Raw genomic sequence first — 144,179 nt, forward strand, 5'->3', positions numbered from 1 at the left:
TTGTACAGCAGCTGGGTGTAGATCAGGTACTTACTGGGAACAGCTGGGTGCTCAGGACTTGGGCTTTAGGAGTAGAAAAGAGTTAACTCAGGAGACCTCAGTTGTTCAAACTCATCACATTCCAGAGAAAGGCCTGTCTTCAGGGCTGGCCCTTGGCTAACTGCTAGGAGATAACCTCTGACAACTTGGAATATTCTGCCTCATCAGAGTGTTTGGGGGTCCTGAGGCCTCGGGCCATGCGTACTTGTTTGACTAAATAAGTTTACTCTAAAAGTTCCTTCATATGTGGAGCTACCGAAGCTCTCACTCGTGGCTGGTGGGAATGCAAAATAGCCATTTTGAAGACAGTTTGGCAATTTCTTAGAAAGCCTAATATCTTCTTGCCATGCAATCCAGCAACTGCACTCCTTGGTATTTACCCAAAGGAGTGGAACACATTTCCACAGAAAAACTCGCATGTGGATGTTTATAACTGCTTTGTTCATTATTTGCAGAACTTCGAAGTAACCAAGATGTCCCTCAGCAGGAGAATGGATAAATACATTGTGGTATGTCCAGACAATGGAGTATTATTCAGTGCTGAAAAGAAATGAACATACCATGGAAAGGTATGGAGGAAAGGTAAATGCATATTAGCAGGTGAAAGAAACCAATCTGGAAAGGATAAATCCAAATGATTCCAACTATATGACATTCTGAGAAAGGCAGAACTATGGATACAGTATAAAGATCAATGGTTTCCAGAGGTTAGGGGGACAGACGGATGAGTAGGCTGGACACAGAAAATATTTAAGGCAGTGAAACTACTCTGTATGATACTATAATGGTGAATACTTGCTATTATGAATTTTTCAAAACTCATAGAATGTACAACGCCAAGAACACACCCTAGTGTCAACTATGGGCTCCTGGTGATATCGGTACATCAATGTAGATGCATCCATTGTCCCAAAGGTACCACTCTACTAGGGGACACTGTGCATGTGTGGGGCAGGAGGTATATGGGAACTATTTGTACCTTCTAATCAACATTGCTATGATTCCAAAATAGCTCAAAAAAAAAAAAAAACCCTCTTTAAAAAAAAATAAAATGTGATTTGTGACAAGTACCCATTTTTCATCTGGGTAGGTAGGTAGATTCTGAGGAGCCCTGCCCTCTCCCCAAAGTATATTTTTATTTATTTATTTACTTATAGATTTTATTTATTTATTTGACAGAGAGAGAGAGACAGTGAGAGAGAGAACAGAAGCAGGGGGAGTGGGAGAGGGAGAAGCAGGCTTCCTGCTGAGCAGGGGGCCCGATGCTGGGACTCAATCCCAGGACCCAGGGATCATGACCTGAGCCAAAGGCAGACGCTTAATGACTGAGCCACCCAGGCGCTCTCCCTCTCAAAGTATATTTTTAAAAGGTAATCACATGCTCAGATTTCAAACATCATCTTTTCACTTAAATTTCAATATATTGAATTTTCAGCCTCTGCTATTTGCTTAATGCCTGCAGGGTCCACAGTCAGGCTGCCTTTGCTTCATATACCAACTTCTTCCTCTATAAGCACGGGCTAGAGTGGCAGGTGGTTTTCACCTGAAGCCGGAGCCGGAGGCACATCTCATCCCAGCGCTGGAAGAAAGACAAAACCAAACCAAGCAAAGCAGTTCAGGAGCCTGTCCTTAGAAAGTGGCAATGTGCCTGTAGGCCCCGAGGTGTTCACGGCCTTGTGTCACATGCTTGGCGCATCCCTCTCTCTTTACCTTACAATTTGTGGGATGAACTTAATTAGCAATAAGTATCCCCAACTAGAGCACATACCAAGTGTGGTTCCAGGTGTGGCTAAGGTCATGGTTTTGGTCCTGACCCAGTTTGGATGCTCCTCTTCTATTGAGCTGCATCAATGACTTTTTGCTGTTCCCCACTGTTCAGGTCCTCTCTCACCTAAGTGTAAGGATCACCTCTCCACACCGGAGCTGTGATGTCTGTTCCAGAGAAGGAACAACTTTTGCACTGGCGTTTGCTCCATCAGTTGTATTTCTCCCCGAGAGCGTGATCATTAAAATGCCAGCCGTGGCTTCCTTCACTATTCCCTCATGCTCTGTCTATACCCACTCTGCTCCAGGGCATTGCTGTGTGACGGACTTGGCCTTTCAGCCTCCATTTCTGGGAGGAGAGAGTAGGTAGAATTGGATTGAGACAGGCTCCTTCACTGCACAGAACATGTGGAGTTTATGCTGCCTTGTGACATCTCAGGGCATCTTATTTAACCATTTCATACTCATTTTAAGGGCAGGTCACAGTTATACCAACCATGGAGTATCTGTGCATTTTCCTAGGTCAAGTTTATAAAAATAAAAGCCCCCTCTTTTTTTTTTTTTGCAGTATAAAATAATAATATGATTTTCCTTTTGATCTATTAATACATTGCCCACTATTGAACTATCCTTGCATTTTTTAAATTAACTTTGCTGGGTCATTCTTTATCATTGAAAAATATTTAAAGTAAATGGGTTTATCTTTTACTCGGGAGTTTTGTGTCAGTTCTTTCAAGGGCGATTGGTCTGAAGTTTGTGCTCTCCTTGTTAAACGGATGCTAACTTCATATAAGGAAGAGAAACAGTTTCTTTCTTTATCCAAGTTCTGGACCAGTTTATATAACATAGAAACAATTTGTTCCTGGAAAGTTTGAAATAATTCATCTGTAAAACCATCTGGGTCCTGCACATTTTTAAGTAGTAATTCTGTGACAACTTTATTTTTTTCCATGAAAATTGATTTATTTAGATTTACTACCTCTTCAAGGGCCAATTTTGGAAATTTATATTTTCTTAGACTACTGTTCATTTCTTCTAGGTTTTATTATTATAGAGCTGTGCAAAGTATTTTCTTGGTGTTCTTTTAATAACTCCTTTGTTCTCTTTTTCATTTCTAACTTTGTGTATAGGGCACTTCTGACAGCATAATTAGTTCTTATATGATTGTTAGAAGTTGAGTCATTCTTAGACAAATTCTTTTTGTCCTATAGATATAACATTACAAATCAGAGTTCTGGTCCTACTCATACTATAAAAATACCAATGTTAATCATAGAAATAAATGCCAGGAAAATACAAAATATAGTTGTTAACTAGCAGCAAATATTTATAAATTTAAAAAACAAATATTTAGAATAAAATACAGATTGAAAACATACCTTTTGGAGGATTTTTTTTCCCCCTATGAAATTACACTAGATTTCTTTCTGGAGCCCAGGGCAGGGCTTGAACTCATGACCCTGAGATCAAGACCTTAGCTGAGATCAAGATTCGGATGCTTAATACTAGGTAGACTTCCTTAAAAAGAATTCAGAAGGTTTTGATTGGGATAGTTTCTTTTCTGTTTCTTGAAGCCAGTAGAGATGGTCTTTGTTGATCAGGTTAAAATCTTCTGTCTTAAAAATTCCATTGTGCCAAGTTTTTGAAGGGTAAATTCTGGGAGGGGTGTTATTTTCATGATAAATCTGTATGACTGATTATGGAGCACAAGGGGCAGAGATGAATAAGGAGAAAGGAGCAGAGAATAGATCAAAATATGACATATATGCTGTTGCCATCTATAGAATTTTGGGCTGGATCTTTCAGACCACGAGAAGCCACTGAAGAGTCTTAACCATTCGTGCAATATGATCATATTGCATTTTATAAATACAACTCTGGTAGCAATGGGTTAGAAGGGAGGAAGCATGAAGGCAAAGAAACCAGTTATGAAGGCAAGGAGATGAGTTAGGAGGCAGAAGGGACAGATTAAAATAATATTCACAAGGTAAAATGGCAAGTGTTAGAGACCAATTAAATGTAAGGGTAAGGTAAGAGGAGACATTTAGATTGACTTCTTGATCACCCATGGTCTGAATGATTGAGGAAATGATGGTATCATTAGTTTAAGGTAGTTTGGAAAAGGAACAGTTGTTGGTGGGAAGATAACAAATTGTTTGACGCACACTGAGTGTTTAATGGGTGTTCTGTGAAACATTCGAGAAAAGCTATATATTTGGGACCCAGCTGCATATACTAAAGTTCAGCAGAGAGATTTGAGCTGGATCATGAATTTTGATATGATTAGAACATGCTAACCAAAGCAATGAGACGAGTTTACATAGAGAGAGGATTTGGTGGAGAAATGTAGAGAGCCCAGGAACAAATCCCAGGAAACATCAAAGTTTAACCAATTATATTTATTTATTTATATTAAAGATTTTATTTATTTATTTGACACAGAGAGAGAGAGAGAGAGATCACAAGTAGGCAGAGAGGCAGGCAGAGAGGGGGAAGTAGGTTCCCTGCTGAGCAGAGAGCCTGATGTGGGGCTCCATCCCAGGACCTGAGATCATGACCTGAGCCAAAGACAGAAGCTTAACCCACTAAGCCACCCAGGTGCCCCCAAAACCAATTATATTTAAATAAACATTTTCGTTATTCCCTTCCCAAATCAAGTTCTCTCTTCTGATGAACTTCTTTTCAAGTACTCAGGCTCAGACCTTGGGATCAGAGTCTTTGCTCTCTTTTTGTGTGCAAGCAATTTTCGGGTACTATAGAGTCTCTTTCTACCAAGTGTCTTATCTCTGCCCCTTACTCTCCATTCTCCCTGTTCCTGCTATAGACTCCTAGCATCAACTACCTGGCAAGGGTCCTACAGACAGAGAAGCATCTCTTATCTCAGATAATTGAAGCCAATAGCTTATCAGGTCTGTTTCAGCAGGGAATTATAAAAATAATGATACACATACACCTTGTGAACTTATGAATGTATATTCATGCACTCATCTTTTAATGTAGCCAGAGCATTTTGCTGAATTGAACCATTTATTGGTTTTCTGCATTCTTCTTCCTTTTTAAAAAAATTTAAAATAGGTTTTACTTATTTATGAGAGAGAGAGAGAGCAGAAGCAGGGAGACAGGCAGAGGGAGAAGCTGACTCCCCACTGAGCAGGGAACCCGACACAAGGCTTGATCCAGGATCCTGGGACCGTGACCTGAGCTGAAGGCAGATGCTTAACTAACTGAGTTACCCAGGAGCCCCTACATTGTCCTTCTAAAAACTATATCCACAGTGTGTAATAATAATGAATAATTAATAATAGTCTTTCTATTAGCAGATACTCTTTTATGTGCTTTATTAATTTTAACTCTATTAATCCTCATACAAACTATGAGGTAGGTACTATGACTAACTCTATTTTATAGATAAGGAAATGGAGGCATGCAAAGGTTAATTAAATTACCCAAAGTCACATAGATAGCAATGGTAGAATTGGAACTGGTTTCGTTAAATTTTGCTCTACGGGTTCTTAACCACGGTGCTACACTGTGTTGTCTACTCTGAAAGTACAAGACTCACTATAGAATCTTTCCAGATTTTCATTTTTCCCCCAATCTTTTACCTTTGCTCCACCCACCCTTAATCCTACAACAATTATTATACCTTTTTTAGTCTTTCCCAAAGCAGGTAGTTCAGTTTTCATGGAAACATCAACTCTCTTTCCTTTTACACTTATCATTACTTTTGTCTTAAAATATTTCCTTAAATTATGTAATTGCAACTAAAGCTCATAAACACATTTGGAAACAAACATCCTGACTCTTGGTAAGCAAGCAACTCATCTGGAAGGAGTAGGAATACAAGAGAGGGTTGGGATGTGTCTTACTGGCTCAGCATCCAGGATGTCCTGCAAATCAGTCCATGGATTTTGGAGACAACATTAGAGCTAGGATGAATGAGGCATTTCTGTTAAGAAGAGGTCAGTTAAGAGAATTTCTGTTTTATTTTGATGTGGTCCTGACAGTTTAATTTTGCTTCCATTTGCCTTGCCAAAGGACACATATCTAGAAAAATGTTTCTGTGGCTGATGTCAAATAAATTATTGCTTATGTTTTCTTCGAGGAATTTTATGGTTTCAGGTCTCACATTTAGGTCTTTATCCATCTTGAGGTATTTTTTGTATATGGTGTAAGAGAGTGGTCCAGTTTCATTCTTTTGCATGTAGCTGTCCAGTTTTTCCAAAGAAGACATACAGATGGCAAACAGACACATGACAAGTTGTTCAACATCACTCATCATCAGGAAAGTGCAAATCAAAACCACAATGAGGTATCACTTCACACCTATCAGAATGGCTAAAATCAAAAACACAAGAAATAACATGTGTTGGTAAGGATGGGGAGAAAAAAGAACATTTATGAACTGGTGGTGGGAAGACAAGCCAGTGCAGCCACCATGGAAAACAGGGTTGACATTCCTCAGAAAATAAAAAATAGAATTACCATATGTTCCCATAATTCCATTACTGGGTATTTACTCAAAGGAAACAAAAACACAAATTTGAAAAGATATATGTACCCCTATGTTTATTGCAGCATTATTTAGCCAAGATATGGAAGCAAACCAAGTGTCCATCCACAGATAACTGGATAAAGAAGATGTAGTATATATACAAAAATGGAATATTACTCAGCTACAAAAAGAATGAAATCTTACACTTGCAACAATATGGATGGCTCTAGAGAGTATAATAAGTGAAATAAGACAGTCAGAGGAAGACAAATACCATATGGTTTCATATATAGAATTTAAGAAATAAAACTCATATGTGGAATTTAAGAAATAAAACAAATGGATAAAGAAAAAAGAGATCTAAAAACAGACTCTTAAATATAGAGGACAAGCTGGTGGTTGCCAGAAGGGAGGCGGGTGGGGGAATGGGTAAAATAGGTGTAGAGGGTTAAGAGTACACTTATCATGATGAGCACTGAGTAATGTATAGAATTCTTGGATCACTGTATTATACACCAGAAACTATTATAACACTGTAAGTTAATTATACTTGAATAAAAAAAAGAGAGAGAGAGAACTTCTGTTTTCTCTCAGTTTCTAATGTCTTGCCAACCTGCCCAGGGCTTTAAGAATGTGTCACTTTCCTAAATGATTATGTCACTCATGATGCAGCCAAAGAAACCATTTCTGTGCAGCCATTTCTCCACTGCCACAGAACAAAGTCCCAAGTCCAGCATAAAACCTAAATTCTCAGAGTGGCATTTAAAGTTCTCAAGAATTTATCCCAAGCCACCTCTTCAAATACATTTATCTTTCCCGTGCTCCAGGATTATTCATTTATATTGAGTTCGAATTGTGAAAACCCATAATAAACTTTATTAATAATTCTCCTAAGCAGAATCCAGACTTCTTGTTAATCCTCTGCCTCTCCCTTCATTTAAGAAACCACGATAGTTGCAAAAGATATAGGAGAGGGCAAGAGGCAACAGTATTTGTCCTATGAACTCTCTAGGGCCCTGTGACAGGTTGTATTTTCCAAATATGGCTATGGTGGTATTTCTGGTTTGACACGCTCTTCAGAACCTTGCTTTTCCTCCTCCCAAGAGGCGATGTCTCTGTTTTCTCGCCTTGAATTTGGGCAGGAGCTTGACAATCCTTCCACAGGTAAAATAGGACAGAAGAGATGCTATATGACTTGCAAAGCAAGGGCACAGAAGGGACATGTGGCCACATGTGGCTCTGTCTCTTAGGATGCTTGTCATTGAACTCTGCCACCATATTGTGATGAAGTCAAACAAGGTTTTTTTGTGGGGAGATCACAATCAGAAGCGCAATTGAAGAGGAACTCTCCAGCCAACAGCCAGTGTTAACTGCATAGTATGGGAGAGAATGAGCCCTCTGATGATCCAGGCCTCCGCCTTCAAGCCTTCCAGCTGAGGCCTGACAGTATACAGCAGAGGCAAGCTGACATCACTATGTTGTCAAAAACCTGACCCACGGAATCTGTGAACACAATAGCTATTTTTCTCCATGAGGTTTTAGAGTAATTTGTTCTATGTCATAGTAAGTGGAATAGACCCTTTGGGCAAATATGTAAATAAATAGTATGTTTAGGGGTTCTCTTCCCAGAATTCTGAGTTAGAAATGGTTGAAGAAACCAACCCATCCATTTCAGGATTATTTGCTCAATGCCTTCCCAAACTCCCAGTCCCCATTACCACGGGATTTCAACTGGAGTATGAAGTGATTCTTGGTGCCCAGACCTGTGTCTCAGCTGACAGACTCTCAGCCAGTGACCTCTTAGGCTTTGCCGGCCATCTTGTCTGTGCACCGGGCCTGTCACATGGCTGCCAACATTGTATTATCAGATGGTTCTTTTTTCCTTTTGGGTACTCCCTAGGCCCCCATAAATGTTTATAATGTTAGTTAATGCCATCCTCAGTTGTCTTTGGTAATTCAAAGTAGTGAAATTATTGTGTATGTTTTCCCTGGGAAATCACTTTCTGCTTTAGAATTTCTTCACATATCAATTTGTATTCAAAAACAATTTTTCACAGCATTGATGAAAAGGAGGTAAGATTCTCACAAAGTACTCTGGGTAGAAAAGAAGTAGGAGATACTTTGATACTCTTTGCAACTCTCTCTCATCACCAATCCCAAAACACTTCCTGCCTCCTTCCCCCACCCCCCACAAGCTTTTTTTCATGTCTTTGCCTTTGCCTGGAAATCCCTCGAATTGTTATCTTTTTAGCTCAGTTAAACATGCCAACTCCTTTAAGCAGCCATGCATAGTGACAATTTTGTCCAACTTTATGTTCACACAGAATTTTGTTTAAAATGCTTTTGAGCTGTCCTCTTGTAGTTAAAATATTTGTATACAGGGGTTTGTACACCTACATGGTGAGGTTCTTATTAGTTTTTATTTCCTACACACGTTTAGCAAAGTGCCTTTCACCTAACAGATTCTCAATATGAGATTATTGAGTTAAGTTCTAAATGAAAAGGAATGGCAAAATATTAGAATAAAGCTATATTATAATAGTGAAAAGCTTCAGAAACTTAAAACTGATTAGAGCCTCAACTTGAGTCTATGGTGTGCGCAAGTGTGTACATTTATACATTACACATTATATATATAATATAAATATATGTTATATTATATATATGTACATGTGATGTACATTGGTATTTCATTTCCTTTAGCATTTCTATAAATTATTGTTGTCACAATTTGGGTTTACTTTTTTTTTTTAAGATTTTATTTATTTATTTGACAGAGAGACAGAGAGAGGGAACACAGGCAGGGGGAGTGGGAGAGGGAGAAGCAGGCTTCCCACTGAGCACGGAGCCCGATGCTGGCCTTGATCCCAGGAACCTGGGATCATGACCCCAGCCGAAGGCAGCTGCTTAACGACTGAGCCACCCAGGCACCCTTGGGTTTACTTTTGTACATAAACTCAGATAAGACTCTGAGAGACTTACCTGAAAGAACTAAGAGATTTTAGTGATGGCAAACTATCATATATACCTAGTATTTTATCTGTATAGTTAATGGAAGTGTACCCTAATTATCCAGTTCTGATTAAGAATTAATAAACCCTACAGTGACTGATGTGAAAATTTGAACATGAGAAGTGATAGAAAATATGAGGAGAAGAAACAAGGAAGAAATTTCAGTGTTTAACATAGCTTTTACTTTAAGTTAAAAATGTGTTTGCACATTTCCATTTTAAAATATTTCCTCGATGGATTGAATAGCTTGAACTTTGGAAGTGAGATAAACTACATAAAATAATTGTTTAGATGACAAGTACCATGAATGAATTATTTCTTACTAATAATACGATATACTTCTTCCATTCAAAGATATTAATATTAATCCTTTCATTATGCAAGACTTTTTCCAGCTACAGCATTCCATTTAACATACCCATCTATTTCCATATGAACAGGGATCTGTGCTAATTTTACACTAATTCTTAAGATGAATAATTGAGATATTGGATGCAATGCCTCAAAACTCTGAATCTTGTTTGGTGTTTGAAGTAACAAGTCCTGAGCCATGAGTTAATCAAGAAAACTATACATAGGTCTTCATTAACATACTAAGAATCAGCCTACCAATAAAGAAATCACTGAACATGCACTTTTAATGGTGTAAAATTCAATCACACTTAACTTAGCCTGAAAATATCAGTATCTTAATAATTCCTTGTATTTATATAGACTAGACCCTTTCCTGTGGAGAAAGCAAAGTTCTTTTGCATATCTTCTTTGATTAACCATATTTAAGAGGAGATGCCATTATCCACACTTGACAAAATATCAAAAAGGTGAAGTAACTCAGCCAAGGTCACACTACCAGAGAGAAATCTAAATCAGCTCTAGACGTCTTGGCTGCAATTAGCGCTCTCCTGAAGCTAGAAATAAACAGGGCAAAATATATTTCTATACTTGGACACTTCCAAGATATGATAAGGTCTCGGTTGGTCTCACCAACCTCTGCCTCCCTCCCAGTGCTGTATGTGATGAATAAGGAAGTGGAAAAAGAGATGAAGGAGGCACCTGATAGGAGTTTTTGATTCTGGAAGAGGAATTAACTGGAAACCAGACATTTTTCTATGTGTGCAACTATTGTGAGCTGTGGCTTAGTCATAAACATTTTATAGCATGGTTCAAAGTTTGCTGTAACATGATCCTTCAGGCACAAAGCACCCATAGCAACATGGACTCCTTTGGAAATGCTAAAGGAAAAAACCTGCCATGGAGGTGGTTCTGGGGAGCCCCAGGTACTGGTTAATAATGGAATGGGTAGGAGAAGAAGTCTGAAAGGGAGGCGACATTGACAAAGTTGTTTTAGGCTCTTGACATGACCCTAATTCTTCCTTGGATCTAATTTTGAGGTTTGGTTGGTAATTGTATCTAGGTAGAGAGTGCCAGATAACAAAGAAAGAAAATAGAAAAGGAAAAAAAAAATAGAGAAGGGAAGCATGGACTAGAAGTTAGGGTTGATACTAATTCTGGATCAGAAGATAAAAGCACATCTGCCCTCATTCCTGTGTCATGTCCTATGACACTGGAAGTGAAACCCATTTGCTATCTGGGACTAGATGTTCTTTAGAAATCCTTGTAGTTATATCATTGCCTTTTTCTGCTTAAGTAAAGAGCTTTAAAAAAGTATAGAACGATAAAATTTATTTTCCACATGCTGTATTGTTAATTGCTCTCCCTGAATGCATAGAAGTGTGGATTTTTTTTCCTAAGAGAAAAAGGGAAGTTTCTTAAGGGAAGTTAAGTCCTAGAAAGTCATCTCAACAGCAACAGGTAAAAGGGCAAGATGTCCTCTATTTAGATATGTCAACAGCAAAGCTCACAGAGAACGTGAACTGACTGATTCAACACGTTTCCAGGAGAGGAAGGTATATTAGAGTCCTGAAGAAAACAAGGCTGAGAAAACTTTGCCCATAAATCAGCAATTACTGGTAGTTAGTCAATATCACAGGTTTGATAAAGTGCCAGAGCCCACTAATGGTATGAGAACATTAAGTCTTTGGTCACAAAGTCACAGCAAGACCTTGCTCAGATTTACTTTGGAGCTGTCTGGGCTTGGAGCTGTTGCTGTGAATAACAAATCTGATGTTTTTCTTATGCCCTAATTTCCCTGCTGCACTTGAGCTGGGTGAAAACAAAGCCAGAATGGAGCGGAACAGCAGCTGGAGACGTGACACCACTGGTGGAGAACTTTGACGTACAGAAAGTGAAATTGGTCAAGCTCATGCAGCGTTGGCATATGCCAGAATTTTATCCCCCAAACTGTTCTAATATTGACTGCTGGCTTTCTCAATTACCTTGCAAGATGGGTTTGCCACAGTTTTCTGAGACTTAAGAGATGCCCACTTATGCCAACACTTCATAGATTTTTCTCTTGTACCTGCCCTATCAGTAAAACAGAAAGGGAATATGCATTATTTATCCTTATTCTCAAGGAAATCTAAAACCATCTAAAGGAGTCAACATAAACGTTCAACAAGATTCTATCCATTTACTTTATTCGAGTCACCATTGAAGTTGAGGTGTTGCTTTGTAACATTATTACCTGCTCATGGTAAGCCCTCACAGTTGAGATACAGTACTCCGCAGGGAAATGGCCTAGAGTTTTCTACCGGAAGTGGATCGCAGGGTTCAGCAGCATCTGGATCATCTCGGAGCTTGTGATTAGTTCAGAACTTGGGCTCCACCCATAATGAGAATTACATTTTAACATGATTCCCAGAAGATTCATATGCACATTAAACGTTTTTTTTTAATTGGATAAATTGGACATGTAACATTGTGTGAGTTTAAGGTGTACAATGTGTTGCTTTGGCTCATTTATATATTGTAATGTGATGGCCAGTGTAGCAATATTTATCCCATGATATAATTATGGTGTAACATTATTATCTATATTCATGATACTGTGCGTTAGATCTCTTTGGTTTCTTTACTACCTGTTACAAGTTTGTACCCTTGAACACCAGCATTTGAATCCTCCCCACTCCATTCCCTGGTAACCAATATTTGATTTTTTTTTCCCCTACAGGTTTAACTTTTTAAAAATTCCATATATAAGTGAGATTATACAGTACTTGTCTTTCCCTGTTTGACTCATCTCACTAAGCATAATGTGCTTGAGGCCCTTTCATGTTGTCACAAATGAAAAAATATCTTCCTTTCTCATGGCTGAGAAATATTCCATTGCACATTAAAGTTTTAGAAGTATTGGCCTATAGAACTTCTACCATTTTTACCTAAATTGTATTTGTCAGGTATTCCATATAAAAGAATGCCTGCTTGGATTCCGTCTGTAGTTGGAGGCACAGAGAAAATTGGAATAGAAAAAAATACCAAGCACAATTTGTGTGTGTACTCCAACTCTCAATCTAAATGAACGTCAGTTATTAGTGGAAGAATAATATACTAATATTGCCCATAGAAATATTAAGGTGGTTTCTTCCAACTTCAAAATTGACCTTCAAAGAAAGTAGATCATAGACTCATCTGAATCTCAAACACTCGTGTTTGTTCTCTAAAGAGGTACTTCTGAATGATTGCATTAAACTTTTTTCCAGCTGCACTAAAGGTTATGGAAAAATATTCACTATTAGGGAAATAGGACATACAAATACGAAATTAGCTCAAGACATTTCATCCTATAAGCTAGTCCAACAATATATGAATAGCAATCTACTTAGTAAATAGTAAATAAAATGCCCAGTTCCATAAAAGATTGATCCCAACTGACCATCGTTAAATCTTGTCTGGCCCATCTCCAAGTTGTTTGTGCTGTCTTGGCAGCCAGAGGCGTTCCCAGGGGACAGGAGGCCAGGAGGCGGGCGGAAGGAGGAACGCTGCCAGCAGGCCATCCTGGCTTCTCACCCTCCTCTCTTAGTGACTTGCTCTATGAGTCATTTGATTTGGAAGAAAAGACCCCTACTTGAAAGCAATCAAATCTCTTGCCATTAAAGGCTGAAATGATAAGCAAGGAAAAAAGTAGCTAGAGGAGAGTGTATAATAGAGAGCTTTATCTTCAGTAACATTCTGAGAACGTATTGAAGAAAAGTCAGTTTCTTCTCAAAATTTTGGGAACTTTCTACCTATTTATAACCTGGGGGCAGGGAGACAAGTCATGAGTAAATTTATTTTCTATGTTTCTTTTTTAAATGACTTTGAAATAGGGGAATTTTTCCCAATAAGGCACTGAGAAATAGAACCAAGAAACCCCAAACAGTTGGAGTATCTCGAAGTATATATATATTTAAGATTCTATTTATTTATTTGAGAGAGAGAGAGAGAGAGAGAGAGATCGAGCATGAGCAGGGGTGGGGGGCTGGCAGAGGGAAAGGAGACTCCCCACTGAGAAGGGAGCCCATTTAACCAACTGAGCCTCAGGTGCTCCTCAAAGAATGATATTTAAAGCTGTACTTTTAGGGAGCTTTCTGCCAGATTACCTTTGCTCTTTCACATAACACCCATGAGAGATGCAGGAATGCTGGATGAAAGAAATGCATCAGCAAAGGGTACTGGGTTTGGGGATGCTTTACAATAAAGTTTCAGCAACTGTAAAGATTTCATTTTAAATTATACTTAATTTATCATTAAGTATTGAGTCATTTGTATTTTTTGTATACATTTGATTACTCATCTTAACTAGATGAGGAACATATTTTGGCTCAATAACAAAAATAGGATGAGTTTGTTTGTATTCCAAAGGATTTGGGCTACCTGGAAAATGGCATTTTCATTTTTTGTTTTAAATACACAGATTATATTACAGTGGGGAAGGGACGTTCACAGTTGTGTGAGGGCACAAATAAACAGGTGAATGATGAGTGTTTATCTGGATGATCCAGTCCCCTCGAATCTTCCGCTAAAGACTGAATTACATGGAACATTAATATGTATTTGTTTTACCTGTATTGACAGAAAATCTTTGCTTTTTTTCTATTGATTGCTATGTCACTCTATGAATAGGCCACAGGGTTCTGTCTAACACACATACACAAGAACTCTTTCAAAAGCATCTTCACTTAAAAAAAAGAAAAAGTAAGAAGAAAAGAGATTGTAGCCTCAATTGGCTTTACTTGAGACCCTGCCCATGAGTGTCATTTTCATGGCTGTGTTTTCCATCTTCCTAGGAGCATAGGCAGGAAGTTACTTTATGAAGAGGTCTGTTTTGTCCTTTGTATCTAGGTGGTCTTCCAGGTGTGTGTGTGTGTGTGTGTGTGTTTTAAGATTTATCTATATATTTATTTGAGAGAGAAAGAGAGAGGGAGAGAGAGAGTGAGTATAGCAGGAGGGGGAGGGCCAGAGAGAGAGAGAGAGAGAGAGAGAAGCAGACTCCCCGCCAAGCAGACATCCAACTCAGGTCTGGATCCCAGGACCCTTGGTTAATGACCTGAGTCAAAGACGTTTAGCAGACTGAGCCACCAGGCCCCAACCACAAGCAATGTTTTATTTATTTTATTTATTTTTAAATATTTTATTTATTTATTTGACAGACAGAGATCACAAGTTGGCAGAGAGGCAGGCAGAGAGAGAGGGGGAAGTAGGCTCTCCACTGAGCCGAGAGTCCGATGTGGGGCTTGATCCCAGGACCCTGAGATCATGACCTGTGCGGAAGGCAGAGGCTTAACCCACTGAGCCACCTAGGCGCCCCCACAGGCAATGTTTTATTAATGCTTAGTTACGATCCAAACTACAGGAAAAGGAACAAGTAAATGATCCACGCTATAGGAAGAGGAATAATACAAGACAAAATAGCACAGACAGTGTGAGTTAGAAAAGTTTTTATTTTTTAAATATATATATATTTTTAAAGATTTTATTTATTTATTTGAGAGAGAGAGAGCATGAGAGGAGAGAGGTCAGTGGGAGAAGCAGACTCCCTGCCGAGCAGGGAGCCCGATACCGGACTCGATCCCGGTACTCCAGGATCATGACCTGAGCCGAAGGCAGTTGCCCAATCAACTGAGCCACCCAGGTGCCCCTTTTAAATATATTTTAAAAGAACTTTTAAAAGTATTCAAGATATCCTTTCTAGGCCTGTGTAAATTCAGTCTAAAATTTTATCAGATTATTTTAAACCATCTAGCTGATTTGTAGTTAGTGTTCAGTTATCAAACATAATAGAAGTTCATTGAAACTGCAAGTTGAGAGACCTAATTCAAGTCCTGGTTTGCCAGCAACTTGCCCTAAGTCTTTGGAAAAATTACCGAGTCTTTCCAGGCTTTTCTCTCCTCTGGTGACAATTGAAAGGAATAGACTGAATCAATGTGAAAGTTCTATTCTGACATTTTGTGCTGGAAAGATTCTATTTCTTATCTTTCACAGGTTTTAATAAATATTAATAATATTCACACATTTGCATACAACTTTATAGCTCACAAAGTGCTTTCACATATATGATCTCTTTTAAATCCCTCCAGTGCCTATGAGTTAGGCACATTTCACAGAAGCAAGAACAAGCTCAGAGAAGTTGTGACTTATCCAAGATCACAGAGTTCCTTACATAGCAGAGCTGGATAGACAGGTCTTCCTACTCCCAAGTTCGATTTTCTTCTACTGTATTCAGGGTACTTCAAGGTTATGGTAATAGGACTAGCTAAGTTTCTGTTAAATCAGAAAGTAATGTGGTATTTTTAAACAAAAGAACCCTCTGGATGTAAAGCCAGAGAACCAGGTGTCATTGAGAGTCTGACAGTATGATTTGGAGAAGTCAACCTCTCCGAGCCTTAGTTTCTCCATCAGTAATACAGGCGCTGGATTGCATGACTTTGGGGTGGACTTTTGGCTTAGAAATGTTATTTTTGTTTCATAGGGCTGTGACTCTTTCTAGGTGAATATCGTGGTAGATTAATATTAAAATAAAATGTGTTATAGACCCTAAGAGGTTCAAAAAAGTGAAACAAGAGATCACTCCTATTGGCTATTATTCATGCTCTTCGGCCACTGACATATTAAAAACCTTGGACTAATATTATTGATGGTAAGCCACTTTTCAACAAACTAGTTAACTTAAGATTTCACAATAAGGTAAATTATTTTGGCTGAGTTATGCAGAAAAGGTACAGAGTTGCATTTTCTGAGAGATCTTGACTTGACAGAAGACTTTGCTTGGGAACCAATGATAGGAAACCTAAGGGAGTCATGGTGAAGACATTTTTGGTCCTCTCTGCCGTGTGAGGAGCATACGCTGTCTTCGCCTCCAATATAGTGTCTTATTGTCATGCATATGCCTGAAAGTTTATAATTGGTACACATTTCATTTTAAGATAAAGACAAATCACTTGAAAACAGTGGAGGGTATAATGGTGAGTGTTTTAAGAGTTAGAGACAAAGAAGAGTTTTGAACCTGCTCCTTCTTTGTCCGCCTCCCCATCTGAGTAGAACATTGTAACTTTTGAAGCGAACATAGAATGGATCATAACCAGCTTGCTGAGCTGGTTCTTTATGCACAATTAAGCTTTGTTGGGACTTTCTTTATTTGTAATAGCGCTGTTACAGCGTGGGATGCTATTCAGCTCCAAACAACATTCCATTTAATAACTAGGCATTAGTTCACCCATTAAATCAGCACCATCACTGACTGATAAGTATCGCCCTTTTTCCTTGGCCCCACTTGGCTCTTCTGCTCAGTAAATGAAGCATGGCAGTGTTATGACACTTGAGATGAGAAGGTTGGAGGGAGGGTAGATTGAGCAATGATGACCAAAATTCCGTCTGGTCACAGAAATGGAACTTTGCCCTAGTCTTTCCGTTTCCTTAAATATAAACTTACATACTGTCCAAGAAGCACTTTAAGTGCCTTAAAAAAAAAAAAAAAACTAAACCAAAACACTAAACAAAATAAATAATAGCACCAAATACTATATCTCAACTACTATATATCTATTCACCAAGGAGATGAAATAGATGGGGGGGGGGCATTCAAAAGATATGCAACAAAACATATGAATAAGAATGTTCATAACAGCATTGTTTATAATAATCAAAACAAACAATAGCTCAGTGTCCATCAGGAATAGGATAAATAAGTTACAGTGTATTTATACATTAGCAACTCAAGAAACTACCACTACACTCAACAGCATGAACAGCTCTCACAGACCTAATGTTGAGAGAAGGAAGCCAGACCGTAATGTATGAATCCAACTACATAAAAGCAAGAACCACTCTGGTATTAGAAGTCAGAGAAATGGTTACCTTTGGGGAGGAGTGAAAGATAGAGTTTTAAGAAAACAAGTGGGGGGCTTCTGAGTGCTAGTAATTATCTGTTTTTTTTTTTTTTTTATCTGAGTGGTGAATACATGGGTGTGTTCACTTTTCATCAAACTCTACAATCATATTTTGTGTGCTTTTCTGAATATATTTTATACCTTAAGGAAAAATATTTCAAAACTATTTATTTCAAAAATTAGAAATGAGAAATTTTTTTTAGTTAGACTGGGTCTCAGTGCCCTAAAGGCATCAACTCATAAAGACAGGCAATCATAAGAGCAGGTTTTATTTACTCATTAATAAATTAATTTATTTGTAATTCACTTTTGATTTAAGAATAGACTTGGGATTTGCAGAAAAGTCACAGTGGTGGTACAGAAGGTTCTATATACCACTCATCCATTTGCCCCTTATTTGTTAACATCATATATTGCAATAGGCACCAACATTAGTATATTACTGCTAACTAAATTCCATCCCATTTCACTAGTTTTCCCACTAACATCGACTTCACATTTGAAGATCCCATTCAAAATACCATGTTACATTTAGTGGTCTTAACACCCAAGTTCCCATCATGTCTGTGACAATTTCTCAGTTTCTCTTTGTTTATTTGTTTTGTTGTATTTTTTCCATTAACTAGACGGTTTGTTCAGGTATTTTGTAGGTTTTTCCGGGTTTTCTAAATTTGCCTCAAGGTCAGACTGGGTTTATGGGTTTTGAGAAAGAAAATTATGGAGATGAAGTGTCTTTCTCATCACACCATATTCAGCGTGCATGCTATCAACTTGATTTATCACTGATGGTGTTAACTTTCATCTGGCCAATGTAGTGTTTACCAGGTTTCTCCACAATAAAGCTACTTTTCCTCCCTTCCACATTCTCTGGAAGCAACTCACTAAGGTGCCCACACTCAAGGGAAATTGAGGATTAAGCTTCAAGTCCTTTTTAAAATGTCCAGCTTTGGAGATGCCTGGGTGGCTCAGCCGGTGAAGCATCTGCTCGGGTTCGGGTCATGATCCCAGGATCCTGGGATTGAGCCCCGGATCAGGCTCCCTGCTCAGTGGGGAGCCTGCTTCTCCCTCTCCCTCTGACCCTTACCCCTCCACTTGCGCGCACTTTCTCTCTCTCTCTCTCTCTCTCTCTCGGTCTCTCAAATTATTAATCTTAAAAAGAATCTTAAAAAAAAAAACCAACAAAACGGAACTGCTTTAAAATGTCCAGTTTTGCACGCAATTTATGCCCCACATTACATTCTTTTTAAAAGTATCTAGTTTTGCATACAATTTTTATTGCACATCATGTATCAGTTCATATAGATAGTTCATAAATATTTTTATTATTTTGCCTCTTTAGGGACAACTAGATAGCAAGTAACGCGTTAACGTCTCTTCATTATTCAGTGTTTTTTTCCCCATCTCATTAGAAATCTTGTAACGAGATCAGTATAATGCAAACTTTAAAAAGTTGATATTGTATCTGCTGGAAATAAAAGTAACTGAGTAAGGGAGACGTGAGAGCATCTCTTTCATGGGAGATTATGGTCAAGGTTTCTACACGTGAGGGAAATGGGGTTTGCAGGACGGCTCTGTATCTGGGGCAGAAGACGTTTGCAAACTCGGTGAATTACGCCTCTAAAGCACCTATAATTTATTTTCCACTTTTGCTCTGAGGACCTTATCACCCATAATCCCTACGCATTACCTGACCCACCAACTCTGGACAGCAAAAGCCCTAGCAGGACTACACTACAGATGGCAGGCTGGTGCGAGGAACGGATTACTCCCGCAGGGCAGGGATTTCAACCACTGCCCGCAGGGTAGTAACTGGGCAATTTGTAGGGCACGACTGGGGATGGGAAATCAGTAGGAAGCTTCTCCCCTCCGCCTAGGAGAGGGCGGCCCGGACGCAGCGCAGGACACCAGCGGGAGCGGCGCTCCGCCTCCCCTCTGGCCCCGCCCCTCCTCTGGCTCGGCCCCGCCCCTCCTCGCGGTCTTTGCGTGTTCCTTCCGGGTCGCGCTGGGCCGGCCTCGCCGCCGGCGCGCCGCAGCGCGGGACTCTGGGAGCCGCCCCCGCGCCGGCGTCTCCCGGTGCCGCCTGGGTCGGTGGTGAACCCCACGGCGTGCACCTCTCCCGGACCCTGCAGGGTACGGCCCTTCCTTTACTTTTTCCTCCTGCGGGTCTCCGTCTTCCTCCTTCAGCGCTGGGGCGGGGCCGGGCCAGGGCGGAGCGCCGTGCTTGGGGGAGCCTGGGCGCGGGGCAGAGGTTCCCCACCGGTCGCCCCTCCCCCCGAAGCCCGCGCCGCGCTTTCGGAGCTTGTTGGGCACCTGCGAGCGGCTTACGTGCCTTGGGTGCTGCTTCTCTGCCCCACTCTGCACGGCGTGAAGCGTTGTCCCGGCGTCCACCCTGCCCAGGGTTGTTTACATCGCGCTGTCAGCCGGTCGTGCTGACCCTGCAGTCCCGCGTCGGCCACCTGCCCGCGGGTGTACTTGTTGCTCCTGTGCGTGTTGGCTTGGTTTCCTCTGGCATGTTGGTGTTTTAACTAACCAGGCCCATGTCTTCAGGACTGCAACAGGATACCGGCAGCAACCTTGCTTCTATGTTTAAGGGTGTCCTTAGAGTGTAGGGTTGATGGTGACCATCCCCCTGGCCTCCTTGTCAACATGCTTACAGTGGGAGTGGTTTTGGAATGTCTTGATGGTTCCCAAATGCTTATTGCCACATAGCCTCGGTATGCAGTCACTAATTGAAATATACGAATAAATAGGAAGTCAAGGTGATATAAACCTGTGGTCAGGTAGTGGCGTTGACCAGATACCGTGTTTGGCGTTTTGACCTGTTCCAATTCGTTTGAAGCCACAAGCTGCCTTTACTGCTTCCTGGCGTGCAGTCCTTGGTTTCAGGCACATTTTATCCTTAAAAAGCTCTCTTAATTCCTCTGTAGTTCTGTACTGTATATTATACCTGTTGGTTAAGTAAAGGGAGATTTTCTTAATACATCAACTATCCAACAGTTCTTTATTCCATACTCAGTTACTGGGGGAAGGAGCACACTTGCCTTCGTAGTGGCAACGTGCATCACTCTGTGGTAGGCACTCTCTAATTGCTCATTGAATTGGATCCTTCTTTTCATATCAATTTTGAGTATCAACTTTTTAGACTGTCTCAAATTTTGGCTTTTCTGAATCCTGCAATATCCTGCGCTTCTCTTCTGTTACTGACTTGAAGATCGGAGTGGTCATCTCTATGTAAAATGGTTAATTTCTTCTTTATAATGCTGTGATCAAGTAATGCACTTGTAGTACTGTGTACGTGGCATTTTAAAATATTGTTAACTACTGCCTCATCATCATGATTTTCCTGGGATCAACATTCTGTCTTAACTTTGTGTAGCTAACTTTGATGTCCTCTCAGACTTTTTGCCACATGAACTGTAATATATATCCACCTGTTTTCTTTTAGCGCTTTTAATGATCTTAGTCTTTATCCAACAGTCTTTAACCTACCTCAAGTATATTTTAGTGTGAGAAATGAAGAAAGGTGGTTGCCCCCACCCAAAATTATTAGCCACTGACCCCATGATCATTTGTTGGATTCTGTTTTTCCCTACCGATAACAAATACTCTATTTATCCAAGGTCCTGATTCTCGTGTATTCTATGGACATTTTCTGAACTGCTAAGGACGTTTTCTGAACAGCTCTTCAGTGATCTTTGGCTTCTTGTGCTGATAACATGCTGCTTTTCTTACTCTAGCTTTATAATGTGTTGAATGTCTAGTGAGTCAAACAGTATCTGATATGTCGTAGACCAATAAACCCCACTTAATGGGGTTAAATTGATTTCCTTACCCCCTTCTATTTTTTAATTTACTTTAAAAGATTTTATTTATTTATTTATTTATTTATTTATTTATTTTGAGAGAGTGTGAGCAGTGGGGAGGGGAAGAGGGAGGAGGAGAGAGAAGGTTCAAGCAGACTCTGCAGTGAGCACAGAGCGGAACCTGCAGAGCAGGGCCTCTGTCCCCAAACCCTGAGATCCTGACCTGAACCAAAATCAAGAGTAGAATACTCAACCGACTAAGCCACCCAGGTGTCCTTACCACTCGCCTTCTCCCACCCCTTTAAAGTTTCTTGTCTATTCTTGAAATTATTATTGTTTTTTTTGCTAACCTATTTCATGGTGCGTTGATTCATTAACCATTGCTAAATAAATCCCTTCTCTTGGTACCTCAGAACCTGCCATGTAGAGTTGCTCCGCAGAGTAGTACATAGAAAAGCAGCTGTTCAAAATCTGCAGACCCTTTAACTTTGGATTGTGTTATTAGTAAGTGTAGTGTGTTTTTCCTAAGCTGTGACTCAGGACTTTCTGTACCTGGTTTCAGTAGCTCTGAGGGACAAGTGCCCATAGAAGTGACACCCAGGACAGCCCCTTGTCCATTTCTACTTTACCATTGCAACTGGATGTCTTAAATGTAATGAATTTTCAAGTGCTGCCATAATAGATGCTTAGAAACCTTATTAGATTATAAAATAAATATATACATTCTTCCAAAAAAATGTCAAATAATACAGAAGTAGCCAAAGGAGAAAATGAAAGTGTTGTGTGCCCACCTGGTCTATAACCCCATTTCCCAGGGATCATCATTAATCATTTGTTCTTCCAGACACTAAAAATACATGTGTACATCATATACACATGTACATGTACATCATGATGTGTACATCAGTGTAAATTTGTTTCATAAATGGCAGTGTACTATATAGAATTTTCTATAATTTCCAGTTAGTAATAATTGATGAACATCTTTCTGTGACAGCGCATATAATATTATCTTTTGAAAGTCTTTCTGGTATTTCAGTGAGAAATAAACTAAAATTTATTTAACTGATTCCCTGTTGATATTTAAGCTGTTTCAGATTAATTTCTATTGCAGAATAGAAATTTAAGCTATTTCAAATTTATTTCTGTTACAGAATAGAAATTTATTTGTTATTCATTTTGTATGTGTATATTAGCACATTTGTTTATTTCCTCAGTGTAAATGCTTAGACAAGCAATTGCTAGGTCAAAGGCTACCTACATTTTAAAGTATGATAGATTGTGCCATATTGCTCTTGAAAAGGTGTTGGAAGAGTCAAGTCACTGTAAGAATGCTGCTACTACCATATCATTGCCATGGATTGTCAAAGATCTTGAGATTTTACCCTACTTGCAAGCCAACAGTTCACGTATACTGGCAAAAGACATGAGACTCCAGGGCCAGAGACAAAGCACAGCAACAGCAGTAGCCAGAGTATCATCATTTTCTTGTGCTGCTTCCTTGAACCCCACTTTCTGCTGGGTGATGTGGTAAGGATGAGATGACTCAAGCACACACAGTAGATTACATTACAGGACAGGAACCCTGAGTTTAGGGAACCTGAATCTTCCATAATGGGCTGCAAATAAACTCACCTAAATTTTGTCCTAGGGAGAGGCATTATATTTATTATGCTGGATAATAAACAAACCTGCCTTCCTCTCCAAAGGGAAACCTCACTTTATCTACCATGGATGTTTGCTAAATATAGACCTCCTTGAAAAGATAGTCTGGAACAAAGGCTATCAGTGCCCCACTTACAAGACATGCAGAAACATGAGAGATCTGTGAAGAATTTTATCGAGGTGATACAGTCATTTTTTACATTTTAGTAATTTTATGGATCAAAAATGCTGTATTTTTTAACTTTTAATTTTGCATCTTCTTTGTTTATTGATGGAGTTTAATATCTGTAAATTAAGGTCAATTGCATCTTTTGTAACTTACATGTTCATCATCTACTTAGTTTTCTGCTGAAGTGTTTCTCTTTGTCTTATTGGTTTGTAATAGCTCTTTACATGTTGTGGCTACTAGTCACTTGGCACACCATTTGATAGTATATTTTTTTCTTAGTCCATTCCTTTAATGCTTTTTCTGAGAACCTTTGCTTTACAGAAATTTTTATAACACTTATGTTGTCAGTTCTATGAACGCTAAGTTTCTATGCCAAGATTATTAAAATACTTTGTACAAATTCCCCTATTTGGATATTTTGTATCATTAATTTAGGTGAAGAATGGTTGCTATGATAACATTCCAAATTTATTTTTCTAAGTACCTGAACATTTTTCTAAAACATTTTTTAAATTTTTTAAATACTTTTTAATTTTTTAATTAACATATAATGTATTATCAGCCCCAGGGGTACAGGTCTGTGAATTGCCAGGTTTACACACTTCACAGCACTCACCATAGCACATACCTTCCCCAATGTCCATAACCCAGCCATCCTCTTCCTAACCCCCTCCTCCCAGCAACCCTCAGTTTGTTTTGTGAGATTAAGAGTTTCTCTCCCTCCCGATCCCATCTTGTTTCATTTATTCCTTTCCTACGCCCAAGCCCCCCACATTGCCTCTCAACTTCCTCATATCAGGGAGATCATATGATAGTTGTCTTTCTCTGATTGACTTATTTCACTCAGCATGATACCCTCTAGTTCCATCCATGTCATCGCAAATGGCAAGATTTCATTTCTTTTGATGGCTGCATAGTATTGCATTGTGTATATATACCACATCTTCTTTATCCATTCATCTGTTGATGGACATCTAGGTTCTTTCCATAGTTTGGCTATTGTGGACATTGCTGTTATAAACATTCGTGTGCACGTGCCCCTTTGGATCACTGCATTTGTATCTTTAGGGTAAACACCCAGTAGTGCGATTGCTGGGTCGCAGGATAGCTCTATTTTAAACTTTTTGAGGAACCTCCATGCTGTTTTCCAGAGTGGTTGCACCAGCTTGCATTCCCACCAACAGTATAGGAGGGTTCCCCTTTCTCCGCATTCTCGCCAGCATCTGTCATTTCCTGACTGGTTAATTTTAGCCATTCTGACTGGTGTGAGGTGGTATCTCTCTAAAACATTTTTTTTTTTTTTGATAAGCCATCCTTTCCCTGTTGTTTTTCCTGACACATTTATTATACTACCTTATTTTTTCCCTCAAAATTGACAAATCAGTAAGCAAAATAGATTGGTTTCCTACTGTGACTATGAATTTGGTTGAATTCATCCTGTGTGTAATTATTTGCATTTTCATCTTACAAAATATAAAATATCCTTTTTGCCTTGTTTAATGATTTTTGCCTTGGAGTCTACACTGTCTGATATTACTATTGCCATCCCTGTCAGTTTTCTGTGTGCCAGATCCTTATTGCTCGTATGTTTAGTTTTTCCACATCATTTTGCTTTACTTGCCTCTTTTAAACATCAAACATCATATAGCTGGACTTTTATTTCTCTCCCTAGTCTTCCCTCCTCCTAATTTTAAAGTTTGCTTATTTTCTTGCATTTTTAAACTTTTTTAAGAAAGATCATTGTAGGGGGTGCCTGGGTGGCTCAGTCTGTTAAGCGTCTGACTTTTGATCTCAGGATTTTGGCTCAGGTCCTGATCTCAGGGACATGAGATCAAGCCTCACATTGGGCTCTGTGCCTTCCCTCTGGAAAAAAAAAGATAATTATAGGTTCACATGCAATTATAAAAGATAATACAGAGAAGTCCTATGTATACTTCATCTAGTTACCAACTGTGGTAACATTTTGCATAATTACAGTATAGTATTATACCCAGGAAATTGACATTGGTACAATCTATAGATCTTATCCAGATTTCATGACTTTTACATGAACTTGTGTGTTTGCATTTAATTCTCTGCAATTTTATGTAGATCTTGTGACTACCACCATAGTCAAAATACAGAACATTTTCATTTACAAAGATCCCCTGTCCAAAAGACTTTATCTTTTAATAGGAAAATTTAACCTATTCATATTTACCTTTTTTTTCTCTCCCTTACAAGTTCAGAAATTCTAAAATCATCTTTAACTGTTCCCTTATACCTCCATTCAGTAATGAGAGGCTGTGACTCCTTGCTTTCCCTACATTCTTAGTTTTATTGATTTCTTTTTTACATTACTTGTGTTTTTGCCCCCAACCATCCTTTTCATCTTCACCAGTACTGTATCTGTAAAGATTTAAATTTGACTTCAGGTCACTAGTTACTTGAATATTACATCTTTCCCTTTTTTTTTTTTTTAAGATTTTATTTATTTGACAGAGAGATCACAAGTAGGCAGAGAGGCAGGCAGAGAGAGAGGGGAAAGCAGGCTCCACGCCAAGGAGAGAGCCTGATGTGGGGCTTGATCCCAGGACCCTGAGATCATGACCTGAGCCGAAGGCAGAAGCTTAACCCACTGAGCCACCCAGGTGCCCCATATCTTTCCCTTTTAAAAATATTTACTTTACTTTCTTTGGTTTTTGACTGGAATACTGTCTTGAAGATTTTTTAAGAAGAGTTACAGGAAGTATATTTGCATGTCCAGAAATATTTTTCATTGTATTGTTTGTTTTTCTATGTGAATAAGAGTTTGAGTCAGTTTTTTTCTTTAGAATTCCTGAAATAGTACATTAACTTATAGCATTTCCTTAAATTTCCTTCAGCTTCAGTCTTTCACATTGATTTTATATAAGCATTAGGTTTCTTGCATCTGTCGTCTAAGTTACTTACACTTTTTTTCATTTAAATTTTGAATTTGGCTACTGTATTTTTAATTTCAAAGACCTTAAAATTTTTTTAAATTAGTTTCTCCATGTTATGTGAATCCTATGCTCTATTAATTCACACTAAAGATAACAATTATAATTTTAAAACTATCCTCCTATTGTTCTCTCACTTTTATTGGAGACCATTTGCTCTAATGGCCCAACCTGTTTCCTTACTATTTTTTTTTTTAACCTTTTATTTATTTCACAGAGAGAGACACAGCGAGAGAGGGAATACAAGCAGGGGGAGTGGGAGAGGGAGAAGCAGGCTTCCCGCCAAGCAAGCAGAGAGCCCGATATGGGGCTCGATCCCAGGACGCTGGGATCATGACTTGAGCGGAGGGCAGAGGCTTAACCCACTGAGCCACCCACGTGCCCCTCCTTATTTTTAAGATAGGTAATTCTATTTCTACATACAAATGCAGATCTGTGTTGGCTGATTTGTTCCTGGTTGGGTTTCTATGTGAAGTCATGAAGGTCACTTCATGTTCTCTCTTCCAGACAGGTAGTTCCCTAAAGCCACATGAGTGGAAGGGCCTCTGTGACTGGGCTTTGTCCTAGACACAGGACATGTCAACTAAGAGGTATCTTTCAGAGTGTGCTGGTCAAGAACAGACTAATAAAGTAGGACCCCCATGATATAAGCCAATATGAAGATATTAAATCTTCAACTTGACTTTGTTTTGGTCCAAAACAAAGACTGAAATCAAAAGCATACAGAACAGTTCTATCCCCCAAGGAATTCCTTAGTGTGGGCCCATTGTAGTCATGGAGGCAACCTATCTTTTCCTCTAACTCACAATTGCTAATCTGTTTGCCTTCCCTATAGTTTTGCCTTTTCCAGAATATCCTATAAATGAAGTTCTCCAGTATGAAGCTTTTGGTAAGGCTTCTTTCACTTACAAAATCATTTTAAGGTTCATCTGTGCTATTTGCTGAATCAGTGGTTCATTCTGTTTTATTACTGAGTAATATTTCATTGTATGGATGTATGGTTGTTTATCCTTTCACCTGTTGAAGGACATCTTTCATGTTTCCAGATTGGAGTGATAATGAATAAATAAATAAATATTTGTGTCAGGTTTTTGTTTGAAAATGGGTTTTCAGTGCTCTTGGATAAATAATGTAGGAATGGAATTGTTAAATGGTTTGGTAAGGGTATGGTGAGCTTTATAATAAACTGGCAAAGTTTTCCAAAGTGGCTATACCATTTTGCATTCTCACCAGAAGCGTTTGTGGCATCCAGTTTGGTATCATCTTAAAATTTCACTAATCTGCAATTAACTGTTCCCAGGTTTAAGGTATTAAATACTATCTGTTCTAGGATTTTTTAAATTATATTTGACATTGCACTTAAGTAAAATGTTTGCTAGGATTCACAAAAGTATGCCATAAAAGGGAAAAAATGATGAATTGGACTTAATAAAAAATTGAAAAGTTTTCCCTTTAAAAGATATTATCAAATAGATGAGAAACCAGGCACAGACTGGGAGAAAATATTTGCAAAATATATATCTGATAAAAAGCTTATATCTAGAATGTACAAAGAACTCTCACGACTCAATAATATGAAAACAAAAAAAACCTGATTCTGAAAAATGGGCAAAATAGACATTTCGCTAAAGAAGATACAAATGGCAAATAAAGATGTGAAAAAATGCTCCACATCATTACTAGCCAATTGAGAAATGCAAATTTAAAACAAGATATTTTACCACCCACCCCCTGGAATGGCTGAAGACTGACGACAACATTGACTATTGATGAGTATGTGGGACAACTAGAAGTCTCATATATTGCTGGTAGAAATGTAAAGTGTTGGCAGCCATTTTAGAAACACTTTGGCACAAGAAACAACCCAAATTTTTACCAACAGGTGAGTGGATATGTCTACATAATGGTTATGATTCATCAGTAAAAAGGAACAAACTACTGATATACGTAACAGGGATAAATCTAAAGATAGGCTGTGCAGAATAATCTAGACACAAAAGAATACACACATATTATTTCACTTCTATGTAACTCAAGAATAAAGGACAATCTGATTTATAGCAATGGGAAACAAGTTATTTTTTATCTGGTGCAGGAAGTGGATTGGTGATTGGGAGGGAGCAGCAATGAACCTTTTGGGTTGATGGAAACATTCTATATTTAGATTCTGGAGTTGGTTACATTGGTATATGTCTTTGTCGAAACTCATTATACTACACACTTAAAATGGAGTACATTTTTTTGGAATGTAAATTACATACTAAAGTTAATTTAACAGTATTATACTATTTTAGTTAATTGCTCTTTTGGCATGAATGGTTAGCAGTGACATACCTATGATCTTGTAGTTGGATTTTTGTTAGGAAGGCTAAGTGTAAATTTAATATATTTCTGTTAAGTAAAAGCTTTTTATTTTACTGTATAAAAATGTATAGTTAGTATTTGAATAAAGTAAATTCAATATACTTTATGGTTTTAGTGGCTAGAGATATTTTTTTCTCTCTTTAGTGAGTTCATTAGAATTGCCCTTAGCCAGCTACCCCTAATATTTTAGTGTTTAGTTAAATATATATTGTATATCTGCCAAAGGTTTGGAGTTATTCTGAATTCATAGTTCTTCCCATTCCAATGATGTATTCTTAACCATCATTAACAAGGGAAGAAAAGGTGAAATACAGAGAATATGGCATGGTGGCATCTTATCCAAGTTACTTTATATATCATATGTGTGTTATTAGAAACATGTCCTTCCTGTCACCTTGTGAGATAGCACTTTCGTCAGGAAGAGTGTTTTGAGGTCCATTGTATTAAATCACCAAACATCTGTCCCTACAGCTCTGCTTTTTAAAACAAAAAGAAAACATTGACTCCTTGATTCCTTTCTTTCTCTACTAAAGAATGGTCATGAAATATTTCATAAGGTCAGATATGCTTGTTAAAGAAAGTTTAGCAAAGAAGGAGGGAGAGAACTAACCATTATCAATATCTAGGTTAAATTGAGTCTAAATCTTCTCCCTTGTATTCTGACAAGTTTGTCCCTGATTTGACTTCTTAGGCACTTCTTACGTGGTCCTCACCATTTGTTCATTAACTCAGCCAATGTTCTGAAATGCCCACTGTTGCCATCCTTTTTGTATTTTTAAGTCCTGCTTCGATTCCTGGAAGAGAAAGAAGTACTGTTTGTCTTTCTTGGTTTTCAGGATCTTCCCTCAGCCTTTAGGTTCTTTCTTCCCAAGTGATTCCCCTCCTTTCTTTTGCTCTATTTACCTGGATTTTCAAAAACTTTCGCAGTTGGCTAGGAAGCTCTATTTTCCCTGTCCATACACTTGGCTCAGTTAAGAACTTGCATGTTTATTCTATATTGGGGCCTTGTTGAATAAAAACTGTAATCATAATAAAAATGTTTCAATTGGAGGAGAATTTACTTAGAGGAAGAGAGAGGCATGTAAAGTAGTAATATTTAATCCCCAGTAGTCTCCTTACTGACACCCGTACATTATTTTAATATAGTACATTGAAATGTAAATAATTATAGTGAAGAAAAAAGGGCCGCTTTGCTCGCACTTGGCCTTTGCGCCTCCCTAGCTCATCTAATACCAGAATAGTATCAACCTGGCTCTTTTATCATGGCGTTCCTTGACTTGTCTCTGCCCTCTTGTTCCTAGGTTATCACTTTTTCTAAGAACTTCTTTTCCACTCGTAGTTTTTCCAGTTCTTCTTAATCATTCTATGGTCTTAACACAGATTTGGAGTGTTAAAAAAAAATTCATTGTATTTGAGAAAATAGTTTCCTTTTACCTCTCCAATCATCTCTTTCATGAATCTTTCTTTAATTTCAATCAGAGTTTCTTTGTAGCCAAGGTCAAGTCTCTTTTATGTGTTCAGGGACTGCTTTTGTACTAACAGAGGTTACTACTTTTTTACATTCTCTTTGAACAGTAAAATTTCAATATGTATACTATTCCTTATTGGATGGCTTCAAAGAAGGTCATACATTTGATTCTTACCTATTGTGATTCAGTTTTTATTATCCATTTTCCCCCTCTTTTGCTCTATATCAAGATATAGAACTTTTTTTGCTTCATTTTTCAGTCCTCGTGTTCTTATCTTGACGAGTCCCTGGTTTCATTTCTGTGTTTATTTTAATTCTGTCCCGCCATCTTCTCTGCCCGCCTTCAAAAAGCAGAACAAATGCTTTATTTCGCTTATCTTGGGACATGCTAAGTGCTAAGTCCTGTAGTTATGAGTAAGTCACATTCTCTGAATTTGAGGAATTCATAGTGTGTTGGGGTAGAAGGAAATCTCTCACCATGTAAGAAATGGCACACAAAAATGTAAGAGCAGAGAAAAAGTGAGTGATAGACCAAGTCTGTACCTGACCTTAACGGATGAGTAAGAGGCTGCCAAGTGGGGAAGAACAGGGCATTCCAGAGCAGCCCAGCCTCCGTGGAAGACTTGAAGATGCTGAGGTGTGCAAGGTGTGTGGTTGGGGGCGGGGCGGATGTTCTACAGTGAAGATGGGGAGTGTGGAAATGGAAGGGAGAGGGAGATGTGCCAAGGTAGGTGGAACATTCTTGGGTATCATTTCATCAAAAGACAGCTTTCTCTTAATGGTACTTCTATATAGTTGAGAATGAAGAAGGCCCAGGGAGGAGAAGTTGTCAGGCAGAAGAATATAGAAGAGCCCGTGGTGGCCTAGAAGCATAGGGCGGCAGGCCAGGAAAGAGGGCTGGGAATGAGTGGCAGCTGCTGCACTGAATTCAAATATAATTTCCCTCTTCTTGATTGATATTTTCCTCCATTCACTGATGTCTGGATTTCTAGACTTGTCCAGAAGAGTCCTTTCTCAAAATACTGTCGATCAGTTTCAGCAGGATTCAGAAATGATAACATTACTGAGTTTGGCCTTTTTATTTTGATTTCCTACCACATGATGCACTCTGTTACATTTAGGTGTGAGGCCACCGAGCTGCCCAGACCCTTGTCTTTCCCCATCACTTCATTGGCTTATCTCTGTGGGCCCTTCTGCAGCAGGACTGTGTGGTGACTTTAGTATCTGGCCGTGCCTTTTTGCCTGTCCTTTTTTCTTTCCTTCTATCTTTTCAGTTTAAGTTGAGAATCCTCTTGGAGTTTTAAGCTTGTCTCTAGGTTCTTTCATCCCACCGGGAACCTGGCCTGGCCATGGTCCTGGTTCATGTTCATTCTGATTGTCTCCTTTTGTTTATTTTAAGGAAAGTCCTTTTCCTCCTCTTTCCTGTACTGGAGCAGGAGCAGGAGCAGGAGCAGGAGCCGGAGCCGGAGCCGTCTTCTCTGCAGTTCCTGCCATCCTGCTTCTCTCCGCCTCATCGACTCCCCATCTCACTTCAAATCTCAGTAGAAAACATATGTTCTCCCTTGTCTATACCTCTTAATTTCTCTTTTCCACTGTTATTGCTTTCTCTGTGATTGTATTATTTAACTTTGTTAAGCATTTTATAATATGAAAGATGTAGTTGAAAATAAAGTTGTATTATAATAAAATCATGTCGTGTAAAGCAAGTTGTTTCCCAAGGAGTATGAACGTCTCAGGATAGAAGTTAAAATGGTTGTTGTTCTGTATTCCTTGATTGTGCTATTATGAAAGTTCTGTGTGTTGTGGAGAATTTCTCCCCTCATAGCCATTGTTGATAAGTAATTGGATGAAACAACTAATAAAATAAGAATCACCCTATTTCTAATTGTGACTTTTGTTAAATGGAAAATAGTATTTTTATATGTTGTGAGAGTTTTAAAAATTAAAGTAGCATTTTGAATAAATTGGAAAAGAAATGTCTCTAAAGGTATATTTTATAATCACCCTTTTGAATCCTTTTAGTGTACCAGACTAATATTTATTTATTTGGACCAGGTGGGAAAAGTCATTTTGTCTTTGAATCCCATTCTCCTCATAAAATAGAGTTATTGTGTCTTTTGCATTTGGTTCATTGCCCATTGGGATATTCATTGGTTATCACAAATTGCCTCCATGCCTTGGCAAAAGTCCAGACAGTACATGGACAATTTGGACTTCAGCATTGGCCGTTGCTGCCCACATGAATCCCGAGACTATGGCTCTATTACCTTTTTCAGCTTCATTTCCCAGGGAAGAGTAGAGTGAGCTATCCTTTCTTCTCCATATGTTCTTCCCCCTCAAAAACACTTTTATAGCATCATCTTAGTTGATTGGAAAGGAGCTTAGAATCAACGAAAGGGGTTAACAGTGGGTTTGCACACTTCCTTTTTTATTTCTATGCCTTGTTTACATTTTCAAAAACAGGTTTTAATTTTACTACATTTTTCTGAATAGTATGGCTGGAAAATAATAAATATATTTGCTTTTTCAGTGTACTGTGTACTGCTTTTCCTTCTTTCAAAAACTTGTCATTTTTAGCTTTAACTTACAAAAAATGATTATTGTTATTCATAGTTGGAAAAATAAAGCATCCATTTACATTTCTCTTCTACTCTGCAGAAGTTTGATTATATAGTACATATATTTACAGTTTATAACTCACTTTTATATATGTTGCTTCAGTGTAAAATTTTACTTAACTTTAACCCAGCTTAAAGATGATATTGCTTATATGGCATTCTTGCTGATTTTGTATTATCTTATAATCTATAATCGTAAAAGCTAGCTGGGAAACAGAAAGTTTGTGGCGTGGTGTGTCAAATAGAATTTGACTTTTCACAACTTGTCTCAATCTTTATGCCAAGAATGATCATGAAAGTTCACATGAATGATGATTTCTTATTTTACAGATATTTCTTTGGTTTTATGAAATTTCTACTTTCTGATAAATTCAGTTTTGTAAAGAAAGTGAAAGAAGCCTATTTGAAGCAGTTTATATAGAATGTGGAGTGAGAAGTGATGTCCAAAGATCATATAGCCACGGGCATCTGGGTGGCCGCAGTTGGTTGAGCTTCCAGCTTTCAGTTTCCCTTCTGGTCGGTTCTGGTCATGATCTCAGGGTCCTGGGATTGAGGCTCATTTCTGGTTCTGTGCTCTGCTTGGAGCTGGCTTGGGACATTCTCCTGCTCTCTCTGCCCCAACCCCATGTGCTCCCTTCCTTTCCTCTCTATCTGTCTTTTGCAAATATATAAATAAATCTTAAGAAAAAGATTATATAGCCAAACTCATCTGTCCACTTCAGCAGATAGAATTCTGTTTTTTTTTTTTTTGAAGGTTTCCAGGAATAAAACATGTAGTCTTCTAATTGTCTGTTGATTGAGTTGGATACTTATAAATTGTTCTTTAGTTCCTAAATTTCATTTTTGTAGTTTATTTTATTCTTTTAAGAAAGAGAGGAAGTAAGTAAATGTTTTGAGCAGTTACCCCTGTTAATATACCTGGGGGCCTATTTTGAAATAAAGTGTATATGGTAAAAGAGCTGTCTCATTTTAAACTTTGGCATTAAAGATTTGAGATTTGTGCAGTTGTAATTTTTTTGTGATAGATTTATACTTGTGGTAGGTGAAATATTTGAATAAAGAAATGATATACTAGATAATTATTTTTTCCCACATTTATAGCATGACCTATACTTTAGCCCTTGGTGTTATATTTCCTGAGGTGAATCTGATTTCTTGATTCCTGGTACATCAGCACTAGGAATGTGCGCTGCAGAAACACCTTATTTATTTTAATACATGTTTTGTTACTCTTCTCTAAAAAATGTCTTGTTCAGATTGTTCTGTTATTTCTTGTTCTTGGGGTACGAATTTCTCCACTTAGTGAGCCTGCCTACTGACTGTCCTTCATCATGGTTCATCTTCCCTTGGAGTCTGTAAGTTTTTACTGTGGTGTATCTTTAGTAAGGGTTTAATCTGTCCTGTGTTGTGCATCCTGGAAGTATCCCTGTAAAGAGGTTTCACATCTGCCCCTACCAGTTTCTAAAGTTTTACCAGTTCAGGGCTACTTTATCTTTTCAAATTTTTTTTGCTTGGGGAAGGGGTAGAGATTCTAACTCATGAATGTAGTGTGAATTTCGGCGCATGCTTAATGCACGGTGTACACCTAACAGGATTCTGATTTTCCTCTGCGGACTTTTCCCCATTACCCAAATTGAGGTCATGTCTCCTTAGGCTTCCTGGCCAGTGGTTTTAACAGATGGGATGATCTTTCCTGTTTTTTGGCTTTATGAAGATCTTTCCACATACCTGTGGCTTGAAATAACCTCTCTGTACAGTGTTAGTCCACTTATAACTATTAAGGCTTGTACCTGGTTCCAGAAGTTATAGTAGCTTCAGCTCTTCCTTTCTTTCCTCTGTTTCTTACAACTGTGGATTATCCTCACTTGTTTCAAGCTCAATTCTCTACTGTTTTACTAGTTGTATTTTGTTAAGCCTTTCAGTGTGTTTGGATCTGGCTGGCATTAAGAGGCACAAGAATGCTATTATGTAATCTTAAATTATTTTAGATTTATAGTGTTTTTTGTTTGTTCATCACCTTTCTGTCAACATGTCAGATATTTTGTGCCTACCATGTACTGAGTACTTTGAGAAATGAAGATCTTTGGCTAGATCCTTCCTTTAAGAAATAGTCTGATTAAAAAATGGGCAGAGGACCTGAATAGACATTTTTCTGAAGAAGACATACAGATGGCCATTAGACACATGAGAAGATGCTCAACATCACTAATCATCAGGGAAATGCAAAACAAAATCACAATGAGATATCACCTGATACCTGTCAGAGTGGCTAAAATCAAAAAGACAAGAAATAACAAGTGTTGGCGAGGATGTGGAGAAAAAGAAACCCTTGAGCACTGGTGGTGGGAATCTAATTGGTGCAGCCACTTTGGAAAACAGCATGGAGGTTCTTCAAAAGATTAAAAATAGAAATACCATATAATCTAATAATTCCACCACTGGGTATTTACCCAAAGAAAACAAAAACAGTAACACAAAAGGATATGCTTCGCTATGTTCTTTGCAGCATTATTTACACTAGCCAAGATATGGAAGCAACTTAAATGTCCATTGATGGGTGGATAAAGAAAATGTAAACACACACACACCACACACACACACACACACAGGAATATTACATGGCCATAAAAGGAATATTATATGGCCATAAAAAGGATTATGTTGCCATTGTGGGGAAAACATGGATGGACCTAGAGGCCATTATGTTAGTTGAAATTAGTCAGAGAGGGGCACCTGGGTGGCTCAGTGGGTTAAAGCCTCTGCCTTTGGCTCATGTCATGATCCCGGGGTCCTGGGATTGAGCCCCGCATCGGGCTCTCTGCTCAGCAGGGAGCCTGCCTCCCTCTCTCTCTCTCTCTGCCTGCCTCTGCCTACTTGTGATCTCTGTCTATTAAATAAATAAGTAAAATTTTAAAAAAAAATTAGAGAAAGACAAATACCTTATGATTTCACTTCTATATGGAATCCAAAAACCAAAACGAATAAACAAAAAGTATCAGACCTATAAATACAGAGAACACTGATAGTTGCTAGAGGAAAGGAGGGTGAGGAACAGGCAACATGGGTGAGGAGTGAGAGACACAGGCCTCTAGTTACGGAATGAATAAGTCATGGGAATAAAAGGTACAGCACAGGGAATATGGTCAATGATACTGTAATAGCGTATGGTGACAGATGGTAACTACACTTGTGGTGAGCATAGCATAACATGTAGAGATGTTAGATCACTATGTTGTACACCTGAACCTAATGTAACATTGTGTGTCAACTACACTCAGAAATGTTTTAAAAAGAAAAATAAAACAATAACATAAAAAATACACTTTGGTCCCCATAATATATGTCTGCCCACATATGTGGACCCATAAGCTATAGGTTTATGTTGTGTATATAGAAAGGGGTCATTATTATATTTTTATTACAGTCTGTCACAAAATTTTAAAATTATTCAGAATTGTCCACAAAATTCAAAAATATATGACCTGTTCAGTTTGAAAGTTCTGCTTAATAAGTAGCTATTTATCAATGTTTGTCTGTTATCTAAAAGATGATCTGTAATCTTTTGGGGATATTTTACTTCCTAAGTTGGAAATAAAAAGATCTTCTAAAACTGTTGTCTTATAGGTAAAAGAATGTGACATTTCGACATTTGAACCTGAAATCAGCATGCAATTTTCGGGCCACATGGATGAATGCCAACTTTTGCATTTCCTATGTGTATCCTGTGACCATTCTCTCTGGGGTGAGTGATTTCTAAGAGTATCTGGCAGCAAACCAGATGCCAGCCAGCCATGGACTGCCCTAACAAATACTGCTAAGAGTTATAAATTAAACACTGTCTGGTGATCTGTGATGTGTAAGGCAGTTAATTTAGTTGGTCTGGATTAACTGTCAGCTCCAGAAAACTGTATTCCCATAATGTGAAATCTGTACTTATCAAGTTTGGAGGTGAGTAATAATTAACAATAGGGAATCATTTGTTAAAATGTGAAATTATAAAATGCCTTCTTTTGGATTTAAAGCAGTGTTTCAGTGGCTAGCCATATATTTTAAATGATTTTCATTTTAAAAGTTCAAGGACTTTAGTATTTTTTGAAAGATAGTTATAATTTTGTATAAAATAGAGTTTTTTGGATCATATACTTTCCATTGCCTTATAATATCAGTTTTGCTTCCCATATAGCATAAAATTATATACGTTATCAATATTTAGGTTTCTTAAAAATTCATCAGTAAATTATACCAGAGATTTACATTTACAGTGAATTTTGGTTTTTCAGTTTCATTCTGGGAAATTACATTGAGAGAAAAGACTGATTATTATCTTATCCATGCATTTTTCTGTATATTTGAATTATTTTTACTTTACCAAGCCATCCATTTTTTTTAGAACATCGTTCAAAGAGTTCATGCGTCTTACTGAGGACACCTGACCTTTTGAAGCTTCATAATTCACACCTAGATGTCACCAGTCTTTCCCATGTTAACAGTTCTGACTATGTTTTATTATATATGCCTTCGGCGCCGAGCCAGGACAGCTACAAGAGGAGAAATGATGAACAGCCATAGAACTATAGAATCAAACAGCCGGACTTCCCCTCTCAACGCGGAGGTGGTCCAGTATGCCAAAGAAGTAGTCGATTTCAGTTCCCATTATGGAAGTGAGAACAGTATGTCCTATACCATGTGGAATTTGGCAGGTGTACCAAATGTATTTCCAAGTTCTGGTGACTTTACTCAGACAGCTGTATTTCGAACTTACGGAACATGGTGGGATCAGTGTCCTAGTGCTTCCTTGCCATTCAAGAGGACGCCGCCTAATTTTCAAAGCCAAGACTACGTGGAACTTGCTTTTGAACAACAGGTGTATCCAACAGCCGTTCATGTTCTGGAAACCTATCATCCTGGAGCAGTCATCAGAATTCTGGCTTGTTCTGCAAATCCCTATTCCCCAATTCCACCAGCTGAAGTAAGGTAAGACTCATTTTTTAATGACTAAGTTATATGGCTGAAAGGTTTTGTTTGTTTTAATAATGGAGGTCTTTCCTTACTCTTTTAGGTAATTTGAACAAATTGGATTTTCAAAATTTTCTTTAGTTTTCTGATAGGGAAAAGAAAGATCATGCATTTAAAGCTGTACTCATTCTTTATACGTTTAACACTTTACGCTGTCATATTCATAGATCATGAGATTTGTGTGTCACAAGTTACTATAAACAAAAAACGTGATTTCAGCTAATTGGGATGTGGGCCAGTCTGAGAAGTTTAGTAGGAAATATGACCTGTAACATATTTTCAAACAAGCGTCATGTTACTGCTTTTACACACAGTAACTCAAAGTAGATCTATATAGAGTGATACTTTAGGAGCGGTACTTAGGGAATTAGTTTTAATCTTAGGGGAATGTCTTTGTAGCAAGCATATTCATTTAAAAACAAATGTTGCTTTGATTCATACATTCTTTCTAAAAGCCTATTTATTTACATCAATTTGCGTAGCAATGCCCCTCTCTCTCTTTTTGTAGTTCAGCCTCCTCTTTTTAAAAAAATATAATTCCTGACCCAGTGATATATTCACATGGTTCAGTAATTTGAAAAGCACATAATGCAGTCTTGCATGTACTCTGTTCTCCCTGTGCCTAAGGCCCAGCCGTCTTCAAAGAAACCACTTTTATCCACTCATTTATTTCTTTTCAGAGTTTCCTTATGAAGATATAAGCAAATACAGATATATTTTTGTTTTCTTTATACACAAACAATAGGCAGACTCTTCACACCATCCTCTACCTTGTTTCACCTAGTGGTATATACTGTACCTTTTCATATCAGTGCAAAGAGAGGTTCCTCATTCTTTTCTGTGGTTGCAAGTAAAGCACAGTGTATATGTGTCCCCACTTATTAACCAATCACCTTTTGATGGGTACTTAGTTTTTCCATATTTTTGCTCTTATGAACATTAATGCAATGAATAACCGTGTCATGAATCAGTTTCCGTATGTGCAAGTATGTCTGTGGGTTAAGGTCCCAAAAGAATTGCTGGGCCAGGGGGTCTGCACATTTGCAGTGTTGAAAAATAGTGCCAAATTTCTCGTCAAAGAAGCTCTGGTTATTTATATTCCTGCTAGTATTGTGTATGCATACATGTTTTGTCCCGGCCTCATCTACAGAGTGTGTTCATAAGTTTTAATATTTTTGTCATTTTGGTAGGTGAAAATGTTATCTCATGTAAACCTTAAGTTAAAATATTTATTATCTCGGAGGTTGAATATGCTTTCATGTTTAAGAGCCATTTATTTACTATCTGATCATATTATCTGCTTATTTTTCTATTACTTGTTGATACCACCGATCCTTCTATCACTTTACTAATTAATTTATTAAATATATGTTTGTCTTCCATGTGCTAAGTGTTGATTTGGGTACTGGGGATACTGCAGTGAACAATGAACAAAATTGACAAGAAGCCCTGCCGATTTGAACTTATTCTAACTCCAGAGCAGTTTGTGGGCCCCTGCTAAGTTGTCAGTCCCCAGCTACCACTGAAGGAGGAGTGGGGACAAGGATCAGTTACCACCTGACACACCGCTTCCTTGAAGGCCCTCGTCCCCTCAACTCTAAGGGAACACCCCCCCAGTCTCAGGAAACAAATACAGAGTACAGCTCAACTCAAGCTGGAGACTGCTGGAATAGTCTTTGTTCTTTTCAGAATGACCTTGATAATATATTGTGAATATTATTATTATTATTTAAAGATTTTATTTGTTTATTTGACAGAGGTCACAAGTAGGCAGAGAGGCAGGCAGAGAGAGAGGAAGGGAAGCAGGTTCCCCGCTGAGCAGAGAGCCTAATGCGGGGCTTGATCCAGATCCAAGGACCCAGGGATCATGACCTGAGCCGAAGGCAGAGGCGCTTTAACTCACTGAGCCACCCAGGTGCCCCCAACGTGAATATTATTAATGAACCTATTTTTTTTTTTTTAAAAAGCCAGAAAACCAGCATCCTTTAATATACAGATATGTTTTGGTTTGTTTCTGAGGAAAAAAAGTACTTTGGGCAGGATCCTTTCTTATGTGAGAATTGTTTTTATTGGATTCTGTCATTCTTTGTCTCTTTCCTACAAAGTTAAGCACTTTTTCCCCTGAAAAGCAAGGCAGATTTGGGAATGAGATCTATGAAACATGTAATATCTTTAAACCATAATGTCTGCATAACTCATTTTGAATATAAATCATGCTGTTGGGTTCCTAGAGTTGTGGTATATGGTTGTGATTAAAGTGACTTACAAATGTAGCAATAATTAGAATTTGCTTATTTTATTTTTAACTTTATTCCACAGAAAATACCATTCCTTTAAATTTTAAGAGAAAAGGAATCTAACCAATATATGTTATTGCAGGATAAAAAAAACCTTTTAAATTTTACTGATTATGAAATCAATAGAGGTTTCATTGTTTAAAAAAACTTGTTATAAAATATCAAGAAGGAAAATACATGGGAAAAAAAAAAAAGAAAGAAACCTACAACTCTCCCCAGATTCAGTAACTGTTAACATTTTGGTGCATTTCTTTAAACAGTCAGAAACATTGATCACCTCCTCTGCCACTTCACTGCTGGGAACAAAACAAAGAACCTGACAAACCTGGCTCTTGTTCTCTGAGTGTTACAGGCCAGACTGGGAGATCATAGAGATCATGTGCTGGTGGAGGGCAAACCCAGTCTGTGGGGCTCAGGAGGTCTTCCCTAAGGAAGTGACTTAACAGAGACCCAAAAGTTGAGTGAAGCTTTAGTTTGGATAGGAAAGGTGGAGAAAGAACAGCACATTGCAAAGGTGAAGTCGTGAGGGGAGGTCTTGGTGTTTAAAGAAGTGACAAAGTTTGAGTGTAGAGAACAAGCTAGCAAAGGGCCACAAGCGTGGAAGTGCCATTCTTTAGATCTAGACTAGTGGTTTCCAGACTTCGGAAATCCCAGGGCTCTTAGATCCAGTGTCTGAGAAGCAGACCTTGAGAGGACTGTTGTTGTGCGGTGGATTGCAATGCAAAGGCTCCTGGAGGAACCACTGTGAGAATGGGGAGAGCACTGCAGGGAAGGGAAGAAGTCAGACAAGGATGCACTGTCATAAGAAGTCCCAGTCAGCCTGGAGGAAACGTTTCTGGGGAGCCGGGCTCTTAGGTTCCTACACCGGTTTGTCTTGGACAGGCTGCCCTCTGGATGAAGGGGCTCTAGGAGCCCACGTCGTTCTCTGAAGAAGGCTGCAGGGGGAAACCCTTAGCAGCAAAGCAAGGACGTGAGGAGGGTGGGCCCACAGAACTGCCCAGGAGGTCTGAGTGGAGTACAGGTAGGGAGCGTTGGCTCTCATAAACTAGGAAACATAGTAATAGTAAACATTAGAGAACTGATATAGATTGTCAGATTATTTACTTAGCTAAATAAGTACACCTAAAAAGACAAACCCATGAAATACTAACTATTTATCATCACCATCACTTCATAAAAGAAACCTCAGTTTATACTGGGTAATTGGCATGATCCGAATCTAAAGGGTGGTTCGCGATTTTACATGTATATGTGTGCATATTTTTATATACACCAATACATTTCCTTATTTTTCACATTTATTCATGGAAATCTCCATCACACGCTGTTGTTTAGGAACCCCTGGACTGTACTGCCTATTATTTTAATTGAGCACATAGTTTTATGCCTACCGTAAGAGTTAGCAAGCGAGTGTGTTGGGAGTGGCTCAGGAATTGGCACGAAATGGATTTGTAGTCCCAGAACATTCAGAAATTAAAAGCAGTCTTTCCCCATTTTGTCTGGTTTCCCTCTTTTTGTTCAGTAAGTGAAGTAGACAAGTTACAGGTAGTTCTATAAGATCTCAAAGTCTTCTGACTTCTTGCCTAGTGCCTGATTCGGAGAAAAGAAAACCAGTAGTATCCAATGTCCCTGTCCCGAGGGTAAGATCTTAACGGATGCTTGTGTAAGAGTCGAAGATAGGCTAGCATGGGGTTACACATTGGAAGAAAGAGACAGGAAAAGAGGAGAAAAGAAAAGGATAAATTGAGGTCATACTAAAGAAACTGATTAGAATAAAATTATTTGGGGGTAAAATTCAGTAGTATGGATTTTTCTGAGTGTTAAAAGCACTTAGTTATATAATACTGAAGTTAAGAAAGCAGAAAGTGGCTGTCATAGAGTGAATTTGCTGCCAAGGTGAGTTACTTAAACAACAATTTCACAAATTGGTCATAGTGTGGTCCTGACTTTGTAGGCCAAGAAGCATGATTTTGTTAAAGCAGATGCTAGTTAGTTCCAATTAGAGATGGGCTGGGAGGCAGGGGGTGAGTAGGTGTGTATCAGAATACTCTTTTTTTATTCTTGCTGGTGCTCTTCTTCTGTCCTTTCACTTTCAGCTGATGGAACGGAGCAGTGTTAGCAAGAGAACTTTCTTTGTGCTGGCTGCTAGATACGCTTACGAACCAGGAGAAATTTTGGTTAGAAGGGAAGCTTTTTGCATCCAAGTGCCAGGTTTCCAACCTAAGTATGCTGGAAAACTTGTTTCTCTGGTTTCTATTGGTGAACATCTCTCTTTCTCTGTTTACCAGTTACTTCTGGGGAGCCCTAGAGAGACATTTTCAATGGGGGCAGCTGCAAATTAACATCATGGAGATGGAGTGGTTTGTTTCTTTGTTTCTAAGTACTGGACACATAGTAGGCATTCAGTAGTACAATCAGCAGAATGGAGAAATAAGTGGGCGGATGAGGAGAATGCCCTTGGTTACCATCCCAGAATTAAGTGCTCTGAGCACAGCCAGAATGGAATTCCAAGCTGAATTTTCATATGTAATACTGTAGATTTAAATACTTACATAGGACATTGGAGTCTGTCTGATTTGTCCCATACACACACACACACACACACACACACACACACAGAGTATGTGAGTACATACAGTAAACAGATAAATGTATAGGCTACAGAGGGCATGACTTAAAGCAGTCTGATCTCCTTAACACTGTACTGGGTCAAGAGGATTAAAAGAGTTGGGCTGTCTCACAGTAAGGAGTGTGTGTGTGTGTGTGTGTGTGTGTGTGTGTGTGTTCATCCACATGTGTGCACATGTACATTTGTTTGTATTTGCTTGCTTGTTTTCACTGACTAGATTTTAAGATTCTGGCTTCAGTTTTCCAGAATAAAATAATATTAACATATTCTCTTGTTGAATAAAATAGATACCTTTCTCTTTCTAACTTTGAAATAATATATTGTAATACTATTAGGAAATTTTATTTTATTTTATTATTATTTTTTTAAAGATTTTTTTTAAAGATTTTATTTATTTATTTATTTATTTATTTATTTGACAGAGAGAGATCACAAGTAGGCAGAGAGGCAGGCAGAGAGAGAGAGAGAGAGAGAGAGAGGGAAGCAGGCTCCCTGCCGAGCAGAGAGCCCGATGCGGACCTTGATCCCAGGACCCCTGAGATCATGACTTGAGCTGAAGGCAGGGGCTTAACCCACTGAACTACCCAGGCGCCCTCTATTAGGAAATTTTAAATAAAAATCTGCTTTAATGCAGACACCTCAGGATCAATTTGTATTGGTCTTATGGTAATGTTAGTTTAATTCAGATGGCCACAGACCTATAAAATAATTTTTCTCTTTTTATAATTTTTGCTACTTTTTAGGTTATCAAGAAAAAGTAAAATATAAATAACTAGATACATGAACGTTTTTTATATTTAGACATATTTTTAAGTATTTCTAAAAACTGGTGATATTAAAAAAAACTAAGAAAAAACATGATGTTCTTCTTTGTACTATCATATCTACAATTTAAGATATATGTGTAAATAAATATAGAATATTCATGCTACATAGAAGCAAAAATGTTGCTAAAATAACATTAATCCTGATATGTTTAAATATGCTAGAAAGGTTACGGAAGTCGATTTAAAGCATCATCTAACTTTGTCCATTCTGCAAGGTAGGTAGGGAGGAGTTTAGTGGATTAATACTTTATTAAAATAGAATCTTCTCTAGGCAGTACTTTTCTTTAAGCTGATATTTGTAAATTTATAATGTAATTTGCATTACAATGCAGTTCAAACTATACATGAAGAACATGTGTTAGTTGTGTGTTTGTTTATTGCAAAGGACCTGGCAGAGGTGATTTCTACATCACATTTTCAGTGTTTCTGTTAAGCCTCAGAAAAACTCCTCAGTGAAGCTAAATCATAATAGACTGGGTTAGACCACATGTGTTGTGACCCAGTTTGGGCCATTACTTTACAGGGTCCTGCGCAGTCCTTGTTTCCCAGACAATAGCGTTCCTCTAACATCTGATGTCATTTTAGCGTGGCAACAAATAGTAAGAGTTTACTGTTTACAAGTAGTAAAACCATTTGCCTCATGATTTTTGGAAATATACTGTCCCAAATTAGGAATGCGTTTTCCCACTGACATGGTTTTAAATGATTCATACTTCAGTTCCTTGTATCTGTATGGCTAGCTCTATTTAACTGCATAGGTTTACATTAGAGTGTTGAAATCAATTCTGTTGTTAGGAACCCTCAAGATTTTTGCAGTTAAGCTCTAGGGGTACTTGGGTCTAGCCTGGCCCTCCAGGTGGGCTTTACTGCCTTGTCACAGGAAGAGCAAGATGTCCAGCGTGCTTTCCTTCACTCTGAACCTGCCACAACTTGCTCTACGCCTTAGAACTCTTCCCTAGTTTCCCAAGGTTGGTTAGAGAGTGGGACTGATCTCTCCATTCCTACTTCCATGTTATCTCCAGATATAATACTCACAGGCTCTTTATGTTTGAGGGGTTTTACAAAAGTAGCAGATATGAAGTGATTACAAAGGTGCTCATAATTGCGAAAGTTCCTACTATAATGGTTAGTGACATGTTTATATAATCCCCAAGAACAACTGCTGTAGGCTTCCAGGTTGGTGCTCTATGCCTTTCTCACTGCCGTCTTGGCCTAAAGACCATTAGGGTACCTGCATGTTGATGACTTATGTAGTTTTGACTCACACTCTTTTGTCTATTTCAGTTTCCTAAATGCCTTGCTGTAATCAGTTTTTACTTAAATCTTGATAGGTCACTCAGTCAAGGAAATGAATAGACAATATATTAAAAAGAAAAAAACCTCATATGATTCATAAATTTATGAAAACATTTTAAGTGTTATTAGTAATCAGTGAATTATAAATTACATCTTGTGGAGATGTGGCTTACCATGAAATTACAGATTATTTTTAAAAAATAAATAAAACTGGGGCGCCTGGGTGGCTCAGTGGGTTAAAGCCTCTGCCTTCAGCTCCGGTCATGATCTCAAGGTCCTGTGATCGAGCCCCGCATCGGGCTCTCTGCTCAGCAGGGAGCCTGCTTCCCTTCCTCTCTCTCTCTCTGCCTGCCTCTCTGCCTACTTGTGATCTCTGTCAAATAAATAAAATCTTTAAAAATAAATAAATAAATAAATAAATAAAACTTTCAATAGTCATTCTTTTTAAAGAATTCATGTATTATTTTAGAGAGAGAGAGAGAATGTGTGCGTGCAGGGGGTGGGGGAGGGGTGGGGGGGGGAAGAGAGAGAGAGAATCTTAAGCAGACTCCATGCTGAGCGTGGAGACACAGGGCTCAGTCTCATAACCCTGAGATCATGCCCTAAGCCGAAATCAAGAGTCAGAGGCTTAACTGACTGAGCCACCCAGGCATTCCTCAGTAGTCATTCTTAAATGCTATTGGCATAAGCTTCTTTGAAAGCAGTTTGAAGTATGTATTGAGAGACTTAGAAATACTTAGTCTTCGACATGAAATCTACATTAAAAAAATTCTGCTAACTAAAGTCATTAGAAATGGAAAGATGTTTATTAAAGTGTTTTTTGTCTGATCTTTTAAGTTTCTCTGATATATTTGGGAATAATATTAGAAATGGTTACTAATAACACATATGTGAGAATATTATATATCTAATGATGCTACATTACGAAGAATCTTTAAATAATTTTGGAAAATAGTTTTATAAGGAGACCTCTTTGAAGGGACGGCATGTGAGTTGGACCTTGAAGAATCAATGGGCCGATAATTGCAGGTTGGGCATTTTGTTGTGGGGAGACAACATGAGCAAAGACACAACGGTGGAAATGAGTTTATTATCCAGAAGGTAATGACTAATCTGGTTGGAACGTGGGGTTCATCTTGGAGGAGTAGGAGAAAATGTTATTTACGTGGTATGTGTTAGATACTTGCTAGATACGGAACATACACAGATGGCTGAAAAGGAGAATAATGGGAATTCAGAGGAAAAGCATATAAAAGCAAGAATTTCATGAAAAGTTTGACGAAACTTAATGACCAGATGAAAGAAAATCAGAGATGATGGAAGGTTTTTTTTTTTTTTTTTTTAAGATTTGATTTATTCATAGAGAGAGAGAGAGAGATCACAAGTAGGCAGAGAGACAGGCAGAGAGAGAAGGGAAGCAGGCTCCCTGCTGAGCAGAGAGCCCGATGCGGGACTTGATCCCAGAATCCTGAGATCATGACCTGAGCCGAAGGCAGAGGCTTAACCCACTGAGCCACCCAGGCGCCCGGAAGTTTTGAGTTTATATGACGCCAGTAAAGAAATGAAAAAGCTAGACGAGGAGACCTTGGTGTGACAAGACGCTCAGTGTCATTTCCACAGTTGGTTTAGGACAGGGACACAGCAGAGCTTTGTTCATCCTGTGCGCCTTATGCTGACTTAGGGTTTCCTTTTTCTGTGAAACCAAATGGTGTTCCTCATGTAGCTCTAGTGATGCCAGTTTCTAACTGACCAGTGTGAAATTTGCCAGAAAGAACTTTATAGGGAATTTTAAAAATAATTTAAGCAGTACAGATATTTCAAAGTATATGGCATTTAGTATATATTTCTTTTATGTACTGGCAACAATACTTGTGTTTAATTCTGTTCACCTTATTTCATACCTTTGTGCATCACACTAACATATTGGGCATGGGGCCATAATCTTAAGGTAACATTCCAAAGCGTATTATAGGTAAGTTTCTTTCTTTGGCAGATGGGAGATTCTTTGGTCCGAGAAACCGACGAAGGTGAATGCTTCCCAGGCTCGCCAATTTAAACCTTGTATCAAGCAGATAAATTTTCCCACAAACCTCATACGGCTGGAAGTAAATAGTTCTCTTCTGGATTATTACACTGAATTAGATGCCGTCGTGTTACATGGTACAAAGGACAAGCCAGTGCTTTCTCTCAAGACTTCACTTATTGACATGAATGATTTAGAAGATGATGACTATGAAGAAAAGGATGTTTGTGGAATGGATAGTCTTAACAAAAAGCTTAGTAGTACTGCCCTCGGGGAAGGGCCAAATAATGGATATTTTGATAAACTGCCTTATGAGGTAAGCCAAAGATAATCAGTAGCAGTATTGACATAACACTATAATTTTTAAATGTTTAGGTATTAATGTTTTTTTTACTATCAGAGAAATGCAAGCGTTGGTAAAGTGTGTGTAATCTCATGTATTATATATAATTAACCTTTGAACAACATGGTTTTAAACTGTGTGGGTCCACTTATACATAGATTTTTTTTTTTTACAGTGTAGTACTGTAAATGCCTTTTCCTTAGGATTTTCTTAAAATTTTCTCTTCTCTAGCTTATGTCATTGAAAGAATATAGTCATAATACATATAATATACAAAATGTGTTACTTGATTATTTGTGTTAGCTGTAAGGCTTAAGTCAACAGTAGGCTCTTAGTAGTTGACTTTTTGGGGAGTCAGAAGTAATATATGGATATTCAGCTGGGGCGGGAATGACAGCCTTAACTTTTGCTGTTGTTCAAGGGTCAGCTATGTTTTGATTTTGAAAAAACTAGACAAAATTATGTTACGTAATCTTACCACTTCTGTCTTGCATTAGAGTGTTAGTAAGACTGTGAGAGGGATGCTTATCTACTTGATAAGCCCATAGTTTCTCCAAGTGTCCTTTATGCTTCTCTACTAACTCCCATTTATAATCTACTGACTGGTTATAATTTTTGGTCTGGGTAGGTGGAAGGTGCCTCTGCCGAAAGCCTTGTTTTCATTGTGTCTCTCCAGGGGCATTTGTGCAGTATGTTTAGCATCCCTGGCTCCCAGGCATCAGATGCCAGAAACGGACCACCAGGCGTTTTTGCCCCTCGCTGACAACTGCTGTGTGTGGTTAAAAACAACATAACCAAGTCTTTTTAGGAAAAATTCATAAACACAAATTTTAGCCAATTTAGACTATCCCCTTCCAAACTGGTAGGTATTTCAGGTTTCTTTCTAATAACACAAGTAGCTTAGCTTGCATGGAACAGTAAGATGGCCTCTTGAAGTCCTAATGGCCCCCACAATGCCTATACAACATTTACAGTTAAAATGCTGCCATACATCTTGTGGAGTAGCTAAAACTACCACAGAGAGATGAAGTTAAGGATCCAAGGTAATTTAGTCAGTAAGCCATGCGCCAGGATCCCACCCAGGCTGTCTAGGTCAAGTCTTGTGTTATAGAAAGAAAGCTTCACAGATTGAATGAGACCCTGTGGCCCCTGGGTGAGAGGACTGAGGAAGGATGAAGGGAGAGTTGAGTTGGGGAAAGAGGAGCATGGGATCCTGACAGGGTTGTCCCCCAGGGCTTCAAGGAGCATCTGTCCTCACAACAGTGGGAGCCGTTCATCAGGAGGAAACGAAATCACTTCTTTGATTCTTACCCATTTCCTAAAACTACAAAGTAGAGATTTAAATTCAGCAAATATGTTTTGAACAGTTTTTGAATTTTATCCAGACTTGAGAAATGGCTGACACAGAGCATTCCGATGAATAACTGAGGGGAACTTCAGGCAGAGGGAAGAGAATGTACAGAGGTGAGAGGAAGTGAACACGTGTGACCTGTTGGGGAACTCCCGCCTTTCAGGGTGATGGAAGAGGATTCAATAGCAGAGGCTGTAGGAGATGAAACTGGGTGGAAGCTCAGAACTGCCTCGGTGCCTAACTCCGCAGCACACCATTCGTGTAGATGTGATCAGGACATCCTAGCTTTGGCGGTGCACAGTCTGCATCAGAGAGGGCTTGCAGGTTTTACTGAGACATTTGCGTTTTATCCCTTCAGCCCGTGTTCCTCAGGGTGCTGTGTTTCTTCAGTACACAGCAAGATTAATTGGGGGAACTCCTAGATACTTGAGACCTTATATAAATAATTTTTGGTAAGAAATTAGAGGAGATCCAAGATTATATACCCATAATAGTTTCACACTCACTTTCTTGTATTCTCTGTAATGCTTTTTTGAGAGGGAGAGAAAGGTGGGGAATAGCTAACATTCCAGGAATTACCCATAATATGCAGGCATTTTTGCACCTGTGTTGGCCCACAATTAGAGTAATTGCCCAAGTTTTTGGCCTTCATGTAAATTCCGTCTTTCCTATGTGTCATGGTATAAAAAAGACTGTGAACCTTTTCTGTAGTCAGTAGGGAAACAGTGAAGGTTTTATTTAATTTGTTTTAGAAATGAGAATAAGAGAATGAGATTTCTATCTTAGATTACCCCGCTGGCAAATGAAGAGTAGACCGAGAGGAGGTAAAGGTGGGAGGCAGGGGACAGCAGTTAGGAAACTACTGCTTGTCATTAAGGCAAGAAATGATGAAGCCTAGGTATTGGAAGATTTGGAAAGGAGATGAATAGGAGAAATAATCCAGAGCTCAGATGGTAGAAATTGAAAGTAACTAGTAAATGTTCATCTCTAGAGGAAGCAGAACATCAGAGAGACTTTCAGGTTTCTGCTCAAAATGACTAGGTGGGATGGACATGCCATTAATCATAAAACAGTGGGTGAAAGTAGGAAGGGCACATTGACTTTGACGTGCCTGTGATTCCTCAAAGCACCTCAGCTAGTTGAGGACAGTAGGCAGTTAGTATTTTAGTTTGAAATGCAGGAGGAAGGTCTGACTTTATATTTGAGTGAGTCTACTTGGAAGAGGTGAGGGGCACCGTGGTAGATAAAATTAACTGGTGAAAGTCTTAGAGTATGAATCAAGGGCCAAGAGCAGAATTCTGGGAATACTAATGTCTAGGAGTCCCATAGAGGAAGACCTGTCAGAAAAGGCCCTTGAGGTGAAGATGACCGTGTCTTAACACTGAAGCAATAGGAAGCGAAAGAGGCGTAGAAGACACAAAAAGGACATAGCCACAGTGCCGCCGAGAGCTAAATTACAAGTGCCCACAGGTTTTGGTTGCTGGGAGATCTTTGATAATCCTGTAGGATAATCAGTTCAGTGGTGCTGTGAACCTAAGGTGAAGAATGAGAACACCTTGTCATATTTGATTAGGGCGTGAAGGAGGGTAAGAGAAGCAGAGACAAAAGCTCTTTACTTTGAGTATAAGCAGAAAAGTATTTCTGTGAATACACTCTGTTTATGACCTGTGACATGGAGAAGACTGTCCACCAATAGTGAATACTTGGTCATCTTGCCTAACACTTCGCCCCTTTGGGCGGCACTCAAAAATATCAAAATGAGGGGGAGTATGAGTTAAAGGAATTATCTGTTCTAACTTACCTTCTAAAAGGAGAAAGGACAAGTGAATGGTGGAGGAAGCAGCCGGGTAGGAAGGTTTCTGTCTATGATGCAAGTTGGGAGAGATTTCAGCATGCTTCTGTGCTGAAGGGAAGGGGGCAGCAGAGACGGAAGGCTTCCAGTACAGGTCAGGGTCAGTACAGTACAGGTCAGTACAGATCAGTACCACAGAGGCATGGGGAGGAAACCAGCAGACAGAACCTGTGGTCTGAGGACGTTAACCAGCCCTGACGAAAGCCAAGCACCATGCAGAGAGAGCACCATGCATAGAGAGAGAACACTGAATGATCTGTCACTGACTAAAAAGAGAAACTTAAAAAAAAAAAAAAAACCAAAAACCAAATTATTTTAAGATAATCCAAATTATTTAAAGTGGAAAAAAACCCAATTCTTAAATATGTCAAGTGACAGTATTTCTATAGTTGAAGATAATTATGAGTAGAGCGGGTTTTGAGGGCAAATAGACCAACTCTCTTTGGAGAGTCCTCCCCACTATCACATCCTACATGCACTATAGTATCAAATGGTACTTCATGCTAGGCTACCCCCATATAAAAACACATTGTGATAGATACCAGATATGGAATGATTAATGGGTATTGTCTTGTAGACCTGAAGTGAGTTATCTCTTATTTAATCAAAATCCAAAAGTGCTTTTTCACATGTTAATATCATGATCTCAGTGACTTTTCATTATGCTTTTTCTGTTTTGATATATGCTTAAAATGTAATATTAAGTATCATAGGATGTTTTCACACAAGATGCACATCTTTTAACATTGGTGTCCTTCGTTTGGAATGATGTCAGAAATTGCTGGGTGTTATTTAAATTACAAATCATCTGGAAAAAGTGAATTATTGGTCCTCTGATGCAGGGATATATTTAATTTTTAATGCCTTCTTGTACTAACTGCTTAAAAATGTCCTGATATAACTTTTAATATTGTAGTTAAAACAACAGATTTTTAATTCATTCTACAAATATTTAAGGTCCTACTGTTTGTTGCCAAGACCAGATGGCTTTCATAGGTTCTTTCAGACATTTTAGAAACAGATAAATCCTATAGTATTTAAACTCTTCCATGGCATAAAGAAAAAGGAAATTTTTCAACATTTTTATGAAACCAGTGTAACATTGTAGCACATAAAAAGACTACAGACCAGTTTTACTTCTGCAAACAAATACAATAAAGTAAATAGAATTATTTTAAAAGATGGTACAACAAAATCATTCAGGACGTATTCCTGGAATTCAAGGGTGTTCTGGTATTAGAGAATTGTTTTTGCTATTAGAGAATTATAATACCATAGTTCTAGGTCAAAAGGAGAAAAATCCTCTCTCATCTTTATAGATACATAAATTTGGTTGACAAATGACAGCTGGATAGATACCCAATTTGTTATCCATCTCTGTTAAAGATTGTTAAGCTCTGTTAAGCTTCTTGTAATTGTCTACGACCAAATATTACTAACCAAAGCTAACATCATATTTAGTTATCAGACACTAGAAATGGGTTTTCCACTGTGGTAGCCACTAGCCACGTACACTATTGAGCACTTGAAATAATGGCTAGTCTAAATTGAGATGTGCTGAAAGTATAAAATACAGGATCGCAAATACTTCATACAAAAAAAGAATAAAACATCTCAGTGGTTTTATATTGATTACATTTGAAATGATCATTTAAAAATATTAAATAAACTATTAAAATTAATGTCATTGTTTTTTTGCCTTTATTTTTAACTTCGCGAGGGAATAATTGAAAAATACGATTTCTATATTTAAAGTGTACAACATGTTGATTTCACATATACATTGTAGAAGGATTACCAAGATCAAGATGGGTGACACATACGTCACCTCGTATTGCTAACTTTTTTTTTTAATGTTTGTGTTGGAAATTCTTAAGGTTTACTTTCAGCAACTTTCAAGTATACAATACAGTATTATTAACTGCACTCTTTGACTTTTTAAAAAATGTATTTACTTTAAAAGTTACGTATGTGCATCACATTTGTGGCTCACATTTAAATTAAGGCCAGAAACAAGACAACAGTATTACTTCACATTATTCTAGAAGCATTAGCCAATGCTGGAAATATGAGAAGGAAAAGACATAATTTTTGGAACGGAGGCATCATCATCATCATGATAAAGTCATCATTTGCAGGTGATATGATTATATACTAGAATTCTTAGGAGACTAGACTAAAACTGTTAGGAATAATAGGTAAGTTGGCAGGTCACAAACTTAATAGACAAAAATCAATAGCTTTAGGAATTCTAGGAACATGAAAGATCATTAAATGATAAATTGTACCATGCCCTTGCCTAAGAAGACACAATAAAGTAAAGGTGTCAGTTTTCCTTAATCTGTGTATTCAGTGACGTCCCAATTAAAATAAAGAATTTTGTTTTTTAATTGAAAAATTTACCTGAAAAAAAAAAACATGAAAATACTCAGGAAAATTCTGGAAAAGAAGAGTGATGGAAGGGGCACTAGTTCTACCAGATTATAAGACATATTCTGAACCTATGGGAATGATATTTGTGGGTCAGCAATGAAGAAAGAGTCTCCTTTGCAACCAGACAATCCAGGGCATTCCAGTGCATAAACTCTAAAAAAATTAGAACAAAACTCATTTGACTCAGAGGTCTATTGATGTGAGAGAAATAAGGGATAAATAAATGGAACAAAATAGACAGAAACAGACCAACAGAAAAGAAACATTGGTAACTCCCTTGGCAAAGGGATACATTTCTGTAGTTAAAAAAAGAACAATGAAAAAACAACAGTGCCAAACTGTTTTTGTCTTTGTTTCTTCTTTTTCTGCTTTCAGAATGATGAAATTTATTGATTCCAGGGCTGTCTAGGACATAAGTGAATAAGTACTTTTTAAAAAAATTATTTATTTGAGAGAAAGAGAGTGCATGTGAGGGGAAGGGTGGAAGGAAAGAATCCCAAGCAGACTCCCCTCTAAGCACAGAGCCTGATGCGGGGTGCCATCCCATAGCCCATGAGATCATGACCTAAGCCAAAACCAAGAGTGGATCACCCAAACGACTGAGCCACCCGGGCGCCCCTGCATTTTTTACACTGTTCGTAGTGAATCAATGAAACACTCTGAAGGGCAATTTTGTGCTTATGTCAAAATTTAAAAGCATGAAATTCACCCTAAGGTATATTTGCAAAGTTTGCCAAGATATATGTACATGCACATACACAACATTACTGCAGTATTAAAATGGGAATTATGTCAGTGAGGAATTAGTTGAACAGTATGCCATATCTATAGAAAGAAATAGGGTGGATTTCTATGTGCTGATAAAGAGGTACCTATAAGATACATCATTAAATGAGAAAAGCAAAGTATAGAACAATGTATATAGTATCATTCTTTGAGTGCAAATCCAAAATGGGATTTTGTGCATATTTATTGGAAGAGATCAGAAAAACATAAGGACTTACCAGTGGGGAGAAAGTTTGTTAGATTTGATGATAGAGACTTCTCATTTTCTACCTTTCTTCAGTGTTTGGGTTTTCTAATGTTTTACTCCAGTTTCCTTTTATTCTTTGTATAAGTATTTTAGATGTTAGAAGTTAGTGTGTTATTGGGGTGATGAGATTTAGACTAATTTTTAATTTCCTTTTAGTTCCCTTTTTTAAATATCACCAACCTTTAATATTTTTTAAAGTCCAGTTCAGTCTTAAAGAGCAAACCTTACTGAACACAATCTATGTACTAGTCGGCAATGCTCATATTTTATGTACCCTTTAAGCTTATTTTAAATATCACGTTATCACAATTTTGTAATTTTTTGGCCTAAAACACTGAAATTCTGACCTGAAATGAAATTGGGCTTACGTAGTCAAATAAATTGAAGAACATCATTTAGGTTAAAGGGCATATTTGCAAAACAAAAAATGTAGCTAGACAAATACATTGCATTAAGCAAGAAACTCAATATTCCCTCTCATCTAAAGATTTTTACCATTTAGCAAATATTTGATCTTCTTTTTTCTTTGTTTCTTGGTCCAGAATAGGCTATTTAGCAGTAGTTCTAGAAAAATTAGTTTAGAAGCCCCAAACTGCTCACCGTCAAACAAAACAAAACAAAACAAAACAAAAATAAATCTTGGACTAGTTCAAGGAAATTATTTTAATTAGAGATTAAAAATCTTTTGGATTCCTCCTGTTTAAGACTTTTTGTATCTGTTTGCTACATCATCCCTGCCAGCAGGCCCCTGTTTTCTCTTTCCTCCGGGAACTCTCTAGCAGCTCCTTGGCTGGTTTCCTTCCCTGCCTCCCTGCCTCCAGGAGTAACCCCTGCAGTGTGAGCTTTCCAAACACAGATCTGACCAGGTCATTCTGCAGTGTAAATCCCTTCTAGACTCCCTATTGCTTCCCGAGTAAATTCAAGATCCTCTGTGAGGCTCTTTGTAACGCAGCCCTTAACCACTAACTAGTCTTTCACCTAGTTTGCCTCTCACGCTTGAAAGCTGAGCCTTCCAGGTACAAGTACCCTCTCCCTTTGGGGTTAGGCCTGTATCTTCCCGAGCCGCCTCTGCTCCTGTCTTTCAAAGCCATTAAAACATGTCGTTGTACTTTCCAGTTCCCACTGGACTCTGCAAAACTCTGAAAATGGCAACTCTCATCTCTCACCACGTTTGAGGTGTAGCAGATGGCTCAGGAAATGTTGAGTCTATGAAAAACTATTAGTCAACAGATTGCCAAAATAGATGTTTGTACTGTAAAAAAAAAAAAAAAAAGAGTGGTAGACATGAGCCAAGTATACTTGAAACAATTTTGGAATGTAATCTATCTTGTCTTATGTAAGTATGGTTTCTTCTGACTTTGGGTAATGCTGTGGTGTCTCGATGTCCTAGCTGAAAATACTGTTAGGAAATACGTGATGTTGCCGTTCTTTGTTAGAGCATATGCTGTACTTCAGTGATACTGGTTTTCAATCTGTTTGATGTAGCTCATTCAGCTGATTCTGAATCATCTGACGCTGCCAGACCTGTGTAGATTAGCCCAGACTTGCAAACTGCTGAACCAGCACTGCTGCGACCCTCTACAGTACACCCACCTCAACCTGCAGCCGTACTGGGCAAAGCTCAATGACACCTCGCTGGAATTTCTGCAGCCTCGCTGCACCCTCGTTCAGTGGCTTAATTTATCCTGGACTGGCAACAGGGGCTTCATCTCCGTGGCGGGATTTGGCAGGTTAGTGCCAAGCTGCTCTGCGCTCATTCTACCAGTAAGCACTACTGAACAATGGAGTCGTTTCCATAAGAAAAGTTTGAAAGTATCTACCGTATCCTTTACAGAAATAAGAAAGAAATCCGTCTTGTATATCATCATGTTCAGCACGCTTCTACTTACCAAAGCGAGTGAATTTCACCGTCCTCTTCAGCTAAACTTCACAATAATACGAAGGGAAATGCTGCCTTTTACCTCCTAGTTTGTAAATCCCAAGTAACTTTCAGCAGAGCTCCTTTTTTTCTTTCTCATATTTTCAGCACAGATGATTAACACATTTTAAAAACTATTTCCAAATCAAAATCCACCTCTCTAATGTGATTTGTCAGAAATGGAAAACAATTTATTATAGAACATTTTTAATTAAATCTTAATTACATGTGCAATGCATCACCCAAATTTAGAAGCTCATTTAAACTAATTATGTTGAAAATGCAATTGCATGCTAAGTAGGCGGCCACACTTGCAGACCTGCCCAGGTGTTTCTGCTCCTTTCTATTTAAGCATTTCGTTTTCTTACTATTAAATGTCACCTGTTAAACATTTGAAAGCTTGCACAAGTGCATATTCATTTAGTAATGCCATATTAATTCTGCCTATGATACAAACAGGTGTTTTTCTCTTAACCTTGATGAGGTTATTCTCATTGTACATTAGAGTATAATCCCATCATTTCATTAAGTTAAATAATGGAGGAGTTGAAACTTTGGGGAAATTACCTGCTATTTTTGATTAATGAATAATCTTCTATCCTGTTTTTAGAAGTTAAAAATAAACAACAGCTCTCCCTTCACACACCCTCAGTGGATACATTCTTGAACAGTGGTTTATGAATTAGAAATTTGTATATTGAACCTTGTTTTCCCTTGACTAGACTATAAAAATAAAGATGCAGTTCCAGAAATAAATATTTGATGCCATAAGATTCGGATGAAATAATAGTGTTTGGGGTAGTAACCGTGTGTTCAAAGTGCTAATAGTGATAGTTTATGCAACAAAGTAAAAAATAAACACAAGCAGTGATGACTTATAGCACATGTTGAAACCCTGGATGCCCTGAGTTCCTTTCTTTCCCGCCAAAAGTGGAGCCAGGGAAGGGAGTTCTTAGATAAAACATTATGGTATTGTGGGTCAGAATTTTTTTTTATAACATGCTATGTATACAAAATGTTTTCTATTATGTAAATTTGCTTAGGAGATATCTAGGGTAAAAAACTAGACATTTCTTTTTTAGCAGAATGATTTTGGTGAGTTTTTATAGAATCCACATTGTAAAAATTGCTGGACATTTGACAGCTATGCCGTGAAACACAGCTGAGTCCTGTTTACTTGCCCTTGCTCCCCTCCCCACCCCGCACTTCATTTGGAAAGTTTTCCTTCCTGCTAATGGGACCAAGAAGGACTGAAGCTAACCATGACTGTGGGTGTTTAGAGCATACGCTGTGGCTCAAAATCAAGACCGACTGACTCATAGATGAATAACTGGTGTCATAGCATTATTTTACATTATAAGGACCTTTCAGCTATTTTAATTCCTCTCAGAGCTCTTTCTTCAACGTTTCCCACTACTAGAAATTTATTGTTTGTTTTCACCCTTCGTGTGTAAGAAATTATAGTGAGTGTTGACTGTGTAAGAGATGTTTAACATAGTTCCTATGTCAGTCTATAGGAAAGATAAAGTTATAAACATGTACACATCCTTCCTATATTTTTATTAATGAAATAACAAGATGATAACTAATGAGTGCAGACTTTTTTTTTAAAAAGAGTTTTATCTATTTGAGAGAGAGATAGTGAGAGAGAGAGAGAGGGAAAGCACAGAGGGAGAGTGAGAAGGAGAAGCAGACTCCCTGCTGAGCGGAGAGCCCCACATGGAGCTCGTCTCAGCATCCTGGGACCCTGAGATCATGAACCGAGCTGAAGGCAGATGCTCAACCGGACTGAGTCACCCAGGCGCCCCTATGAGTGTAGACTTTAAAGAAAGCATGGGCAGTGACAGCTGAAGTCCAGCTTCTTTGGCAAAACATTGCATATGACCATGATATCATGAGTAAAATGGAACAGTAATATTGAATCACTGTTTTAAAACTCCCTTTGTTTGCTCATTCTGGTGCATGAGCAGAGGCATAAGTTGTGAGAAGAAAGTTTAGTAAAGCTACTTTTTAAATTTTAGACTCAAAATGGATAAAGATCTTCTTTTGCAAGATTAAAACTCCAGTCTACTTTCTCACCAGCAATTTCTCTTCCATTTTCAATTCAGCCATGTTAGTTGCTGTGGGGCTGTTTGAATAATCACAAAGGTGCATACATACATAAATTTAAGTTTTCCATATTTTATGCTAATATTTTAGCCAGTAAAACTATAAATCTTGATAGCATTCCTTTAAGCATAGTCCTTGTTCCCATTAAGAAAATAAAAAGTTTAAATACCAGGAAGAGAGAATTCTTTTTATGGGTGGGAGATATTGGAGTTTTGCCTACTGATTGCTGTTGGCCCCCTTGACTTGACTTCCGAATTGATAGTCATTATGGCTTGTAGGCAGCATTCCCCGAATAAACAATAAATATTCATGGCTTGATTATTAATGAGTAATCTCTGAATAAGTATGGTCTATTTATGCTCATTACTGTGAAGAAGACTTATTTATAATACTTTAAAGAAAAAAAGTACATTTTGAAACTAGAGACCAGTGATGATGAGCTGCTTTTGAGCAAGTGTTTGGGAAAAGTTTGATACCGTTTATTTTTGTTGTGGAAAAACCTTTCCTCACAAGTTGGAACTGTTTAAGTGCATTTCAAAGAACTTTTTAGGAATTTATATTATTCAGAATAGTAGGAAAATAGGTCGAATTGGAATAACAAGAACTTAAAAGTTTTAATCAGTTATTAAAATCCTATTCTATCTCCAGATTTGTGATTTGCAACTTCAAGTACTGCTCATGCATATCATTACTCATTAGACTCACATCTTTTATAATTCCATTTTTCTTTTATAATACAGTTCCCTAAAGTCTCCGATATTTCTTTGCCCCCCTGCCTGTTTGTGCTTTGAGGCTTAATCATATCACTCTGATGCTCAAAAAGCCTTCAGTTTATTTTTCCACTACTATTTTTTTTTGGATAGTTGCCTTAAATTAATCACCTTGATCTCCACCTCAGTTATGTAGAGATTTTTATCCCTGACTCCTCTAATTGTTAAGAGGAAATCCAAGAAAATATTCTTGGGTGCTTTTTTATATTCAAGACTTTATTGGGTATTTTGACACAGAGCTACAATTTTATGGGATAAAGGGCTTATTACTTATTCGTTTCTTTAGCTGCCTACCTATGCTTTATATAGTTGTCTCTTTTAGAATGTTAATTCCCAGAGATTCGAGGCAGCTTTAAGACTTTCTTTCCCCTGCTCACAAGGAGTTTTGTTTTTAATGGCTTTATTTTGGATCAGATGTATTAAATAATGTTCCAAATTAAAAGGGATTAAAGAGTTATCTTAAATATGCTGTTTTATAAAACTCAGAGTCAGCTAACAAAATGTACCGCTAGGAATCAGAAGCCATAGATATTTGTGTCTAATTCTCCCCTTACCTTTTTATCCCCCCTTACCTTTATACATCAGGCAAGTTGTGAGGACTGGTGCCTTTTATTTTTATGAGTAAGCTCAGATTAAGTCATTTATTCATATGATTTTATTATTTGAGGGTGCAAGTTACCACATAGCAAATTACTTCTTACATGCCTATATTACTGTGGACAATTTAATTCACCACATAAGGATAAGCCATTTCTTTCTTTTCCCATAGCAAGAGACCTAGTTTAGGTCTTCTCATGATACCCTCAGTATCAGGAAATACTTTATGAGAATTCATATCATGGAATGAAGAGGCTATAGAAAATAAAGAAGCTGTAGTTCTCCTTTAAGGCAACCAGTATCACAACTGAGAAGAATAAATAGATGACCAAGACAAAAACATGAATGTAATTATGCAGTAACATAAAACTTAAATGAGGGGCATTAAGGAAAGAAACAAGAGTTGTGTTCGGCTAATGAATTGAGTCTGCTGCCACTTCTGCCTTCTTGAACCGCAGAGATCATGAAGAAGTAGGTAGTGTAGATTCTGTAAATTTAGGAAGACACAGTATGGTAATATTAACTAAATCTGCTCAGAGTAAAAATATGCAATATAGAAAAAGAGAGGGAAAGTCAGAAAGGTGGTATAGGCATGATCATTATCTTTATTGTGCTTTCGAATTCTGTCATTCACCAAATCATTTTGGGAAGTTTTCTAGTCTATTAACAGTTGGCATTCTGCTGATTGGCTTGACATCACTATAAATTCTTCAGAAAAGTTCAGAAATGAGGTTAAGAGGAAAAGAAAGGTCAAAGTGTTGCAAGTCCAGTATGAGAAAAAATATAGAATGAAGTGCTTAGCCAAAAAAATGAAGACTTTAAAGAGATAAGATGCCTAAAGATTTTAAGAGTTAATATGCTCATTTAGCTTTTGTAATTTGCCAATACTTACAAAATTATCAAAGGTTGCTAGCTTACAAAAATATGAAGAACTACCTATAATTACTATTTATACTCAAAGTTAGGTAAAATTATTAATTTCATTATATTTCTTGGGAATAGTTTCACCCTAGTAAGGGAAAAATACCCTGAGTCCGTAGAACTTAGTGTGTTCTGGAGTAAGAGGAAACTTAAATTCTTCAAGTGAATTTTCATAATTGGAAGATACGTTTAGTAAACTCTCATCAAATGTTTTTTCCGTGCCTGACATTGTGCTAAGTATTGGGTACACCAGAAATCTCTTTTGGTTGCCAAAGGATTTGAGGCAGCTTATAAAACTCAATATAAACAAATTAGTAAGGAAGGAAATTGTAGTTAAGAGGGAAAAAAATGTAGTGGTTTAGGAATAAATGAACCTGAGTTCAGTTCCATGTAGAGAAGGTGTGTCGTAATTTAGTATACCTTGCCCACCTTTGACCTAGATCCCGAATCTGAATATTGAGCACCACATTCAGTGCTACCATCTGGATCCAGTGCACAGTCTTCTCTTTCCTGATTATTTTAGTGGTGTCCTGACTCTCCCCCTGTTTTTACTCCTCCTCCCCCTCTGTCTGTTCTCTATACAGAAACCAGAGTGATCCTGCTAAAACACAAGGAGGTTGTGTCACTTTTCTGCTCAAAACCCTCTGATGACTGAGAATCCCATCTCCCTTAAAGCCAACATGTTTATGGGACACGTACTATATGAACTGCCTCTTATACCTCTCTGACCTGCTCTTCTCCTTCCCCTCACTTTGTACCTTCTGCCCTTGTGCATTAGTCTCTTTACATTTCCTCACTCTACGTGGTATCCTGCCACAGAACTGTTGTGCTTGCCTTTCCCTCAGCCTGGAATGTTCTTTCCCAGATACCTGCTTTCTTACCCCTGTACTTCCTTTGGGTCTTGACTCATCTTCTCAGAGAGGAGTCTCTGACCACCCTGTCTACCCTTGATACTTCCCATTGCCCTTCCCTGCTTTTATTTCCTTCTCAACACTTCTCACTTTTTTTTTTTTTTTAAGATTTTGTTTATTTATTTAACAGGCAGAGATCACAAGTAGGCAGAGAGGTAGGCAGAGAGAGGAGGAAGCAGGCTTCCTGCTGAGCAGAGAGCCCGATGTGGGGCTCAATCCTAGGACCCTGGGATCATGACCTGAGCTGAAGGCAGAGGCTTTAACCCACTGAGCCACCCAGGCACCCCCACTTCTTACTTTCTAATATACTATTTGTTTTACTCATTTACTTGTTTATAGCCTGCCTCACCTACCAAAATATAGGTAAGCTCCATGAGAGCAGGGACTTTGTTTTATCCACTGCTAACTCCCCAGAGCCTACGGTAATGCCTGAATCATAATAGGATCTCAGTAAATATTCCTTGAATGAATAAGTGAACATACTTGATGCAAAGCACAGTTTAGCTAATTCAGTTTAGCAAAGGTAACAGTAGTGAGACAGGTTGGAAGAAATCCGGGAGAGGGAGTAGCTTGAGGAGTGTCAGGGAATTTTAAGGAAGGGGTGGGCAGTTGTGTGAAATGCCACAATAAGTCAAGTAATTCAAGCACTGAAAAGAAAGGGCATTGAATTTGGCATTTAAAAGGAAAGGGCAAATTTAGGGAGAGCAAAACACATATTGCAGTGGATTAAGAATAAATAGGTGTTCAGGTATAAATAAGATATGTGGGCAATAGTTATTTTCAACATTTAAAATAAATTTGTAGCAGTTGAATTTTTTGTTGTTTGAATGCGAGTTGGCCAAGATTCAACTTTTATTTTAATGTTTGTGGGGTGCTTTGACCTTTACCAGCTGCTTTCACATATTGTTTGATGTTCAAAACCAGGAGGCAGTGTGGTGAGTGCTATTATGTAATTCTAGTCTGCCTTTTACAGCTGAGAAAGTACTGAGACTTGGGTAAATGCCTTTTCCAAGGTCACATGCCAGGAAGTGGAACAGGGCTAAAAATTAATCTTTTGATTTAGAAGTCCAGTGTTAACTTCTTTTATTTTCATAAGGGATTGATTTAGTTAATTTTATGTTATATGTGTATTTGGAAGCTAATTAATCCATTCAGGAAAAAAGATGTGGCATAAATAAACTAAGAGTTTGTTACTGATGTGGCACTGTGACAGGCAAGAAAATGTCAAGAGACCTAGACAGGGATGATTGGTACACTTCAGGGTCAATTTGCTTAGTTGATAAAGTTTCATGGATTCAAATATTTCTAGACTCACATTTACTTTTATATTATTTTCAGATGATGATTATGGGCAGGACTGTCCCCCTCATCTGTAATGCAACTACAATAAATATTGTTATTACCACTCTGATAATAGAGTTTTATGTCTGTCATATTGAGTTATTTCTGTGTATTTTATATGAAACTGCAATTGAGTATCTTGTAATAATTTCAATATCATTCTAGTAAATAGTAACAGTTTTAAGGAACATTACAATCGGACAGTTAAACCAGTTCAGACATTTCCTTAGTTGAGAGAAGGCTAGTCTGATTTATTTTAAGGTCATTTAATTAAAGCTTTCACCCTGTGTGCCACATTCAAAATAAATTATCTAGTACTGTATGGATATTTGGGGGAACTATCTTCTAAGAGTTTTGTTATGTTTTCGTTTTTTGGTTCTATCAACTTGGATGTGAATTTTAGATAGATAGAATAAATACATTCTCTGCTTTCTTAATTTTTCACTTAGTGCTAGCTGACTTTTTATAAGATATGAATATATCTTATCATATCAGGTTGATTTATTTTAGCCTGATCATGCCTATTTTGGTAAGTAGTAAATGAGAACTTAAGGGAAACTAGTTTTACATTTCCCTAATAGAAATCCATTCTTCTGAAGGTGTCTAGTAAGAGCTGAGGTAATTCCAATGGACTTCACGAAAGTATCTTTTCATTTTACAAAATTCACACAGAACATTGTTTTTACAGGTTTCTGAAGGTTTGCGGATCTGAATTAGTGCGACTTGAATTATCTTGCAGCCACTTTCTTAATGAAACTTGCTTGGAGATTATTTCTGAGATGTGTCCAAATTTACAGGACTTAAATCTCTCATCCTGTGATAAACTACCACCTCAAGCTTTCAACCACATTGCCAAATTATGTGGTCTTAGGCGACTTGTTCTCTATAGAACAAAAGTAGAGGTAAGAATAATCATCATTTACATCTTTGTGTGATAGCCAACTGAATATTTAGTTGCCTGTAATTGCTCATGATAATACGCTTTCTGATTTTTAAATAGATTTTGATGCCACCTGACTGTATTAAAATTAATAGAGCTGATTCAGTCATTTCAAAATTATTTAATCTATTGTATTGTTTATATAGTTATGGAAAATGTTCTTCGCTGTGTTCTTAAAATTGTTGTAATACTGTTCATGTTTGCAGGTAAAGAAGTAAACAGTGGGCTGAGGTGAGCTGAAATGCTGGCAGGGAATGAATGAGAGAAGGAGGTAGAATGACAGTGTGCAGGAGGGGGAGGAAGCAAAGTGGAATTTATCCAGGGCTAGACTTAGGAGCTAAAATTCTCAATACCATGGGGCCCCTGGGTGGCTCAGTCAGTTAAGCATCTGCCTTAGGCCCAGTTCATGAAAGCGAGCCCTGACTCAGGCTCCCTGCTCAGCAGGGAGTCTGCTTCTCCCTCTGCCTGCTGTTGCACACCGTCTCTCTCCCTCCTGCCCCCCTCAAATAAATAAATAAATAAATAAATGAATAAATAAATAAAAAAAACTTAAAAAAATTTTTTTCCATACCATAATTTAGAAGTCTCATTAACAAGAAGTGGAATCTTGTCATTTATATTGACCTACTTGCTTTTTTCACATAGCATCTCTAGGACTTCTTTCCAGATCACTACTGATAGCGTTTGACTCTTTTTTAACTTTGTGGTATAGGCTATACCGTAATCCATTCAACCATTCCCCAAGTGATCAACTTTCAGGTTTTTCCAGTTGTTTTCCTTTTAAAAATTATCTAGCAGTAACATTCTTTTGTGCAGAGTTTTGCATCTACGTGCTGTTACTGCTGTAGAACAGAGTCCTGTGAGTGGCATTGCTGGATCTAAGAGGATGCACCTGGGCTCCTGCAGTAAACACCCGCTTATTGTCATACACTCCTTTCCTCTACTCCAGTCATGGTGACCTTCTTTCTATAACTTGAACATTCTGATCTGGTCCCAGTTCTGGCTCTTGCTTTTCTGCCTGTCTAGAATATTCTTCCAGTTTATTACATGGCTGCCCTTTTCTTAGCTCAGTGTTCAAGTTTTTCTTTTTTTCTTTTTTCAGAAATCACTTTTTGGAGATTGATAAAAAATGTACCCCCTCCCACCGCTTCTGGTTTGTTTTTTCATATCATCCAGTTTTATTTCCTTCTTATCATCTGTATCACTCTGAAGTGATTTTATTTGTTTTCTTGCTAATATCTGTCTCCTTACCCTGGGGTATAAATGTCATGAACGTAGGAGCCTTGTACATCTTTTTCATTGCCATATGACCAATGTCTAGAATGGTACTTGGTAAGATGGTCATTTGATAAGTATTTATTAAATGAATGACTAAGATAGCCAAATTACTTTTCCAAGATGGGATACCAGATGCTTTCCTGCTGTAGTGAACCCTTGCATGTCTTGAATGTCACCTTAAATACCAAGGTGTTCAACCTCTGATATTTCAGTTTTCTTTTCTCTAATATCGAGAGAATAAAAATACATATCTCAGGGTAATTGTAAGAATGAAGTTACATGTAAACTACAGGTTACATGTAAAGTGCCTAGAGGGCACCTAGAACATAGTAAACTCTCAATAAATAAATATTAGTCCAAATAGTATCATCATGGCGGTTTTGTAGTATGTTGTACTCTATGGTAGGGACAATCTCATCGTTATACTTTTTAAACATTTTTGTTAATCCTTGTATATTGTTCTTCTAGTTGTATCTTTCAGCAAGGATTTTATTAGAAGTACATTCATTTTATTTCATTTTGCTCTTTAATAAGGCTTCCTATCGTTCATGTAGGCCTTGTTTTACATCCAAGAGCATGTTACGCATTGCATCACCCCTTCTTTCTTCCATGCATATACATTTCCTGTCCTGCACTCAGTGGTGTTGTTGGTGGATGAAGAGCGAACAGGAAATGAGAAGACAACAATTTAGGGGCCTGGCTTCTCTCTAAGCCTTCCACGTAATCGTTGATCATTAGTAGTACATTCAGATGTTATAAACTCTTTTGAAAAAAAGGGAATAGCAATTAATCTTAAATGCCTGTCTTTGCTCTAAGGAAATATGTAGAAGAAAAAAGATACAAATTTGAACTTCTTGGGAGAGGTGGTTTTTTTTTTTTTTTTTCAAGAAGGAATACAAATTATCCAGTGCCACTTTTGCCCATTTTTCTGAATTCTACAAAGTTCTAAAAGAAGCAAAAATGAATATTGTAAGATGTTGAGTCTGTTACAGCATGTAACTTCGGAGAGACATTAGATCTATGATTTAGTAGAGTTACACTTTACGTGCCCATATATAATTTACACTAATAAACATAACACATTTGTGCCATTTTATACGACTTAAGTCTGTGTGCATAGTGAACAAAGCTTTAGGCGATATTGGAGACCTGGGTTTTAGTCCCAAAGTTTGGGAAAGTTTCCTGAATATATTCTGTTTGCTGTCCTAGACATTTTGCATATAATTTAATTTCTTTACACTAGTCCAAATGAAGGTCCCAAAAGATTAGTAACTTTCCTAGTGGCACAGGGCAATAAGTTAGAGTCAGGCTTTGAATCCAGCTTTGGTGGTTTTAGTGTTATTGTTAAAATTGTAAGATATATCAAAGCATAGAATGGTGGTTATTCTAATATCTTGACTGTCTCTATTTAAACCAGATGTTTTTCCTTACTACCTATTCCTTTTCTAGTTTGCAACTGGTAAAAAAGTATAGCATTGTAACTAATACATACAACATCACAATCCAGTGTAAAATATAAACTACTAAGTTACATTCTATAAATATTTTCTTTTTTTCTAATATTTTTTTTAAGATTTTATTTATTTATTTGACAGACAGAGATCACAAGTAGGCAGAGAGGCAGGCAGAGAGAGAGGGGGAAGCAGGCTCCCTGCTGAGCAGAGAGCCCGATGTGGGGCTCAATCCCAGGACCCTGGGATCATGACCTGAGCTGAAGGCAGAGGCTTTAACCCACTGAGCCCAGGCACCCCGTATAAGTATTTTCTAGTCGAAACTACTACAGGGAAGTGGAATGTTTGTCTTTTATTTTTTATTATGAACAAACTTACTTTGAAGTCTTAGTTCTACATTTATAAATAAGTTATTCAACTTACGTATACTCAAATTACATTTAAGTAATAGTTTGTGGAATCAATATGTAATAAACTGCTTTAAGCAAATAGTTTATGTAGGCCAGTTCTCAATATTATACCATAGCGGAGAGTAGCATTGGGACAGATAATCCCACGAATAATATTGGCATGTAAAATGATGTGTTGCTGATATCTAGTATGTTCTTAAGTGGTTAGGCATAGCCAGGCATGTTGCAGGTCTGATTACTCAGTAAGAGTGAGAACCCAGGAGAATGACAGCATAATAGGGTGAGAATTGCCTTTTATGCTGGTAGGAAGATCCTGGCTTGCTGATAGGGCTCCTTCCTGAGCCAGTGGTGAAACAGGCAGTGAGCACAGGGCTGTGAGCTTCTCTCTCCTGGGCAGATCTTACCATCAAGACTGCTGCATTGACCACCGAGCCTCATGCATAACCTTGTCAGGAGCCAGGGCCGTATCCTGGTGTATATCTTGTACGCTTGATTGCTGCTTTGGTAGTAAACTAAAATGGGAGTGACCTTAAATAAGATCTAGCTGTCATTGTCACCAATTTTTTTTTAAAAGATCTATTTATTTACTTGACAGAGAGAGACACAGTGAGAGAGGGAACACAAGCGGGGGGGGTGGGAGAGGGAGAAGCAGGCCTCCCCCTGAGCAGGGAGCCCAGTGCAGGGCTCGATCCCAGGACCCTGGAATCATGACCCAAGCCGAAGGCAGACGCTTAATGACTGAGCCACCCAGGTGCCCCCATTGTCACCAGTTTTTGAGCCCAGCTTTTTATTTGGCCTAGTTCATTTAAAATGTCAAACCTATAAAAAGAAAAAACAGAGTAAAATGGTGGTTTCCAGGGGTTAATGGGTGGGGGAAGGATAAGATGGATGGCGTTTAAGGGTACAAATGTATAATGTGTAATCAATAAGCCAAAGAAATCTAATGCCCAGTATAATGAATGTAGACAATAATAATATACTGTAATGATATAATACAAATACTGATTGCTTCAGTTGTAATCATATTACAATATATAAAGGTATTAAAGTAACACACTGTACATCTTAAATTTACAGAATGCAACACATCAAATTAAAAAAAAAAAGATTTTTCTGCCCAGCTCCACTGCTTTGGCTAATTAACTGTAGCTGGTACCCCACAGTGAGAGAAAGCAGCAGTAGGATCTTGTTGTGACTAGCTGTGATTAAAAATTTTACCTGATAGTAGGGTTCAGGTATCTGATTCACACACTATTTGATCATTTGCGAGCTGGGAAGATATTTGTTATTTAGTCTGTATCAGGGACCTAAGTCCTATACCTCAGTCCTTATCTTCATTTTTCTACTTAAAAGATTTAGGTGCTTGGGTAAGTCACTTGTACTAAGCTAAACGTTTGTCTATTAAAAAAAAAAAAATCAAGCTTACCCTATCACATAGGCTATTGAAAGACCAAATAAGGATATATGTTTAAAAGAACCATACACTGTATAAATTAGATGAGCTTGTGTAAATGTGAAAATGATAGTATAGATTTACTCAGCATGATCCTGCACAAATATTTCCACCTCCGTGAAGTATTCTTATAGATCTTCCTAAATGAGAGAGTATCTTTCCCATCATGTGCTAAGGGAGATTTAGGCTGAATTATCTCTTTCAACCTTTTGATCTATTTCTGGTGAAAGGAATGTTCATTCCTAACTTGCAGACTCTGTAATTGGAAGGACCATGTTTGACTATATTCTTCTTCATGACTGGTACATAAAACAGTGTCTGGTATTCACTATCATGAATATATGTAGTAGGTATTCAGTAAACTTGCATTGAATGATTGAGTAATAGCTAGCTCATCAATTCATTTTTTTCATCATTAGATAAGCACATGTATTAAGCAGATGGATGGTTAGATCTGAACTTGAAAAATTTGTAAGAAAATATTTGAACTGTATTTGTTCAGAATTCTTAGCACTAAAAGATAGTGAAATACAGTTCAAACTTGTTCATTTATTTCAAGAGATCTTTTTCACTTTTTAGATGTTTAGGTTTGAGATGAAAAATTATTTCATCAGAGAAGTAACAAATGTCTTCTTATAACTCAACCCTCCCAAAAAATCACTAAATAAGTTATTTGCAGAGTTAGTGGTACATAGTTGTTGAATTTCAGTGGTTGCAGAGCAGTAAACATATGCCTGTAAAGAACAAGATAGTATTGCGATAGAGACAAAGTAGACTGGTGTGCAGTAAGCCCAAATGCATACTAAGAATGTCACGGCTTGTGCTTAGTCATGTTGGGCGATCTTTTTTAGAAGAAATGACCCTTGAGCCAAGACTTGGGCCTTGTTTACTACATGATCCCAGAGTAACTAGTGAAATGGATTGGCAAATAGGGTAACTTTTTTTAAATGAATTTAGTGGGTCTCTTAGGTTGTACAGACAACATTTTAGGCAAAGATGGGAACTTAGAGCAGACAGGAAAGAAACTTGAACTTAGGATCTTCTACCATTCATGATGAAGAGGTAATTATATAGAGTTGGATATATATTGATAGGAAGGACTTTGTTTCAGTTCTGTTGGTGCTTTTCTTCTCTGTTCACAAGATTCTTATTATGTATGATAAGCATTGATTACAAGCACTTCTTCTGCCATACGTGATGATGTATTTTCATGAGAGGAGGGCAGTAAAAATTTAACTCATTAAATAGACTTTTAAATAATTAAAAGAAAACCTTTTATTTCGAAATGATTTTAGACTTAAAGAAAAGTGACATAAAAAATAGATTCCCCTACCATATGCATAACTTTTTTTTTTCCCTGAACCATTTGGAAATAAGTGGAAGATACAGTTCTTTGCTTCTAAAGGGGCGTATGTCTGCAACCTACTCTTTATACTTGTGTTAGGAGCTAAATTGTGTCTTCCCCAAATTCATGTGTTGAACTCCTATCCCCAGTAGCTCATAATGTGACTGCATTGGAGAAAGGGTCTTTCAAGAGGTAATTAAAGTTAAATAAGGTCATCAGGGTGGGCCCCAATCCAATATGCCTGGTGTCTTTATAAGCAGAGGAGATTAGGACACAGACACGCACAGACGGAAGAGCATGTGAAGACAGGAAGAATATGGCCAGTTTCAAGCCAAGAAGAGAGGCTTTAGAAGAAACTAACCCTGCTGCCACCTTGATTTCAGACTTCTAGCCTCCAGAATTGTGCAAAAACAAATTTCTGTTGTTTAAACCACCTTGTCTATGGCATGTGTTAGAGCAGCCCTAATCGACTAATACAGCTTGTAGAGGATGGCAGAACAATAACTTTTTAACACATTGCATAAAAAGTGTCTTTAAGAGCAGTCCTGTGCATTTCCTAAAATAATCTGGGTTAGCGTTAGAAGTTTGAGTCTGTTTACCTTTTCTTTGTTTGTTTAAAAAAAAAAAATATATATATATATATAAAAAAAAATCTGGAATGGGTGTGAGATGGGGCATGATAGTAGCTCAGTAAGAATGTCATTCTGTTGCTTAGCAGCAGGCAAGAAAACCAAGTGTGTTTTTTAAAAGTTGGAGTTATAAATGGAACACCTGCATCCAGTTTTGATTGCCTCACTTCAAGAATGATAGAGCATAAATTGAAAGAATCTGAAGAAGTGAAAAAACTGATTATAGGTATTGTGGGGGACTAGTATATGACAGTAATCCGCAAGTATGGTTCGGCAGCTGTTTACTTGGCCTACCAGGGCAGAGACGACAGTTTCAAGGACCCCGCTGCCTTCATCTTCATCAACTAGAAGACAACAAAAATAGTCGATCTTTACTTCTGTTGGATATCAGCACTCTCCTCATATTTTCTTTCTTCTGTGCCAGCTTATTTGGCAGAGAGGAGATAGAGAAGTAAAAATGTGTACCACCCTGTGCTTCAGCTGTCCCACAAAAGATACATAAACTATCTTTTGAAAACAGTATGATTTGATTTAATGCCATAAATTTGCTTTCTGACACAGAGATAATGGTGGTCTCCTTACTCCATTCTTATTTGATTTTAAGAACACATTATTTTATGCTAGTAAGTAGAAGCCGGGATGGCCTTTCCTTTAATGGAGTCAGTGCAACTAACAGACTCAAACGAAAGGGATGGCCACTCACTTAACAGAGCCGGTGTTGATAACTGAGACCAAGAGGAGAAACTGATGTAGGAAAAACCCATGTTGGTCACCTACATTGACTGATGCAGGCGGTCATTGGCTAACTGCCACTTAAATGCAGCCCACTCCAGACAGATTAATTTGGCTAGGTAACATACGAAATGAAAGGATATTAGTAATTACTTTGTTCTGAAGTAGACTTTTTTTTTTTCAAGACTTTATTTATTTGAGAGAGTGAGAGCGAGAGAGAGAATACGAATGGGAGCAAGGGGCGGAGGAAGAGGGACAAGCAGAGTCCCTGCTGAGCAGGGAGCCCGACGCAGGTCTCGATCCCAGGACCCCAAGATCACGACCCAAGCCAAAGGCAGATGCTTAACCGATGGAGCCACTCAGGTGCCCCCGTTCTTAAACAGAATGAAGAGTTAAGAATTTTAATAACTTTTAGTATATTTAACTTGCTATCATATACTAGAAGTCAGCAACTTTTAAAGTCTTTGCTATATGTCTCCAGGCAAGAATGTATCTGTACTTCTTTTTATCTTGATAGGCTTTACAAAAGTCCCAGTGGGAATATGAGGCTTTTGGTGGGGTTGAGTGTATGTGGCTGTGGTTTGTTCAGGGTCAGGTGTTCATTTAGGGCCAAGAAGCCCTGTGAAGTGCAGTGAGTGGGATGTGGGGGGCAGTGTCATCTCTTGGGGATCAGACTCATTATTATCCACCAGTAAGTCAGGTGTGAGAAGTCTACCTGGCAAGGACCTCATTCATTAGAGATAGCTGATTAGCTGATTAGCACATTCTCTCACTGTTGGCATATCACAGGGGAAACCAAATTATAGTTATTAGACTTCTTTGGTGAATTTAGAATGAGAACACTGGGAGTTATGTGACTTAAATGATTGAGGGCATTAGCACAGAACAGGTGGACACTTTTCATCTGAACAGGAAAGAGAACAGATTAAGTCTTTGGACTAGTGCGCTCTCTTTAAACGAACAGTGTCAACCAACGTAGGCCTCAGGCTCCTCTTACATGCTTCGTTGCCGTCCAGCCCTTACCCCTCTGATTGAAACATTCCTTTCTTATGTAGTCAGTAAGGTTACTATCAAGTCCAGCTGGTGTGGAAACTGACATGAATTTGTGACTGCAGATCTCTGCCATCATCCATGATGGGTTGATATGGAAATTGGTCAGTTTAGTCTGTGAGCAAAACTGTATTCAACTGTATGATTATGGAAGAGATCCACTACGGTGGTGAAAATAGCTTCTGAGTGAGGCAGGGCCAACGTGTGTGTGATTTAGTCTACGATTTTGTTCTATCACACACTTGGACTTTGGGAATTTAACAAATTATTGGAACCATATTCTTATATTCAGTTGTGATTATGTATCATTATATAACCTATGCCATATTGTATATTTAAACTGTATAAAAGATAACAATTTGTAGTAGATGGTTCATAGCAAAGCTCTGTAAAGTAATTGAATTTAAATATTCTAGAATGATGATTATATCTACATATAGATAGTTGTGGGTACTTTAAACAGGTCTCAAAATACTTTTTTTTTTAAAGATTTTATGTATTTATTTGTCAGAGAGAGAGCACAAGCAGGCTGAGCAGCAGGTAGAGGGAGAAGCAGACTCCTCACTGAGCAAGGAGCCTGATGTGGGACTTGATCCCAGAACCCTGTGATCATGACCCCAGCTGAAGGCAGACGCTTAACAGACTGAGCCACTCAGGTGTTCCACAACATACTTCTTTTATTCTATATTCCCCTTCCTCAAATTTATTGAGATTGGAACACTGGGGCAAAAAAAAAATAAAATTAAAATTAGAGAAAGATTCATACATATATGTGTATTTTCTTTTTTTTAAGTAATCTCAATGCTCAGTATGGTGCTTGAACTCATCACCTAGAGATCAAGAGTCACATGCTCTACAGACTAAACCAGCCAGGGGCTCCCATACCTATAGTTGTATTTTAAAATTCTGCTGATTGATTGTGTTCTTTGGATTTCTTTGGTGGTATTTTTATGCTAATTAATGAATTTTCACATAGTGAATATACTTTTATAAAATCCCATCTCTTTAGTTGTAGATATTGTTCTGATATGTTTGAAATATAATGATCAGTGAAAGTACATTTGTTTTTGATCAGGTGATGTCACTAGTCTCTATAGTTTAGCTAATATAAGTCTGTAACATATAAACTTACAATGTTCCTTTGGAATGTTTTCTAGGAATCATTTTTTAGAGTGGAGAATACTGATTTGGAATCCTACCTTCCTATATTAAGAATGTTATATTTAAGGGTTGCATTCTTTATTAAAGATAAGTAACAGTTAATTTTAACTGAGCAACAAAGGTCATAAACTAGTTATAACAACTATAAACCTGTATTAATATAAAATGTGAGCACAGTACTGCACACATTGATTAAACAATGTCTCAGTGTATTATAAAATGTACATGGTATGCATAAATATAATTCTATTAAGCCATAAATCTGGACTGTCTAAAACTTATATGTGAGAATAATAGACATCAGTTATCATCTTATTAAGTATTTTTGCTTAGCACTTTAGAAGTCTGGAGGATGGACAGTTAATGTAGTTTATGGGTAGTATTTCTTAAAAAAAAACTGAATGAAAATTTCAATTCCTTCTTTTACCTCTTAATAAATTTCTGTGTAACAAGGAGAGGCATTAATAATTCTCTGTAACATATAGTTATCCATTGGATTTTGAAGCTTTTGAACAGGGTTAGTAGGTAGATTTTAGGTGGAAAGCAAAAGGATTCTTTCTTTAGGAGCATATATTGTACTACCAGAGACCAGCATTCACCTAAGGGATGTTTTGATAATTCTGTCGGATAAATTAACATGGATCCAGTCACTCCTTAGTGAATTCCTTTCCATGGTGATTTAAATAAGGTTGGGCCTTTGTTTAAAAATTACAGACTCAATTGAAAATGAATCTGCTGTCCTGCATTATTAGAGCTGATAACTGTTTAAATTGTATTTTAATTTTATAGTGCTACTCTGGTGCTTCTGTTGAATTTTATAGAACTAACTAGCAGAGTTTGTGGACGTGGGGACCTGATACCTTAAGAGATTCATACAATTTTTCACTTTTTATTTCTGAATTCCTTTTTCATAGCACATTTGATAATGTAGGTATAATCCATCCATTTGTGTGTTCTAGATGTGTAGAATGCTGCAAGTACTCATGGTAGAATTGTTAACTCTTAAGTAGGGGTGGGCAAGCTTTTTTCATGAAGGCGCAGACAGTAAATACGTTAAACGTATTGTAGGCTGTATGATCTCTGTCACAACTACTCAGCTCTGCTATTATAGTGTAAAAACAGCCATAGACAATACATAGAGGATTGGGTGTGCCTTTGTTCCAATAAAACTTTATTTACAGAAGCAGGCAGTAGGCTGGATTTGGCCTGTGGGCAATAGTTTATCAACTCCTGCTCTGAATCACTGAGTCTGTGATTCCCCCAAATCAGGCCCTCCTATATCTGGAAACAAAGAGTTCATTTCTCTTTAGTTTCCCCCTCTTTGCTTCAGCATCACTAGCACTTCTTTAATTCTGAATACCAACGGCATAGAGAAAGAATATCCTAAAGATCTAGGAGGAAATTGGTTAATTGGACTTAGATCGCAAACTATTGTCTTCTCTGAACCTGGGTACTCCCACAGTCTCTGGCTTCTCGTGAGCTCTGCTGGAGAAAGTCATGAAACTATAAACTTATCCCTGTCCACCTCAGTGCTGCCTGTCAGCCCTTTTGTTTATCTCTATTTGACTCCTGGTTGCATTCCTCACAGCATCTCTCCCAGGGTCATCCTTGTTTCCTGTGGCCATCACCTCCATCCCCTTGTACGGCGGTCTCGGCATTTCATTTCCCATCTCTTATTTAGCAAAGTTGGGTGGTATCATTTGGCATAAATCTCTTTTATTCTGTGTTCCTTCTTTAAGGCTGGGAATTAAAATAAGGGTTCTCTTTACTATTAAATGAATTTTTAATTCCCAATTTAATGCACAGACTGTATAAGTTATTGTAAAATCTGTGCATGAATAAGTACGGTATGCCATGAATTCCTCTTCTGTGGCTTGAGATTACTCCAGAATGCATCTGCCGTTGCAGAAAATCTTTTCTAGATATATAATTATGAGAATTTTAATTCAAAAGTTAATTCAAAAGTGTCTATGCCTCAAAGTTACAATCTTTAAGCTGGACAGTAAGCGATAGATACAGCTACTCTGAGGAGCAGTCCAGACAGGTTAATATGGTATTCTTGGCCATAAATTTTTCCCTACTCTTAATTACTGATTTATAGGAATTCTTCTCCAACTTTATCATATTATCCCAACATGGGAATAGTCAGGGCTAGGTGACTGGGTTAGATGGCTGCCCAAGCCACCCCAGGGATTAGATGGAAATCTTAGAGAGAGGAGGGATTTGGGTCTGGGTACATATACCAAAAAGGATCTAGTGACCTGGGATCGGCTGGACCTCATGGTCAGAACTGAGCCAAGCCTCTTCTGGTTCTGCAGTCGCCCCAGGACTGCTGCAGAGCAGGTCCACTGCCCTTTCACTAGAAGTGGTGGTTCTGGATAGGGGTGATCTATGAGACCATTGGCTGTCAGGGAATGGGAATTCAAAGAAGTAAATGAAAGCATCTTTTTTTTTTTTTTTAAAGATTTTATTTATTTGACAGAGACCACAAGTAGGCAGAGAGGCAGGCAAAGAAAGAGGGGGAAGCAGGCTCCCTGCCGAGCAGAGAGCCCGATGTGGGGCTTGATCCCAGGACCCTGGGATTATGACCTGAGCTGAAAGCAGAGGATTAACCCACTGAGCCACCCAGGTGCCCCCTGAAAGCATCTTTTAAAATGGAATAAGAAATTACGGAACACACACTGAAACAACAAGACCAAGCAGTTGTGGAAAAGAACTAGTTAGAAATCTAGGAAATAAATGATAGTTATTGTAATAAAAATTGATTAAATTCTACATTGGACACGAAGATACAGAATTGCTAAATTAGAAGAAGAGGTTTGAGGAATGCACTTAAACTCATAAAAGCTTTGAATGAATGTCAGGCATCACTGCATGTAGTTTGTATGTGTAAAATACACACACACACACACACACACACACACACACACCCCCCTCACTTAATCCTCATAATAATCCTATTCATTGGCTTGATAAATATATATTGTGTCTGCTGTATATGCCAGTCACTATATTATTTATTTGTTACTGCACATAGATTACCACCAGACAGAGTGGCTTAAAATAGCTGACACTCATGATGTCACACAGCTTCTGTAGGTCAGAAATCTGGGAGCTGTTTGGCCGGAGAGTTTTGGGCCAGGGTCTCTAACAGGGTTGCAGTCATCTCAGAGCTTGACTGCAGCCGGAGGACCAGCTTCCAGACTTACACACATGGCTCTCAGCAGACTTCCTTGTTAGTTGTTGGCAAGAGGCCTCTGTTGCTCTCTACGTGGGCTTCCCCGTAGGCTTTCCGAGTGTCCTTATGACATGGCAGCTGGCTTTTCCTGAGTGAGCAGCAGGGGAGGGCAGAACCAAGAGGAGCCATAGCCCTTTTATAACTGTATTAGGGTTCTCCAAAGAAACAGAAATAAGAGGGTGTGTGTGTAGCTTTATTCTGAGGAACTGGCTCACATAATTATGGAGGCTGGCAAGTCAGAAGGCCTACAGGGTGAGTGAGCAAGCTGGAGACAGGAGAGCCAGTGGTGTAGTTTAGTCCAAGTCCAATGGCTTGAAAGCCAGGAGAGCCAATGTTCCCAGTCTGAACACTGGCAAACTTGAGACCCAAGAAGAGTTGATGTTTCAGTGTTGATCTGAAGTCAGGAATAAGCTGATGCCCCAGTTGAAGGCCATCAGGCAGGAAGAATTCTCTTAACGTGGAGGACAGCCAGCCTTTTGTTCTGTCTACTGATTTGAATATTAATCTCATCCAAAACCATCCTCTCAGAAACACCCAGAATAATGTTTGACTGAATACCTATGGCCCAGTCAAGTTGACGTGTAGTTTAACTATCACAATAACCTAACATATCATCACTCCTGCTATGTTCTTTTTGTTGGAAGTAAGTCACTAAGCCCAGCACCCTCTTATAGGAGAAGAACTAAGCTCCATTTCTGGAAGGAAGAAGTATGGAATAGTTTGTGGACATATTTTTTGAGCTACTCTGGGCACTGGGCTTGGGAGAATTCCAAGGAATTCCAGAAAGGAATTCCAGAAGGAAAAAAAGAAGAAACAAATGATAGAGAAGCAATATGTGGGGAGAAAGTTATTAAGAATCTTCATCTTCCATAAAGAAAGATACAAGTCTTTGAATTCAGATGTTCACTCAGGAAAGCAAAACAGAGTAAGTGAAAATAAATCTTCAGATACATTGTGATGAAATTGCAAAATATGAGATAAAGGGATAAGAGCTACTAGAAAAAAGGTCTTATTACCTACAGAGGAAGGGAATTAGAGTGACAGTAAACTTATCAAAATAATAGAGGCTAATAGGTAATGGAGTGACACTTTCAAAGTGATGAAAGAAGGTAGCTGTCATCCTAAAATTTTTTGCCTGGCTAAATTTTCATTCAAGATTGAGAGAAAATATAAAGATTAAAGAAGGTATTTAACTTTCTGTGACTCACATTCCTTATCTGTTAATAAATGGGAATAGGAGCACCTGGGTGGCTCAGTCCATTAAGCATCTGAATTTGGCTCAGGTCAAGATCACAGGGGTTAGGCTCCCTGCTCAGCGGGGAGTCTGCTTGTCCCTCTTTCTCTGCCCCCCACCCCCGCTCACGCTCTCTCTCTTTCTCTCAAATAAATAAAATCTTTATACATAAGTAAATAAATGGGAATAGTAGTATCTACCTTATAGGTTATCATCTGCTGTGTTTACTGATATATCCCAAGTGTCTATACAGTGCGTAACACAGAGTAGACATTGAATAAATGTTTATTAAGTGAGTAAATGAGTGTATGGGGTTGTTGTGAGGACTAATATATATAATTTTTAGCAGTACCTGACGTGTTAATAACTACTCTATAAATGTGTGTTGTTAAGATTCTACCAAAGATTTTTCTAAAAGAACTATTAAAAATATTCATCAACAAGAAGAAAAATTCAGTGAGAAGTTATCAGATATAATCAACAGTTATGACACAGAAATTGATAAACTGCCAATAAGTTAAATACAGTTGACCCTTGAAGAACTTGGGTCGACTTGTGAGCAGATATTTTTTAATAAATATAGTTATATATGTTTTTTAATAAATACAGTACTCTATTTTTCAGTAAATATAGTACTCTACATGCATTTTCTCTTCCTTGTGATTTTCTTAATACCATTTTCCTATGTCTAGCTTGCTTTATTGTAAAAATACAGTATATAATACAGCATATAAAATGCGTGTTTAACTGACTATGTTTTTGGTACAGCTTCCAGTTAACTGTAGGCTAGTAGTAGTTAAGACTTGAGGGAGTCAAAAATTATACTTATGGATTTTTGACTGTGCAGAAGTCAGCACCCCTAATGCTGATATTCTTCAAGGATCAACTATAATGACCATGGGGGAAGAAAAAAAGAAAAACTGATCTTTCTGTAGTACTTTTAAAAAGGTAAACTAAAATCTTTAAGGTGATTCAGAAATTCATAGGAGAGAGCAAAGGACTGGGAACAGTTAAGAGTTTTGAAAAATGAGGAAAAGGTGTTTGCCTTACCACCTTTATAGACTTATTACAAAGTATAATAATTAAGACTGAAGTGTTGATGCAGGGAGAGGCAAATAGACAAGAGGAACAAAATGATCCAGAAATTGACTCATACATATACGGAAACTTGAAATATAACAGAAGACACCACAGATAGGTAAATAAGGTAGAATCTTCAATAAGTTAAACCAGGAAAAGTGGTTATTCTTAAGGAAAAAAATGAAGTTTGATATCCTGCCTTATATAAAAATCCATTACAGTTTCGTTAAAAACCTAAGTGTAAAGTAAAACTTCAATGCTGTCATTTAAAAAGAAGAAGAATATTCTTCCTTGGATAAAGAGGGACTCTTAACTGACTGAGCCACCTAGGTGCCCCTCAAAGAAGGACTCTTTAGAAAAGAGAACAAAATACAAACATAAAGGAGAAAAATTGATGTGACTCTATTAAAATTTAAAATTTCATGTCTCATGGGCGCCTGGGTGGCTCAGTTGGCTCAGGTCATGATCCTCGGGTCCTGAGATTGAGTCCCACATCAGGCTCCCCCTGCTCAGTGGGGAGCCTGCTTCTCCTTCTCCTCCCCCTGCTTGTGCATGCGCGCGCTCTCGCTCGCTCTCTCTCTCCCTCTCTCTGTCAAATAAATAAAGTCTTTAAAAAAATTCATGTCTCAGAAGCTTCTATAAACAAAGCAGAAGACAAGTCTCATATTTAGAGAGGATATTTATAATGGATATAGCTAACAAAGATTGGTATCCAGCATAGAAAAAAATTCTTATAAGTCAAGAAGGAAGAAATAACCTAATGGAAAAGATCAGCAAAGGATATGATTAAGCAATTTATGGGTCAGGAAATATGAGTGGCCCATTAACATGGGAAAAGATCTTCAACCTCACTAGTAATCATACGAATGCATATTATACCGTTTCATGCTCATCAGATAGCGGACGTTAAAAAGGATGAAAAGACTGTGTTGGCAAAGATGTGGGGACCCAGTACTCTTTTATTGCTGATGGGAGCTTTAGTTGATGCAGGTACTCGGGAAGACTATTTTGCAAAATCTAATATAGTCAAAGCATACTAAAAATCTAGAAATTTTTCCTCTGGTATGTGCTCTAGAGAAATACTCTTCTGGAAAATGTACAAGGAAGCACGTATAAGAATGGTTATTTTAACATTCTTCGTTATGCTAAAACTTATAAACTAAATATTCATTAAATGAGAAGATATGTTGTAATATATTTACATAATGAAATAGGATACAACAGTTAAAAAGTCAGTGAACTAAAGCTGTATCAACATGAACAAATTCCTCACAAGCAATTTTGAGGAAGATGCAAAAGTATATGCGTATTTATATAACATCCTTTTTATAAAAAACCATGTAAACAATATTCTGTTTATGGATCCATAATGTATAATATCATATAATTTTTAAGCATGTTTTTAAACACCAAGTCATGGTAAAGGTTACTTCTAAGGAAGTAGTGAATGGTTGGAGGGATTCACAAATACAGAAGAGTAAACAAAGAAAGCAAAATGTTAAGATTTGGTAAATCTGAGTTGCAGCTACATGGGTATTCATTATCTTGGATTCTGTACTTGTCTCTATACCTGATATTTACCATTGTAAATAGTTTAAAACAAATTACCAGCAAGTTCCTTGAACGAAGTGAGTGTATTTTTTTTAATGATTCCTAATCCGTGAAAATATGTGGATTTCTCTCTAAAAATTCTCTATTATGTTCTGAATCTGGTATTTTTTTTTTGAAGATGTTATTTATTTTTTTGGCAGAGACAGTGAGAGAGGGAATGCAAGCAGGGGGAGTGGGAGAGGGAGAAGCAGGCTTCCCAATGAGCAGGGAGCCTGATATGGGGCTTCGCAGGACCCTGGGATCATGACCTGAGCCAAAGGCAGATGCTTAACAACTGAACCACCTAGGTGCCCCAGGATCTGGTATTTTAACAAAACAAACGTAATGACATTTTCCCATCTATTAGTAAGTTAAAATAGCTAAGTACTATAAAGAATCCGAAAATTAACTAATCTTCATAGAGCTCTTCTAATGCCAGCCTTCTGAAATCTACATGGGATTGTCTTATAAATATGATAAGTGGTCTTGAAACTTAAACATAAAATCATAAAATCATTATAAACACTTTTTTTGCTTAAATTTAAAGAAATACCCGACAGTGACACAATTAGTCTTAAGTCTAGTTTTGTTCTGGGCCTATTATTTTATTTTTGCCTTATCTAAGTTTATTTTATCTGAAATAGTTCATTATTTTCTCAATGAGAACCTTATCTGGGTTTGAACTCGTGTTTTGTGTTGCCATTGACACATTCTTTATCCTTTCCCCGAATGACACTTTTCTGAACACTTGTCATTTAACTAGATAGAATTGAGTTAAAATGTTTGGAAAGAAATTTTGCCACATAAGTTTGAGTAGTTTTTTTTTTTCTTCTTAATTTATGGAATTAAAAAAACACTAAATTTCCAGTGAAATTTGAATGCTTTGCATTATTTGTTTCTTTAATGTTTCATGGTGGGCATTTCATCAAAGGGAGTTAGGACTAGAGAGATCTTAGGTCCCATGCTTGTGTAGCAGTCCGGCATACCTTTGGGTTTCTTTAGTGGTGAGACCGTTTTCATTGCACCGGATAAATGGACTTAAATGGCAGGAACATGACTAGAAAGTGCACATTATATATGTTCCAGTCAGCATGTTGCTAGTGACAGGTGCTCAATGGTTGTTGGTATCGTTGTCAGCAGAGAGAATCCTTTGACATTAAAGTCACCGGCTCGATCCTGATTTGGGGTGACTCTATTGGCAGCTCCATCAGGCAGGCGCTGATCAGTGAATGTCAGAGCTGCCGCTGTTCTTGAGAGTGTCACCAGCCCTCTCTGGGTTTTGGCTTTTTTTTTTTTTCCTCTCTTTTTTTTGAAGGAGGGGCTGTTTAGCTTGTCTTATTGTTCAGTCTTAACCTGACTTTCCAATTGCTTACCTTTGGGAAATGGGCCGAGAGGTCACAGGGAATATAGGTATCAGTAGGGCATGCAAAACCATATACGAAATGGGGACTCACATGGAAACTGGTAATGATTACCTTGACTTCAAGCCAATCAATGGTGGGAGCACCTGGGGACTCATTAAATGGTATTTGTGGTGTCTGTAACCTGGGTTGTGAGCTCTATTTCAAGAAAAGCAGTGACAGCCTCTAATGTCTAATTGACCTCTTCTCTTTGTTTCACTTTCTCTCACTTTCCATATTTGCCGCCAATGCGGTCCCCGATGGCAGCAAACGGCGCTGCTCAGCATTTTGAACTTCTGTTCAGAGCTTCAGCACCTGAGTTTGGGCAGCTGTGTAATGGTGAGTATTTGAAAATTCTTTCTCCTCCCTCGCTTGTTCTCTTTCTCTTCCCGTGGGCGAATGGCATCCCGACCCGCCCACTCCACACGCACCTGCAGCTTTTCAGATTTACAGTGAACTACGGTGTCCCCCGCTTTGAAACATTTTTCTTAAATTGGAGAGTATGTCTTCGAAACATTGACACTATTTATCTATGAGAGCAAGGGAAGAAGTGTGCGTGGTTAAAAAGAGTTTGGTTCTGCCTCAAGCCAGATGTTATTTCAGACAAGCTATTTACCTCTCTGGATCTCTTTACAAAATAAGAGATCAGTCATACCCACATGCCAGTAGCGCAGTAAGTTTATCACAAAGCTAACTTTAGTTTTTAAGTTCTGAAATTATTTCCCGGAAATGCTAATGATTTAGGTAGGGTTTTTTTGTTTGTTTGTTTTGTTTGTTTTGGCTGTTGTTTTTGGTGTGTGTTTGTTTTATTGTCCTTATTGGTTAAGAGAAAAAAGATGGGCACCCTATGTTAGAACTCAAATCTTTTCGAAATGTTACCAGTCCATTAAATCCAAAAGCATAAGGACTATTAGACTAGACAGTCTTTAAAGTCCTTCCAGATTTAAAATTATGATTTTATGTGCCACTGAAAGATTTCATGGAATAAGTTAAATTTTTTCCATCTGAGTAATGTGGCTTATGAATACTACTACTGAGACTCAAGGGACAGTAGAAGTCATGGTGTTTGTGTGCACACTCAGAGCAAGTGCATCTCCCAAGGCAACTGACTGCGGAGCAGTCCATCCCTCTTTACTTTCATACCTTCCCCTTGCAAAACAGATTCAGGAGATTCCAAATCATTCCAGTAAGTGTCCACTTACTAGGAAGATCTGAGTTATTAGCAGGATGGTTACAAGATCAGAGAAGTTCTCCTGGGGTCCTAGGCTTGGATTCAATCTGAAAGAAATCCCATGTGAATACCTTTTAGAGCTCAATGATGGCTTCAGAGCTGCCCCAAGATTTGGCAATATAGGCTAGAGAGGCCTGTTATGGCCACTTGTCTATGTCCATATCCCCATGTGAGAGCCATCCTGGTGGTTAGGCCTGATTAAACCCCACGTATGGGCTCTGACTGACCCCGGTCTCTGGAAACAATCTTGGGAGCCCACTAACACAGTATTAGGCTTTCCTTACTTTTGATCAAATATTTACCTTAGTAAACCATTTCATGGGCTTCTCTTGGGTCCCTCTGAAGACTCTTCTAGATAGGCCCGGTGACATTTGATGGCTCTGTCTGTGACAACAGACCAGCCACTTACTGCCACTTGGTTCTTTGCTTGTTGCTAGCCTGTCATCTTAAGACTGGTGAGTGCCCTGTTTAATCTTGGTTAGAGGTACTTTTTTCTGCCTGTTACTTACCTTCCCTTAAATTGGAGCAACATCCTCTAGAAAAGCAGGCTTCTGACCACAGACACATTAGATTAGGAATTATATACGTTTGTCGGTAGAATGCGGTGTGTTTTAAGTCAGCATTTTCAAGTTGACCCAGGGAATATTAGTCCTGAAAGATATTCAGTTAAGGAATTGGGGAACAGTGTATTGGGGAAGAGTGACATAGAGATTCCTGGCCAAAATTAGGAAATGATGCTACTCTGTCTTCCTCCTGGAGCTTTCAGTGGTATGTCCTGCAACAAAGAAAGTGTGTGCCTTTCCATAAGCCTGTGTTTTCCAACTTTACCTGACCACCAAACCCACAGTTCCATATTACTTCTACTAATATGTGATATACTGTAGAAAATGCTCCTTAAAGCATGACTTTTCTTAAGCATTATGATAAACGGGCTATTTATATTTATTCAATTTTTTTAAAGATTTATTAATTTGAGAGAGAGAGTGAGCGTGAGCAAGGCTGGGAAAAGCAGAAGGAGAGGGAGAAACAACTTTAGCAGACCCCATGCTCAGTGTGGAGTCCAGCATGGGGCTCAATCCCACGACCCTGAGATGAAACCAAGAGTCAGATGCTTAACCGACTGTGCCACCCCGGCACCCCAGTAGGCTATTTTTAAATTAAAGTATGTAGTTATCAGTAAAATATGGTTGCTGTTGATATTTGTATTCTGGGAAATTAAGTTTTAAGGACTTGACATTGAAGTTCAGAAATACTACTAATACTGCTGATCCCGTTACTGATGTTGTGGCTGAAACATTCACACCTGTCATAGAAATACTGTTCACATTTCATAGCAGGTCCAGGGGTCACCAGAACAGGAACACGGACGGATCTTTGTTGACACTTCAATACCATGTTTATTTCAGTTTCTTTCTGTCAGTTGACCAGAGGACAAGATGATTAACATTCGATTTTAGTTTTGACCATCAAAATAATAACAATCAGAATCATGGGTTTTGGAAAGTTTTAAAGTTACTTCTTTGTAAAGAAGTGAATTGACTGCACTAATTTTCGAAGCTACAGGTTTGTATAGTTTGGGTACACTTACTTAAGTAGTGATATTGCCCCCCCACCCAAATCTGTTTCTCATGGTCTCCTGCATGATTCTCCCACACCCAGTTCCGAAGACCAGAACCTTCAAAATCATCATGACTACACCTAAGCCATGAGGCCTTAGTTCAGACTCAAAACATAGCCCCAAATCTGTCCATTTCTCCAGTTCCACTGCTGTAAGCTTAATCCAAGCCTTTGTCTCTACAAGCTCATGCAGCTGGGCTTCCTCTCTCTATTCTTACCCAGCATACACCATCCTCCAGACAGAAACCAGAGGAATTTTTCTTTTAATGTAGATCATATTTGCTTCAAACCCTCTACTGATTCCTTGGCTTAATGGCCTGGCCCCTGCATAGCTCTCTGCCCTCGCCGCCTCTCTCCTTACTGCCCTTGGGTCTCATCATTCACCTTGGGCCACACCCGGTCCTATATCTGTTCCTTGAATGCACTGGGTTCATTCCTGGAAATCCCAGCAATCACCATTCCCTCCCTCCCTCCCTTCCTTCTTCCCTCCTTCCATCACACCTTACACTGACCTTACCTGACAGGCTGATCACCCTATTTTATTATTTTCACACCACTGATCACTCTCTGAATTTATTTTGCTCATTTGTCTGTACGGTCTTTTCCCAAAAATGTGAACAAAGTCCCTGTTGTTCCTAACCTCTGGAGTGGTGCTGGCACATGAGCAAAAGGAAATGAGCAAAAGGAAATAATAATTGGAAGTGGTAGCTCTTTTGTTTCCTTTTGACTTCTGGTGATCATTTTGGTACCTGATTCTAAAACAAATGGAAGTCTTAAAAGAAACCTGTTGAAACAAACATTATTAAAGCATATAAAGCCCCTGAACTGAAATGTTTAATCTTCGTCTGGTCGGGGAATAGCCTGTGATCAGGAAGTAAGCTAGTGGACACCTGCGGTAAGTGACACTAGCATATGATGATCTAAGTTATTTTCATGCTGTATATCCAGTCCCCAAATACCTCATTTGACTCCACACCAATATCATTATTAGTACTTTCAGCATATTCACATACTATTTCAGAGCCTGGTGAAGTGCACAGCTTTGTCGGGGCGATCTTCTCTACCCACCAAAGCTGATGAATTATGTATAAAAGAGAAGAAACTAGGCCCCGTCGATGAGAAGCAGAAGCGAGGTCAGAATGGAAGGCATTCAGAACAACACAAAATCCTCACATTCTTTATGAGGGTTTCATACTGCTTTGGGATTTCATTCATGAAGTCCCCTGTCTGGAGTTCTGTTAAATGGATTTTTAAGTAGGTGATGGTTCTTGCTGTTTCACGAGACAGTGGCAGATCCGTGAGACGAGTGGGTAGATCTGTATTATCAAGAATGTGGGTCTGTTTACATGGAAGCAGACAATAGGAGATGATTAATACTGTTTTAACTTAAATAAAAAGAGTGTTTTAACTCGCTGTACACAGTTTGTATTTCTGAGCACAACACGTAAGAGACTGGAATGCTTTGCTTTCCAGATTGAAGACTATGACGTGATAGCCAGCATGATAGGAGCCAAGTGTAAAAAACTCCGAACACTGGACCTGTGGAGATGCAAGAACATCACCGAGAATGGGATTGCAGAGCTGGCGTCCGGCTGCCTGCTTCTGGAGGAGCTCGACCTGGGCTGGTGCCCCACGCTGCAGAGCAGCACCGGGTGCTTCGCCAGACTGGCACGCCAGCTCCCCAACTTGCAAAAACTCTTCCTCACTGCTAACAGGTCTGTGTGTGACACAGACATCGAAGAGCTGGCGTGTAATTGTAGCAGACTGCGGCAACTGGACATACTAGGTAAGGGTGCACTAGAGAGATTTGTTTTAAAGCCTTGACATGAAAGTGAATCTCAGACTTGTTGCAAGGAAAGAAGAAAACAAAAAGCACTTCTTGGATACAGTAAAATGTTGTTCTGATAAGGCTGCTTGGTTCGAGGAGGTGCAAGATAGGCTAATTGATACAGAGAATAATGGGTAAAAGAGTAAGGAAAATGACAGAATTTTGTGGTTGAACCTAGCGGAAAGCTCTTATGAACAAACATTAATTCTTGGTCTAGTAAGGAGAGTAAGAATTTATAGGAACTATGTTCTCCATTTTTATTAAAGACAGAGAATAAATTAATCCATTTTTATGATGAATTATACACACACACACACACACACACACACATATGTAAAGCTTCCTGACGTTAAACTCGTTATTAAGGAATATTGCCAAATCTTCATTCCTGATCATTCTAGATTTTAGGAATAGTTCTACCCCAGTGCAGATCTATTGAAAAACCCTTCCCAGTTCTGGGATTCCTTGTGTCCTTATTGCAGTCCGTCAGCGGGAGCCCTGTGAGGTGTTGCTGGCAACACCAGAGTTATAACTGCCCCTACAGTTGGTGCTTTGGGACTCACATAGCACTCGTACTGTGTTCTCTAGTAATTTGTGAGTATTAGTAGGTTAGCCCATGAAGTGCTAATTATATCCTTTCCCATTTACTAAACATTCAACAACAGGAAAACCTGAAGATTTTCAGCTTCTGAGTTTGGTTTCCTTGAAAACACACAGTACAGGTTGCATGTTACTTATTCAAGCTACTTTTAGGCAGAAATTCTTGCCTAAAATTTTAGGAAGAAATTCTTTCCTGTTGCATGTACAGTTTGGGCTAGCTACTTCATCTATGTTGTATTTTCTTTATTCTTCCTAGCTCAGGGAATTGGCTATCATTGTTTTTTATAGAAGGGGGACTGGAGCCCAGCAATTAGTATATGGCAGAACAGTGGTTCAAATGCCAAGTTTTGGGCCCCAGCATAGTGAGCACTTTCTTTCCATCCCACCACAACTGCATTTCTTGCTTCTTTCTTTTCCTTCCTACCTGTGTTCCACCTTGAATTAGTCTAGACCTTTTGTAAGAGAAATATTTGGGGAAGTTCAAGAACGTGAGAGAGAATAAGGAGCGGTGGCCAGGGCCTTTAAAATTGGATTGCTAATCACATTAGGTTTTGCTTCAGAGGATTGGTGGTATTGTTGGTTAATACCTGTCTTACAACTCTCCCCCTCAAAACCTCATACAGTAGAGATGAAGAGTAGCCAGCGTCTGAAAGAGATGCTACAGAACCACAAAGATAGTCGGTAACGCTGATCTAAAACAAAAGCACAGTTGTGGTGAACAATGGGGTAGGTGGTCCAGTGGCCTAACTTTGGACAACAAATGGATGAATTACTTGACAGAGACATAGAAGAAAAATAGGTAAGAAGTATAATGGCTTCTTTTTGAAAACGTGTAACTTTCCTAAATGTAAGAGAAAGGAAGTATGGAAGGTTCCAGTCCAAGATGGCAACATAGGAAGACCCTGAACTTACCCCCATGGAACACACCCATTTATACCGTTTATACCTGTTTATAGAACAGTTCATCCTGCAGAAGAGCTGAAGGCTGACTGAACATCTTCCACAAGGCGGGAGATAGAACAGCAAGAACAACTGAAACATAGTAACGGAAGGAACCCTGCCCCCCCACCCAGCCCTGACAATGCCAACAGCAGTGGCGGGGGAGAGTACTGAGGGATGGGGACCAGATATCTCTGTCCTTGGGCAGAGAAAGAAAGCCTCAGTATAGAAGAGCAACTAGCATACAAAAGAGACAACACCGGAACCCTGCCAAACGGCATTGGCACTGGGGGCTTACTCTCTGGGTAGGAGAGACTGGAGAACAACACGGTTTATGTTCCCATCCCACCCTCCCAAAAAGCCTAGACCCCAGCAGGATCTGGAAACCACAGTTCCCAGTCATCACAGTGAAGCTGCGACCTCAGTGAGACCAGGGTCCACAAGCCCCCTTTGGGGACAGTGGCACTAGGGCATAGAAAATAAGCTGTGGGATTTTTTTGTGTGTGTCTTGTTCGTTTCTGGTTTTGTTTTCATTTTTATCTCTTTTTTGCATTTCTCATTTTTTCTTTTCTTCTTCGTCTTCTATTATTATTATTATTTTCTTTCCCTAGAAAGCCATGATCTGAAAGAGCAGCTAGTATATAAAAGAGTTGGTGCTAGAAGTCCACCAAACAGTGGGAGGAGCTGCTAGGATGCTCTCGGAGTGGGTGGGGCTGATGGACACGGTCTGCACTCCCCCTCTCCCTTGAAAGCACAGACCATTGCGCAGTCTGGGCACCCTAATGAGCCTGGTGCCTCAGTGTTCCCTGGGCCCTTAGCCCACACCAGCCCCAGCTGTCCCACCAAGGCAGTCACAAAGTGGTTCACACCAGGACACACCTGGTTGGTTCTCACTACAGCCCCAGCCTTCACACCAAGGTGACACAGGTGCAAAACACCCCCAAACACTCTAGGCCCACACTGCTTTGGCTTCAGAAGACTTGCTAGGAAACCTCCAATGCAGAGTGCTTCAGACCATCTTGACTGACGTCTGCTTCAGATCCAAACAGTCTGCCAGGGTGCCTCCTGTGTGGAGCACCCCAGGTACCTTAGGCCCATGCCTGCATTGATTTCAGCCCAGGACCCCCTGGGTGGAGCACCCCAGAACACTGCCACCCTTGCCAGTGTCAGCTCCAGCCACCCAGCCAGGGCACCTGCTCCATGGAACACCACGGGACAACCCAACTTGCACCCAGTTCAGTTTCAACCATCCTGCCAGGGCATGTTTTTTGTGAAGAGCTCAGGGACCACATTTTAGCTTTAGCTGTCCTGCCAAGATGCCCCCTCTGTGGGATGCCACAGAACCTCCCAGCCTGTTCTCCATCTCAACTACAGCCACCATTCAGGGCACCCTCTGTGTGGAGAATCCCGGAACACTCCCAGTTTATATCCATTTCTGCTTCAGCTATCCTTCCAAGATGCCTTCCGTGTGTGGAGCCCCATATCTCCCTGGCTTGCACCACTTTAGTTTCAACTATCCTGCTAGGGTACCTTCTGTGTAGAGAGCTCAGGGACCTGGTCTGCAGCTGCATCAGTTCCAGCCACTCAGCCAGGGCACCCCCTACACAGAGCACACTGGGACACCCTGGCTTGCACCCATTTCAGCTTCAGCTGTCCTGCTAGGGTGTCCTCAGCACATAGAACCCTGGGGCACCCTGGCCTGCATCCACTTCAGTTTTAGCTATCCCGACAGGGCACTCACTATGTGGAAAGTATCAAGACCCCCACCCCTTCCAGCCCATACCAGCCATAGCTCCAGCCAACCAGCAAAAATCATCAAGCACACAGTCTATATAGGGAACGACCAACACAAGACCATTCCTTCAAATTTAGGAGAAGTAGCTATTCAGCCTAATCCATAGAAACAAACACAGAAAGTCAAGAGACAGAAGCATATGCTCCAAAGAAAGAATAAGAAAAAAAACAAAACAAAACTCAGAAAAAGAACTAAATGAAACAGGAATAAATAATGTGCCTGAAAAAGAATGTAAAGTAATGATCATAAAGATAACCAGGCTGGAGAGAAGAGTCGAAGAACCCAGTGAGGCCATCAATAAAGAGATACAGAATATAAAAAAGAACAGTCAGGGTTGAAGACTACAATCACTGAAGTAAAAAACATACTAGAGGGAATCAACAGGTTAGCAGACGCAGAAGAATTTATCAGAGATCTGGAAGACAGGGTAATGGAAAGCACCCAAAATGAACATTGAAAAGAGAAAAGAATTTTTTTAAATGGGGATAGATTAAGCGATCTCTTGGACAACATCAAACACACAAACATTTGCTGTATAGGGATCCCAGAAGAAGAGAGAAAAAGGGGTAAGAAAAAAAACTTACCTGAAGAAATAATAGCTGAAAAATTTCAAAGCCTAGGGAAGGAAGTAGACATCCACATCAAAGAACATTCTAAACAAGATGAACCCAAGGAAGTCCACACTACAACACATAATAATTAAAATGTCGAAGGTTAACGATAAAGAGATAATCTTAAAAGCAAAAGAAAGACAAAAATTTGCCTACAAGGGAAAACCTATAAGACTATGACCTAATTACTCAGCAGAAACTTTGCAGGCCAGAAGAGAATGGCATGATACCTTCAAAGTGCTGCAAGGAAAAGACCTATAACCAAGAATACTCTACTCACAAAGGTTGTCATTCAGATTTAAGGGAGAGATAGAGTTTCCCAGCCAAAAGATAAAGGAGTTTATCAGCACTAAGCCAGACTTACAAGAAATGTTAAAGGGACTTCTTTAGGGGCAAAGAAATGGCCATAATTAGAGATTAGAAAATTATGAATAAAAAGATGTAAAATAGCACAACATAGTCATAAAACATAAAGAGGGGAAAAAAGGATATTTTTTTCTTTTTCTGTTTTGTTTTTAGAATGTGTTTGAACTTAAAGATAATGAAATTAATATAGATTGCTATACGCTTAGGATGGTATTTATGAACCTCATGGTAACCATAAACCCAAACCTATAATAGATACACAAAAAGAGAGAAAACAAACAAACAAAAAATGTAACACTATAGAAACGCATCAATCATAAGGAAAGAGAGCAAAAGAAGAAAGGAATAGAGGAAAACTACAAAAACAACCAGAAAACAGATAATAAAATGATAATAAGTACATGCCTATCAATAATTACTTTAAATGTAAATGGCCAAAATGCTCCAATCAAAAGACATGGGGTGGCAGAATGGATTTGAAAACAAACAAACAAACAAAAAACCCACCTCATATGCTGACTACAAGAGACTCACTCACCTCAGACCTGAAGAGAAACACACTGAAAGTGATGGGATGGAGAAACATTCACCATGCAAATGGAAGTGGGGGAAAAAAAAAGAGAGAGGGTAGCAATACTTACATCAGACAAAATGTACTTTAAAATAATAACTGTAATAAGAGATAGAGAAGGGCATCCCATAATGAGAAAGGGATAAATCCAACAAGAAAATGTAACACTCGTAAATAACAACACTGGAGCACCTAAATACATAGAACAAGCATTAGTGGATGTAAAGAGAGAAATTGACGGTAATACAGCAGTAGTAGTGGACCTTACCATTCTGCTTACATCAATGATATATCATCAAGGCAGAAAGTCAGCAAGGAAATAATGTCTTTGAATGACACATTGGACTAGCTGGACATAACAGATGTATAGAGAACATTCCTTGTGAAAACAAGAGAATGTATTTTTTTTTTAAATGCACATGGAACATTCTCCAGAACTGATCACATATTAGGCCACAAAACAAGCCTCAATAAATTTGAGAAGATTAAAGTCATACCATGCATGTTTTCCATCTTTTCCAGTCACAACAGTATGAAACTAGAAATAAATCACAAGAAAGAAAACTTAGAAGTAATTCACAAGAAGAAAACTAAAAAAGATGTAAACACCTGAAGACTAAACAGCATGATACTAAACAACCAATGAATGGGTCAATGAAGCAATCGAAAGAAATTTTTTAAAAAATGGAGAAAAATGAAAACAAAAACCTATGGTCCAAAATCTTTGGGACATAGCAAAAGCAGTTCAAAGGGAAATTATAGTGATATAGGCCTACCTCAAGAAACAAATCTCAAATAATATGACCTTACACCTAAAGGAACTAGAAAGAGAAGAACAAACAAAATCCAAGGTTAATAGAAGGATCAGAGCAGAAATAAGTGATATAGAGACAAAAAAAAAGTGTAGGAAAAAATCAATGAAACCAAGAGCTGATTCTTTGAAAAGATAAATCAGTGAACCCATAGCCAGACTCACCAAAAATAAAAGAGAAAGAACTCAAAATCAGAAATAAGAGCGGAGAAGTAATAACTGACACACCAGAAATACAAATAGAATATTGTGAAAACTTATATGGCCAACAAACTGGACATCCTAGAAGAAATGGCTAAAAAATCATCTGATTATCTCAATAGATGCAGAAAAAGCATTTGATAAAATTCAACATCTATTCATGATAAGAACTCAACAAAGTGAAATGAATTTCAACATAATAATAATAATAAAGTGGGAAACATACCTCAATGTAATAATGGCCCACCTTATATACCCTACACAGAAATAAACCCAAGTGGATGAAAGAGCTAAATGTGAAACCTGAAATCACAAAAATCCTAGAAGAAACCACAGGCAATAATTTCTCTAGCATCAGCTGTAGCAAGATTTGTCTAGATACGTCTCCTAAGGCAAGGGAAACAAAAACAAACAAACAAAAAAAACTGTTGGAACTACATCAAAGTAAAAAGCTTTTGCACAGCAAAATAAGCCATCAACAAAGCAAAAGGAACCTACTGAATGGGAGAAGTTATTTGCAAATGATTTATCCTGTAAGGGGTTAATATCCAAAATATATAAAGAACTTAACAATGCCAAAGAAACAATACAATTAAGAAATAGGTAGAGGACCTGAATTGACATTTTTCCAAAGACGACATGCAGATAGCCAATAGACATATGAAATGTGTTCAACAACACTAATCATCAGGGAAATGTAAATCAAAACCACAATGGGATACTACCTTACACTTATTAGGATGGCTAAAATAAAAAACACAAGAAATAAATGCTAGTGAGGGTGTGAAGATAAAGGAATCCTCGTGCACTGTTGGTGGGAATGTAAATTGGTACAACCACTGTGGAAAACAGTATGGAAGTGCTTCAAAAAATTACAAATAAAATTACTGTATGTTCCAGCAATTCCACTACTTGGTGTTTACTCAAAACAAAACCACAGATTCAAAACGATATATGCACCCCTATATTTATGTAGCATTATGTATTGTAGCCAAGATATGGAAGCAACCTAAGTGTCTATAAATGTGGTATACAGATAAACCATGGAATATTACACAGCCATGAAAAAGGATGCGGTTGTGACATTTATGAAACATGGAGGGTATTATGCTAAGCGACATGTCACACTGCGAAAGATAAGTAACATTATTTCACTCATAGGTGGAATCTTAAAACAACAACAACAAATGAATAAACAGAAAGCCAAAACAGACAGACCTATAGAGAACAGACTGATGGTTGTCAGAGGAAAGGGTGGTGGAGGGATGGGCAAAATGGGTGAAGGGGAGTAGAGATTCAGGCTTCCAGTTATGGAATAAGTGAGTCATGGGACTAAAAGGCACAGCATAGGGAATATAGTCAATGATATTAATAGCATTGCATGGTGACAAATGGTAGCTACACCTGTGGTGAACATAGCATAATGTATAAACTTGTTGAATCACTACCTGGTACACTTGGAGTTAATGTAACATTGTGTGTCAACTGTACTCAGAAAAGAAGAGCAAGGAAGTATCATTATCAGGCCAAAACAAATTATAGCTGAAAGAGGGCCATACATGTAAATGTATTTGAACATCTTATTTCAAATATGAAGGACACAGTAAAAATATTGATAATAATAATTAATAATTATGTTACCAACAATGCACTGTGTGGTTTATACAGTTGTGAGAATATATTAACTGATTTAACCCTCACAACAACTGAATGAGGTATTTTATAGCCACAGAAGTGGAAACAGGTTGAAACAAGTTATGTGATTTGCCCAGGATCTCATGGCTAGAAAGGAAATATGAATTTGAATCAAAGTTTATGCTTCTAAGCCACTATGCTGTATTTTCATTTTTATTGTTGTTTTATGGTTTCCTTTTATCCGTAAGTGTTTGAATCCACTTAAAACAAACAAACAAAAAACCCCCCCAAAAAAACAAAAAAACAAAAAAACCACACAGCTTCTTAGTTAAACCCCAAGCTGACAGTGATTATTTTGTCATTTTGTGACTGGCACATATGAACGTTAAGTGGCATACCTTCTTCATACCAAAAATGCTTACTGATCAGTACAAAGCTGAGTAAGATATAAGTCCTACCTTCAGAGAGTTTATAACCTGGCCAAAAAAAAAGTAAAACAATATATAAATAACTTAAATGCATGCCAGAAACAAGGCCATTTTGGGGTTCAAAGAAAGGAGAGTGCATATGATTATGCATATGATTAGAGAAATAAGAAAAAGTTTAATTAAAAAGGTTAATAGGTATTTGAAAGGTATCCTTGAAAAGTGAATAGGAAATGGGGGGGGCATTTTAAGCAGAATGAATAGCATGAAACAAAAGCATTGGAGTCAAAAATACAGAGTATCTTCAGAGAATAGTCAAATCTAATTTGACTTAGAACGTTAGTATAATGGAGGCTTTCACGGAGAGTTTTGAACACCAGGATGAGGAATCTGCAAAGAATTAAGGAAGAGCTATTATCAGGTTTTAATTCAGGGCATGAGTGATATATTTAGAGCTTTTGGAGGATATTAATCTAGAAACAAGTGGTAGGTGAATTGGAGAGGGAGGAGATCAGAATCAGAGAGATTAGCTGCGGTAATCCATCTAATAAGGGTCTAAACCGGGGTGATGATATTGGGAAATTAAATATCAGCCTTCATTCTCTCATTTATTATACACTTATTGAGCATATACCGTGTCAGGCGCTGTTGCCAACGCTGGAGATGGGTCATCGAACAAGAGAGATGCGGCCCCAGCCCTGAAGGAGCGAGCTGAGAGCATACCTGTGTCATAAGTGGATAAGGAAAGAAAAGCGCACAGTGTCCGCAGCACAAGACAGGACACCCCAGCCTACACCAATTTTCAGTCTCCCAACTGCCTTCCCTGACATTCTCTTATTAGGCTTTTAGGGTCTTCTGATTTATTGGGAGACTCAGATTCTAATGACCAAATAGAAAATGGGTGGGTGAAAAACACCATGTAGCCGGGGGTCTCAGCTGAGGTTCTCTGAGCTTGTACAACAGAAACAGCTCAAGCTAACATACATGTAAGGGAAAGAAAATGATTATGAAGATAGAGGTGTGTCTCTGCAATCCCTAGGTAGGAGCTAGCTGTGGTCAAACCTTGGGAAAGACTGGAAAACCATCAAAAGGCAAGAAAGCTGTTTTTTTTCCTTTTTCTTTCTTTTCCTGTCCTTCATGCCCAGGCACCGGCCCCTCCCCGCTCTGCCCCTGTACACTCACAGACCCTTTTGTGTCTGCTTCTCCCTTTGGCTTTGCCTTGTTCTTTCCTTGTCACGCTGGCCGTCTCTATCTTGGTACACATGGCTAAATATAACAGCCCCAACCAGTTTTTCTTGTCTTTAGGTGGAGAGATCTATGGACACTGGAGGCTCTACTGAATTCCCATTCTGAATTCCCAAGAGAATCCGGGGGCCAGCCACAGTCAAGAGAGCCATATAGTTACCACTTCTAGAGCCCATGGCAGGGAGGGGAGTCGAAGGATTTCCTAAAGGGAAAAAGGCATAGATTAACTATGTGATAGGATTGTGATTTTTTTTTTCCTCCCTAGAAAACTTGTAGTTAAAGCAAGGTTGTTGTTGTTTTGTTTTTTTTATAACAGATATCCTAAAGCCTAGTGGTATTTAGTATTTACTGAGTACCTCCTAGGTAGCAGGTGTTTTCATAATGTATGTAATTGAGCTGCTCTCCAAACCTCCCATAGTGTCTTCACATTTAGCATGGGCTACACGGTACCCAGCATCCATCATCTGACTTCTAGTAAGGCCATTTTATACCCACCGCTTACTGTCAGACTTCCCAGATTGTATTGTAGTTATTTGCTTTCAACTTTGGTCAGTGAGCTCCTTACAGCAGACACATGTCTTACTTATCTGTACATCGCCAGTTCCTGACACACAAGATCCTGCAAGGGTGCTTGCTCGGAAACCGCACTGCGTGGACTGTGAGGGGAAATCACTGTAAGCGTGGCCATCTGATCTGACCCGCAAGTTGAGGGAAAGTTGGGTGACAGAAAGAGGAAGGTCTGGAGGAGCTGACTGGACGGGGTAGGAGGTAGGAAGGAAGATAGTGAGTAGAATATTGACAAAATCCAGATCCTCGATGCCACGCGGGCTAGGAGAATTCAGTTCATGTATTTTTTTACAGGTTTATTGAAGCATGTCTTTTGTTAAAGAAATGCTGCTCATTTTTAAAAGGCAATTTAAGTGCATTTTAAACAATAAATAGTAAAGGGGCTCTTTATCAGGACACTATCTAAATATGATGTTTATGGTGTTTTATTTTGTCTTAACAGGAACAAGAATGGTAAGTCCAGCGTCCTTAAGAAAACTTCTGGAATCTTGTAAAGATCTTTCCTTGCTTGATGTGTCCTTCTGTTCACAGATTGATAATAGAGCTGTGCTGGAACTCAACGTGAGCTTTCCAAAAGTGTTCATAAAAAAGAGCTTTACACAGTGACTTAATATGTGTTCTATAATAAAATCAATGTGCTTTTGTAGGGTTTTATTTTAGGGTTGGTTTTGTTTAGTTCGTATAATGGTGGGAATGTCTTAATGTTCCATTAAGGCATTTGTAGATTTTGGAGAAAAGTATGAAATTGTCCATTAAATCACGTAAAAATGTAAACAAATGTTTTCATAAAATATTGCAAGCACTTTTGTGGAAGAGTATGTGAGTGGCTCACATTATTTTTATCTTATGTTAATCAGTAATATTATTCTTTAGTCAGTAATTACATGTGTAATAAAAGAGTAATATGGAAACCTTTTAACTTATTTTTAAAGGAACGTGTTGAGCCAGAAAGTATCATGATATTTAAAAATAAAATTAATTTTTCACACCTCCATGTAAGGATGTCTTATTAATAAGCCTTATGACCTGACCAGTGTTTTGTTTAGGTATATACAGAATTTCCAGAATTAGTTGGGGAAAGGTGATACATTAACTCTTCGACTTGAAAATTTTAGTTTTTCCATTTTCCTTCTGACATATATACCTATTTTACTAGTGGATCATACCAGTATAAAAATATGAGCATAATCAAGAACAGAAGTAGACTACTAAAGAAAACAGATAAACTACTAAAGAAAATACCTTTTAGTTGTTAAGCAGATGCCTTAAAAATTTGCCAGAGGGAAAGGTTTAAGACTTCTGAAATATATGTGGATTTCATTTATATATATATATATTATATAACATATATATGTGGATTTCATTTATATATAATATAGACTACCATATATATGTTTTATATATAAAAATATGTATTATATATATTTATATATATGTATATTTTCCACCCCCATGGCCTAGGACCTTAAATAATTAGGAATCTGTTACAGTGGAGGAAAAACAAACATTGTTTTGTTAAATAGTGAATTGATTTAGTTCTGCTGCTAAGAAAGTAAACAGAAAATATTCTGTGGTGTGAAAAGACAAGGCTGGTTTTTTTGGTTTTTATTTATTTATTTATTTTTATTTATTTAACAGACAGAGATCACAACTAGGCACAGAGGCAGGCAGAGAGAGGAGGAAGCAGGCTCCCTGCTGAGCAGAGAGCCCAATGCGGGGCTCGATGCAGGGCTCGATCCCAGGACTCTGGGATCATGACCTGAGCAGAAGGCAGAGGCTTTAACCCACTGAGCCACCCAGCTGCCCCATAAGCCTGTTTTGACTAGCAAACTAAGTATATGGTGTAACAAAATCTATTTTCCCACATAGAGCAAAATGTTAAATTCCAACTTCTGCACATCCTAGAGTAATCCTGTAGAGCTCTGCTGTCCAACAGGACAGCAGCCACTAGCCATGTGTGGCTATATTATTTAATTGTAGTTAACTGAAATGTAATTAAAAATTCCATACTTCAGGGGCATCTGGGTGGCTCAGCTGTTAAGCACCTGCCTTCAGCTTGGGTTATGATCCCAGGGTCCTGGGATTGAGCCCCACATCGGCTCCCTGCTCATCGGGAATACTACTTCTCCATCTCCCACTCCCCCTGCTTATATTCCCTCTCTCGTTGTCTCTCTCTCTCTCTCTCTGTCAAATAAATAAAATCTTAAAAAAAAAAATTCCATACCTCAGTTGCGTTAGCCACATCTCCAGTGTTCAGTAGTCACCTGGGCTATCATATTGGACAGCATTATTCTAGAATTTCTTGTAGTCATTTAAGAAAAAGCACATTCAGCTAAAAAATAAGCATGATTAATATATGTCTCTAGGCAATTTTTGAGGGTATTCTGAACAATATAGACATGAAAGCATTTCCCCCCCCAAAGTAGTTAAGCTAGTGAATTTATACATATGACAAATATTAGGCATTCAATAAATATTTGTTGAATGAGTAAGAATATATTATTGAGTTAGACCATATAATATGTCAAACTTTAAACAAGGTTAGGGTTATAAATTATTACTAGTAGTAGTGCTGTGCTTATTCTTTCATAGAATATAAAGAAGGTAATGTGACTTTTAAAATATTAAAATAGTAATAGAGTGTCCTCCATGTAAGAAACCTTCTGTCTGAAGATTGCTGTCATGGTTATGTCCCATTCTATTTTCTATTTCATGGAGGAACCATGGGGTGTTGGGACAGGTCTGGGGATTGACCTACATTGTTACCTTCATGCACTTGGATTTTCTTTCCACTCACAAATGTATGTAAACATTTTAAGTGTTTTATCCAGTGGAACTTTTAGGAGGATGCAATTTATAAATTGACTACCAACTGGGTGAATTCGTACTTTTATCTTAAATTAGCAACTGGCATGAAGTTAGTGCTTACTTTGTGCCAGACACACTCTGCGTCCTCTGTGTTTCCTAAGTCACTGCATCTTCAAGGCAACGCTGTAAGATAGATACCCTTACTTATTCCCACTTATAGTTGAGGAAACTGAGGCAAAGAAAGATGGAAGAACTTACTCATGTTCACATCGCTGCCAGTGGCAGAGCCATAATACACGCCTGGGACATCTGGATTTAGGGTCAGTGCTTTCAACCATGTGTCCAGAGTGGCTTCTGACTCTAGAGCACTGGTCAGCACACATTTTCTGTAACAGACTATGAGGCAAAATTAAGATTATTGTATGGGTATTATATGATGATAGAGAAAATAAATTTCCACAAAATCTTGATTGACAGAATTCAAAACATAGTAATTGAGAACAATTTTTTGTGATACGGTTTTCTACCAAGAAGAACAAAATACTCTTGAGGAGGATAATATTTCATTTAGTTGGGATTCAAAGTTATTATTTCCTGTCCTCAAAATTGATTATAAGTATTCATCTGTTAACGTTGATCTCTAGTATGATTTTACATATTTTGTCGTGGAAAATATCTTTTCATACAGATAAGTATTGCCAAGTACATATGTTAATCCATGAGAATATTTTCACTGAGCATATTTATCGCTTGGAAGGCACTGATAGAATTCTATTAGATTCTTTCTCCTTTTGGTATTTCTTTTTAGCATGCTATTACCTTGCAGATTAATCACTTCCAGTTGTAGGTTGGGTGGAGCTCCCCAATTGCACAATTGAATAGATTTGAAAAATGGGAATTTCCTATACATTTGTATCAGGATCCAAAAAAACCCACTGCTGGACCTATGGTTTTAGCTCAGAAAATGTATGCGGCAGATTCGCGTGAGAATGGAGGAGGTACAGCTTCTTGTCTTACCTTCTGATAGCACAGGAAATATATAAAGCTGCTCGGTGTTACTTCGTGATTCAAATTACATTAGTTGTCACCAAAATTACTTTAGTGTGTGTTTCGCATATGAGCAATGTTCTGCTGGTTCTATCTCCTGAGCTTCTGATTCAGTAGAATGCACATTTTAATGAGCAGTCAGTTGACTCCGCTGGTCTGAGGGCCACCCTTTGAAAAGCACTACTCCAGAATGCTCTTTGAGTCTGGAGAAACCTTTTCCTGAATCCCACAGTCAGTAGGAATAACTGTTCCCATTGTTTTGCAGTGTTTCAGTTTTGGGTCAAAAATTCATTACAAAACAGGACCAAGTCTGCAACCAAAGCTCTATTCCAAAGCCAATCTGTGTTCTGTAATCGTGATCGAGGGTATTTCTTCTGGTCCAGAAAAACTGCAATAACTGTTCTGAACTCAAAAACTCACGATAAAACTACCACTGTTAAGCCAACAGGCTGCAGTGTGGTAGGACAGATCGGGATATTAAGCTTCTATAGCCGACAGACGACAGCTGAGGCTGGTTCCGTGACCTTCACTGCTGAGGGCAAGGTCATTAGCACAAGGTCAGGTCACAGGTATTCCACAAATAGCTGCCATAAATAATACAGTAAATAACCATTGTTATTTGTATGAGTTTTCAACACTTTGCATGTTCACAAGTTTTCTAAATTTGACCGACTCAGCCTTTTTCTTGCTCCCATATTTTGACTATCAAATGTGACACATCTTAGCAGATTCTACTTCAGGTTGCCCTGAAGTCCTTTTTCTTAACTTCTGAGAAAATACTCTTGTCTGTAGTTTCTTGCCTGTAGTTGCTCCACACAGACTATTTGTAGAAACTCACTCTCCAGTCACTCCAGCCTCAGCACTAATGTAGCCAATAAACAACAAGAACAAGGCAGTAGCAGAACATCTGTTGACTCAGCAAGAGCCAGGGAAAACGACTCAGAATCATGTGCCTTGTTTTTTTATTGACTGTTGATGTTACTCCCAATGTTCTCAATTCTTCGAGCCACTGTTCTTGCCAAAAGCCTAATTAAATAATCGAAGCAAGTTTACTTTGGACACTTTTCTGTAGCTGATGAATCAAAAAACAATTTAATTAACTCACCATTGGTAAAAGGCTTTCCTTGCGGGGCTAATGAATGAACCACTCGGATGCTTACCTTGGCTACAGCTTTATTTTCATTTTTCTTTTATTTTTAGAAAGAAATTCTGTAATGAGTAATGAGATTACTTGTTTCAAATTTCCTCATTTTTCTGGCCACTGTGATGAGTACTTCATCTGATAATTCCATAGTATGTATAGTGTTCTTCCAGAACAGCTACAGTGTCATTGCATTGTAAACACAATGCTTTGCCATCTTCTGTGGTAACAGAATTATCCATACTACACTGTGCCTTAAACACAGGAAACTCGGAGTCCACATTTTTTTTTTCTTTTTCTTTTTGTTCTGGCATTATGGGTTTCTACTGGTAATAAGACATGGTGGTGTGGCAATATGTGTGGCCTTCAGAATGTGGAGAGTTAATGACTACATCCCTGACATTTGTACTGTGTAAGCTGAGAGATCCGCGGGTCTCTGCCCGAGCCACTCACCCCTTTCGAGGGGGTGCAGAAGCAACCATAGACAGCATATAGATGAATGTGGCTGCATTCCAGTAAAACTCTTATTTGCTTATGGACACTGGAAGTTTAATTTCATGTAATTTTCATGTGTCAAAATATACTCTTCTTCCTTTGATTTATGTTATTCTTATTTATTTATTTTTTTACCATTAAAAAATGTCAAAGCCATTTTCAAGTGGCTGTCTGAATTTGGCTGATGGACCAAATCTTTGACTTTTGTTCTTGGATATTCCCAAATCATTACTAAGCTCAGATTTGCCCATTCCTAATTTTATACAGCACTCTCAAATCTGATCTCAGCCTTTATCTTTCTTACTTTACCATTTTAAAGGCCGAATACTATTCCATATTATATGTGTGTGTTATATATGTTATGATATAAATCATTTATAAATCATGTCATATATATATATCTATATACACATACACACATGCATACAAACATACACATCCCACATAATCTTTATCCATTCATCTGTTGACATTAAGGTTGCTTCCATACCTTGGCTATTGTGGATAATATGGAAATTATTGTGGGGGTGCAGATATCTCTTTTAGATCCTGATTTCATTTTCTTGGGATATATACCAAGAAGTGGAATTGCTGAATCATATGGTAGTTCTATTTTTAATTTTTTTAGAAACCTCCATACTGTTTTTCATAATGGCTGTACCAATTTACATTCCCACCAGCAGTGTATAAGGGTTCCCTTAACAAGACAAAATATGTAGACTTATCTATTAAAATTTGAAGCCAAATGACCCATCATTATTAATTGTCAACTGACTTAAGTTTTTTTATATTTATTAGCATTTGGGTAAGATAAATTATCTTCCCAGTGGCTAGTAGTAGATTAAAATACTTCCCTAACTCTATGAACATAAGTAAAAAACCTCTTAATTTAAATTTCTCTGAAGTAAGACCCAAAAATACACAAAATGCAGAAAAACATTTAGACAGATAAGATAACATTCCTCCTTTCTTGTGGGGTGATTAATTTGGAGCCAATATGTAAAGAAGAGAAAGTGATTTTTTTTTTAAAGAAGTGTTTTTATTTTTGGTGTTTCCCAGGAATTAAGTAAAGATTGTAAATTCATATTTATAAGCATAGTAATACCAACAAAGAGATATAAAACCAAATAAAAATTTCATTTGTTTACCATGTATATTAATAATGAGTGTTTGACTTTTCATGTTTTACTTTATGGTATTAAAGGACACCTATTTCTGACTAGTAATTTTCATTTTCAAAGCCATTTATCACACATTTTTTCAGTGTTATATCTAGTTTCCTCCTCTCTTAGCACATTTAATACTAAATTAATATTTCAGAAGAACTTTTCTTTTCAGCCATTCTGAAAATTCTGTCAGTGACCCTTAACAGAATGTTAGCTATTGCTAAAAAACTATTCTAGCAACTGTGATATTATCCTTCCAGCCTAGTTCTCTAGCAGTACATTAATGTCAATAAGCAAATGAGATGATGATTGACAGCAGTAGCTACAAGTCAAAAGGGAAAAGATAAATTACTTTAATCAGAGATCATGATTTATTTTATATATATATATATTATTATAAATGTGGATAGAAGCCAAGATTTTTCCTTTGGCACAGCAGAAAGTGTATTTAAGATTTTTGCCTATAAGTCTGAATTTAGGGCTTAAATTTTTGTACATAGGAATACTATTAATGGTTTATTACATTTTGAAGGGAAAAGGTAATTATGTTGAAATTGACATTTTCAGAGGAAGGAAGATTTTTATCAGTGTATTTGGTGAAGTAAATTGGTGCAGTGTTAGGTATAAAATTTTTAAGGAAAAATTTGAAAACAAAGCAGTCATATGGTCAGATAAATTGAGTAGATTACACCAATGATAAAACAGCTCTTTCTGTTACAAATGTTACAAATGAGAATCTGTACAGACAACTAACTGAGATGTTTTAAATTTTATTTCTATAAAAATGCTGTTCAATGTCTAATGATTTTTATTGTTTGTATTATTCTGTACTTCCAAATAATAAGATAAGGTTGAGTATCTCATTAGCTCACTTTCAAAATTGATCATTTCAGGACACTGCTGAATGTAATGGAAGGTTTGGGTAAATAGGTTTGTGTCACAGCCTCTATGAAATTAGACTAGGATAAGCCTGGTAGATGAACCATCATCTATGTGCTAAACACTCACAATCCATCCTCATGTTATGAAATGACATCAGCTCATTTTAAACTCTAAAATTACACAAGTCTGCAATTAACCTGCAGACTGCATTCACACTGTTATTTACTTCTCTCTCCTATCTCAGTAATTCCCCCAAATAAGATTTATTTACTTAAAGTTTGTTTGGTTTGTTTCTTAAACCAGAGTTTGACACAGTGTTTTCCTGCTGTTACTTACAAGGTATCATGTACTGTGGCATTTGGTTTTTATAGAAGCCAATCCCTTCATTAGTAATTAGTTCCCAGGTTCTACAGATCTTGTGGCACTGAACTATTTTTGGTGAGCTAGAATGGAAAGAATAACACAATATGAGACACATTCGTCCATCCACTTAGTCAACCATGTATATGGACCACAAATATATGCAGAGATCTCTGTACTAGGCACATGTTAGTGCGGGGGGAATTTTCCAGAATGCATATAAATAATCATAGAGCAATTTTCAGAAGAGGTTATGTGCCAAGAAAAAAATCTATGGTGAAATAAGCATGGGATACCATGAATTCAGCACAGCTAGGCAAATTTCTTTACTACCGAACTTCAGAACCTTTAATATCTAATGGATGCTGTGAAGGTGAGATGAGGTAAGGTTTGTGCTGTTTCCCAATTTTCTGTGGAATATTTGTCAACATTTCTTGGAAACTATAGTTTCTTAGGGCACTGTTTAGAAAGTGCTACTAAGCAGTATTATATGATGTCTAATAAAAAGTCTTTACCACAGGGGCACCAGGGTGGCCCACTGGGTTAAGCACCTCACTCTTGATTTCAACTCAGGTCACGATCTCATGGTTGTGGGGTTGAGCCCAGCATGAGGCTCCTTGCTCAGCAGGGAGTCTGCTTGAGATTCTCTCTCCCTCTGCCCCTCCCCACACTTGCATGCTTTCTCTCTCAAAATAAATAAAATCTTAAAGAAAATTCACTACAGTAGCTTTTAATATACTTTCTCAAGATCATGCATTATAATTTATTTCTAATAAAATATTTTAAATGTATTATTTAAGAGAAAGATTAGGAAGTTGACTAATCACTTTGGTGATGTGATTTAAAATAATATTTCTGAGCACAATTACTTTTTATTTTGGCCCAAAATTTCTAAGTCAATTTTTCTTCCTATATTATATTTTTAGAAATGTGTTTACTTCTGGCACCTTAAAATTTTGTGAATATGAATGATATAGTCTAGTCAGTGGGAATGGCTAAAGGAACTGCTGTACCATCTGAGGAATTTTATTATTTGTATGTAGGATTTCACTGTTACGCTGCTTTACTTAACATTTATATGTCATGCTAGTCAGTAAGCTATTCTACTCATCAACTGTATAGTAATAGAAAAAGAAATTTTAGATTAACTTCCGATCAGTGACTATTTAAAAATGTTGAATATGTAGTATGTTTTTTTTTAAGTTACAGTAACAACAGTTCAGAACTAGCACCTGTTTAGCTAGTCTGTGAATGAAAGAAGTTGGTAATTTATTACAAGACCATTTCTTCCCAAAGAAGATACTTTTATGTGAACCCTATTGTATGTGTAGTATATATAAAGTATATACTATATATAAAAACATGTATAGGGACATAGTATATATGTATACACACACATATGTATATATAGTGTAGTTTTATATATATACACACACACATATAGGGGCATCTGGGTGGCTCAGTCCGTTAAGTGACTGCCTTCAGCTCAAGTCATGATCCAAGAGTCCTGGGATGGAGTCCCGTATCAGGCTCCCTGCTCAGTGGGGAGTCTGCTTCTCCCTCTGCCTCTACCCCTTGCCCCTGCTCGTGCTCTCTCTCTCTCTGTCTGTATTTCAAATAAATAAAATTAAAAAATATATATATGTATACATTTCAGTCTTTTAAGTAAATATGTGTTTAATTAATTTTGTTAATTTCTTTTTTAGTGGGAAGTTCTGTTTCTGCAGTGTTTTCTATAGAACATTTGTAAACTGCTGCTAAGATTACAACCACAAAAGCTCAAGAATTATTAATACCAACACAGACTCTGGCACACCACTGTTCTTATTTGAGATGTTTTTGCTGACAGATACCCCAAATGGAGAATTGATAGTGTTAAAGCCCTGTTTCCTTCGCTTAAGAATCCTAAAAATAATTCCACCCAGTAAAACCTAAAATAAATATTCATAAGTCCTTATAATCAGAAATATTCGTAAAATTGAAAGATCTGAAAATGTGTGTTTCTAGCATATGTTTCCTTAGCATCTGTCAGCAGTGTGTCTGACCATGTGTAGCTACATAGAAAAGAGAAAAAATATTAGACTATTCGACAACTGTTCTGCTTCTAACTTTCAAAATACCCTCTGATCCCCCATCTATAGACACTCCTCACCAAAGTCAGGATCTCATGTCCTACTCTCAGTTTGTCACTTTGACAATGGCCTGGAGTCTGAGCAGAAGGGCATTCCAGGAGCATCATTAGGGCTGATTCCCCAGCACCTGCAATCCGGAACCTCCGTAATCAGCTGCTGGCTTCAGTTTTAACTCGGTAGCCGTAAATCCTCCCTCAGAAATCAATCTAGGCCATCTATTTTTTGATGTTCTGAACATTAAAATACCAAATGTTAAAGAAGGTGACTTTTGAAGACTTTTGACCAATGTTTAACCCCCAACTCTCTGGTGGTGAGGGGGGAGCCCTGACTTGTAGGGCTTTCCAATTTTTGTCATGGAAATACTCCCAGTAGGACTGATTTCAGGCTTTCAGTGTGAAGTCACTCAGTGCTGGGTTGGGATGAGATGCACACACTGTTCTTTTGAGTTCATGTGAACCGCCCCAACTCACCGTTGCCAGATGGAGAAGAGGCATCAGAAGCTGTCGCTAGTTTTCCCACAGAGGTTGCATTATCTGTGGTCAAGTGATCCTTCAAAAACAAGGACATTCTTCCTTGCCACTGACTACATTGTAAGAATAAAGTTAAAACAAACTTTCTGAAACTGTTATCGAATGAATTGTCACTAGTAGGAGAATTAAGAATACTAAGAAGAAAAACCGCAAAAACTTACAAGGAGAAGCAAATTATTTTTGCTGACGTAAATCTGACATCAGTCATGTAAATTGATAGAGCGTTGTGGGTTTGGGGGATTATAATTTAAAAAAGAAATTCCCCCATATTTCCATGGACTTTGAAAATGATATCCCCAGATAAATTGTGACATTTCCTTTCTGCGTGTTGGTGCAATTTTACATTATGAAATTGTCATGGAGATTCATTACACCTATTTTCCAAACACAAATGACCATAACTCAAATACGTACCTATCATATACTGAACTCTAAACTGTAAGAACATTCTATCACTAATGTATATGCAGGCACATTGACAAGCTATGTACACATTTTTTTTTCACCAAGATTCTTGGAACCTCAGAATTTTTACTTTTGATATCTCTGCCTCAGGAACCGGGTTTTTGGTCCAGATTTGGAGGCACTTATGTATTAGCTTTTATCAAGCTACAGTGAATAACGACCTGAAAAGTATCATAACATCTATTTCTTATGTGGCACGTTAGCTACTGTGGGTTGGTCGCCATAGCTGTGTTCCATGATGTGGTTCAGGTGCAGGTGGGCTCCATCCAGGACCCAGGCTGATAGAAGATCCTAACTGGGATCTGCCCTTCTAGTCAAAGGGCATTGATGGAAGAGAACTGGCAGCAACGCGAAATGCCTCTCATAGTGTCCAAATGGATACACCGCGCATTACGTCTGCTCACATTCTCTTGGCCAAAACAAGGCGTGTGGCCAAGCCCAGTCATCGGGCAACAAGACTACTTTCCTTCCAGGGAACCATGAAAGGTCACAGCCAAAGGTATTGGGAACAACTCATTCTGAACAATAATACCCCAGGTACCACAATTTTCCACAAATAATTGAGTTCACTCTAAGTAGCCAAAGTATGTCAAAATAATGTAAAAGGAAATAACATCTTAATTCTTTAAAAAAGGAATGTATGATACATTGGTTTAGGTTCAGAGTTTTTAGAAGGATCCCCACCCTTTGTATTTCATCCTTTGGAAAATAAAAAGATTTCCCTAAATATCACCAAAACCCAATTCTGTAGGAAATAAAATAATATGATAACCAACTGAAGTGGCCCTAGCTAGTTGATGGTGTAGTCATGGAAACAATGGAAGGGAAGCAGGAGTCCTGAGGAATCACAGTCCAGACTGTGCTACTTTGTGGCTGTTATTTAACTCTCCTGCCTCCCAATTTCTTCATGTGTAAAATAAGAAAGTTGTTCCACAAGCTTCCTAAGGTCATCCTTACTATAAAGCTCTCATTCGAATGCTTTTTTATTGTCATCTAATTAACAAAACATATCCTTCTGCAATTATTATAGTTTAACTCATTCTTTTTCCTAGAATTATGGCAGGACAATGGAATCTTAATTTTCTTTTTTTCATATCCCACCCTATTAACAAAGGGATTTGAGATAAAGTAAGAGAGTACAGTTCTCCTTGTTTTTCCTCTTAATACTCAAACTGATATTCTTCCATTACTCTGAGATTTGCTGGTTTAAACATGATCATATGTACGAATCATCTGGGACCTTGTTTAAAATGTAAATTTCCCATCCCCAAACCCCTGGAGATTCCAAGCCTAGACAGAACCCAGAAAACTACATTTCTAACAAACACCCCCAAGTGTCCAAACTGGTCTAAGCAGTACAGGTTCTATAAATTATATTGATAATAATAATAATAATAATAACAACAACCCCATACACTGAGATACCATATACTATAATAATGTAAAATTAGTTAATACCATGCTTCCCAATTAAACATTCCTCATTTGGTGGTTGTATTTTGTCTTCGTGAATTTAACTTTTTAAAAAAACCATATTTAGGTATGTGCCATGGCGAGCACTGTGAGTTGTGTAGGACTGATGAATCACAGACCTGTACCCCTGAAACAAATAATACATTATATGTTAATAAAAAACCATATTTAGTATATTGGACCTCTGTAACTGATGGAATTATGTTCATATGTAAATCTTAGAAACGTGGAAACCAAATATCTTACTATGCCTTTGAAGTGAATGTGCTTTGATTAGTATTCAATTCTCCAAATCCGCAAGATAGATGCACCCCAGACTGAAATACTACAAAATTACAACAACTGCTAGATGGTGACATCCAGTGTCCCTGGTTCTCCCCTTGCTTCCTCACAATCTAATCTCCACACCTACAAACTGCTTTTAAAACATACTCCCATAATGTGCTTTTCTCTGCTTAAAACCCTCCATAATAAAAACCAAAACCCTTGTGCTCTAGGCTCTTCTCTCCGGAACTGCCGCCCTTGCCTCCGCACCAGCTCCTTGCTGCAATGCTCTTCCCCGAGTGTCTTCTCTGCTCCAGACCTTGCTCTCCTCGGGGCTCCACTCCAATACTGCCTTACTGACAATCTGATAAAGTAGCATATTCTCTCCCACCCATCGGTCCCTCGCCTTTGCACCCTACATTTTTGTTGAGGGCACTTAACGACTATTTGACATACTATGTGTTGATTTGTACCCACCCCTCTATAATTTTTATCTCAATAAGAACAAGGGCTTTGTTCTGTTCACTGCTCTGTCTCCTGGGAAGGAGACTTAACACCTGACACAGAGTAGGGGCTCAGTAAATATTGGTTGAACAAATTTTGGAGATTATACACCATGTGGCCTGTACGCCAGTCTAAGGCAAGACTATTAACATCCAAGTTTTATAAAATAGGCAATGTTTTTAAAGGCAGTCTTATTTTCTCTTAATTCCCCATCTATTTTGAAAGTCACTTCAATTTATTACTTTTAGATTTACCATCCCTTTTGCAAAGTCTCTTCTTTCCATCTTTTTCTAGTCTATTTTCTAATTATGTGTGATACTTTATTTTGAATTATGGCAATTTAAAGATGATATTTCATTTCAACAAGTTTTAATTACTTAATGGAAATAGGAAACTCAAACTATGAATTCAATGCTGGTGAAAGGCACCAGATTTACACTCCCATAAAACTGAGCACTTATCTTCATGTGATACATATATGGGATAGGTATATGAATGTGTAATAGCATTCACACTTTCTTCAAAACACTCGAAATCTTCCTGATTAAAAAACAAACTAAAGAAATAATTTATTTCTCAGCATCCTCTGATACATGCCCTCTGAAACCAACATATTTATCTGTACAAGTTTTTATGCCATAAATATTTGCGTGACGGGGGCGCCCAGCTGGCTCAGTCCATTGAGTGGGTGACTCTTGATTTCAGGGCTGTCAGTTCCAGCCCTACCTTGGCCGTAGAGCTTACTTAAAAAAAAAAAAAAAAAAAAAAAAGGCCTGACAGGAATAGAACTGAGATTATTGAGATAATAGGTCTAAAGCACTTTGAAAACTGAAGAAAATAATAGCTTTGCAATGTTTACAACATTTTTAGTAAAATGAGATTAGACCAGGGCACGTGGGTGGCTCAGTTCATTAAGCATCCAACTTGATTTCAGGTCAGGTCATGACCTTAGGGTCATGAGATCCAGCCCTGTATTGGGCTCCATGCTCAGTCGCTCAGTGTGGAGTCTGCCTGAGAGATTCTCTCTTCCTTTCCCTCCCCTTTTGCCCCTCCCCCCACTTGTATGTGTTTGTGTGTGTGCTCACTCTCTCTCAAATAAATATAATCTTCTAAAAGAAGAAAAGATTAGACCACATTAAAACAGTCAACTTATTTGGACATCTACCCCTCCTGGCCTACATTTCCCTAATTGTTACTTACCGCCTGGTCTGGTGCCTGGAAATTGCCGTATGTGCCAGAACACGGTCAGGAATGAGGGTTTGGGTCACCCCACCAAATGAAAAACCAAGACCAGCAGAAGTGCTTGCTAAAGGCAAAGGGAATACCAATGGGGAGGGGAGGGAGGTAGTTATGAATACCAGCTATGACCACATGACCAGTTACAGAAGTAAGGACTGTAATTGCCATGAATACTTTATTTACTTCTTTATATATATTTTTCATTTATTTCATTATTAATATGTTTGTGTACATATTTACATGGCAAATAACTTTTAGTCTCTCTCTCATTTCCTTATTATGTAATATAAGATGAATTGACTTTAGATAATAGTATTTAAGTATTATTAATTTTACAGCAAAGTATTTACATTACAGGATATCAAGAAAAGTAAACATCATTTCAGGACTGTGTGTTTTCTGGGGAAAATTTTAGTGGGTTTTTGGTTGTATACAGGATAATCGTATCATGTTAGGTGAAATTGTGACCTTATTTTTTTTTTGAAGGTTAAGTACAGTTGCAAAACATGTGTATGGATGCCAAGTTTATAAGGAGTACACATGTGATGGTTAATTTTACGTGCCAACTTGGCACCACCAGGTGTCCAGATATTTGATCAAACATTTGGGATGTATTCTTAGTATTTGGATGAGATTAACACTTAAATTAGTAGACTTCGAGTAAAGCAAAATGCCCTCCGTAATGTAAGTGGGCCTTATCTAATCAGTTGAAGGGCTGAATAGAACAAAAAGCTTGGCCTTCCCCAAGCAAGAGAGAATTTCTCCAACATGATGCCTTTGCTTTGGGCTTTCTCTACAACATTAGCTCTTCCTGGTTCTACAGCAAAGCAGTCTTTGGACTCAAATTAGAGCACTGGTTCTCTTGGGTCTTTACTCTGTCAACATTCCCTAAGATTTTGGATTTGCCAACCTCAATAATCCCATGAGCCAATTCCCTTTACTATTGTATAAATATTTATACATATATACATATCCCATTGGTTCCATTTCTCTGGCCCGACAAGGCCAAAAAAGCTTGGGACCTACAAATTATACAAATTATATACAAGAAAATAAAGACAGTCTGTTAACTGTATTCAAAACATTGTATATGTACTAATGACTGTGTCATATGATCATTTAAAGCTACCAGCAGTTTGCAATATATATATACTTTATAGGAGAGATCTAGCCACTCACTGAGGTTTAAATGTATAGGCTTTCTATCACCATGTACTTGCTTATCTTACAAATATCTATTTTTAAATAAGCATCATTTTGGTAGGACTTTTACTTTTCTACGAACTTGAATATTTAGGGTACTTTATCCTTGCAGACTTTTTTTTTTTTTTGTAAATTCTGTGAGTTAACACACTAGTGTTACTGCACAATGAAATCTATTTTCAACTTTATGTATTACCAATAACAGTAACTTAATTTTTTTAATAAAATAGTAGAATATGTTTTTGTCGTGTACAGTCCTACCTAATATCTGTAGACTGTATACAAACTAAGAAGACAAATAAGAGTCAGATTTAAGTATGTTGACTACTACCTTGTTTAAATCAATTAATTACATATGATGTTGAACCACAGAAAAAAGTAAACAATTACGGAATATATTTTCTGAATCATTTCAGAAGCTTCTGTGAGATACCATGGGGTCTGTAGAACAGTTTACAAAACAACATACAAGAAATTAGAGTATAGCATTAGTAGGCTTCCTGCAAGAAAAAAAAAAGAGCAATTTTTGAAGTTCCTTCAAGGACAAAAGATAATGGATGTTTTTATAGTTTGCATCTGGACTAACTCTATTAGCATCATTAGTGGTAATGTATTCCAGAAGCCATTTAATGTAATTATGCAGATAATATTTTTTCGTTAAGAATGTTGTGGAATTTCAAATAAGTACATTTTTTAGATGAAATCTTTTAATCTTCTAAGCGTTGTTTCCTAGAAAAATCTATTACCTCTACAGTAAGAAATAGGGAAACTGTAGGTTAAGAGACTAATAACGTTCACTTTTGTAACTCACTTACATGATGATATAATAAAGTTGCTACATCAAGATAGAAAAGAAAGAGTTCTGCAAGTGCCCTTACTTTTAAGTCTTATCCTAGACAAGTTTAAACTACAAGCATTACTGTATTAAAAGTACATCGATTATAGTAGACACTATTTTTCTTCATTCCTATTTTTCCTGTTCACGCTACCTTTTAATCTTTCTTGCACCATCACCCTGACTTTTTTTGGGAAAACACCTCTCAGACTAGGGGCATGTGGTTTAGATGGGGCTGATTCCTTAGTTTTAGAAGCTGGCATGTGAACTCAGGACTGACCAATCAGAGCACGGCAGCTCTCTCCACACGCACGCACACATGCACGTGGTCAGGGGCACACACCACACACTGTTTAAAAAGAATGTGCAATAAGACAATTCTTGGCCTCAAGTGGAACTCTTCACCATAAGGCTTATTGTAGGACAGAAAAAAGCCTAACATCGGTCATCAAACCAGCAGGCTTGGTCACCAGAATGAGTTCACCTGCCAGGAGATGATGCGAGCCCGACTCTGTTCTGCTGGTGCCATTTGTCCTTTTGTGTCAAGTCATTACAGCAGTTTTACGCTGCATGATCTCATAAATTTCTTGTTTTGTTTTATTGTATGGGGTTTCTGGCAGGGGGGTTAAGCCCACTTTATTTAGTTTCAATGACTTGTAAATGGAAGAGTTCTAATAACCAAATACTAGTATTCTGAAAAAAATATTCTTACAAGCGACTACTCCTCCCACCCATTTCCTGTAAAGAGCAAGTTTCCTCTGCCTTTTTCAGTTGTTCCCTCTGTAAAGTATCAGCCCACTTCTTCGGCCACATCACCTCACCTCATCTTCTTAAACTCTGCTAAATTGTTTTCTTATGTTACTCTTCTTAGCTTTGAATTCTCCTCCAGCTAAGAATTCTGCGTCAGCTTACAAATAAAATTCATATGCTTCTGCTGTCCTGGAAATTGGTACGGATATGTGTGCTCAGATTATAAACTCCTTGTGGCGATTATAAATATTATTAAAACTACCAGAGGAGTTCAGGGTTCCCCCACACACTTAAGCCATGAGTGCAGTGCCATGTGGACTGGTTATTTGAAAAATTTCATCTAGTGTACAGTCTCTTTTGCTCACAATTGACACACCTCAGAGGACTGCGGGTTGGGCAGGAATGGGACCCTAAGAATGTTTAGATATTTAGTTTCACTAAGATGAAGAGCTGGTGAGACTTTCTTTTGTGAGGTTGTTTTTTTTTTTTTTTAATGACTTCCCCTTAGAGCACACGTCCATTCTCATACTACTCTTCCCCCCAGTTAGTTATTGCTGCACTGCAATTCCCTCAAAATGTATGGCTTGAAACAATAATGATTTATTATTTCTCAGGGCTCTGGATTGTTCGGCCAATCCTTCTGTTCTTGCCTGTCGTCACCCGTGGCTGCATTCAGCTCGCTGATTGGCTGGGCTTGGGTTCAGCCAGGTTGTTGGCTGAGGGACCTTATCCGTCCTCCCAACTCAGGGGTTTCAGGAGTTCAAAAATAGAAGTGACATGGACTCTTGAATCTTAGTTTTGCAAGCCATGGAGAGTCGTTTCGATGGCCATGTTTTCTTAGTCAAAGCCAGGGCAGGCCCAGCTTAGAAAGGACTGGCGGTCCGGGGTCTAACTCCACCATGCATGAGAGCATGGCAGAAACCTCACTCCAGCAAAGTGTGGGGAATGGGGACTGTTGTTGGAACCATTTCTGGAAACAACCTGTCATTTTCATTCATAGCTGGAGAAAGAAACTACCTTTCCATATCCCAATTCTCTCGATACTTGTAAGTAGAATCCTTCTTGAACCATTGAATACTTATAAAGGTACTCAAAGGGAACGAATAATGCTTCCGTTGGGAAATAAATATTTTTGAGGTGGCAAGTATTGAGACATACGGGTATTTATAAGTACACACATATGATAGTATTGGGCTTTTATACACAATGAAGCTGATAATTTAAAATATATGGGTTTTGCTTATTGAAAAAGGCAAAACGTGAATATCGCAATTGCTATCCATTCTGCCTTTTACAATGTCCCAGCATAACTGGTTTAGAATAGCCATACAGGCCTTTGAACCAATTGCATTATGTAAGTCTGAAAAGGATAGCAGTGTATGCAAAGATGCCTGTCTTTTGCATTTGAGATCTTTAACATTTTTTATACAAAGTGTGGTTTATTCAAAAGTTTCAAATCATTTTTTTAAAAGATTTTATTTATTTGACAGGCAGAGATCACAAGTAGGCAGAGAGGTAGGCAGAGAGGGAGAGGGGGAAGCAGTCTCCCCACTGAGCAAGGAACCCGATGTGGGGCTTGATCCCAGGACCCTGGGATCATGACCTGAGCCAACGGCAGAGGCTTAACCCACTGAGCCACCCAGGTGCCCCAGTTTCAAATCATTTATATAAAATTTTAAAACATGAAGAACTCTTAAGAATAAAAACATCTGCTGGGGCACCTGGCTGTCTCCTTTGGTGGAGCACGTGACTCCGATCTTGGGGTTGTGAATTCGAGTCCCATGTTGGGTTAGAGATAACTTAAAAATAAAATCTTTTAGGGGCACCTGGGTGGCTTAGTGGGTTAAGCCTCTGCCTTTGGCCCAGGTCATGGTCTCAGGGTCCTGGGATCAAGCCCCACATCGGGCTCGCTTCTCAGCAGGGAGCCTGCTCCCCCCCCCCCCGCCTGCCTCTCTGCCTACTGGTGATCTCTCTCTCTCTCTCTCTGTCAAATAAATTTAAAAAAAAATATTTTAAAAAAAAGAATAAAAAATACGTGTAAGAATACAAAGAAATGAGTAGGTGGAAAACACTAAATTCAGGATAGCAGTTACCTCTGGTGGAGAAGAGAGAAGTCCACCAGGGAGCCAAAACTGAGAGGCAAATAACATACAGACAATGTTCAATTTCTCAAAGAGTGTGGTAGGTATGCAGGCATTCGTGATCTAGTTTTTTAGATCATTCTATTTGAGAAGACTGCAAAATTATGAAGAGAAGTCTATACTTTATTATTTGATTAAGGTGCCATTCAAATCTATGCTACCTGAAACTCTTTCAGAAATAATTGTTTAACTGGTTTCTAAAACGTTGCTTTACTATACAGATAACCCTAATGACTCAGCCCCCATGCTGTACTATTTTAAAGTAGCTCTTTTTCTTTCCAATTGAGCTGTGCCAATGACAGACGGAGAGAAGAGGCAGGCCGCACGGGCAGCTCCTTCACTGGACACACACATCCTCTACCTCAGACCCAGTCATCTCACCCGTCCACTTGGATGCCCCTGAGAGGTTTTTACAGGATGCATTTTGTAAAATGTTTCAGAGGGTGGTGTGGGCTGGGAGTAGAATGTTTCCATCTGAAGAAGTGCTTGGGAAAGGACTGTAGAAACTTTAATGCCCTTAACAAATGAGGATTAAATCATATTCTGACAACTAGGGCAGAAAATAACTTCTCATTTTTTCCCCAGGATCCCCCAGATATTCATTTCCAAGAAACGCTTTCAGGTGAAAAGCTCTTTTCTGAAAAAAATGGAGCTTCCAAGGAAAAAAATCAAGAACATCTGGTGAGCTTGACTTACATGGGAAGTAGGAAATAAAAGCAATGTAGGTTGACTATCTGTGGTATACAAAAGAGGAAGAGAAATTATATGAAGTCAGTTCATGCTCTGTCTTTGAACACAGGCACTCTCAGTGACTTTACACCACATTCTAGGGAATACCGGCAGACTCACGTTCCACTGACCTCTATTCAAATTGCCTTCCTTTCTTCCTAACTCATAACAATCCAGGGTACCATTCCTAGCTTTGTTGTTGTTGTTGTTGTTGTTGTTGTTGTTTTAAGGCTAGGAAATGTTGGAGAGGGGTTTGCAGACTTTTATTGGGAAGTAGTATTAAATATAAGTAAATATATTATCCCCAAATCTAACCCCCCCATTGTTTTTGACACTTGACATGTTAAATAAGGAACATTTCATGTATATCTAAATTTCCTCAAAACAGACTTCTTTCGTTAATTCCCCTAGAAGCAAGGTAAGATTTGGATGAAAATATGTGATAGAAAATACATGAAAAAAAGGAAGCCACATGGCTTTTGCAGGCCTTCTTTCGGGAACTTACAAGAATCTTGGCTATGTTCTGTCTATAAAAGTTTCTCGACATGGTTGGTATCTTCTGTGTACGAAAAATTTGTGACCTCTGATATATGTTCATTTTCTCTTCCTTCCAATTCTTTCCAGCTCAGTTACATTACAGAGATGTCATTTAGAAAAGGGCCTGGCATCTGATAGGTGCTTAATTTTTATTGAATTTCAATTTTATTGAAATTAAATTGATTTAACAAGCTTAGCCTTAGAGGTAGGTTCAACAAATAGATAAGTGTTGCTGAAAAACCTGCTACCCTGATGACTTTGTGATACTGTGTGTGTGTGTGTGAGAGAGAGAGAGAGAGACTAGTGAAACTAGTACATCTCAAACTGAACACAATTTCTTTGTTCCTGTCTCTCTCTCCCCATCCCCAAGAATGTAGTCATGGTCTGGCAATTTTTTTTTATCTCTCCTCTTAGTGCCTACAGCCACGTCAGCACCATCATCTGCCTGTCTTTCTCAACCTTCTCTGACAACTTTGAGTCAGGTCTCTCCCCGAAGCCCCCTCACCAACCTCTCTGCTTTTATCCTCTCCAATCTATCTGATGCACCGCGCCAACTCTCTTCCTTTCTGAAGCATTATTTTCATCAGATCACTCCTCTACAATGGCTCTTAATTGCCTTTTGAATCTAATTAAAACTTCTTCAAGATCCTCTACCAATTAACTCTGTACGCAGGCTCCTTTAGCAGCGTCTCATGGCAGCAACGGCTCCTGTTTTCGGGCCCAGCGGACCAAACCTGCTCACCCTCTGCCTTTTCCTGCTTCCCCGGCTTCGCCTGGTGCCAGCTGCCTCCTACCTAGAGTGCCTACTCGACTTCCTTCTTGTTTCTGCCAAAACTCTCTCTCTCTCAAAACAGAAAAAAAAAAAAAATGCTCAATTACCTTTCCCTTCCAGCTTTGATTATTGTAACGAAGAATCGTAATGGATTGAACATGGGTCTATCCTGTTGGAAATGTGTGTGTTTTCATGTACCTGCATTATCAACGCCTTGTTGCAGGGAGCAGTGCCCACACATCTTGGCTCAGGGACTCCACGCATTTGGAAGAAGTCCTGCTGTTCTCGGGCTAGTGGTTTGGCTTCTCCCACAACTAGGTGAAGGTGCACCTAGTAGTGTTCAGTTTTTGGCTCAGGCCGGATAGGCAGGATCCGGAACGTCTTGGTGCCACCTCACTTTCCTTCTTCGCTGGCAAAGCCCTCTGCCCGCCGGGGCCTTGGGCAGCCTGGGCCGCCTCTCTCCCCCCACCCCCGTGAACCAGACAGGCCCTCAGAAGGTAACCATCGAGGCGAGAGCCCGTGGAGTACTGCTGGGACCACAGGGCGGGGGATCGGAAGGCGCAGGTCATTTCTCGGTCGGGCCACCTCGTCGTCAGCGCGAGGTGTCTTTGCCGGGTCCCGGGGGGTGCCCCGATGGTGGGGCCCCGCGGGCCGGCGACCGCCTCCTGCTTCCCCACCACTCCTGGGAGACAAAGTGTAAAATTGGTCCTGGCACGCGTCCTCTGCCCCGCGTTGTCAACAAGAGGAAGAAGGGGGCAGCTCAGAAGCGGACCGGGGCGAAACCCTTGCTCCGCCAGTACTTCGGGCGCCCCCAGCGCGCCCGCGCCTTCGGGCCGCCAGCGCGTGGACCTGCGCGCACACTTGGCCTTGACTGCCCCCCAACCCTCACCTCCAGAACACCCGACCCGAGGCTTCTGGCGCTGGCGGGGAAACGCCCAGAACCTCTCCCTCTACCCTAGCGGGCTGGGCGCCCCAAGAGGGCCTCCTCCGGACGCAGGCAAAGGGAGGGATTTGCCGGGGCCACTCCTCCTACGCCTAAGTGACAGAGGGACGTCCTCCATCCCCGACACCCTAGCCGGCGGCGGAAGAACTTTAGGGTGGTGAAGGACGCTTCGAGTGGGCAGGGGTCCTCTGAGTGGCGAAGGGTACCCCAGAGTGCAGGACAGGCTTCCGCCACAGCGCCCCTCCGGGGAACTCCTGGGTGTCGCAGAGAGACTGTTGGGTCCAAACTGTCTTTATTTTCCAAGTTCAGTGACTGGATGTGGCGCGGGACCACTGGAGCTCTCCACAGGTGAGAGGCCTGTATCGATTGGAAAGAACCTGCTGGTGGCTGGTGCTATAGTTGCTGTTGCTGCTTTATGTATATGTGTGACTGGTTTTAAGTATATGATCCCAGTAGTCTCTTCTTGACTAATGCAGGGTGCTGTAAATGACACCCGAGAAGGACGCTATAAATGCCAAGAGGTTGTAAGATGTTAAAACAAAACAAAAGCAAAAACAAAAAAACAAGAAACAAAAAATGGGGAGGAGGAGTGGTTTCCTGGAGTGCTGGGCTGGCCCTGGAATCACAGCGGAGCTGTTAGCGCTGGGATTACTCTTGTGGGGCGCTGAAGGCCTAATGATGGTTTTAGCCACAAGCCAAAGCCTGAACATCCTAATACAGCAACAACAACAACAACAAAAATCCACTGCCATGGTAGCCTGAGTTAAAGCTCATCGGAATCACTGGTCCTTTCCTAGATAATGCAATTCAGATGGCGATCCCTGCATTTTTTCTTTCTCCACACTGATAGACATAAGGCTGCGTCATTACTTTTAAGCTGAAAACATCTTTTGCTGGACAGTCACAGCAGAGGCCTCCAGGGGAGTTGGCGACAACAGAACTTCACATTGGTCTTGCACTTTATAGGCTTTCGGGTACACTATTTCATTTGAGCCTTACTAAATCCTGTTGGAAAGAAAGAAGTGGTATTATCCACATCCTGCAAAAGAGAACAACTGAGATTTGGGCTTGTCGACTGACTTCTCTGTTGCTCATACGTAACCACAGAGCGGGTACAGGAGCGCAGGCCCATTTCCCGCTCCATGAGCGCTGCTCAGGGCTGTCTTGGGTCCTTGTTCTCTTCTCCCTTTTTATCATGATACTTGGGATAAAAGCAGAGGGAGAAATCACCGTTCCTGGCGAGAATGGCTTATAGTGTGGGAGAAGGACTAATTCACTGGGCTCTGAAGGAAACAAAATTCAGCTCCATATGCTAAATCGATGCTTTGGGTAGGTATTTCTTTGGGGGGGGTGTCCCTATTCTGCAAAGCTTTCCCATGGATAGGTCTCTGTTCAAGCAACAGCTAGAAACTCACTTTTTGAAACCTAAGACTGAACAAACCTACCATACAGAAAGAAATCACAGGTGTAACCTGGGCTGAATTAAAATAGCATTTACTGAGCACACTTTCCCCTAAGTATCTTATTCATTATTTATTAACCATGGCTTCTAACCTGGTATTCTGGTTTTGATGCCCCTAAAGGACCAGGGCTTCTCTGGGAGACTGAAAAGACCTGCCAAAGTTCAAACACGTAGGGACCGAAGGTTGGGGAATAATTCTTTCTTCTTCCCTTTTTGGGGGGAACCTTTCCGTTATAAAATGTATGATCTCTCCAGATGAAGCATTTCCAATCTCCACTCGGGAATTACCTAGAACCGGATGTTTAGAAACCTCCGTATGAGTCATATGTATAAAGTCACCTTCAAGAGTATTTGGCTGGGAGTTGGGGGAAGGAATGTAGAGTGAGGAGGGAGAGGAAGAGGAGGGGGAAGGGGCAATTGGATCCAAACAAAACATTGGAACGGATCAGGAGGCTGTAAAATCGCGAGTAATTCCGAGACGACGCCACTGTGGGGCGCCAAAGTTCTACTCGGCTAAGGCCTGCGGCCGCGGTGCGAGGTGCGAGGACAGAAGTCCTGGAGAACAGATGCACTGGGGGAAGAAAAGAGGGAGGAAGGAGGGAAGGGAAAGGAAAGGAGGGGTGGGGATGGGGTGTCCTTTATTCTCGAGTTAAACTCGCCCGGAGACTTTATTACATAACAGTCTGTGCGTGGTGGAAGAAGACTTTGTTGGAAGGAAAGAAGGAGGGTGTGAACGGGGGAGAGCGCGAGAAGACAACCCCAGACCACTGAGCTGACCGATGCGGAACACAGACGCTCCTCTTCGCTTCAGAAATTCTTGGGCTTCTTCTCAAACTGGGGCCACGACCTTTTTTAAAGGGGCGTGTGAGGAGGGAGACAGATTAGGAGTGGATCTGCTCCCCACAAACACACCTGCTACCCCCGCCCAACTTCCTCGCCCCCCACCCCTATTTGGGGGGCTGCGGCCACGGGGACGCGGGGCGCGCTCTCCTCCAGGGCGCTGCGGGGTTGCCCCGCTCCGCCTGCAGCCCCCGAGGACTCCTCCGCCGGGATAAAGGGCGGCCTCCCTCCGCCTGCGAGCGTCCTGAATGCTCAGCCGTCAGCTGCCGGGAGGCGCTGATTTCATTCCCGCGCGGCTCTCGCGGCGGGCGGCGAGGGGCGGAGGGCGGGCGCTGGCGGGGCGGGGTGGGGGCGGGGGGCGGGAGGCTGCGGCCGAGACCCGGGGAGGCTGAACCGCCGAGCCCCGCCTGGGTTTATTACATCCCAGCCACCGGCAAAGGTTAGGAACGCGCATTTAGAGACGGGATAATCCGAGTTTAAATATTAACAGTAAAAGCAGAACCGGTGGAATATTTACCTAGAAACTGAGCAGATCTCCTTTTGCCAAGGGAGAGGAGCGCGGAGGAGGCCCGGCTCCCAGGCCTGCGGCTCTGGAGCGGCGCTTCCCCGCGGGGTCCCCGGGCCGGCCAAGACCCACCTCGGAAGCTTCCTCAGATTGTGGTTAAGGGGGAGGGCCGCGGACCCCCTCGTTTTGCCAAGTCGATCCGAGTCTGCGGAACTAGGTCCAAATCTTCTGCTTTGTCATATTCTCCTTTTTAAGGGTCTCCCCGACCAACACAAAAGGTGGAGGAAAGTACGTTGGATCAATAGCAAAGATTGTTATTTAGATAACGAATTAATCTCCCTGTTATAATACTTTTATAGTGAACTTTGCACCCCGTCCATAAGAAAAAGGAATTTAAAGGGAAAAAAGTCTCAAACAGGATTAAGGTTTTAATTACAATTCCCTATCGAAATAGTATGTTTGATGAGCTGATCTTATCAATTAATAGTAACATTAAAGCTCAAGAAACAGATTCACGGAATATATGCTTAAGGGCGTCTTTTAAAAGTAATCGCACCCAGGGAACTAGCGGGGCAGCAGGCCAGCGATGCGGCGCCGAAGCCGGTTTCGGATTCGCGTCTGCTTGGACTCGGCTAGTGCGGGGCGCGCATCTGGGGCTCAGGCTGGGGCGGGGGGCCTGGGAGACGCGGCCGCGCGGGATGGGAGGGAAATAATAAATAACGAACGCCTCTTCCAAGCTGAGGCCCACATCAAAGTTGGGGCCCCGCAAGGGCCGTGCAGTTCACTGCGTTTGGGTCAGCGTTATATTCCAGGGGCAAATAAAGTAATTTGAACATGCACCAACAGTTTTCCATAAAATACGAGTTAAAAGAAGTAATAGAACTAATCACTGTCTCCTCAAATCAAGTAGAAAACATTTCAATGCACTAATTAGAGTAATTAGAATAATAAGCCTCTGCCTATATGTGGTAAGACAATGTGTACAAACAACTTTATTTAATGTATACTGGTAATCAGCGATGCGTGCCTGCTTGAATGCTTAGCGCAATAAAACTACCCTCCGTCCGCCCAAACAATCAAATACAAATTAGTTTAATGATTGTGCCTGCTGAATGTCTTAGAAATCCACAGGCAGAGGCGAGTAAATAGAAGCATCCTTGTTTGCGTGCGTCCCCGCCCGGGCTGGCCGCGGGGCCCGGTGAGTGGCCGCGGGCTGGCGCGGCGGGAGCGAGCAGGAGGCCCCGCGCGCCCGGCACAGGCCGGGCCGGGCGCCAACACCGACCTGCGCCCCGCCAGAGCCCCTGCTTCCGTCCCTGGCGGCCCTCCCAGCTCTTCTCAGACAGCTGCCCGCCCCCGTGGCCCCGCTGCGCCCCCAGCCCCCGAGAGCCCCAGTTCCCCGCCAGGCCTCACCTCCTCCAAAGGCAAAAGGCCGTGTTAGAACTACTAGCGCCCGACTACAAGGGTTTTAAGAATTGAGTGATTTCTTCCCATTAGGCGACTCCTCCTGGGCACCTCGGAGGGCTAAGCGGGGATGGGGGGCGTCCGCCCTTGCTGTGAAAACCGGGACTGCAGAGCAGAACCCCAGGCCTGCGGTCGTGGGGAGCGGCCCCTCCCCGCTCGCTTGAGTGGGAGGCTGGGGTGCCCAGAGGGGCTCCGGGGTTCCCTTCTCTGGGGACCTGCTGTTTCTCCTGTGTAGATAAAAGGGCGACTTTAGGCTCAGCAGGGAGCGGCCGGTTTCCGAGGGGTTTAGAGGTTCGCTTTCTTCCATGCTTCCCCACTCGGTGGGCAGGTTCTTCTCCGCTGGAGGCCGGGAGCTGAGGTCAGGAGCAGCCAGAAGTTTGATGGGTGTGGGCTGAAGGGAACGTGCTTCAGAACTTCACTTGCCAGCTCTCTCCCGGCTCCCTTGCTCCACTCCTTGCTCCCCTCCCAGTCGCCCCCCAAGCAAACAAATAAACCAGCAGAGGCCAAATTACTCTACTTCCCCTCTCCTCCCCAGTTTTCCCTCCTCTGCCCCCTTCTCTCCGGGCATCTTCTCCCACGATTGCCTCTCTCGTGCAGGAAGCAATGTCCTGGGCCCAACTTGGCAGAGTCACGCGGAAAAGCCGCGCAGGCAGAAAGCTCGGAGATACACTTGCCCCTGGCCCCTCGCCTCTCCGTCATCCCTGCGGCCCAGCGCATCTCTGCCCCGGCCGCACGCGCCCCCAGAGAGGCCCCGCCAACTCGCTGCGACTGTACCCAACTTTCCCAGGGGCGGCAGCTGGGTCAAGGCTTCTGCCCTCCTCCCCCTAGCCACCACCTCTATCCTCAGCCTCGGGTGGGCGAGCCCACCAATCGTTGACTCCCCCCCCCCCCCAGGGTGTCCCTGGAGAGTGAGAGTGTTGGAGTAGCCCGCGACGTCGGGGCGGGCAACCCTCCCTCTAAAGATTCGGACGTCGGAGCCGCTGGAGCCGCAGGGTCCCCCGGTTCCTGGCAGACACTGTGGGGCTGTTCCGTGTCCCGGAGCGAGGTCCGGGTGGAGACGGGGACAGTCGGGCCCCTTGCGCCCCTCTCCTCCCTCTACCAGCAAGCTGGGGGGTGTGGGCCTTCCTTTCAGCCTCCCGGCCTTCCCCCAGGTGGGGGTTCCCGGCCGGGCTGGGGGCGCCTCCTCTGCGTCCGAGCCCCGAGCAGCAGCCGGCCCGGCAGCACCCTCGCCAGCCTCGGCCAGGCGCTGTAACAACTTTGAAGGAATATTTTGTTAAGGGAGCAAACAAAAAGTTATTAATGTCAAATCATTGTCTCCAGAATCGTGTGCTGTGGAACGTCAAAATTCTTCTGACGGAATGAGATTTCTGAACAGAAAGAGGGAAAGAACTCCCCACCCTTTCCAGGAGGACTTGCCTGAACCTTAAAGCCCAGTGATTTACAACGGCTAATTTGTGATACAAACCCCGCAAGAAACTTTTTCTTTCTTTCCACTCTCCTGCCAAACTCTGGCCATATTTTTGTTGTGTGTGGCTCCCCCCACCTCCCGCCTTTAAACAACAAACCCAGAGGAAACACTGGTGGGAGGAAAAATAGATGCCCCGAATCAAAAAGGATGCAGATTCAAATGTACTCCACAGCGAGATTTCCTATTGCCGTCGTTCTGCACACCGAGAGTTAATCGTATACAATTTATAACAATCAAAATCCCCTCCATATTGCTCAGATGGGGTCCTAGTGCTCCCCTGTCTTTCTAAAATCAGTGACAAGTGAGTCTTTGTGGGGCATTTATTTCCTTCTTTTTTTCTAGATGACAGCTCCCCATTCTGAGAGCAGAGAGCCCTTTGCCGCTAGCTCCAGCGCACTCCAGAGCCCAGGCTCTCCACGTACAAATCGCATATGGAAGTTTTTGCCCCCCGCGCCCCCCCCCCAAATCACAGACAAAGAGCTATAAAAACTCAGAAAGACGTGAAAGGAATAAACTTTAAGATATAGATGCACTTTTACTGGTGTATTAAATAACATTTCAGACATTTTTTTTTAAGAAATACATCTTCATGTTATCAACAACCAGAATTCTAACAATAAGAGGCCAGGGTTGTTTTGATGGGATATGATATTGTTTGTAAAACCTCTAACAGCTAAGCCAAGCAGAGTTGTTATTAAGGTAAAGGGAAAGTACTACGTGGTAAAGTTAATTAACTTTTTTTTTCCTTAAAAAATAAAGGAGGAAATAAATTTCCTAGCTTCCCACAAAACACAAGAACAATGTGAAAATATTCTGCTTGTTTATCTCCATAAACAAGTGAAGCCTTTAAGAAAACTAAAAAGCCATTTTTCTGGCACTTCTGTACCCACCTCTAGATAAGGAAGCATTGAAATAACTCTGGCCCAAGTTCTACCAAGGTAGGCAAGTTTACTCCTTGATTTTCTAGTTAAGTGGCAAGCCCCTGCCACTTTTGCATTATTTCCTGTACTGAATCAAGTGCTGAGAATAGACACCAGGAGCCCTGGTTCTCTCCTACCACCATCTGCCCCCCTGTTAAGAGATTATGCGTCACTGAAATAAGTAAACTTTCTTGAATACGGATAATGTTGGTATAAAATTTAGCTGAACATCCCATTTAGTCCTATTGTCAAGATTCATTGCTCGTACCTCCAGATGCATTTTTCATTTTAAACAGACAGTGTCCCTTTTGCCTCACTGAAATCTACAAGCAGACCCAAAGACACACTTTTACCTTTGACCCTCCCTTCACCATCCATCTTTCTTTTTTGGTTAAAAGCTCCATTCTTTATCTCATTCTTTAACTTGTCTAGGAATTCAATAGAATCTAGAACACAGTTCTATAAACTGATTGAAAAATCAACAAAGACAAATCACAGAAGCCAGCGACAAAACGGTAATTTCTCTCACCCAGCAACCCAAGCACTATTACCCAAGCTGCTTCTACGGGAAGGCAAAGTGAAAGGCAAAAGAAGACAGCATAGAGACATACAGGTACCAAAGCCCTCACATGCCAGTTTCCCCCATTGTTGCTCTTACATCTCTTTATTAGTTGCTCTTGGAGAAATAAGAAGATAAGAGAGATGAGTGCCTCTACTAAAGCCATTTCATCAGAAAACCTTGCCAACCAGTGTGTGGCTTCCACTGGTAGGAGCAGGAGGGGAAGAAGGGTTCCTTTGTGGCTGCCATCTCCAATACACAGGAGGTAACTTCCTGGGAACCGAGAATGTCTACAAGTGCCAAGCATAATATTATTTGTGGCCATTCCCTCTATCTGACCTTCACGTAACTCTCCCACATGATCGTTTCTCCCCCATCTTATACCATAAATTTTAAAAAGTGACATATTTTAGGAGGAAACAATGGGAGCTCTTGCAGGAAGACCGCATTCTGCACTATTGTCTTTGGGGGAAAGAAAGCGTTTGTCATTGTGGCTGGCCAACATCTTAGGGATGACTGCCCCACAAATATCTCCCAGTGGCAGTGATGGAGTTTTTCACTTTAGCGTGTAATACATTCCCCAAACCGGCATGAAACTGCCTGAGTAGCTTTAGAATCTGAACGGCAAGCATGGGTCAAAACCGTGGCGTGTCCATTTAACACGTGATGGTTTCCAGTCAGTAGCCCCTGTGGCTAAGAACAAAAACCGCCTTCTCAAGGTCCACTAAAATGCCCTGCAGAGGGCAGATGCTGCTTGTTTTCTGCCTACAATGGAGGAGGATATTGACCCAGAACTCAAATCTATACCCAGCTTAAACATTTTACCCATCAGCATGTCTGTGGTCACAAAACACTTCTTCTTTCTGTCACTTCTCGTTCAGACTATTGATAAGATCATTTGGCTGAATCTGTTTGGGACCTGTGTAATATTGACTAGGAGTTAGAAAAGATGATCAGATGTAATAAGCCCAGAAACTGCCTTTCAAAATGGACAATTATACTTAAACCAGTGTTCCAAGGAGGACTTTAAATACATCAGCAAACTTGTAAACTAACCAAACACCGCTTGGATGTTGCACTAACCCTAAACTGATTTTGGTAAGTATAATGTTCCCTCTAAGAATATCTGAAACAATCTGCGATTAGCATCACAGCCTTGAATGTCTTCCATACATTCTTTCCCTTTTTTTTTCCTCACCCTGTTTTAGGCTCTAAACAGACACTACTGTATAAACCATTGCAAAACCCATTTTTTTCCCCTCAAAATCTAACAGAAGTAATACATGGGATCTACCAATAATCACTTGGTAAACACACATCTTGCATACTGTCAGAGATACTCTTTGTTGAAAGATATTTGTTATTTATTAAAAAGAATAATACCTTTAACTAAGCTTTGCATTTTTAGATCCCAAATTATGTGAGGACATGTGCATAAAGATTAAAGTCCACCTAGTTCCACTGATGCTCTCCCAAAAAAAAAAAAAAAAAAAAAAAAAAAAAGCACAATAAGTTAAGGTAAAGGTGACCTGGAAAGAAGATGTAGGGATATCTGCATTTATTTAAAAGGGATAAACATTTCTTTGTCACACCATGAAATGGCAAACAAATGGAGGCTCAAACCCAATGACCATTTCAATTTAATGCTATAGGTGTAGTGACTGAAAGGTCTGGGACTGATAGTTTTTTGCAATGAAAAGTGAAAAAGAATCAGAACAGTAGTCTCTCTTAAAAAAAAAAAAAAGCTCTGAAAGTTATAAACATGAAACCTGGCAGTATACGCATAAAATTTATTCCAAAACTTTATGAAGTATAAAGGAAGGGAAGTATTTTACACACAACTCAACTCAGTCAGTATAAGGTCTAGGGTTTTCTCCCCCCTTAAAACTTGGCACTATCTTTAAAAATAAAATAAAGATATTTCAATAATTAGAACAAACTATGAAGGTATTGTGCATTTCTGTTTTATGTAGATAATAAAATATTACTTTAACATAAATATATAAGGATCTCTGCGTTTTTATTTTCCCCACAAGCACAACCAAATGTACCAAAACAAAGTATTCTTAAAGAGACTGAACAAAAAAAAATTACATCCCATATAGATTTTGCTCATCTACTCATTTAAAGCTACAGAAAAACAGTTTCCAGAACCTTTTTGCTTTGAAAGAAATAAATATACATTGAGGCAGGCCACTTAAAAATGATATGAAAATATTTCCCTGGGTAGCATTAAAAAAAAGAAAAATAGACAAAGAAACATTTAAACTATTTCTGCATTTCAAAAGACAGATATTAAACATATATACATAGTGGTAAGGTTCAGTGATAACTTTCATCTTAGTAAACCTATGAGAGTCAGAGGAGCTATGGACAGGTCCCCTGAACTCCAGCATCTGACCTTACTCACTTGGTAATAAGAATCTGAAAATTCATTTCCTCCCTTTACCATTGGCTATTTGCCCCGCTCTGGATTGCTTCACTAAAGGCCAGTCCCCACACCTCAGGAACAAGCAGCGTGACGCACCCCGAAGCAGCAGCTCTGTGCCCATCTCCTTGTGACATTCGTTGGGGGAAATGAAATACAGGCAAATAAATATGCCCATTATAAGTCATCATTTATCTTGAAAAAACATTGAAAATGAAACAATCACAGGTGTTTGAAAAGACAATATAAAGCATATTTCCTAAAACCTTAACTACTGAGTGCAGTGCTAATCTGATGCTGAACCATAATTTTATGGTACTGAGAATTTATTTTTCTAAATAAAAATTTGCCTAATACTTAACCAGGAAAAAAGCCCCAAACTTTTAAGATTAATAAAAAGTGTTTTCCCTTTGAGTGCCCTTTTGTGCTGATTATTTTTAAATATTTTAACTGGTCACAGTTTAATGGTATTTATTTTCAATACAGTTTGAAGTTTTTTCACCTACACTTCCCAGTAGAGTCTTTTGTTATGGGAGTTAACCATTTTCCATCAAGGTAAGGTAAAAAAACACACTTAAAACTATTAACAAAGGGAGAAAAGGAAGGATAGAAAATAGCATTTTTTCCCAGTTCATTTGGCTTCCTTAGTGAAAGAAGGGGGGAAAAGCTGTCCAGGTCAAACTGGTATTTTCTGTAATAAATTATAAGAGAAGAGGGTGTGGGACCTTAAATGTGATTTGATAAACAAATGAGCTAGTGAAGACAAAACCAGTCTAGAGTGGAGATATTCTCTTATTCACGTGGGTATTTGTGTGGTAAGAAACAGTCTATGCATACACCATTAAGTTCCCAGATTATTTTCTTTATGCTAAAAAAAAAAAGCTATTAGAGGAACAAAGTTTAACTGCTGCTGTCAGCACAAATAATTCCTCATAATTAAGTTATTAAAACCGAAGGCAGAGAACTATACAGGGGTTTCTGAAGATATATATTTCCCTAGTTCTCTTCAAAGTGCCACTTTCTGTTGGACAACTCTGGAAATATATTTAACCTCCACACTTCCTCTGAGCTCTTTCACAATGGGCCCGCCTGATAAAATGAAGCAATCAGTCACTCACTATCGATTTTTCTTTTTCTCCCCTCCACAACCTCCCCCAGAAACACTGCCTGAAAATGAAGTTTACTTTGTGGCTAGTAACAAAAACCAATGCTTGACTCATTTTTTGTATTCCAAACCGGATTCTTGCCTTGGATAAAGCGGGTAGACCAGGCACGTTTCCTGAAAGCAGAGAATGATTTATTTTGTACGAAGCCAATCATTTTTGCTTTGGTAAAAGAACCAAATAGATGTTACACCAATGTTGGAGTCAGGTGGCGGGGGGGACCTAAGGTAACCAAAGTTCACAAACAGTGAGAAGAACAAGGGGCAACGCGAGAGCGTTGGAAATGGAGAGTAGCCAAGAGCTGGCTTCAACTCTCTCTGCTGAATAAAACAAAACAAAACAAAACAAAACCCGGCAATTTCAAAATTGAAAAGAAAGATATGTTCACGAATTTGTTCATGTAAACTTCAATTTTCCTGCAGTGCAAATTTATGTGGTTAAATTCAGACTACATCAAGGAACATGTGTATTTTCCCCTCTTTCCTGATGAGGATCCACATTGAATCAACACAGCAGCATGTGCCAACTCCGAGCATCAGGAAGCTGTTTGTGTTTATCACGGTTTGGTGGATTTTTTTTTCTTTTTGGTAATTTATTTAGTTTTGCCAGGTATTTAACTCAGTGCTTGCCATCTCTCTCTCTCTCTCTCTCTCTCTCTCTCTCTCTTACACACTCTCTCCTCACTCTCTCTATGAGACACTCCACTCCATTGCCTGGGTACTAGCCTGTAAAGGTCAAAACACATCATTACACCTGCTACCGTTTAAAGGATAGTCCAGTGCCTTAGTTGCTTTCCTTATTATTACTTTTTTCCTTTTAAGGGACGGGGAAATAATAATTAAAATAAAAGAACAATCAGAAGTTAGAGAGGGAACAAGGGGACAGGGAAAGGGCCGTGGACCGTAGGGGAGGGGGAGCCCCGCGCTCTGCCCCTCCCCCCGCTCGAGTTCACTGGACGGGCGTCTGCACCCCGTGGTGTGGTGGCGTGTCCCTACTCCCCCCGTACACATCCTCGGCGCCCGGCAGAGTCCCTCCGGGAGGGGTCATCCTTTTCTCTTTCTGTCTCCTGTTACAAAACCAAACTCTCACCACCTCCTTCTCCAGCTGTAAGCTGTCCGCGAGGGAGGTGATCTCCTGGGCCGAGGGCTTGGGGCATTTGAGGAAATGGCTCTCCAGAGCCCCCTTGACGCTCACCTCGATGGAGGTCCGCTTTTTCCTCTTGCGCCCCTGCGCTGCGATCTTGTCTATGCTCGTGGGGCTGCCCGAGGACGAGTCCGCCTCCTCCAACCACTTGTTCAACAAAGGCTTCAGCTTGCACATGTTCTTGAAGCTCAGCTGCAGGGCCTCAAACCTGCAGATGGTGGTCTGCGAGAACACGTTGCCGTACAGGGTGCCCAGCGCCAGCCCCACGTCCGCTTGGGTAAATCCCAGTTTGATCCGGCGCTGCTTGAACTGCTTGGCGAACTGCTCCAGGTCATCCGAGGTCGGCGTGTCCTCGTCCGAGTGCGGGTCGTGGTGCGCGCCGGGGTGGCCCGGCGGGCCCTGCGGGGGTGGCGGCGGCGGCGGCTGCTGGTGCGGGTGCGAGTGCGGGTGAGGGTGGTGGTCGGCGTGGTGCGGCTCGTCGTGCGCGTCCCGCAGGCCGTGGTGGTGCAGCCCCGCCGGCTGTCCGCCGGCGCCCAGCATGCCATTCACCGTGAAGCTGGGCTGCGAGTAGAGCAAGCCGCCGTTGGACGCTGCCATGGAGGGCGGGAGGTGCGCTGCAGCCGCGGCGCTCCGCCATGCCCCGGGCCCCGGGTGGTGGTTGGCGGCGTGGTGCACCAGATGCGGCGGCCGCTGCTGCTGCTGCTGCTGTTGTTGCTGCTGCTGCTGCTGTTGCTGCTGCTGTTGCTGCTGCTGGTGCTGCTGCTGCAGGGCTCCTGGCCCGTGCAGCTCGTCGCCGCGGCCGCCCTGCTGTACCACCACCGAAGGCTTGATGTCCGGCTGGCCCAGGGGGCTGGTGGACCACGGGGAGCCGTCGCCGCCGCCCCCGCCGCCGCCCCCGCCCCCGCCGCCGCCGCCACCGCCCCCGCCGCCGCCGCCGTGGGACAGCGCGGTGATCCACTGGTGAGCGTGGCTGAGCGGGTGCCCGTTGCTCTGCAACGCGCCGTAGTCGCCCTGCACCAGGCTCTGAGCCTCGCGGTAGCCCCCCGCGCCCTGCTGCATGCCGCCCGGCGGCTCGGCGTGCACGATGGAGGCGCTGGAGGTGAGCAGGCTGTAGTGGTTAGACGCTGCGGTCGCCATGACTCTCGGAGCCGGACTGAGCGCTCCGGTTAAAGGAGCCGCGCATTTGACAGTTACTTTTTCGCCTCGGGCTCCTCTGCTAGCTCGCTCTCTTTCTCTCTCCTCTCTCTCTCCCCCAGCGGGCAGCTCCGACGCCCGCTCCGACGCCTTCTGTTGCTGCTCCTGCTATTACTGCTGCTGCCGCCGCCGCCTCCCGCCCGCCCTCGCTCTCTTTCTCCTCCTCTCCCTCCTTCTTGCTCTCGCTCACTCTCTGACTAGCTCCGCGCTCCCCCCTCTCCCTGCTCTCTCCAGCTCTCTCCCGCTCTCTTGGCAGCGCCAGCTCGCAGCGGCACGCGCCTGGGCCCCGCCCCCTCCGCCCCCTCCCATTGGCTCCGCGCCCTTTGATTTACGTGGATACCGCTAGCAACCTCCCAGGCCGGCGCCACTGATTGGCGTAGAGGTGCCCCCTCCTCCTCCCTCCCGCCCCCGGGCGCCGAGTCCTCTCAGCCCTCCTCCAGTCCCCCCTCTCCACCCAATTCAGATTCTCTTAGTTCTCACCACCCTAGCTCCCCAACCCCGGGGCTCCTCCACCCCTCTTGGATGGGCCCCGCCCCCCATCTGTCTCCCTAGCAGACAAGCTGGGCGCAGGGTGTGTGTGGGGGGGGGATTGGGGTGGCGGGGGGGGGGTGCTGGCCTGGCGGGGGTGTTGGTGGTGGGGCGGCCTCAGCCCTCTTTCGACCACAGCCACTTGGAAGACTCGGATGTGTGGGGGGGAGGTGGCGGGAGTGTGTGTATGGGTCTACCACCTCTTCCTATTAGGGCTGGGGTGGGGGGTGAAGGAGAGAGAAAAAGAAAGGCAGAGTCTCAAGGAGCCAGGGGTAGTCCCATTTTTATTCACCTTGGGACACGCACACGCGCGCACACACACACACATACACACACACACACACACACACACACACCAGTGTTTCTTAAACCTAGAGCCAGAAGCCAGACTTATCCCCCCGTTGAAGTCTCCTTCCACCCGCCCCCATGGTTAAATTTTCAGTGTCCACGTGCTCCAATACGTGCGGACACTTTTGCCCCCAGTAAAGGTCCTCTTTTTTCCCGTCCAACCCGCCGCTAGCGCAGGCTCTCTTCCCTTTAGGTTCCAGGCCCAGTTGTCTTCCAGCCGCTGAGCGAAGACCCCTTGAGAGGCTGGCTCAGCCTACGCTCGTCCGCTAGTGAGAACTCCTGTAAAGGCGCGGAACTGCCCGCTCTGACAGCGCAGCGGCCTGGACTGAAAACAAAACAAAACTCAGAAAGTCTCCGTCAGATTCACACACTGGGGCGCGCACACAGTTTTTGGTTTAGTAAACCAGGAGCCCGGGCGGGCGGACCTTTGCCTGGTGCAAGGCTACGGGAGTGCAGGCTAAAGGTGCTCCGTCTTCGGGTGCGGTGGCGGCACCGAGGGCCGCTCCGGGAAGCCGAGATCTGGGGATGCGTACGCGCTTCCGTGAGCGGCTGGCGTTTTTCGATGCAACTTTTCCGTTAGCTGCTTCGAAAGGGTGGAAGGGTGTGAAGGAAAATGGGCTGATGCTAGGGGAATCTTCCTAATTAGTAACTTCTACGGGCGCCAGCGGGTGGGGCTGGTCTAATTCAGCTCTCAGGCGCTCGCTAGCGAAGAAGCTCCGGGCTTAGCCTTCAGCCTTGAACTCCAGAACAAGACTGCAGGACCGTACGCTGGCTGCGCCGCTCTACCGAGCGCGAGCGCGTCGCGCGGTCCGTTCCCCAGCAGCCCCGAGCAGGTGCCTGCCGCGGGTTTAGGAGCCTGCGAGCGGGGTAGGAGACACTCGGGCGCGGACCCAGGCTGGCGCAGTGGGACTACCACGAAGGGCCAAGTGAAGGGCGCGGATGCTGCGAAGAGAATCAAAAGTTGCTGCTGGGAAGAGGAAAAAAAAAGACCCCAGGGAAAGTGAATCGCGTCCCCACCTCTCACCCTTCGCCCTGCGCGTTGTAGCGCTGGCGCTGCCGGTGGTCTTGTGTTCGTGAAGGAAGCCAAAACAACGCTCAAGGGGAGCACTTTGGGGCCTCCGAGCATCTTAATCTAGACAGCAAAGTGGAGCGGGCCAGAGAATTCATCACGACTAACAAGGAACGAGCTCTTCGGGGAGTGGCTGAGTTGTTTATAAATCACCACGTTGAGCACCCGCCCGGGCAAGGCGCTTTGGCTGAGGATTTCCACGTGCCCTGTGTTTATGAGAGTGTGTGTGTGTGTGTGGGAGAGAGAGAAATGGTTAGGGGAGGGGCGATCCCACAGGCCGCCAACGGGACGGACCGGCATCCCCCCACGCGCGCACCCGCGCGGCGAGACGAGGACACACACGGAGTGGCGCTTGGTTCCAGCGCAAGCGCGGAGCCACTCCGGCCGCGCGCCTGGGGGCTGCTAGGAATCCCGTAACTTTGCCCGGCTAGGAAAAAAAGAAAAAGTCTTAGCCTCAGAGCGCGCAGACTCGGCGGCTGGCGCCTGAGGCTCCTTTACTGGGAGCGGAGGGGCTGGGCGGCGGGCAGGACCGCCTCCTCGCGACGGCAGCCCGGAGTTCCCCGCGCGGGGCGCGCGGCTCTCCTGGGGCTTTGGGAGCGCTTGGGCAGCGTGCCAGCCGCGTCGGGTCCAGGCCTGCCCCTCCCCTCTGCCCCACCCCACCCCACCCCCGCTTCTCTGCCCGGAAAACTCAGAGATCCCCAGATGGAAGAATCCAGCGGCCGCCGGGAAGGGCCGTGTCAGGATACTCAGCATCTCACCTCCCCCTCTTCCCCCAACCAGGGCAGGTGTCTGCTTTTCTCTGGATTTGATTTCACATTTCTCAAGGGACAAGGTTCTTTGCAGCCCTTGGGGTGATACAGTCGAGGGAAGAAAAGGGTTTCCAGACGCATCTCTGAGAGAACCGAGGCGGCTGGGCTCCGAGTCAGTTTACAAGTATCCCCACCTTCCTCATCTGCCCACTCCCCCCAACCCATGGCCAAGGGCGCTGGGTCGTGCGGGGGAGGAGGGGTGCGGGCAAGGATATGCTGCACGTGTGCATCAAAACTTCCTGTCTGCAACGGGACTTCACTGGCGATTACCACTCTGAGATCCATACTATGTTGAGGTTCCGGGTCTCTACTTCCACCCCACCCGCCCCCACCTCATCTCACTGGCAGGCGTTGGCTCCAAAACGTTCCCAACAGGGTAACCCGGGCAGTTCTATAGGATTAATACACCCAGTAAATCCCCGGGAGTACACAAAGCAGTACCCAACCCCCGGGCCTCAGCCTCTGCACCCCACCCCCAACCTCGGAGCCGGGCCAATCGCCGGGCGGGCAGGGCTGGGCGCGCACTAGGGCTCTGTGTACCACCTCCCCCCGCGCTTCCCCCGCCTCCCAGCTTGTCGCCCGAGGCCCGGTTGGCGCGAACGCCGGGTCCTGGGTAGCCTCAGCTTCCTGTCTGCCTCCCGGCGCGACTCCTCCCTGGGGCTCTGGGAACCCAGACTATCGGGGGTTTTAGCTCCAGATGGGGGCTTCTCCGTCTTTCCTTTCCCCCTCCCACCGTCGCGGGCTCCTTTCTTTGCTGCTGACCCTGTCGGGGCAGAGTGTGCAGGTCTGCCCGCCTTTCTCCAACCCGCATAAAAAGCACGTTGAAGGTGTCTGGGGGAGACACCTCCAGGTTTTGATTCAGCTCATTCCCTTTCACTGTTCAAAGCAGCTGTTCAAATACAGAGGCTGCTTACGTTGACGTGGAGAGGATTTCAAACAACCCTAAAATGCTTTGAACTGACAAGGTGTCTTGATATCTCCCTCACTCCAGTACAGCTCCCTGAGATCACTCTCTAGGACAATGGCTGAGCAGGCAGTTCATGGGGGCCTCGCAGCCTTGGGGCGGCTGCAGGGTCCCCTGAGCCCTTTCCGTGAGAACAGGCTTGAGGCACCCTAAGAAGAGATGCTAGAAACGGTGCTAGCCCGTGCCCTTCCCCTAGGTCCCAGGAAGGGCTGTGCTCCTTAGGCGTCCTGACCTGGACTGGTTTGTAGAAGTGGTGCGGGCTGTCCCGGTGCCTTGCATAGAGAGGAAACAGCTCAAGGTATCCGAATAAACCAAGGAGACCCCTATTTTATTTCCACACTGTCACACTCCTTTCAAGAGTGATCTGGGCCTAGAGCCTTAACCCATGGCCCCCAAAGTTTTCATTCGAATAACAGTAATGGTATCAATCCATGCACTCTAACATGAATGTAATTTATTAACTCATTCATCTACTAAACACACCCACACTATATGTTAAATATCATTTATTTATTTCTATGTACCAGGACTTGGCAAAAAACCCACCATAATCATTCCCATACATTGTGCTGAAAGGAACAGTTATTAAAATACAGATACAGTATTCATTTGATAGATTTTAATGTAGTTCTTATTTATGTAGTCCCATGATAATAGAAATCAGGAAACAAAGGGAAATTTCTTAGGAAGTGGCAACTGGCTTAAATTTGGGTAAAACTACTGGTGTTTCCTTTGTAGTGTAACCACCTTGGAGGAAGATTGTTTTAATCCCTTCTTTTCCCACTCCTCCTGCTTCCTCCTCCTTCTCTACCTCTTCCCCTCCCACCACCTTCCTCCCCCCACCCCCAGTCATTCATTCCTGCCCTTTCTACTCTCCTGCTAGCCCCAGATTGTGTTTTATTTGGTGGATAGCTCCCCTACATTTGAATGGAACTTCTTTGCTAAGGGCCTACAGAATGTCAAAACTGAGGCTCCCACTTTAGAACTGCAGCTCTAAACAGCCAATCCACTCAAAGAGCCAGCTGGCTGCTTTAATGAAAACCTCCTGAAAGCTTCAAGAACTGCAGGCTTGAGGATGCATTTATAAGGAGCCCGGAAAATGCATTTTCAAGGTGTCAATTCTTATGAGAAACACAAACATTGAACTTCTTAAAAAAACAGAAATTAATATCTTTAATTGTGTAGCATCACATTGTCTCCTCAAATTAAAAAATCTCATGCAGAATTATATAAATTACTGTCTATCCATGTATTTTGTATCTATCTCTATGTCATAAGTGTGGATCTATCTCTATGTCCTAAATGGTCCCGAAGAAGGGAAAGTTTTCTGAAAGTTGAAACTTCCATTCTTCCTTTGCTTGGTAAATCTGTTGGTCCACACCTCACATATAGATGATTCTATTTTATCTTCACTACTGTGCAAACCAGTGAGATGTAATGTTCTAAGTTCAGTATTTGAAATGAAATTATTTGAATTCATGGATATTAATCTCTTCTCTCCTTTACTTCCAGTTCTGAATCTTGTCATTAAAAATGATCCCCCCTTTGTAGTCCACAAGTGAATATTTTATAGACAGGCACGGTTTGAAGACTTCTAAAACCACATCACCCAGGCAGTCTGGCTGTTTCAGGGATTACTTTGAGTAATTTATCAAAGGAAGCCTGCTAAATTTTGAGTGGTGAATATAAGGCCTTACAGGGGAGAAAGCATAAAGGACTCATTCTATCAGTGTGCAAGATAAATTCTATTTGGAGTTAATACAGCTTGTTTATATTGAAATATCAGGAACAGAACGGGAGGCAATTGGTTCCTAGTTCCCGTCCAGGAATTTTGTTTTTAAAGGGCTAATAACTTCCTAGCAATAGAGCCCGAGGGTGCCCACCTCCACCTCCCCCCACCCCTACCTTAAAGCAGGTGGATAGCTCCTACCAGGAGGGAATGACAGTCTTTGATAAATTAAAGGGATTTCAACACAAACCTCCTTAGCTCTAAAGCATTTGAAAATGAAGCTCTTGCCGCAGTCAGTTCCCTTTCTTATGCTCTGGAGTAATTTGAGAAGCGGAGGGCGAGGGGCGAGAGCACCCGCACACACCTGCGGAGAGGCGCAGGGGAAAGGCGTCCTCGGCTATTTCACTGGTGCGGTGTCCAACCGCCAGGGGTGGGTTTTGATCGCTGGGCGAAACAAGGCGGCGTTTGGTTGATCTTGGGCTTCGGTTTTTTGTTTCTGGCTGCACAGATCAGGAATGCAAATCCCTTCTAAAGTGTACGAATGCACTTGACAATTGTGTTGTTAGTGTCCGGGGATCTCATCTAGCAGGGGAGGGGTGATGCACCCGAGCGAAGTTTTTCTCAAGGGCAGTTAACCACAGCGGTAGTAGCTGTGGGCCAGGACTTTCTCCTCGGTTTCTGAGTTTTAGATCTGTCATTCTAGGTACCTCTGGACTTAACAAAGTTAGGGATGACTACTTTTTTTTTTAAAGGCAGATATCCAGAATGTGGGTCCTGGTGATGTAAAGGGTGGCATCGTCCGGAAGACGGCGTAGAAAGAGGAAGCTTTAGGCAGGATGGAGCAATAGAGAACAGCTAGCTCCTCTTGTCTTTCCTTCGAGTTTTCGATGGTAATCTAGGGCAGCCGGGTCCCAACATTAAATGCAAAATAGGAACACAGGACACGGCCGAGTCACAGGCCTGATCATATTAACGCCCTAGGTCAGAGGGAGAGAATAATGAATAGGCACGGAGCTCAGTTCGTGGAGGGGAACCTAATTAACCTTGGGAGAGTGAAAGAAAAGTCAGAGATCATGCCTGGGATCGTGGTTTAGGATGCTTATATTTACGTGAATGTGAGTGCGTGCGGGTGGGTGGGGGAGGCAGGGAGTAGTCCGCTTTGTGCATTATACTAATAATTTTTTAATCCCGGGGGGGGAAAAAAAAAGCAACTGGAGTTTGTGCTTCTTAGGACCATCCAACCACCAACAGAATCCCGCGGAGAACTCGGCGGTGGGAGCTCCCGAGCTCTGCCAGGAGGTTCTGTGTCTCGGCCTCGGCCTGGCGGGGGTGGGGGGTGGGGGGGGCGCGGATCAGCCCTAGTAAGGGAGAAGGGGCTGTGGCGTCCCCGCGCCCTGGCCTGACCTCGAGAAGGACTGCTAGGGAACTGAGCGGGATGGGGGTGGGGGCGTTCCCTGCCTCTGAGCCACTGAGCTCCTAGGCAGGTCCTGGCTGCGATCCGGTGGAGGAAGACGAGGGCGAGAAGCGGGAGGCCGGGCCATTGTCCAGGGAGGGCGCATTTTTGTCCGGATGCTGCTGGTTGCTATAGCGAGGAGGGAAATCCAAACAGAAGGGCTCAGTTCGCCTTCTGCGGGCCTGGGAGCAGCGTTCTCTCTTCTCAGCCAAAATAAAAGTGCCGCCCCGGGCCTGGCACCCCTTCCCGGGAGAGCTGACCGCAGGCTGGAGGAGAGGGGCCCGAAGGATCCGGGGACCGAGCCAGGGGAGGGGGTACCCAGCCCCAAAGGGAACGGCCAAGCAGGTTACTGTTGGAGCGGGCGGAATGCACCAGCCACAACTCTCTCTCCCTCTCTCTGTCTGCCATCCTCCCCCCCACTCGCTCGCACCCGAGGTGACGTCTTTTATTTAGGAAAAACCTCACAACCTCAAACTCCTGTGACTTTCCCAGTGGGTAAAACCCCCTCTTCGTCGGGGCTGATGGCCATGTTTGGGCGCTGGGAGCGCCGTCGGAGGAGAGCGACCTGCACGCTGCACGACGCTGTACCGGGAAGGAGTGACAATACCAGCAGCAGAGAGACCTGTTTAGAAGTTTAGAAGTTTAAAAATCACTCAAAGGGAAATTTCACTAGAAAGGCGTTGGGGGAGTAGATGAGAAAATTTTCGTATTTAAAAAAGACTTTTATTTTGCAATAGTGTGTGTGGGTTTTTTTTTTTTTAATGTCTTGCTATTCAACTTTGAAAACTGTGTTGAGGAAAGGTTACAATAAAAGACACTTTACGGCTTATAATTTCTCCCCAACAGTACAGCTCAGAATAACTACGGGAAGGTATTTAGTTAATGGTGAGATGGTATCTTTAGGAAATTTTGAGTTGGTATATTTAAAATGGAGGATATTAATATACTCTAGGTCGGGTAAAAAGTTAGGCTATTATTTGTGGGAACAAATTGTCTACACCAGAAGGGCACAGGATAGTAGGGACTTCAAAAAATTAATTCTTGTACTCTCCTATGACTTTTAAATTCTGTCTCCCTTCTTCCTCCCTCCTCTTTTTTAAAAAATTTATTTTTCTGTCTCTCTTCTCTCTGTTTGTTTGTCTCTTGCCTAGAAGCTGCCTGAAAAACGAGAGAGAAAACTTTTATTTGACCAGAGGAAGCCATTTGAAAGGCATAGTCAAGAGCTTTTTCCCTCCCTCCTCCATTTAAAATATATCCTTTCCTTCCCAGTGACAAGTCCCTTAAAAAAAAAAAAAGTTCACACAACTTTGTAAGAAGTTCCTTAATTCATAATAACATTCACATTTTTAAAAATGCTTGAAAGAAATCATGTTAATGAAGAGAACATTTGCAGTAATTTGGTGATAATTATCAGAATCGACACATATTCGCAGAGGCTTGAACAATACGTGTTCAGAGAAAAGCAAAACACATTATTTTAATAGTCTGATATGCAAACTATGGACCGTTCAATTATGTGGCTTAATAATGCATACATGATGTGATCTTGTTATTGGGATGGGAAGGTCTGCGGTGAGTCACTCCTAAGACCAAGTGTGCTTTCACATCCAGTAAAATCCATTGCCATGGATCAGGGGCCCCTGCCAAACTGCATTTAAGAGAATAAAAATTAATGACTGAGAATTTGAGCGTTAAATTAACATTAATTATATGACCTGCATGCTGGAAAGATTAAATTTCTTACGCCCTAATTAGATAACGTCTCCTCATATATCAAACAATTTCCATTTTCATTTCCAGGTGTCTGGAAAACAGGGCAAGGTGGGGAGAGGCAGTAGTTGAGGATTTTCCTTCTCTGAGGTCAGAGCTGGGGTGTCCAGCCACCATCTCCACTGCTTTCCTTTTCTTTCCCCCTTGACTTTGCCATGAAAAGCCCTCTGGCTGGAGGTCATATCACAGAGAAGTAAGCTCATTCTCCACTGCCAGTGGTAGTTGGAGAGCAGGGGGCTTGGTGGGCGGTCCCCAAAGAGACTTGGAGCATTCAAGGGACCCCTTGCAGCTGTCCCAAAGAAGCCTGGGCCACCCGTCCGTCTCAGGCCAGGAAAACTAGGTGGTAAGTTCCGTGGCAGGGATGCAGAAGAAAGGAGAGTCCCGTCAAAATGTACCCCCGACCCTTTTAGAGCAGAAACGTCTGAGCTAGAAGTGCAAGAATGCAAGTGATCCTCAATGTTGTGTTTGGAGGAAAAAAAAAAAAAGTTTTCTTAAGTGGGGAACAACCAAAGGCCAAGACAACCATACCCCTTTCCTGAAGAGGTCCATAAGAGGTTTGTCTGCCATCTCCCAGCAGTGCCTTGATATTTTGAAATCTCACACCATGCCGGCCACAGGCACCCATGACAGCGAGGCTAGCATGGCCTGTCTGACCGTGTCTGGGGCCAACCCAGGGCTGGCCTGGCCCCCAGGTGAAGAGAGAGCCAGGTGTGTGGGTGGGTGTGTCTCCAGTACTTGAAAACCAGTTACCAATGAAGCGGGGGTGGGAGTGTGTGTGGGGGGATGGGAGGGTGGTGGGGAAATGTCAGGATTAGGATAAGCAGTACCCCCCCCCCCCACAGATGGTCTGTGATGACACGTCCCTTCCCTCCATTCCCAAAATGCAAGTTAGGGGTCCCAGGACTCCAAAGAAAGCTGCCACGTACATTTGGTTTGGAAACAGTGCACAATGGCTTAAATTCCTGGGATCAGAATTCGGAGTTTCCTCTTGTATATTTCATGTGGCCCCAGACCTCTCACGTTTCCTCCTCCCCCTTCCTCCTCGCCTCCTCATCCCTAGGACAGTAAAGACTGCCGGGACCTTTCGGACAGCTGCCCGGAGCACCGGGCCGGACAAGCCTAGCAAGATTAAAACCTCAAGGCTGCGGATTCTAAGTCACTCAGAATAGAGTTTTCACGTGTCAGTGTTTCCATTCAGCCACTTTCAGGCTTCTGGGGAAAAGGGCAGGCGTGCGTGAGCGCGAGTCTACGCGGTCGTAAATAGTGTGTTACGTGCCAGGGGAAGGGGGGCTGTTAGGAAAGTCAGCAGATGCGGGAGGGAGGGGGGCTCGGCCTGCGGGTTCCCCTTCCCGCCGAGCCGTCGGGCCGCGGAAGGACGGTCGCCGCGGTAGGGGCTGCGCAGAGAGGGGCGCGTCCCGTCGGCCACCGCAGGGCAGAGGCTCCCGGAGACCCCAGGAGGGGCTGCTCTCTCCCGCGCTCCTGCCGCTCCCGGCCCTCCGGCCGCCCGCCCCACGGCTCCCCTGCGGGCTGCCCAACGCAGGCTCACCCTTGGCAGTTACCTAGCGCTCTCCGACTCGCCAGGGAAAGCCCAGCTCAGGGGTGGAATGGACCTGAAAGTTAGCCCACCCGTTGTCTGGGGCTCGACCTTGCCTGCCTCAGACCCGCGCCCAACCTGGGGCCCGGGGATTGCGGGGCTCCGAGGCGGGGCTGGGTTCCGAGGCCGGGTGGGGCGCCTGCACCGGGTCCGGTGAGGGCTGGGGGCCTCCGGAAAGTCTGGCGGCGTTTAGAACCCTGCGTGCGTGCTCCGCTGCACCCCGCCCACCTGCTGCTCACCGGGTGGGGGTGGGGGTGGGGGTAGGGGTGGGGGTTGGAAGGGAGTGCGTAAGGATCCGGGGTAAAGTGGGTGAGGTGAAAGTGAAAACGGATAAAAGATGATCCTTCCCGCCTTCCCGAAAATACAGAAATTTCTCTTTTGGCAGAGAAACGTCTCTCCTGGCAGGTCTACAGAATTAGAACGTCGCAGCTGTTGTGGCAAGAACTTCGCAGCCCCGCTACTTGGACAGGGAGAAGCCTCTGTTCGCTCACCACAGCTCCCTCTTCCCCTCTCCGCAGCGCTTTCGGTTTGAAACGTGTTTCTCCTTGACACAAACCACCCCCCACCCCAGCGTGCTTTTGCTCGAAATGGTTACTCCTTTTAGAAATTGGAAAATCAATACTAGTTTAGCTTCTTCCGCGAGATGATGCACTGTCTAACCTTACAGGGAGGGAAACAGCCGAAGGCACAGCTCCAGCCTCTGGAGAATTTTACATAGAAATTTACAATGAATGATACTCCTGAGCGCCGCTGAAATATACTTTGGTTAGTAGCATTACTATAAGCCCAGGACACACCTCTTAGGTACGTATTCACTATTTGGTCCTGGTTGAGGTTTGGCTGAATGATTGATCAGGAGCTCGAACTGTGGGTGTTTATTCTTCCTGTTTTCTTAAACCACTTCTTGGATGGTTTCCTGTTAGTTTTCAGATGTCATTTGCAGCACAGACAGATTTCATATGCCTAGTGCAGATTGTCTTCAAAGTTCTAGTTTAAAGAGCATTATGTAAGCCTCTCTCTATTTACATAAGAGCTTTAACTCAAACCTCTCAGAAAACCATTTATTACCAACAGAAGCCCATCCAGGGGAGAGGCATAACCAACCTGTATCTTTCTGACACTCTCAAGAACAGCAGTAGTTCATTCATTTTGAAAAAAAGAGCAAAGTAGATGTAACAAAGGATTGGAGTATTTTGCATTTTTATTCAGCTTGGTTTTATATCATTTAAGCATTATTCTTAAGCTGCAGGCAGTGCCAGTATTTATAGTTTGCACTTTTTCTCTACCTGGTCATTATTTAGGTGAGAGAGCTGGCCCTGTGCCCCTCAAGGGCAATCCTAAATGTGAGAACAGAAATCTTTTGGTTAGTAGAATCAATTAAGTATAAATTTTACTGAATTCTAAACTGAAAGGTTCGTGAATACATAGTCACTGTAAACAAAGGTCAAGTAATAATACAAGAAGCAGGATAAAAGGTTTTATTTCTTTTTTTACTCTCTGTACTTTCATCACATTCCCTTTACCATAGATAACCACTGCTAGTGTTTCTTTCTCCCTTCCCTCCCTCTGTCCTTTTTCTTTTGCTTTCCATCTACTCACTAAACTTTGGAACAAGTTCGTATAGTTATACATTGTTACAATTACTTGTAGGAAGATGGAGCCTGGCGAGATAGGAAATTGAGTAACAAGGAGTTAAAAGTTGGAACACTATAGGAAAAGAGGAGATCTTGTCCCAAATCCCATGGGATGCCAGCTTTGGGGACTCGATCTATGTTACTGCATTAGCTGGAAAAAAAAAAAAAAGCCATTTAGATACTGGCACCTTCATGTCTGTAGAAAAGATCAACAAGAGTCCTAGGGACATCTTTGCTTAACTATTAGAAGCAGGAAATACTTCAGGAGAGTTCTTAGAGTCTGAGGTTCTTCATGGTGGCCATCTTTTATTTAAACAATCTTTCCTTGTGGACACAGGACAGAGGCTGTTCTATCGCCATGTCTCAAATATGGAATTTACCCCACTAGGTAACTTGTCCTGTTAGGGCATCTTCTCAGAGGATGCCCCTTCTAAGATGTTAAATGCTGTTATGGGTAGTTTTACCAAGGGGATTTGTGAATCAGACAGGTTGTGTCTCAAGTGTTTTCTATTACCTGCCACCCTTCTCCTCACTCTTCCCTATCACTCTGGCCACACAGTTCCAAGTCTACCCTTTGTGACATTTTAACCCATTTAGACTCTTCTCTCTGAGGGACTCCTCCCTATTACCTTCCCTGTCATCATTAACCTGATAAGGTAATCAATATTAAGGTGTTAAAAGCTGATAAATGCTAAGAGACATTTACTTTTTCCAGAACAGTTGGGGGGTCCATGTCATAGGCCCACAACAATGAATCTCAGTAGTGGAACTGGAATTTAAGAGTGTGGTTGGCAGATGGGGAAGATATTTTAGGCAAGAGGCATTCACAGCATTCCTAAAATAAAGCCACATGGCCATGAGTCATGTTCTTTGTCCTCTTTAAAGACCTGCTCTACCTCGGTGATGTACCAGATATGAATTTTTTTTACTGGAAGAACAGTGCCCTAGTAATTGAGCAGTGTTGGAAACATTTTAATGGGATTGATGTTATACTGAAGAAT

At 40.4% G+C, this 144,179-nt stretch overlaps 2 protein-coding genes across 3 annotated transcripts; one reads left to right on the top strand and one right to left on the bottom strand.

Moving 5' to 3' along the window:
• Window positions 1-19,568: 19,568 nt before the first annotated feature.
• FBXL4 (F-box and leucine rich repeat protein 4) lies at window positions 19,569-96,715 on the top strand. Of its 2 annotated transcripts, XM_080805545.1 has the most exons (10): window positions 19,569-19,704; window positions 27,007-27,060; window positions 36,246-36,363; window positions 37,012-37,595; window positions 46,680-47,025; window positions 55,207-55,451; window positions 62,977-63,190; window positions 81,547-81,618; window positions 85,601-85,913; window positions 96,164-96,715. In XM_080805545.1, the coding sequence occupies exons 4-10, from the start codon at window positions 37,084-37,086 to the stop codon at window positions 96,325-96,327; spliced, it is 1,866 nt and encodes a 621-aa protein (XP_080661671.1). In that variant the 5' UTR covers window positions 19,569-19,704; window positions 27,007-27,060; window positions 36,246-36,363; window positions 37,012-37,083; the 3' UTR covers window positions 96,328-96,715. The 2 variants fall into 2 exon arrangements, with proteins under 2 accessions (XP_080661671.1, XP_080661670.1); XM_080805544.1 differs by lacking the exon at window positions 27,007-27,060.
• A 33,176-nt stretch (window positions 96,716-129,891) lies between these two features.
• Window positions 129,892-131,223, bottom strand: POU3F2 (POU class 3 homeobox 2; the record flags this gene model as incomplete). Its single annotated transcript, XM_080806906.1, has 1 exon — window positions 129,892-131,223. One exon carries the CDS (start codon window positions 131,221-131,223, stop codon window positions 129,892-129,894), a length of 1,332 nt encoding a protein of 443 aa, XP_080663032.1.
• Between the last annotated feature and the right edge of the window lie 12,956 nt (window positions 131,224-144,179).

The sequence above is a fragment of the Martes martes genome (assembly GCF_963455335.1).
Source record: "Martes martes genome assembly, chromosome: 6".
In the NCBI taxonomy this organism is placed as follows: Eukaryota; Metazoa; Chordata; class Mammalia; order Carnivora; family Mustelidae; genus Martes; species Martes martes.

Coding starts and splice junctions, on each gene's coding strand:
- FBXL4 (XM_080805545.1), top strand. CDS start 37,084: ATGTCACCAGTCTTTCCCATGTTAACAGTTCTGACTATGTTTTATTAT. Junction 47,026..55,206: donor TTGATAAACTGCCTTATGAG/GTAAGCCAAAGA, acceptor TGTTTGATGTAG/CTCATTCAGCTGATTCTGAA. Junction 55,452..62,976: donor TCCGTGGCGGGATTTGGCAG/GTTAGTGCCAAG, acceptor TTGTTTTTACAG/GTTTCTGAAGGTTTGCGGAT.